The sequence below is a fragment of the Dysidea avara genome, chromosome 14 (genome assembly GCF_963678975.1).
Source record: "Dysidea avara chromosome 14, odDysAvar1.4, whole genome shotgun sequence".
NCBI lineage: Eukaryota > Metazoa > Porifera > Demospongiae > Dictyoceratida > Dysideidae > Dysidea > Dysidea avara.
This window is the reverse complement of record NC_089285.1, coordinates 5568060-5712238: the sequence shown is the minus strand read 5'-3', so window position 1 is coordinate 5712238 and position 144179 is coordinate 5568060. Positions and strand designations below refer to the sequence as shown.

The window sequence follows — 144179 nt, the reverse complement described above, 5'->3', positions numbered from 1 at the left end:
GAGTGTGGCCTTCAAAAGCCTGAGTAAAAAAAGTTGTGAAACCAATAATCAAAAATGATATTACATAATTGCTACCATTTCATGGCCACCACTTTTGATTTCACAATTTCAAAGGCTGCAGCCCTTTTATACAGCTTCGCTATTTTTACTTGGATCTTGTTTTAGCTGAAAACGATGTTACACTACAATAAGACACTCACAAACACAAGCATGAAAATAATTTTCAATAATGTAGGTGTACAACCACAGCCCCTTGTTGGAATGTGTTTGGTTATAAGTAATAGTTAGTGATGTTTTGTTCTATTAGTCATGTGTCTTAAGCAACTGTTTCGTTTCATTGGATTTTAGTGAGAGAAGAAATGATTGACAAGCTTCAACAAGCAAAGGCTAATGGCTCAACTTTAAAACTGTCATACACTACTATTGCGATCACTGGATCAGCTAGATCAGGAAAAACAAGTTTCCTTAACTTGCTTAATAAAAGAAAATTCATATCACATCACCACAGTACTGGGGTGGTAGAATCTGAACATGTTTTGACAGTAAAACAAGCTGGGGTGGTTGAATCAGGCAGCAAATCAAAATGGGTAGAATTAGATCACAAGAATATGCTAGCACAGCTTAACAAACTGTTGTCAAATGTGAGATTAGTAGAGAATACTAAAGAAAGCACAACAATAAGACAAACTGTCTCACTACCCAATCTACAGGATCCATCAGTAAATCCAGATGCCACTACTTCAAAGGTATCCAGTAAAACTATGTCGTTAATCAATTTACAATCACCACCAAGCAGTCTAAATATCAAGAAACAGAATTGTGCAGTAGAAGATAATATTGCATCAGCTGATTATTGGGTACCATCATTAGGTGAAGTGTGGAACATGATCAACCTTTTGGACACAGGCGGACAGCCTGAGTTTGTTAATCTCCTTCCAGCTGTTAGCAGTTCAATATCCCTCACCTTCGTTGTCCTAAACATGGAAGGAGGAATAAAAGCTTTAGATGAGCCAGTATTGGTTGTTCACAGTGAACATGGAAAACAGTCATTTGAGCCTTATCATTTAGGCCTGACCAACCTGGATCTTGTTAAGCTCCTCATGGCATCCTCTAAAAATTCTGGTTTAAGAACTTCACTACCAATCCAACCATCACACAAAGGTGTAGAAAGTGATAACACATATCACTGTTATGTGGGCACTCATGCAGACAAAGTAAAGGCAACAGAGATCCAGGAAATTGAGAGCAAATTAGAGTCTGTTGCACTCGAGCTAAAATGTAGAAAATGTTTATGGGAACAAAATGAAAGTATATTATTTACAGTAGACAACACAACAGCAGGTGGAGATAGTGATGATGGTAGTGACGATTCATGGGATGATTCATGGGATGATTCATGGGATGATTCACGATTAGCAATGGATGACACATTACGCAGATGTATTGAGGATCCTAATGCTAAGGAAGTTCGTAGTCGCATTCAAAAACTTGTAGAGAAAAGGGATGTTTACGATGTACCTATTCCGTGGTTTATATTGTTGCTTGAGATACAGAGACTCTGTACTGAGAGAAAAGTTAGCTTTATATTATACGGTGAAGTATATTATATATGCACACAAGGAAATCTGTGCCGAGACAACAGTGAAGTTCAAAGTGCTTTATTGTTTTTCCACATTATGGGGATTCTATTTTACTATCATGAGGTTCCTGGCATGTGCAAATATGTCATTGTTGACCACCAATGGTTGTTTAATAAACTGACTAGTCTTGTAAAGGTTTCTTTCCCAAGAAGCGGCTTTGATCAAGAGGCTATCAGCCAGCTTAAAAATGAAGGGTTATTTACCAAATCGTTGATTCATCAAATCCAATTAGGAAAAGATGTTGACACAGAATGTTTTATTGCTTTGTTGATTCATTTAAAAATCATTGCTCCAGTTGGCCAAGAGAAATATTTTATGCCATGTGTATTACCAAGATACAGTTTTCAACAATCCGGTCACAACATTCTTGACCAGTATGGCCATCTTCAGTATGAGCAGCTGTGTGTTCAGTTTTCACATTGTCCTCTACCTCAAGGATTCTTTTGTTGCTTGGCTGTACAGGTTTTACAAAACTTACCAAAAAACTGGCAGCTTCCTTTACACTCCACCATGCAGAAACATCATACCTACAACAACCTGATAAGTTTCCACACATCAGACACTGGCCATTCTGTGTCATTTATTGACAGAATCGGATACCTTGAAGTTCAGATAAGGCATGTAAAACAACTCTCTCCTGTTCACTACAAAATTTGGGGAATGCTTGGTGATGCTTTGGAGATAGTATGCAGTTGTCTCCAGTATGATAGTAACTCATTGCAGTTTGGCTTTCTGTGTAGCTGCAGTGATACAAGTGCAAATCATTTAGCAATTTTACCCAAACAACTTGATACTCTTCCACAATGGATACAGTGCTATTACAACAAAATGGAATTGACAGCTTCTCACTTGGTGTGGCTTCAGGTAAGGTTACGTGATTGTGTATGTATGTTATCTTGTAGTCTGTAATTTGCTTATTTTCATTGTATGATTAAATTTCGTATGCAAAATTACCCAATCTTTTACACATTTTATTGCATAAGTAACCAAGAGTTAGTAATAGAGAAGAGTTGTTTAACAAATAGTTCTGCCCCTTTATTATTAATTAACTCTTGGTACAGTATAACCTATATAACTGAGTTAATAGCCAAAGACTCCAAGTATTAACTGTGTGGCTTACTGCCTTTAGCTATTGGCTTTAAACTGACACCTATCAAGCTTTAAAGAATGTGATGTAGGTAAATCATTTTTACCATTATACATACAGATTGAGATACTCTAATAGAGCAGTGACATTAAATAAATTTGTTCAATGTAAACTTTTGCGCAAAACAAAATAAAGCAAATTTTGGTAGCTATTAATTATTGGTAACAAACAATCTCTAAAATGATTTATTTGGTATACTGCAGTTAGCATTGTACAAATAGTCATCTGTATGTATGCAGGTGTTGTTCACTACTTGGTCTGTATAAAAGACCCTGTATATGTGACCGAATTTTGGAAAACCGTCGATATACGCACAATAGTACTTCTGTAATAAAACGCATTTAAAAATTATGAGTAAAAAAATGCAAGCTCCAGAAAAAAATTTACGCAAGTTTTTATTGCCTCACTGGTGGGTGACTTAAGCTTCCAATGAATAAATCCTGGGCATCATCGTGTTCACCTGTTCATAGGGAGTACGAAAATCTTTGTTTCATCTCCATACACGAAAGGATTTCAAAGTTACAGACGTTTGTTTACATTGCGGTGACGAAAGAATTTACTGATGATCGTTTTTCAGTGAATTTGCCTTCCTTCTCAAACACAGAAGCATGCCTGGAGCAAAAACTATACCTCGATGGATGCACAAATTCATGGCAAACACAATGAGCAAAGATTCAATTCTGTATGCCTTTGTATCAGTAAGTTATGATGGTTTATGTAAGCGACTGTAGATTCTTTTCTCGATAGCTTCTGTACATATCAATTTATTTGCTCGTCCGGCTGTCTAGTGCTGTATTTCCAACGCTGCTTAACTCATGAAGCTGAAACTTAGCTACTCCATTCCTCTGTCCGTGTAGAAAACAAAGAACAAATAAAATGCATTTTGAAAATTGTGCAGATATCAACGGTTTTCTAAAATTAGGTCACATATATAGAATCTTAATATACTGTTTATTTTAAAAGTACAGCACTTCATAGTATGTATTCCACATAATAATGGCTTAATTACAGTAGTTCTTAACAGCAACAGCATGAGGATTCTGTAAATAATAACTATATTATAGCAAATTGAAATAAAAGCTCTACTAGTTTTGGGTTTAGGAGCATTTGCTGCCAAGGAATTAATCATTTCCATATGTGTTGTATGGTTAATTCATATGATTTCAATACAGATCAGTGTAATGCCTACATTGTGGCTGACATGAATGTTTAATTAATTATAGTATCAATTCATAATTGCAAGTTCCTTATCTTGTGTTAGTGTCATTTGCATTATTTTAAATTTATTAGCCTCATAGTATACCAAGTTGTTCACCTAAAAGTGTTCACAAGCACAGCAACCAAGGAGGTTAGTTAGTACAATTGTTTATGTACACTGGTAATGCATGGTTTGTTGCTAAATCATAATTTATAATTACCTACCAAAATGTCCACATATAACTACATGGCTTACTGACAATTTTTCCACCATTGTAGTTATGTACCAGACTGAGATGCCTTAAGTCAGAGATACGTGCAGTCACGTACTTTATCATCATACAAAATTTTGAGCATTAAATTTTATCATGAATTTAAGATGAAAGGATAAAGAATTTTTCACACATTGCATGTTTCTTAGGGAGTCATTCCTTGCAGTAGTTCTGTTTAGTAGAGATGAAGAAGGTTTTGGCATGGCCCATGATAAAATATCGCCCAAACACCTACCTCAATTTCCTGATCAAAGTGACATTGCAGTATTGTTAGGTCCTAAAAGATTGACTCAAATGCTTTCGTCAAGAACTTTGAAACCAGCAATAATCACCGAATAAAACAATCCTAAGAAATTTTTAGTGGATATAACAGCCCATTAGGGAACTTGGTAGCCTCCATATACCCTGTAGCCTATAGTTTACGAGTGCTAATAATTGGTACTTGCTAATAATTGGTACCTGCTAATAATTGGTACCTGCCAATAATTGGCGATTTACGCTACTTGTATATATTATATCAACCATGTTAATGTTCAAAATCTTTAAGCCACTAAACACTGCACTTCTACTGTGACTCACTACTACCAATGGAAACCTCTTTAAATTCTGTCTACACCCCTGCCACATAATGTTTCAGCATATGCAAAAGTCATCTTATGACAAGTGATTGTTTTCTTTTGAGTTACTTTTAATAATTATATTATTTGAATTCTATTAACTAAAAGTCTATCATTAACTACTATTTTTGGTTGCATGTAGCCAAAAGAATTCCTTGTAGGGTATATATTTATTTGAGATTGATTTTGTGTTAATTTAGAAATTGAGAAGCCATCAGCATCAACTGTTTCAACTTTTCCAATACTACAACAAGGTATAAGTGTTGTATTTTTCTGCATTTATGTCAATTTTTCAGAGCCAAAGATGGGGGATTTAATAGAGATAGTTGTTCCTAAGATCAAACCAGTTTGGGATGAAGTTGCATATTCATTGGATTTTGATGTTTACTTTGTCGAAGCTACAACAGAAGAGTTCCATGATTTAAAAAAGCGATGCAAGAAAGTTTTCATCAAATGGCTTACCACAAGCCATGGTCCTACTCCTAAAACATGGCAAACACTTTTGTCCAAACTTAGGAGCATTGAAGAACTTGTGGCTGCAGCTGAAAACATTGAAAAACAACTAATGGAGAAATATAACTGACATAATTTTCTTTTTCTTTTGCTTTGCTAAATTATTGCTGATACTGCTAGGACTTAATAATTTGTTGAGTTAACTTTAATTGAGTATGTCCAAATTTTAAAACACCCATAACTTTTTACTAGATAAACATTAGTACATCATATTTGGACACCAAGTGGAGACTATCTTGACTTATAACATACTTGAAGGGTGAGGTCGGGAAACACCCACTGGAGGCATGGTTGATTAAACATCAAATATACATTTTGAGAAAATTTCTGTGCTGACATAAATCTCATAGTGCCATCTTTTCTTACACATATTCCCCTTCATACCACACAACTTTTTACAGAAGTTTTATCCCAGCACTGTAGTGTAAACAGGGACAGAGTTACAGCAAGTTTCTAAGTATAAACAAAGAACTATTATATCGGGTAGAACAGTTCTATATCAGGTAGTTATACATAGAAGTACCAGGTCAATTTGTAGGCTAATAGCCTGCTTTGAGTGATCAATCACTCATTCTGGCCAGTACAACCAAACCAATGGCGGATCCAGGATGGGGCATTTGGGGCAAATGCCCCCCCCCCCCCCCCCCCCCCTCTCACCTTGTGGAGAAGCTAGCCATAGCTACTTCCGAATAAAATACTGAACTTTGTCAGGCCAAGATCAGTTTTGCTATTAAACTTGTGAAAATATGGTAGAATTTCACCTGAAATCAAAGCAAACCAGTCAAACTAGTTGTGAAATAGTTACCCAGCACCTTCGTGCGTACTAAGCGCCTCTAAAAATAATTATCGTGTTGCTGTTGTTTAAGACATTCGAAACCTTTTGAACAGCTTTTAAGAGTTCACAACCATCCGCAAAGGGCAAAATTCAACAGTGAGACACTACAAAGAGGTGATTGTTTGGTGCTTCAAAAATGCAGCAACTAACTTGTGACAAGAGAATCTACTTCCCCAACCACCTACAACTTAGCTTATTTGTGCCCCTCCCCTTGCCAGCTCCTGGATCCGCCCCTGCAAACCTGTATAAGCTAATAGCCTGTACTGTGCTGTGTCACCAGTAAGAATAGAACCACTGGATTTAATATATATACATACTTTTGATGATGATTGCTTAAATTGTGGTCACATTTTTACTACGTTTTGTTCACATAAACGGATGAGTCCTAGGATAAGTACATATACCATAATTGAAAACTTTAACACCATTCGTGCCAGGATTGTAGCCTTGAAAGCTGGAGGACAACTGAATTAGGTAACATTCCTTTTTCAGCCACTTACTATCTCATCTAATTTTGTTTCGTAATTTCTTACCAGCTTGAGCTAACATGCCTCCATGCAAATTGTGTCCCAAGCAATACCTACAACACATTGATGTTGAAGGGTTTTTGATTCCCCAAAGTCAAATGCCACAGAGTACAAGCAATTGAGTACCTATCCATAACAACATATACATTATGTTGACTCTCAGTATTAAACACCTTATTTATGCATAACTTAATTATAAATCCAGAGATGAGCCAAAATCTTAAGAACAAGCCTCAGACCAAATGGTCTATCACATGATAATGTATAACCCTTGACTAATTAAATTTTAGGATGTCACAGGATTATGGCAATACAGTTCAGACCAATAAGTTAACTTATAGCACAGTTGTTATTCTATCACATGATAATGTATAACCCTTGACTAATTAAATTTTAGGATGTCACAGGATTATGGCAATACAGTTCAGACCAATAAGTTAACTTATAGCACAGTTGTTATCAAGAATGTGAATGATGATCCATGGTCATGATTAATACAGAAATACAAACAATATACTATAAATGTGTTCTTGCTACACATAAAATATGCTTTCATGTTACAGCATGTTATATGCAAGTTCAAGTAGTTTTAGTCATACTATTGGAATGTTTAATTAATGGTTCCCATCAAATTTAAAAGATATGAAGTGATATCACCACACCAAATTTGGCACTTTTAAATCAACACAAAGTGAACAATCAAATAACTTCACTGCCCCACTAATATATTACCATTAATTCTAGACACAATACATAATGGTTTCTATATCACCATAGTATATGTACAATAACAAAACTCTTAAAACATACTTTAAAAATGTTTTGTACTAAATGTTAATAGCTCTAGATGTGCCGAAAAGAAATAAGGTACAGTGGATATGCCTTGTCATTTGAGTAGGTGATGTAAATCTTTGATCCACGTGTTTCAACTTTCACAGTATCATAACGAGTTTTCTCTGAGGATATTGATGGTTTGTATGGAGGCATGTGCAGTAATGGATCAGAAGAAGAATAGTAACTGACTCCACTCAAAACCTTACCTTAGCAAGAAACATCTGCTTTGTACTACTGTGGGCCCTGAGATATAATGATGAACGAGATGGATTCCCATAAGCATAACTACAAGAATATTTTGCACTTACAGCAAAATAATGTCCTTGGCCCCACATGCCTTGACGGCTATATCTCATGTCAAAACCTTCTTCAGATTTATATATTTCTTCTGGGGCAGTTGATGACCCATGAAACAATTCCATTTCATTTACTCTCTCTGATCCTTTACGACTCATCTGTTCCTTGAGCTGACAATATTTCTCCCAAAAAAATTCATTTCGAATATGATTAATTGAGACCAACTCCACATAAGGTATTGTTTCCCTCATGCGATTTAAAATTTTAGTCCACTCCAATGATCTTTCACAGACGCATTTTAGCTCAATGGGATCAGTCTGAGGTTCCTATTCTGCTGGCTTGGGGAATGACTGTTGTACAGGAGCACTAGTTGTAGCAGCTAAAACCTGATAAACTGCAGTAAAGGAATCTTGTACACATTCTTTATAGCCTGTCGTCTGATACTTTACTGGACCTTCAGAACTAACTGGACTAGCAGATATTTCTACCCTGTAATCTTCTTGGATCTGTTTGATGTGCTTGTCCATACTTGGAACCACATTTGGCTGAACATCAATGAATTTTGAAGTATTGAGGGAATCGATACATGAGCTCAGCCTTTCTTTTGCTTCTTTACCATCTGAGGGTGAGGCATGAATTAATATCCTTGATGTTTTGCAGTGCTGACTACCAGTTTCAGAATCATTCTTCGTTGATTCTTTCACAGGTACACGTTTTATAGGATTCGTACTGTAAGTATCTTCATTTATCTGCATTATGTTTGCCACGTGTGAGAACTGGAAACTGAAAATCTGACCATTAAAAATCTGACCATTAATTGTTAGGGAATGATGAGTGCCTGTAACATACATTACTTCAATTTTCATTGAGTCACGTTGAGAAAATAGTTCCCATTTTTGCATATCATTTTTGAACATCCACACATGATCATTTGTTACTCGTTTAATAGTTCTAACTTTGTTTGTTCTTGTATTGGTTTGAGTCATTGAACTAAAGTCAATCACGTAATCAAACCTCCCAATTTTCAAATTACACAAAGAACTTGTTAGACTTTTCTGATTTAAGATTTTGTTGTCTTCTGGTTGGTAAAAATAATACTTGCCGTCATCATCTTTCCATAACCACATTGAATTTGCTGGCTCTTTTACATCACCAGATGAAAAATCATGTGATGGCTTTGTGGTGATCCATTGCTGAAATAATCCTGACTTAAATTCCGACTGAAATTTCTCAGCCATGTCAATTGGTAGAACAATCCGTAATTTTTCAATAGAACAAGACTGTATGCAAATGTCATGTATATATGGCATTTAGACAAACCTTAGCCAGAACATCTATGGGAAGACTTTTATCAATTTAACTGATATAAGGCAAAGACACTCTTATTGCATTACAACTCTCTGATATCCTCAAGCTGTCAGTAACAGCAGAAACAATGGCAATCTCTTCACCACTATCCCCATCTACCTAGATGGGTAAAACTGCATGGATAACGTTTTGACCATTATCTTGACCAAAGTTAAAACTGACTGCCTCCCAGCTGGTTGAGTTCCATGACACTTCACATGAAGCTCACACCCAACTACTGCAGTATCACTGACAACATCCTTCAGTTCTTTAGACATGGTGAGATTTTCATCTGTAAAGTTAATGAACACATCACTGTTCTCTAATGCAATACTTCCTTCACAAATCTCTACAGTTAAATCACAACCAGGTACAATACTTCAGGTTGAAATTGTACTGTGAGTGACACTGGTAGATCACTTTGTAATTCTTTACACAACTGAACAAAATCTAGTGATCTCAATGCAGGATGTGAGAGGTTGTCTACAGCAAGTTCTGAACAAGTTATATCACTTTCTATAGATGAAATATACTTCAAGAAATGTGGTTCAGCTTGTTTAATAGCAGCTTCAGTTCCCTTCACTTCAATGCCACCACAAGGACCAGTGATTACTGTGACACTAAGAATTTTATTGCTCTTTGTCAATTCTAGTACTTCATTCCATTGTGATAAAACTTCTTAAATGGAAAATGAGTTCTTCACTTCAAACAACTTTTTCACAATTGTTCGTTTATCTTTTTCAGAACAAATGAAATTCTCAATAGTTTTGGATACCTCTTCTGCATGTGTGCAGTAAGGTGACACAATTATGATGTCACTGTCTTTAGTTTCACAATGAAATATCATATCTTTCTTCACTTTGCTTAAACTACTACTATCTCACATGTGATGGTGTCACCAGACACTAAAGTGTTTAGCTCCACATAAAGCTCTTTGTTTGTAGAGATCTCCTCATTAATAGCTTGCCAGCACCTTTTCCACATCAACAAGTAGTTGTTGTGTACACACTTGTGAGACTTGGTTACAATTGTGCTCAAATAGTTCTTTGTGTGTTTAGAGGATTTTTCAACCTGAGATTTCATACCTTCTAACCTCAATTTGGGAGACGAATGCACAAGGTTTTCAACTTGTATATACAATGTGAGCCTTCATCAAATCTGGTTTACTTAACTGCAGAAATTTCACATCTGGTAGGGTTACTTCAATGTGACTAATTATCTTTAAACTGGATATGTGTTGTTTGAGTGATTGAAAGCAATCCTTAGCATCTTGTTCAGTGAAGGCATGTAGTACAACAGCAATTTGATTGTGTTGTAGTTCAATCCTCACCCTGTATGGTTTACCAATAGTGGGAAGATCAATAGCATCACTGCTTTCTATACAGTCACTCATCATCATGAAGTAAGAACAAATGACTCTTTGGATCTAATTTTTATACAAATGTACATAGATAGCTAATACAAATGGCCAGGCATATGTTTGTATATGTACAGTGGAACCTCAGTTATCAGGACCCCATATATCCAGATTCTCGGTTAATGAACTATGGAGATGACTGCTCCACTAGAGTAGTGACTATTCTATTAGGGTAGCTGACATATTTTTTACCGATGTTCTTTATGCTCTATTTTAAGGTTACGGGACACTGTAAACCCCACATGTGCACTATCAATCATTTTTCATGATTAGGGGTTTGATTTTTCTTAATGCATTGTTATCAAATAGTTACGCATTCTTAACTTCTCATTAATCAACATGAAATTCAAATGTTGTTATGAAAACATGAGTTGTCCTCATGCCAATTAGTGAAAACTATGAACCAAAAATCAGACCAATGAAGAGCCATGAGAACTTACTAACAATTCTAAGATTTTAAGAACATCACTTGTGAGGGACTGACAAGAGGATTTGTGAATAATGCGTATAGTTGCTGAAATATGACTACAATATGGCCTAAAGCAAGACACTGTGGTCGCAAAATTTATTTTTAAATTGATATCACAAGCACTAGAAACATTATTTCTAACAAAAGGCTCCGTCAGGACCTAGACAAGAAGCCAAACTGGTAGTCTGTTTATACAAAATGCTAACAACTAGTTTGACAGTCCTGATTTTTGGTTCAGGAAAATATCGCAATTAGTCAGCAAAACTACGCATGCGCTTACAGGTACGCCAGTTGCTAAGTGTGTTGTTTCTATGTTATCTTGTACTGTTACATGTGTTTTCTTGTACCTTGTACCTGTCCAGTCAGCACGCTATGATTCTCCCAACAATTTAAGCCTGTTACACAGCAAAAATAGTGTTCCAATACTACATACTCTAACCCTGTCTTTATTCAGTATTGGAACAACTATTTTTAAAAACTCCCTATAACGAGACAAAACAAACCTCAAATCTATAAATGACTCTAATGTTATTCACTATTTGGAGCTGTGGTCTATTTTTGTTTGAGCCTAGGTAGAATTTTTGGACTATTAGTTCCAACACCATAACATAGACGGAATAAATACAGTCAGTATTTGTGTATGAATTATGCTGTGTTACCAGCTGATACACAACACAACAACACCAAGCCCGCCTCAATTACATAATAAAATTTTTGTTTGACAGTCGCTCAGTATCCCGTAACCTTAAGGTTATTTATACACAGTTTCAGAGATACAGACTTTTCAAACTTATGGACCATCCCTAGTCCCAAGGGGTTCGGATAACTGAGGTTCCACTGTATACACACACATGAACATGAACATGTATGCAATTATCTACATTATATCAATCTATCAAGATTAACTTTTATAATGTAACTCACAGAAATAACTTCACATGCTTTCTTAAAGTCATCATCATTAGTACTGTACACCTTGATGTAAATCATGACAGTTTTAGTAGGTGTAAACTCTTCACTTCCATGTACTGGAAAATAGTACACAACAACATTTAATTCTTCTTCAAGTGACTTTCGCACAAATTCATCGATTTGTGATAAGAAATTCGGATGGCACTTGCTGCTGACTGCCTTCACCTGAAAGTTCTTTAGCAATTCTTGGTTGATGTGCTTCTTGCCATTAGCAATAGCTTTAGAAGTACCAGTAAACTCAATAGAAACTGGTGAATTCTTTACTGTCAGTGACTTTGAGAGTTTAGACAACACCTCTTTGGCTTGCTCAGTTGGCTTGACAAACATGATGTGCTTTAAATATTCTATTTCTTCTTTGTTTGAACTAAAGCTCAGTACAATGGTCTTAATAGAAAAGTTCTCAACTTTTCTCTGTAGTTTATCAGACACAGCAATAACATCCTCCTCTGAATAACCTTGTATCACAATTTGACTGACTGAAACTAGCAAATTAAGAGAATGCTCTGACTGAAATTCTGCAATACTCTCCTGTAACTTAGAAGAATATCCTCTGAAGGTAACTTCACTTCTTGCTCATGTGGAGGTGACTTTAGTACATCAATTGCATGATCAATTTCCTTCACAGACAAGGAGTGCACCACCAACACATCTATGTTGGCATTTCTGTTACTCAACAAAATAGGGAGCAACCTTTGACCATCATTGTTACATACCACTACAGCTATTTCAACCTTCTTAAAATGATTTATAGCAACTATCACCAGCGATGAGTCCATATTGCAGGGGAACTCCCTGCTCTTGCACAATTCAACTCCATCCATTACATACTCGTATGCGAAATTAATCTTTTCACCCACAAATTTTAAACTATTTGAATCTTCAACAAAACCAACAATGGTAACACCAAATTTAAATTCAATATCCTGCATCAAGTTTGGTACACATGTAACGAGAACAAGCATTTGATACCTGAATGTACAGTAAAATAACCATAGAACTGTGAAAAGTATACTGTACATCTACGCACTATCATACAGCTGTATATTAGGGATCATGAAGGTTGCACTTTCTCACAAAATCTATTGATCAGAAATTAACCTGTATAGAATTTTCTACCGACTGACTGACCAACTATCTGACTAACTGTCTGCTGCCTGATGCTTAGTGTAACTCAATAATGGCTAGCTATGGACCTGATTTTTTCATTGTAACATGTTGTTTTAGGGCCTTTAGGCATACCACAGTACATACAATGCATACATCATGGACTTACCTTTGGGTCCCATTTCTTTTTGCTGATAGCACAAGATGTTGATTTGTGGTAGCTTCCCTTTGCTAAATCATCCGTGACTGGATTGATTGCTGATGTACTTCTTGTACTGTTCTTCACTTGTAACATGTGGAACACTAGGTCTTCACTTTATGCAATTTATAGTTGGGGTGCATGTTTAAATGCAAAAGTAATTCTATGATACGTATGTTCTGCAGCTATTCTTTCTTTTAATGTGGTATGCACAGGTTCACCACTGAATCACCAGTTACAAAAATATAAGTAAACAAGTACAAGAAAATATTAGTGTGTAGTAGGGATCATAGTAGTTTGCACTTTCCAGAAAAAAATTGATGAAAGTCAGTCCAGTCAGTCTAATCTATCTACCTTTCATACCTATATACATAAAGCTGTCTGTCTGTCTGCTTCATGATGCTGCTAACTCGACAACCAAAGCACTTATCAACATGATGAAACTAATTAAGAACTCATCATCTGGCAACATTAAATTTGTGGTTACAAATCACTACATGCTTTCGTTCGCTCTCTACAGAGTGTTGAAGATGTTGGTGTAGAGGAAAACTTAGGTGCATCCCTGTCAAAACCACGAATGAACAGCCAAAGTGTTAGTGCATAGAACTGTTAACCGAAAGGTCCAGTGTTTGATTTCTGCCCATGACAACTTTTTTTTCTTCTCAGTGCCATCTTTTTGTGACACATTTTTCATGTGTCAGCTATTGATGATGTTTACTCAGCAATCTATGCATGTATCGATACAATTCACACGTGAAATGAAATGCTTACCATCTGGCTATGTTGCAAACTTTATTGCTAGCTTCTACATTCATTTCTTCATCCACTACAACATATTGAAGACCATGATGTAGAGAAAACTTCAGCTGCATTCCATGGCTAACCACACGATAAACCGCTCAGCTGGTAATTTACCTGTAGCGGTTAGGGTGAGAATTTGAATCCTGCCAGTGACAAAACTTTGCTTTTTAGTTATATGTGTTGATACTTTAGCAAGTGGCTTGATGTGTTGTATACAAAGTTCCACGTTTTTATAAATTGGCTAGAGTGACTAAAGTCTATTCTCATATGGTGTTTCGAAACTTGTGCTCTCATCATATATTGTGAGGTTTTCATTGAAAGGCCAACCTCACTGAAGGCGCAAACTCACACATGGTCAAACTACACACTAAATTCTTGATTGGTATCACTCCACAAGGATCTATTTCCTTTATTTCAAAGGGTTGGGGTGGGATAGTATCCTGACAGCAAATAGTGGCCTTCTACGCCACCTTTTGCCAGATGATGTTGTACTTGCAGACAGAGGGTTTATCGTTGAGGCAAGTGTAGGTTTGTTATGTGCAGACATTAAGCATCCTCCTTTCACACAAGGAAGCCTCGGCTTAGCAAACTGGAAGTTGATACCTCAAGACAGCTCTCCCAAGTAAGAATACATGTGGAGAATTGTTGGTGCTGTTAGGCAGAAGTACATGATTTTATAGTCTACACTTCCCATTAGTATGATTACATGTCTCAATAAAGTGGTTATAATATGATGTGCTTTATACAACCACTGTGATTCTGTAGTATTACATTTCAATTGTCAAAATAATTGCTGTCAATTGTGACAATAGTTCATAGAAACACTGTAAATGAATATTTTGCAGGTAATAGCACCACAGTCTATCACCTTCATTCTCTTCAACATCTAGTACCTGTACTACTGGTGGGTTGATTTGCTGTATCATCATCATCCAGTGGTAGAAACTTGTTACCTTTACTCTCTTCATCTTGTTCTTCATTGGATTCAACAGCAGGAAGATCAGGTGTTATCTTTCTACTGGTAAACAGCAACTTAGCAGTTTTGGCAGTAGACACATTTTCACAAAGTCTATCACTTGTTTCAATGCATCATTAATGCATTCTGTATTGTAATCCACTCGCTGCTTCAAAGCACCATCTTTCCTCCAAACCACAAAGTCATAAAACTTTGCCTACATAGCTTCATTTGTGGCTGCATTTGAAAATAATATGGTTGTTCTTGTTTAAGCAACTCTTCTTCCCATCAAAACTCCCTGTCTTTGACAGCTTAATCAAAAGACTTATCCCTGTATAAAAATGGGCACTTCACCTCTACAACTCCTTTTCCACAGCATGAAAAGGAAATAATCACATCTGGTGAAGCTCCAATAAAAGGATTCTCACTATAAAAACTAACCCACACTTTTTTTAGCTCAAAAAAATCATGCGTAGCTTGCATGCTATATTTGTACATATGTAATGCATCAGTTTCATGGGTAAGTATATAGTCACAAGCCTTGCTGTAAAACCTTGTAGACTCGGGATAGCAAATGGTCTTTACCAACGACACTAAAGGCTTTGAAAAAATCTGTACTACGTAAATTTGATACTAGCTTGTTGTTCGTACCACAGCCCACATTTAGATTACTCCCTGGTTTTCAGTTCTACCATGTGGACCTGCTCTAGAGTTAGAGATACCATGTCATAAAAGGCATCACATGCCTTTACCAAATCTTGAAATGGTACTTCTTGGTTATCTTTATGGAATAATGATGTAAGTGGTTCAGGAAGCAATCTACTGACATACAATGGCACAAAGTCGAAATCCACTCACCAAGAATAGCAAAAGTGACCTGTGCTTAGCTTTAGAAAGCTTTGAATAATGCCCTTCCAACATTGCTTGTGTAGGCCATTCCATTTCGCTTTCAGCCCATTACACAGCGTTACATATGAAGAATAGTACTAGAAGCACCTCTACAATCATCCAGTCACCACAGAAAATACAGACCATTACCATTTACAAATGGGAAGTCATATATCGCACTACTAGGAATCAACACATTGGGCTGTCAGCAAAAAGAAATGGGACACAAAGGAGGACAAAGTAAAGTCCATGATACGTGCATTTTACGCGGACACATCTCAGGACAAGGCAATGTCAAACAGTGAAAAAATTAGGCTTTTATCCTTAGCCGTTATCAAGTTACACTTGTCTGAAGGAATCGAGCAGGTGGGCAGGCGCAGGCAGTTGGTCATTAGAAAATTTCATTGAATGATTTTTTTTTAAATTGTAGCCACCTATTGGAAGCATTTAGGGTCATGAAGGAACTTTTGGGCTTGGTTATAGATAACCAATAGTGTCATGGCATCAGGATGGTATTGTGACACTTGTTTTTGGCAGACATGGGGCCAAGTTCATTTAAAAGTACTTAAGCAAAGTACAAGTACTTTTGAATTTTCCATGTACAAGTACAAGTACTCCTGCAGCAATAGAGTACTTAAGTAAAGTACAAGTACATGCTGGAAATACTTAAGTAAAGTACAAGTACATGCTGGAAATACTTAAGTAAAGTACAAGTACATTTTGCTGTAGTAAAATATACACTGTATTCAGTATTTTGTAGTATGTAAGTGTGCCTAGGGGGTTGATACTTTCAAGTTTTTGTCAACCATTCTCTCTCTTAAACTCTTAAAATGCACTGACTTGAACAGCAGCATTGTTTTTGCTTGCCAGAATGTTATATATGACATCATTAATTATGGCAACATGATACATAGTAAGGTTGGGGAAGGCAGTAAAAGAATCACAAGAAGTTGTAAACTGCACCTTCATACAATTTTGTTATTCTCATTGTACACCCACTGTGTACAAACTACGTACAATGTTTGCAGTACTTACAAGTACTTAAAAGTACTTTCAGTACTCAAGTACATACAAGTACTTAGTGAAGTACTTGAGTATAAGTACAAGTACATTGGGGAAATTAAGTAAAGTACAAGTGTCAAACCTGTACTTAAGTGTACTTAAGTATAAGGACTCATGTACTTGGCCCCACGTCTGGTAGTTGGGTGATATTTTTGGCCAGAAAACCCAAACCTCCTAATATACAGTACTACCATACTCATTTGTGTACTTAATCATAGTCACATGTGGCCAAACATGAAGTTCTAGCATGAGGCACAACTTTACAAGAGCAGAAACACAAGAAATTTGTCAACAGCACAAGAGTTGCAAAAGTTCAAGTGAAAAGTGGTCAGTAACATAAACAGAGTACGGCAACCACACCCCTTAATGTCACAGAGCACTCCCCTTAATACCATGAGAGATGCTCAAAGTAGATTAAAGTACTGTAATACAGCAATCACCTTAATACAACTGCCATGCGAACGGTCTTCTGTAAGTACGTAGTACCACACAATGGTACAGAAATCAGACTCCATTGTCATGGCAGCTGGAAACATGCCATCTGAAGACATAATATTATTGATGACAATGTTTCTTTATTAGGTTATGTGCCTAACAACAAATGTGCAACTTTCTTTGAAATTTATAATCACATGTACCTAACAGTCAGACTAGATAGTACTGCATCAATGGTCTAGTCAAGATGTTGCACAATATAGCTATCATTAATGGAATTGTTATGTACAATAGCAGCAAACACTTATATTACTCCAGAAGTGACAATTCCTGATAAATATCTTATTCTTGACCTCCAGTACCATCACTTGAGGTCCCATAATATAGTGACTGATCAATTTTTGTAATCCAAATCAATCTTGACCTCTGAATAATCAACTGTTAACTGTGGTATAAAATTAATGTCATCTTCATTGATATGTGTAAGCTTATTCCAATTAGTTGAGGTCAATGATGGGGATGTAAACTCATTTAAAGAACTCAAGATATGTTTACCAAAATCATCAAGGACTTGTTGATCAATGCTGGTCACAATAACAGAGTTCTCACTCCACTCCACATCTCCACCATGTTGTTGTAGTTCAGTTATCTTATCAGCTAGTCTTGCCTGTACATGTGCTGAAGATTGTTGGACATTGATTTGACTACTGGGAAAGCTTTGGTTCTATTAAAACAAACAAACACATTTTATGAGAGATGTAAGGTGTAACCTTCACTGTTATCTCATAGAGAACATATATATGTATAGTAAGTACAATACAGGGTGTACAATAAGGACTTCTTTGCTATTCTACAATCACTATTCTGCAGTCAAGAAACCTGTTCATATCAAGGTTTTCCCCACAGATGATAACCTTTCCCCCAAACAAATGCTTTTCCCCACAGTTGGGTAAAAAGTAGTCCAGCCGCACCAGGAACATGCCCAGAATGTGTTGGTATCATCAACAAAAAAAATTGTAAACAAACATTTAGATAATGAACTACTTCTAAAAACCAAGCACCCAAAATTAAATTAATACACAGCATGCTATTAATTATTGAAAATTTGTTTCTCGCCTTGTTTTGTAACAATAAATGCAGTACATTAATAATTCACAAATCATGTAATCCATCAATTACATTGCTATGCATCACTAAGGAAGAGTAACTCGAGCAAACCACAAATTATGCACAGAAGTATCTTCTTGACTGTTTTGTTTGTCTACCATTTTCATATGCACATTCTCTATACAAAGCCTCATGGCTGCTCTTAATCTTTGCTAGTGTACAAAGGGGATACACGCCATTCCTGGTAACTACAAGGCCTGTTACATTGTTTGTCAGGCAATATGTGCTTGTTAGGCTAGCCCCTACTGAACTGTTTCACCAGGTTCAGTTATCGACTACACCATCGTAAACATGACGAAAGCAGAAAGTTGAACTTTAATATAGTATGTAACAGCCTTTCATTGAATAAAGATTTTTAGTCGCTAAAAGTCTACTTGCTCACGTAGGTTTTGAACAGACATACAGACACACAGTTTTTGACAAACCAATTTCAGGAAACTAGGCATATTCCCACAGCTGGCTGTGGGCATGCACCAGCAATTTTTTGAACGCATACATACCTGTAGCTCCATATTCCTTTCTCAAAGTAGAGTGCTAGCAGTCTACAAATAGTCTACTTTTGTGGCATCTAAATGTACTCCTCTAAACAAAGCACTGATGCGGAAATTAATGCTTCAGTATGGTTTCTTTACATGAAGAAGAAGACAACTATGTAACTGAAGATTAAAGGAAAGGCAAATGGCAGAAGGTAGACACTTGTCAGAACCAGAAAAGGCACATGCCACCAGTGAGTTTGTTATTGTGATGGCTATGCACTACTTAAGCCTTGAGAATGTGGAGGTGAGGAAGGCACGCAGGCAGGCAGGCAGGCAGGCAGGCAGGCAGGCAGGCAGGCAGGCAGGCAGGCAGGCAGGCAGGCAGGCAGGCAGGCAGGCAGGCAGGCAGGCAGGCAGGCAGGCAGGCAGGCAGGCAGGCAGGCAGGCAGGCAGGCAGGCAGGCAGGCAGGCAGGCAGGCAGGCAGGCAGGCAGGCAGGCAGGCAGGCAGGCAGGCAGGCAGGCAGGCAGGCAGGCAGGCAGGCAGGCAGGCAGGCAAAATATAGGGTTTAGCATTAAAAAAAAAAATCAATTTTGATTTAAAGTTCAATATCCGGTTGTCTGTTAGTGTTTTCTTGTTTGAAGTTAGATGGACTGTAAAAGTGATTTTCATGTGATTATTTTTAACCACTGAATATTGGGCAGCACCCATCATTTACTATTAAACAGTACTACCATACTGTTTGATATGAGCTCTCAGACTTTGGCTTAATTTTTTTGATAACTTTGATGATTTTTCCTTCTTTGTGCATTCTGTTTTTATAATGCAAACATGCACTCTGATTGCCTAAACGTTTATCACAAATAAAGGAAATGTATGTAGAAAATCCAATAAACATTCAGAATTCAATTTGACTAATTTTATAGAAGGTAAAACACGTATGGGAATAAGCTAAAAATCAGTTTGCAGATAAAATAACAATGATAGCAGCACCTTTAGGTGGAATAAAGTAATAGAACAAGCACATGTAGTTACACTCTACTATGGGGATGACAGTTAAACAAGTTATATAGAAAAAGGCCTAGTACAAAAAGTAGAGCTTATATAATGAACTTAATGTGTAAAGCAATTAAATGAACAGTCTGACAGAATGTACCCCAATTATACCAGTACAAAACCCTGAAGCCTCATACATGATGTACACAGTGCTTCAATAATTTATTAATGCTTTACAGCACAAGTGCTGAAGGTCTGTAGGACACCTGGTCCTATAGCCTGCTCAAAGACTTTAGCTACAGAAGGTGTGTTTGAAAAGTTGGAGAAAGGAGAAAAAATCCATGACTGGACCTAGATAACACTTGCTATACTCTTGTATTAAAAATTATCATACGTATGTGCACAGTTATGGCTTGATAACAAAGAACTCACTGTGGTGATGATAAAGTGTTGTTTGTTTTCTTGGCTGGAGATGGTGTTTTGATTTTCTGAGTACCAGTATTATCAGTTTGTTTGATCTCCAATCAGTGATTCACCTTTTTGAATGGCACCAATGTTACTGGCTACTTTTGGCCTTGATGTTTTACCATCACCTCAAACAACACACATTTGATAACCGTTAAAGTCACTACCATCAAGTTTCTCCATGACACTCTTTGAAACATCAACAGAATCATAACGCACAACAGCAGAACAAGAGTCACTATTGCCATGGTGATGAATTGATATTGGAGCTGCCAGGCTACCATATGGTTTACGGTACTTCTCCAAGTCCTGAACTGAGGTATCAGGATGAAGGTTGCTTATTTGTAAAGACATACAATTTGGGTCCACATGACCACTGGCAACTGAATCTGGAGTGTTGACTTGATCAAGTGGTGGTGGAAGGTGTTGATCACATGGCAGATCAAACATCATCTTAATGAGAAACCTTGATCACATTATGAAGAGTTGAAGGTTCACTCACAATGACATCACATGGTGGAGCCATGATCACATTTTTATTCTGAGATAGATTTTCATTATATGGTGGAGTTTCAATTACATTTACACCATGTGTAGAAATCTTGATAAAATTTTCTTCACTCTGTGGAAGAGTAGTCACAAACTGATTACCTAGCAGAATGTCAATCACATTTTCATCATGTGGTAAAGTTGCGATCATACTTTGATCATGCAGTGGACCTTTGATCACATAACAGACTCTTGATCACATCTTGATCATGTAATGAAGCCTTGTCAAATTGTGGCTCTTGCAAAACATCTACTTCAATGCTTGGATAAGGCTGCAAACCTCTGAAACCACTCTTTCCATATGAAGATGTTGGCTGTTTGGTAGGAGGCTTGGACTGACGTTTAGGTTTTGACTTTCTTTCTGGTCCTTTGGGAGATTTTGATGTAGCTTTAGTCACCTTTGGACTATCACTGACACTGATGCATAACTTGGAATTTTAGCCTTCACTTTAGCATTAGGTGACTGCACAATTACTACATCAGAATCATCATATCCCCAAATTTCCTTTATATCCTCAGCTGAAGCTGTAGTGTTCCCACTACAAAGTATTGCACAATCAGAGCTTCTCTCAGCCAAAGCTTGAAGCTCTTTCTTACAATTATGCTCAACTCCAAGCCCACCTCTGTGGCACACATGAATCCTTTGACCACAGAACTCACTTTCATCAAGTTGTAAAACTGCATTGAGTACTGCCTGAATACTATAGTAGTTGGCGTAGGCATAGCACACTCCACTCTCTGGATAACTTGCAATTTTAACACGACTGGTCAAGTCACCAAATGGTTTAACTAGTTCAAATATTTCCTTTTCTTCAACATCTATTTTAAGACCAGAAAGCTTAATGGTATATTCTTTATTATATCGACCTTTATGAGAATCAGCAGTCTTGTGATCAGGTTTCTTTTTTTGCTGTGTTTCTAATTGTGTTTTGCTGTGAGAATAAACAGGTTTACCAGTCTTACTGTCACCAACACTACCAGGATAGGGTGGCAGAAAATATGACCCACTAAAACTCTGACTCAACTAACTCACTGAACTATGAGATGATTCACAACTGTCACTAAAATTGTCATCGTCATCATACACAGAAACATCTGTATAAGAAACTGCTTGGCTCTGTGACTTCTTTCAGTCTGCCATTTCTTTCCAAGGCTTCAGTGTAACTGTGAGGTCAAATTCAGGCTATATTTCCCACTGTAGTATTTCATTACTGTGTATGCATTAGAAGGTGTTGATAAAGTAACTTTTGCATAATCTCCCCATTTTTCATACAGGACAACCTCAACATCATCAATTACATGTTTAAATTTTACCATAAATGATACAATGTCAACTGGTGTGATATATTCTGATAAATCATATCCGAAAACACATTACTCCATGACTGGTGAGGTTTGGTAGTCCAGCCTGGCCTAGTTTTAGGCAATGAACTCGGTCTACCTGCAGTATAGCTGTCTGTTGAAGATGTGCTGTTTTCATCCTTAGCAGATAAGTGTTTCTTTTTCTGGCAATAGAGATAAGTGTAAGTGTACACATTTATAATGTATAATCTACAGCTTAAAACAATTTAATTACAATGATCATTTATAAAACTTTTAACAGTATGTAACAGCTGTAAACTATATTATAGGAATAAGGGATCTTTTGATACATATGTGTGAAAAGAATTATCTATATAAGCCTCTGAGCCCCAAAAAAAGGGGGGGAGAAGGGAAAAAAAAGAAATTAAATCAAATTTTGAAGGTTCATATTTCATGATTGCATTAGGTAATCTTGCTCAAATTTGGTATGTGAGGTGCTGAAGGTGCAGGGCACTTGCAGTATAAAGACACTTTTAATTCAAGAAGGGAGCACGGAGCTACATATGTGTGAAAATTGTATTCTGTTTTTTCCTGTAAATATAGTCCCGGTGTGGCATGCCAGCTTTCTTGGCCACACAACACACTACCGTGTGTCTTGATTATAGACACAAGGGATTGTCTGATACGTATGTGGCACTGTGACACTTTAGGGATACAGTACATACAAAGAATGTTATGCTCCATGATACAGTGTAATTAACACTTCCATAACACTTCCATAACAGCAGCTCCTAACTAAAAGTTTGCACAATATACTTGAGCCTCTGACTGTATAGAGTACACAGAGTCATGAACATGTTACCACAACCACTATAGCTAGTTCATTAGTTTGGTTGTGACAGTTTAGTTACAAGCACTGTGAGCCTAATCCAAACACTGTTACAATGAAGTGTGGGTATGGCTACATTATGGTCTGTGGCTTTACTCCATGTGTGCTAATCACCTAAAACCTTATATGGATCACTCAACCTTTTAGTTTTCTGATTCTTCTCCATCATAAGTTGTCTAGTATTATTCTATTAACATCATCAATAACATGGTGGCAAAGAATTTAATCCCATAAAATGAAACAAATACAGTTGTCCTGAACTCATTGGACCCTAGGTGTGTTTGGATAATGGATAAACAAAGCCCATACATTTACATACAGAGCTCAGTTAAAATACTCTAATAAAACATACACTTTAGGAAAATAACTTCACAGTTTGGATAATGGATAATTGATGGCCAGATAACGGAGAGACCACTGTAGAATTCTTACTACCAGAGCTACATTTGGCCTTATGCAATCTAGCCTACAGTCTGCTAACACACTGAATTACATCAAGATGTAACACTAGATTAAATTTTACAACCTCACAGTGAACTATACATGTCAATTAGAGTATCTGGTAAACTGGTATACATTTAATATGATCTGGTAACAAGAGGTCACACAATGATATTATCACACAATTCATACACAATATCCAGTAACAGAGTAATCAATGACTGGAATTTATTACCGCAATCTATTGCTGATTCTCCATGAATGTATGGGAATGAAATACAGCTGTTCAGATAATGGAACAATTGAGGTCTCACTAAATACTTAACTGCTTTCGCTACTACAGTATTTGTATCAAAATGACAAAGAGTGCTATATTAAAGACAGCACATGCCTTAGAGAAGCTATGACAACTAGCTATAGCTCATGACCTAGCACAAAGAGTGCAAACTGTGAAGGATGGTGTGGTAACAGCCTCCACTCTTTACAGACAACAGATGGTAGAGGTTTCCAGACTATCCTTCTGTAAGTACTCACAAATAAAATAATCCAGACATCACACTGCATGTTATGTTTAAACCAGGGGAGGATCCAGACTTATGGAAAGGGGAGGACAAAATGAACTGAGACACTATATGTGACCGGATTTCATATAACAAGGCTTCCACACACACAAAATCAAACTTACGATTTTACCAGAAATGGATTGCTGGTCTAATATACTATCATATTTCACACTGTACTTCCTTCAGCACTGGCAAGTCTGGTTTCTGTAGCAGCTTTCTTCCGACCCTGTCAAAGCCACGGGTGTGAGATTGGCACCATTAAATGGCCATGGCTTTGTGATAATGATGTGTAGTGAGCTGGGACTTCACAGAGAGCTCGCCAATAGTGTTCTCAGTCAATTTGGAGTAATTTGAGGGCCATGGAGGGCCATGGAGAGCCCAAACTTGGCCTCTGGACTCCAATCGTCTTCTTACTCCATTTTATACCCGTATATTAAGACCACCGTCCACCCCCACCCTCCCACCCTTAGTACTACCATCTGTGATATTATTACCCGCTCGAAAAAAGCTGCTCAAAACAGGGCAAATTTTGGATATCAGAAATGTATACACCCACTCAGTGATAGCTAGTGAACAGATGAACAATTGGTGCAAATTTTGTTTGCACAGCTGTAGGCACTGGGAAGTTATTACACAATGAATCCTTAAAATCACCATATCTCCTAACAAAGCTTTGTGCGTCGAAGCCTTGTTTTGTCAAATTCAGTCACATATATGTTGTCTGGTTTGGTAAGGTGAGACCAAAAAAAAGAAAGGGTCACAACCAGCTGACAATAGCTACCCGAGGTACCAACCACACATTTATCACTGATAGAGTACATAAAAATCTCACTACACACTGCTCTAATACTGTGACTGCTCTATTAGAGTATCTCGATCTTGGTATACTAAAAATTTTTGGAGGTTCTCCTACCCTCTTATCCCCCCCACCCCCTCTATCTGCTCCTGGTTTAAACCCATGTGGAAAGGTCAAGATTTCAGCCTATAATTATATGATAATTTTAGGATTAACAATAAATACACAAATAGGCGGATCTGTTAAGGGGACTTAAGTGGTGCAAGAAATTTTAGGAGGGATTTCAGTTAACAATAATACACATAATACATACATACTTGTTACTATTAATCACATAATACAATTTCCTGTATAATGTTGTGATATAATACAGAATTCAGTGTAGACACATCAGTGTTGTCTTTCTATATGGTAACTGATGGCATATCTCTAAGCTGACAAACTTTTAATGATTAAAACTTCCAATCTCCATACCGTAATGTGTCCTGATAATGTGTAACATACAGAATCACTTCTAAATACTAACAAATACTATTACACAGATAGTGTATACACAGTATGCCTGTGTATGTGACACAGTAAAATGAACTGTGTTGGACTGTGTATCCTGCAAACACCAGTCCTGTTTACTGTTTATTTAAACACTTTCATAGTTTATTGCAAAAGATTCTGTTGTTTTACTATCAAACTTTGGGACATAGTGGCTACACATATGGAGACCATGGCTTGTTCAACATGTTTACAAGAAACAAAAGACCTTGTTTGCTCAGCATTGCTATGTATATAGCAATATACATTACACAGATAATCTTCTAAACCTAAACAGCCAAGCTATAAAAAAGAGTATGGCCTCCAAAAGACCAGTTGTGAAATCAAAAGTAGCGGCCAAGCAATGGCTGCGATGATAGGTTAATGGCAAAAATTTAATAATGACAATTCAGATGAATTTGCATTGCCTCCTCCAAGTTTCAATCACTAGGATCCAGCACAAAATTCACCTGAATTGTCATAATTAATATTTTTGTAATTAACCTACCATCACAGCCATTTTTTGGCCACCACTTTTGCTATTCACAACTTTTTCACCTGGCCTTTTTGGAGGCTTCACTTTTTTTACAGCTTGGCTGTTTTGGTTTATTGCAAGCCACAAAATTGGCCTTAAAGTGGCTTTGGTACTTCCTTTTTTTTTTCTTTACAACAGGAATTGTTGAACAAGAGAACCCGTCATAACAATGTGTGCATAGCTTTTTGTCAGATCAAATACTCGTATATTTAGTGTTACTAAATATATTGAATGATTATCACATAAGTTAGGGTTTCCAATGTAAAAATTCGACTTCTTCAAAATAATTTGCTAACTGCTGTTACATGTTGGACTAACTCTCACTTGAATACAGCTGCAGTGGCAATAAATTCCATTGCCTACTTGGGGTAGAAATCGATCGAAATAACTGCAAAACCCGACATTATGAGCTGTAACTCTTAGAGCCTAGATCCTTTATCACAATACTGGAGTTCAACTTTCCTCTGTGAGTAAACCTTCACCTAAAAGCATTGGTAGCCTGATTGGTGAGGTAGGTTTCTTGTCGCTGCATCATTTGAGCTCGATTTTGAGCTCCAAAAATGGGTTTTCGTCTACGAACACCAAACGATTGATAGCCCAAACTTCCTCACACCACAGTAGTAATCATCCATCGACAAAGAAGTCACATACGAAGTATGGTTAAGTTGTGACATCCGAGGTGGCATCTCTAACCATCTCGGTGAGCGTGATATAGGGCAAAATTTGCCGGTAATCACACCTTCACTACATAACTTGTCCACTCAACTGTTTAAAAATAGATATCTCGGTGTAAAACAACTGCATGATCCATAAAGTATAACCAAGAGTTCATAATATATATACTAAGGAGAGTATCCTACTCTCATATACCCCTGTAGAAAGGCATATCGTGAAGTTATGACGTAACACTTCTGAGTTCGCCCGTTTTTCTTTGTATAATTAATGATGTCATTAGTTGAACATGGTATCGATTGAACACGTGCCTACCAACGTCGCTAGCAACCAAAATAACTCCAGCTCTAAGCGTTTCTCACCCAACTACAATCGTTCCTTCATGGGTTAAGACCGCTTCGTAGGTGTTTCTTACTAGGCCATTCGCGAATATGGCTATCCTGAGCGTCGCAAGTGTGAAACGGTGCTAACGATTCTTGCACTTTTACGGCTTTCTGTACGTCACAAACCACAACATCTTGTCGTTATGTCATAACTTCACGATACGCCTTTCTACAGGGGTATATGAGAGTAGGATACTCTCCTTAGTATATATATTATGAACTCTTGGTATAACTAATAGCGAAGTTATCGTCGCTGCAATGCAGCTACAAACGCACTTAGCCTAGTTCAATCAGGCTCATGTGACTAGGCTTGGGTGTGGTCAACAATGATACACTGCCTACAGTTATTTGTTTATTATTACTGGGTAGGCAATATTTGTATTGAGGGATAAAATCACAGTTGTTGTAGCACTGCATAAGACATCAAGTGTTTAGATGGCAGAAATCACGCGAGCTTAATTGTAATTTCCTTAGCGCCATTAAATTTTATTTTACTACTCCTTATGACGATAACCTCACTTCTAGCCGTACTTTAGGGATCATACAGTTGTTTTACGTCAAGATTTCTATTTTTAAGCAGTTGAGTGTGCAAGTTATGTAGTCAAGGTGTGATGTCCGGCTAATTTTGCCCTATATCACGCTCACTCAGATGGTTAGAGACGTCACAACTTAACCATACTTCGTATGTGACTTCTTTGTCGATGGATGATTACTACTGTGGTGTGAGGAAGTTTGAGCTATCAATTGTTTGGTGTCCGTAGATGAAAACCCATTTTTGGAGCCCAAAATCATGCTCAAATGATGCAGTGACAGGAAACCTACCTCACCAATCAGGCTACCAATACTTTTAGGTGAAGGTTTACTCACAGAGGAAGGTTGGACTCCAGTATTGTGATAAAAGATCTAGGTTTCTGAGAGTTACAGCTCGTAATGTCAGATTTTGCAGATATTTCGATCGATTTCTACCTCAAGAAGGCAATGGAATTTATTACCACTGTAGCTGTATTCAAGTGAGAGTTAGTCCAACATGTAACAGCAGTTAGCAAATTATTTTGAAGAAGTCGAATTTTTACATTGGAAACCCTACATAAGTAATAAGGTGACTTGTTACATAAGTGAACTGTAGCTGAACTCTCATTGTTTGTAGTTAGGCATGCGTACATTATGCCGGAATAATTTTTAGAATAATCGGTAGTAAAAAGAATCAGGAATAATTCCAGAATAATAGGGTGGTCTTCCGGAATAATTAATTCGAATTCACACATTTTTCGTGTAGTGTTGCAGAAAAATCCTTAGAGGAACATCCACAATCATTGCTAGCACAAAATCGGGCAAAAAGATCGAGATACTCTAATAGAGCAGTCACTTACCCTAATAGAACAGTCAGACAAGTTTAGTTGTGACTGCTCTATTAGAGTATTTCGATCTTTGGGTATAGTTTTTATGCTTGCAAGTGGTTATAGTTTCAGCTGCAGAAGAATATCCATTTGACCTTTACAATTTTAAGAATTACTCCAGGAATATTTGGGAATAATTTTTGGAATAATAGGTGAATAAAAAAAAGAATTGCCAGAAAGAATAATAGGTAATTAAAAAAGCATAATGTACTCAAGCCTATTTGTAGTTAAACTCTTTACAGGGTGACTTGTTTCTAGCTGAAGGGTGACTTGAAATGTATATAGTTGAACTCTTGTTTCAGCTGATCTCTCGACAAGGTGATTTCTTTCCAGTTGATCTCTCTACAGAGTGACTTGTTTCTAGCTGAGTGACTTGTTTCTAGCTAATCTCTCTATGGGGTGATTTGTTTCCAGCTGATCTCTCTACAAGGCGACTTATTTCTAGCTGATTTCTCCTCAGGGTGACTACTCTATTAGAGTATCTTGATCTCGCACTTGCTACACCTGATTGGATTTCGTGTTATAACTCTGTGGTTTTAAGTCTGATTCTTCTACACCATTGAAGAACCTTTCTAAAATGATTACTCCATCTGTACAGCGATTTCCAAAGCATTATTCCAGGTGGTTTTTCTGGTAGGTGTGGCAAGTAGTCATTTTTTTATTAGCCAATCTTGATTGCATAATTGTTACACACTGTTGGTTTTTTTGTTGTATCTTCCTGGTTTTTAGTTTGATTTCTTCAAACCACAAAAGGTTTGAGGTTCAGTAGTTAACCTATCCACATACCGATGTTTAGATTCTTCCCATACACGTAAGTGGTTTACCCTGTAGGCGTGACAACATATTGGTGTGAATTATCACTAATAACTCCTTGGATATTTATTATTATATCACAATTTCCACAATGGAAGGTATACACAAAAGTAGTGTTGCACCGATATCCAATTTAGCCGATTATTCCGATAACCGATATTAAGCAACAGAATTAGCCGATACCGATAACCGATCCGATATACACTAATAACACTAACACTCATCCTCATCATTATTAAATGGCTCATATTAGTGACATAACCATTGATATACAGCTCATTCTAGACTAAAATGTAAAGTTAGATGTATACCACAAGTAAAAGTTACTTATGGTAAACAGGTTTTAAGTACATTTTACTACTGCTATACAGTTGAGACAAGTGGCTGGCACTACATAGAAACCTAAAAACCTCAGTTTATTGTTGGGCATGGCCTAAACCCTGACAGTTTATTATGGGCATGGCTTGTAGTCACCGCTAAACCATTAACACATAACTTAATTATAACTTATGTCTAGCCTCCCCCACATCATTATACTACACAGCGCAGTGGAGATTAACATCGGCCTTGATTTAATCAAAACCGATTAATCGGCTAGTAGCCAATATCGGCCCGATACCGATTATTGAACCGATTATCGGTGCAACACTACACAAAAGGCAAAGCCTGTACAAGGTGTCAGCCACAAAAAGGAACACTACAACTACAAAATACAACAAACAAATAAGATTAACTTAGTTTACATGTAGCTACAGTGACAATCTGATGATTTCTGTACACTGAAAATTATCAGATCTGATTGGTGATGTGAACATTCAGTCTCCACCATATAGTGACAAATTTAATACACATACACTCTGTGATCATCGGTGTCTATGACTAATGTTTAAAGCACTGTATAGCCTTGATACAATGCAACGGGAACAAGGATTACAATCATGGCTGTTTGTAGCATGTATCAAAAACTTTGACACATTTACTGTACATTTAATTTTTATGAATTAAAATTCACGGAAAATAACATTTCCTTTCAAATAACGCATCATAACTTCCGCATACTTCAGTTTACAGAGATGGGGTTGCATTTATCAGACTCATTGATAAATTGCGCATCGAGTGATATGCAAGATTTTGCATAGTGACCAGTGGAAAAGAAAGGAGAGAGCCTTCCTTGTATGGCAAATTTATGCAACCAGGTACAAAATTGTACTGTGAAAAAACCTTGTTTTCACATGCTTTGTGATGTATCTTTGTAGAATGGCCAGCTAAGCCATTAGTTCAGGTGGATTCTTAATCTGTATGATTCAACTCATCGAATGAAACCAAGTTTAGTGAATTTGGGTAAGGGCAACCTACTGCTGCACTTTTGAGGTTTGCGTACTGAGGTAACAAATTTCTCATATAGAAAATTGTATGGAGCGCATTGTGGTGGAGTCAACTGCTAATAACAGTCACTATGAAAGTGTTGCAACAAATGTTCGGATGCCAGTGTATAGAGCAATTCAAGGGCTTTGTTTTTATGTATGGTTTGTCGGGTAAATTATGGATTCTAGCGGGTGCAATTTTGCCTTATTTGTATATTACACAAATACACGTATTTTCTATTGGGAAAGAAACACTGAATGGCTGTTCAAAAAAAAAAATTTAACTGATCAGTGGGACCAAGCTAAAGCTACAAAAAGGACATGAAGTAGTTTTTTTAATGCAGATTTCATAAGAATTAAGGTTAATATGTAGTGCTTTGTAAAATTTTCCAAATGTTACAATTTCCATTAGCCTTTTTGATATGGTGACAATGGTTTCCCTGATCTAACAGCTTGAAGTGTGTTAAATTGATTTGCAGGGGTGGATCCAAACTTTTAAAAAGGGGGGTTCCACTTTGGAATTGCAACTTCAGAGCTGAAGACCCCCCCCCCAAAAAGGTCATCAACTGCTGACCTTGTTTATAACTAGATACATAGCTTCCTACACTGCTCCTCAAAAGACTGCTCTATTAGAGTATCTCGAATAAGAGAGGCTCTTTCAAAAGGGGGGTTACATGGAACCTTTTAAACCCACCCCCCTGGATCCGCCCCTGATTTGGGTCACCAAACAACTACAATCACAAATGCTACACTAGCTCAGCAACAAACTATCATGTGTTTTGGTTTAGCATCTGAGACAAAATAATCCAACACACAACCTTTCCTATTGTATCCTTAATTCAGACAGTCCATTCCAGAGAGGTTCCCAACATGACAGACTGCATCTTCTTAAAGCTCAGCTTCTTTGGTCTTCCTGACCTCGTTCCTGACATTCTCCCTCTCGATCGAGACACAATTTTAATTCTATAACCACCGTGCCTCATGGGCGTGCGTCTGCTTTATGATCTCGTGATGCAATAATCCACGTGATGTTACAATGTGTTATTCCGGGCGCGATGAAGACAGTTGGACAGTGCGCTGATTTAACAGACGTCGAGAACATGAAATACAGGTATTACAGTGTCACATGTGTACTTTCGAGACAGTGGGAAAGGCGATAGGCCTATGGCAGGAAGTAAGGTAGGGGCGGGCGTTTCCGGACAAAGTTTGTACATGTATTAAAAATTTGTTCAATTCTCCTCGAGAGAAAAACGGATTCTAAAATGCTTAGTGCCGAATTATAGCTAATGAACTAGACTATCGGTGGTATAAATTGTGGATGATAAAGTGTAGGGTGCTAGGAGAAAGAGCAGTTTAAATTTGTAGTTTGAGAAAACGCCAAAAATTTATGGGGCTGGGGTTTCCAGACACCACTTAAAAAAGGCGTACCTGCCATTGTTATGGGAAATGCTGCACTCTATTGAGTGTCATTTTATTTTTATTTATTTTTATTTATTGATTAGCAAACACCCAACAGGGTTTTTACGCTAATGTACAAGGTACGTACACATAAGTGCCTAGTTTAAGGTAGAAGCATACCCTGAAAACACATAAAAATTTTTAGCCTTTCATGTAATTATATTATCAAGTTCTAGGGAAATTACATTACTGAGGTTGGAAAATGGTGGGCGTGGCTCAGTTTTTGCTCTATAGACACAAATATAGCTTGAAAATTGCACCATTATAGCTCTTTTTATGTATCTTACCTTTCATCAAACTGCTTCAGTCTTTTTTGCTGTCTATATTGAAGCAAGCTTAACTAGACTACGCATAAATATTAATAATTTTTGTCTTTGTTTGTGAGCGGTGCATGGACAAACACAGTAACCTCGATCCCACGGTGTTAAACATTGTAAACATTATCGCAATACTTAAATTATGCGCTACATTGCTATTTGTCATGTAAACATTAGTGCTGAAATCTCATTGGTTTGTTATCATTTCCTGTTTACCCAAAATTTCGGGAGACGACGCGATTTATTTTCCCATCACGTGATACTCGCCGATGTGATGATTCGCTCTGTTTTTCGGGCTGTTTGTCGACCGTTCTGAGTAGCAATGGATAGGGGTGAAGTGTCGAACAGTCGCAAAATATACTTTAGCAAAAAATCACAACGTTTTAGAGACTTGGCTCACAGTCGCTGGTCGATGCGCTTGCGCAGCCACGTGGTGAGTGATGTGAGCCCTGAGCATCCAGACACTGAGGGTGAAAATAATACTAATTTGGACGATAATAACCCTAGAACAAGGTTAGAAACACAGAGTGTGGTGATGGAGGATGGAAATGGTGTTAATTTGACCTATAACACTCCTAGAATAAGTTCAGAAACACAGAGGGTAGTGATGGAGGATGGAAATGATGGTAATATCCCTGGGACAAGCTCAGAAACACAGATGGAGGATGGAAATGATGTTAGTTTGACCTGTAACACTACTAGAATAAGTTCAGAAACACAGAGGGTAGTGATGGAGGATGGAAATGATGATGATATCCCTGGAACAAGCCCAGAAACACAAAACATAGTGATGGATGATGGAACAAGTTCAGAAGGACAGATTTTGATGAATGCCTACAACGGTGGAGTGCCACAAAGGAGTGTGAGTGTTACTGAACTATATGACATGACAAGCACTGAAAGTGACAGTACACTGTCAACAAGCGAAACTGACACTGTTGATAGTAGTTCAGAATATTGCCCCACCCCTTTGAAAAAGGCTCGTGCAAGTCCAGTTGAACTTGGTAATAGTGTGTTCTTATGCCAAGCTACACAACTCCAAGAATTTATTGACCAAATAAATGCCACTACAGTGTGTTACACGCCAGAATGTACTGGAAAACTCATCCCTATAAACGTTAAATTTTTAGGACTTGGTGGGTGTGCAATGGTAAAATTTAAATGTAGTGGTTGTGCTGAAAGAATGATTAATTTAACAAGTTCTGTTAATGTTGCATTTTCCAACCGCATGGCTTGCAGTTTGGCTATGCAAGTTGCATTTATAGCCAGTGGCTTGATGCATTCACAATACGATAAGGTTCTGAAGCAAGGCCTGGGCATGTCAGCGGTTAGTACTAAAAGCTTTTATGAAACAATTAAACTTCTACATCCTATTGTGAACACTATGATTAATGAGATGTGTGAAATGGCTAAAGGTGACATGAAATCACTTGATCCATCGGCTGTTGGCAGTTGGCAGCGGGCGATCACTACTTCAGATGGAGCATGGTTGACAAGAGGTAGGTACAGCCAAAACTGTACATTCACAATAAGAAACTATGTCACCAATTCATTGCTTTATTTTGTGCATTTGTGTATGAGAGGAAAAGGTGTGGATCAGGATCAACTGTATCGTGGCACTGCAAAAGGTGCAGAAGGGCATGCAGCTGATATTGCTTTTGGCCATGCTAAAGAAGAAGGTATGATGATAGAAGTGCAGTGGCAAGATGGGGACTCATCTTCTGCAAAAGCCTTTAGGATGCATTATATTGATGCACAAAAATCAAAGGTAATGCTTTGTGGTGGTCACGTTGCACGCTCACACACTAAACATCTTGGAGAAATAGCAAAGCAAAAATCTTTCTCTGAAACAATGCAAGACGTACTTAAAGAAAAATTTTCTGAAGTTACAACAGTAAAATGTCACTGTCCAAAGCGTCACAAGAAGAACTGTGGCTGCCTCTCAAAATCTTTTCTGCGTGGTGCTCGAACCAACTTCTTTTACTGTTTATTGCAAGCAGAAACTGATCCACAATTTTTTGCAGCTCGTATTCTTGCTTTAGGGAAGTATCATGCTCGTGATATTCATATTTGGGAAGGGGGCCATTGTGATTTTCACAGTATGAAGGTTTGCTCCTGTGGTAATTGCGAAGGTGACACAATAGCGTGTGAAGGTGAGGATTACCACTCAAAGAACCCTCTGGCATGTCCATTCCATGCGCTTGCTTATGAGGTTGAATGTTCTAATCGTGCATCACAGGCCCCACAAATTATTCATACCGAATTGGGGCGAGGGCATTCAAATTACCCGGAGGCTAGTCACAATGTTCTCATAAGGTATCGGTCAAAGGACAAATACCTCCACAGTATTCACTACATGCTAAGCACCAACATGGGCTTAATGCAAGCCAACATGACCTGGCTTAACAAGAAATATGGGATGTCTTATCATTGGCTGCTGGAATTGTTTCGCCGATTAAGGTTGCCTTTATTTGATGGAATGGCAGCAGCATTACAGAGAGGGAATGAAGTCCGTGCTAACAATCTTGAAAGAAAAAAAACAGAAGAGGCTAAAGAGAACCGTACTAACTGGAAGAAAGCTCGTGTTCAAGAGCAAGAAGAAAGGAAGCAGTGGATTCGCAGACAGAGGATTCAGCACACATATGGCTCAGATGATGAGGATGACGGTGATGACGATGACTTGAGTGACAACTGTGATGTGGCTAACAATGAACTATGTGCTACCTCTTCAAGAAAGCAGGGGAAGTGTAAGTGTGGATCGGCCACCCACAGAATAACTAGCCATCGTGATTGTCCATTGAATAAGAACCATCAAGTTCGTTTTGAAGATGAGAGTACTGCCTCTGAAACAGAGATAATCTGTACATGTGGGTCAGAAAGAGGAACCCACAACAGGAGCTGTCCACTGAATCCCCGAAACCTCACTAGATTGTAACTCGACTTTACTTTTTACCGAACTGAACCGTGAACTTGACCTTGCTATTTGCTTGAATTGTTTTCCTTTGCAAGGATTACAATCTTTGATCTTTTTATGTATGCTTTTGATTTTATTTCCAATAAGTGGAATGTTTTTAGCTATGTTGACATGTATGCTTTTTGATTTCCTTTCCAAGGAATGTAACCTTTTTTCCTTGTAAACATTTTTGGTTTCTGCTCAAATAAATGTAGTCTTTGTACACTTTTGATGAGACTGATATTACCAGTATACATTCACTTGTAGTGTTTCAGTTGTACATTTATGATATTCATGTACTATTGTGTCAATAATAATGTAATACATACATGGAGTAGTATGCGACAATCCAACATGTGCATGCTGTTTGTGTGTTATCAGTAAGTAGCTCCAGTGCTGGTAATTCCAACTTGATATCCTGGCTTGATCTTATACTTGGGCTATCAGGTTGTTGTCTGCACATGACACAAAATACAGGTAATTGTAGCTAGTATAGATACAGCGGATCCTTACTAATAGCGAGCATTTGGATTAGTGAGGATCCACTGTACAGTGCATTTAGATGTGATTGAATACATGAACATGGTGTTTGTATATATTGTTTTGTGTCTTGGGAAGCACCTTTGTACAGGGTATGCATTTTGGTGCCACCCTGTTTTTTGACAACAGGTTTCTAATATATTTGCGCAGCAAAAACAACCCACTGCAAAGCAGAGCTGCTAAACCAAGCACGAGTTAAAATAACACAATACAACGTTGTCCTCACCTAATACTTCACAAGCACGTTACGTTTGGCCAGCTATCTAATCTGTTCTCACACGCACGAGGTAGATCACGTGATCACGAACATCGCTTGCGGCGCAAACTTAAAATCAGCCTCGGTACCTGTCTAATACTAGCGTTTTAGTTTGCAATGAATTGATAAACAAAATAAGTAAGTAACAGTTTGTTTTTAAAGATATGGATTTCAGGGTACTCTTCTACCTTAAGTTACAATAACATAAGTGCCTATAATTTAGGTTACAATAATGATTAGTACTAAGTTACAATAAGTGCTAAGTTACAATAGGTGCTAGGTTACAACTAGTGCTAAATTACAGTAAGTGGTAAGTTACAATAAGTGCTAGAATTACAATGAGTACTAAATTACAGTGAGTGCTAAGTTACAATAAATACAATAAGTGCTAAGTTACAGTTATAAAGTAGGAGTAGTTGATTGTTTAAATGTTTCAAGATCAATGGTAGATAGATTTGGGATACATAGATCGTTCCAATGGGGAATAGTTCTGGGTAGGAATGAATAGAGATACGTGTTTACTAAAGATTGTATATGATTGAATTTCTGATCATGATGGGCTCTGGTAGCAGTTTGATTTAATGATGGCAGACAGCGATTTGGGACCAATAATAAATGATTAACTATCTTGTACAATAGGATGAGGCGTGCTTGCTTTCTGCGTTCTTGTAAAGATGGCCAATTTAGTTCATTTAACATGTCTGTGATACTGTCACGGTGGTGTCTGTTCCAAGGCTTATTTAAGACGAAACGAGCAGCTCGATGTTGAATCATTTCAAGTTTAGAAATGTCATTTTGGTGGTGTGGGTCCCAGATGGCACAACAATATTCGATAGATGGTGTCATGGCCCAGCAGAGACTCAAAGCATTCTATTTGTCTGGTTACTTTGTTGGTGACAGCGATTTTTAAGGAGCAGAACTGCTACCAGCCTTGCTCGGACCATGCGAGTGTCTTGCAGCGCTTTCGAAGATGCGACATTTGATCTACTGCCTGGAAATCTGTATCAGTCCTTGCCTTAACACTGAAACAGCATAGTTAAGTAGTGTGGCCCCGCGGATCCTTGCTTGGGGCTTCTCCGGGATGCTGGTTGTGTTGATTGCGCGTGCCAGTTAGCACGTCACAGGTAATGGGCTTGGATTCCAGTTGTACTATCTCTAAATCATATATCCGTTCACTGAATAGTGTGACTGATCATTTGTGATGCCTATGATGGCTTAGAATTACAAATGGTGCCCTCAGTCTCCTGTTAACATGCGTAGTGAAAGTTTTTACACAAAAATATTTTACACATGCAAGCAAATTGTGATGTATCTCGGTAATCCTTAATTATATTAATATTATTATTATTATTATATTGTTTAATTAGCAGAGCCCGCCTGGGGCATAAGTGCTAATGTACATTAAATTAAAAGTGATTGTATAATAATTGTTTGAAGCTGTCAATAGTTTGTTGGTTGATGATGTCTTGTGGTAGTCCATTCCATTCTGGTATTGTTCTTGGAAAAAATGAGTACTTATAATTGTCTATTGATGTATGATAGTGTAGGAATTTTTGTTCATGATTAGATCTTGTAATAGTGACAGGTGATAATGTTGGTAAGTAGCTGTTAGGTATTTCAGTTAGGTTGTGGATAATCTTGTATAAAGCTATCGAAACAAAACTTTAGTATTTTATAGTACACAAGTAGGGTACTTAGGTACATAAACCATAGCCTGATCGGTTTCTATTCCATCCTTCAGTAGCGGATTAAAAGTGAAGTGTCCGGAATACCCAGCTGTCCGGAAACCCCCTTACTTACCTTAGTGCTACACGGGTACTTTGTAGTCTCGCGTAGCCAGACCCTATTTCTCCGCACGGCGCTTATCGATTGGAAATTATAAGCGCCTGCTCCGAAAGGGTCTGGGGACTCTACAATAGAGAAAAGTTCTGCAGGCAAACCACCCCTAGGTAGGGGGAGTTTGTAAAAGGCGAAACTAAGGAATAACGGAATAGCGGAATAACTCGAGTCACAACGAATGGGCATTTTATATCAATATGGCTTCTTATGCAATGTTAGGGTGATTGTATTGTTACAGCTGTGAACTCATCCGTCGTAGATATCCTTGCAATGTTAGGGCGATTGCGTGTACTGTTACAGTTGTGAACTACACTGCTTCGTCGCTCATAGCCGTCCTAGCAAAGTGATTACTATACGCTCTTACTACTACTGTATGTAGCTAAGTATCATTGCGCTAGCACAGCTAGAATATACAGTAGTTAGCTATTAGTTTCGTTTTAAGTCTTCATCCTTCCAGTGGAGGGATGAAACGAAACGGCTGTCACACCCCCTTTTGCTCGCGACATTGGTACCATACTTTACATACAGTAGTAGCTAGTAAGAGCTATAATCAAATGTAAATTTGCACTTCGTAAGCGGGTACTGTATGTTAAGTATGGTACCAACGTCATGAGCAAAGGGGGCGTGGCAGTCATTTCGTTTCATCCCTCCACTGGAAGGATGAAGACTCGAAAACGAAACTAATAGCTAACTACTGTATATTCTAGCTTAGCTACATACAGTAGTAGTAAGAGCGTATAGTAATCATTTCGCTAGTACATCTATGAGTGATGAAGCAGTGTAGTTCACAGCTGTAACAGTACACGCAATCACCCTACATTGTAAGGATATCTACGAGGGATGAGTTCACAGCTGTAACAGTACAATCACCCTAACATTGCATAAGCCATATAAATTCCCATTCGTTGTGATGCGAGTTGTTCCGTTATTCCGCTATTCCTTATTCCGTCTTTTACAAACTCCCCTAGGTAGGTGAGCATTGATTGGTCTTAAACCACTTTCAGAAGAAGTGTGGATGACCACAGTTGGCTTCATCCTTAGCTATAGGCAAGGTTTCAGCCTGTTCAAACTCTAAAGCAAGGTAAGAGAGCTATAAAATTTGCTTGTAATGAGCGTAATCATGCCTGAGGTGTGAGCCGATCAGTCTCGCCTCCAGACAGCTCGCAGAGAAAATGGCAGATGTAGCTGGTATATATAAATCAAGGTGAAAGTAGTAGTACTGTATTGACTATGCCACGAGCCCGGCTATCTGGATGCGAGACTCAGTATATTTGCGTGACATATCTCAGACATGATTACGCTCATTTCAAGCAAATTAAGTAACTTTTACCTTAATTGGTTGTAATTAAAGTTTAAACAGGCTGAAGCCGACCTTGCCTATAGCTGAGGATGAAGCCAACTGTGGTCATCCACACCTCTTCTGAAAGTGGTTTAGGACCAATCAACGCTCACCTACCTAGGGGTGGTTTGCCTGCAGAACTTTTCTATTGTAGAGTCCCCAGACCCTTTCGGAGCAGGCGCTTATAATTTCCAATCGATAAGCGCCGTGCGGAGAAATGGGGTCTGGCTACGCGAGACTAGGTACTTTGCAAGTTTAATCCTGTGACCTTGATCCAAGCCTTGATCACACTTACAGGGGTGACTTAGGAGTCCAATAGTCCCAAACAATGGATCAACCCGTAACATAAGTCACAGTTCTCATGTTCTAATTAAGTCACAGCTGGGTTGAGGTTTTCCAGACTTTTGAGATGTACCTACTGTACACTGCAGATGTCAACATTTGCAACAGAGAAAATATCTACTCTAATAAAATATTGAGCTTGTATGTGTGTAAAGAATTAGCAATGTGGCATGTCAGAATTTTGAAAGCTGCTACTTGACTTGTGCTGGTCATGAGGCTGGTTCTGAAGTAGCAGTTCATGCAATGAAGGAATTGTTTGGGGCTGCCACAAGTGAAGCTGCTCTTGTTGATGCTACTAATGCATTTAACTGTGTTAGTCGTCAAGCTGCACTTCACAATATTTCCCAAGATTTGTCCATCATTTTCTACCATCCTGCAGAATACTTATCGTACCTTAGTCCGTCTTTTTGTTGTTGGTGAAGGTGAAATTTCATGTACTGAGGGCACAATGCAAGGTGACCCCCTTGCTATGGGCATGTATGCACTCGCTTTGGTTCCTCTGATTCGTCATTTGAGTACTGAAGTGCCTGATGTATCTCAGGTTTGGTTTGCTGATGATGCCAGTGTAATGATAACAAGTTGATAGCAAGTTGATAGAAGGCTATTCATAGCCTGGGAATACCTAGAACTGTCCACTAGTGTATGGCTGCATAAGGGAATGTGAATACAATTGGCTGTATGAATAGTATTTTATTATAGACTAGTATATTAAAAAAAATAAATAAAATAAAATAAAGTAGGAATCCAAGCAATAAAAAGTAGTGAAACAAGAGAAGAACGATGGTAGCTATTACAGCATAGCTCGGTAGGAAATCCCTTCTTTGGCATGATTTAACCATTATTTTGTGTTCAATGCCAAAGTAGGAATTTCCCATCGAGCTATGCTGTAATAGCTACCATCGTTCTTCTCTTGTTTTACTACTTTTTATCGCTTGGATTCCTAATTTATTTTTAATATACTAGTTTGTTTAGATTTTTTTTTAAGGCATACAGCTAGCTATAAACATGTGACTGTTCTATTAGGGTGACTGCTGTGTTAGAGTATCTTGAGTCAGCTTTCCAAATTGAAGGTGTGTGGTCACTGAAATACAGCTAGTGCAAAAGGGGTGTGTCATCGTGGTTTCAATCAATAGATTGATAATGTGTAGAATGAAGGAGCTATCTAGTACCAGTACCTCCATACAGTACCCTCCGTCATAGATTATATCAGTAAGGAATATAATCTGTTGCTCCGTACTGTAGCGTAGTCTAAGCGCCTTAAATAATCTTGTGGCATCTATTATGCTGCTTAAAGAAAGTGTTGATGTGGAAAATTAACGCCTCGATATGGTTTTGTTGGATGAAGAAGACAAGCAGCCTGATTGAAGATAAAAGAAAAGATAAGGCGCAGAGGGAACGCACTCGTCGGAACCCCAAAAGGCACATCCCACTGGTGAGTATTTAATGCTGTTTTATGTATTATATGGGCTAGTACTATTCCGTAAAGGTGATTTTCATCTCGTAAGATATCTCTAGGATGATTTTTAAGGGTGGAATTTTGGGCGGCGCACAAAAATTTCACCTGGATTCCTACTTAAACAGTACAACCATACCGTTTGATGTACATGCAATATGTAAGCCTGAGGCATTTTTTTTGGGAAGCAATAAAACCCGGAATAACGGAATAAGCGAAAATTACATTCTTAATATTTTACTACTATATATACAGTCTATAGCATTTATACAATACTCACCTCGTAGCAATTCCACAGAGAATCACTAAGGCGATCCTCAGGGCGATCTTTAAATAGAACTAGCACAAAACTAACCACTCTAGAATAATCTAACTAAGCTAAAATACTTTCTAATACACTTTACTACAAAATCGCTACAACACTATAAGTTCTTTCTGCTACAGCTACTTATACCAGCCATCACACACAAGTAACTGCCCGAATTTATTAGTGACAACATTCCATCCTAAGAAGTCTTCTCTGAAATAATCTACTTTGGCTAACCTGTTAGTTAAGGTAAATGCGGGTATTTCCGGACAGCGCACAATTCCGGACACTTCGTGTATAGCACCCAAGAATGAATCAACTAGAACACACTTTTCGATTTTTATAATCCCTATAAGAATAGCTATTCACAGCAGAAATTTCAAGGCAATCTGTTGTTTCGTTCCTTGGCTAGCTTGATAAAGGTTCCAAAGTGTCCGGAATTGTACGCTGTCCGGAAATACCCGCATTTACCTTATCCATCGCCAAACAAGCTTAATGTAAATTCAAAAGGTTAAGTGCTGTATTTAGCTGACATCACTTTGTGCAGCTTGATTCTAATAAATTCGGGCAGTTACTCGTGTGTGATGGCTGGTATAAGTAGCTGTAGTAGAAAGAACTTATAGTGTTGTAGCGATTTTGTAGTAAAGTGTATTAGAAAGTATTTTAGCTTAGTTAGATTATTCTAGAGTGGTTAGTTTTGTGCTAGTTCTATTTGAGGATCGCCTTAGTGATTCTCTGTGGAATTGCTACGAGGTGAGTATTGTATAAATGCTATAGACTGTATATATAGTAGTAAAATAGTAAGAATGTAATTTTCGCTTATTCCGCTGTTCCGTTATTCCGTATTCCGGGTTTTATTGCTTCCCATTTTTTTTGGTGCTTGGAGACCCCCTCAGCCCTAGGCAGGCTGCCTACTCTGCCTAAGGGTAAGGTCGGCTCTGCTAGTTGAAAATTCAAAAAAAAAATGTACTTATTTAATGGGTTAATGTCATACAGAGCATTCTCTCCTACCCTAAGCCATTCTACCATCCAGATTTCTGACTTTGGCCATTACCAAGCTCATGTTTTTCTGTGCATCTGTTTACTTTGATATATTGTCTGGTTATCTCTCAAGGGAACTCGACTGACAGTACGATTGTGAATTTCCCTTCTGATTTGATGCCTGACATCTCTGAATGGAGAGTTGAAAGCCTGCTTATGTTTTGTTGGAAATGCTTAAACCTGCCCCAAAGGCTTGAAATACAACATACTGTATGCAGTGAAGCAATCACCACCTTTGCTTATATAGAAAATCTGATTGCAGTCGATTTTGGAGAACTTGACGAAGCTTACACAGCTGTAGTGGTTAGTACTTCAGTGTGTTAGTAACATGATTGGTCAGATCAAACGTTTCTTCACATTTTCCACTTCCCTAGCTGTCACTCTAATCCCATCAACCATACACTTTTCATGAGATATCACATTTCATGAGGTGTTGCATAAAGACTCAGTCTAGTGGATTGAGTATTCATGTCCAATAGAAAGAGAAAATCTGTAAGTTAAGCTACGTATCTCTGAACACATTTATGATTTTTTTTAGGGGAGAGGGTGAATGAATTTTATTTTCGGACAATGATGGTAGACTGGTAAACTACATGAAAGCTATTATATTTGTTCTAATCTCTTGAAATCAGCAATATAGTAAAATAACATTTTAACTGCTGATCCAAGCTTTCATAACAAATACATGTACATGTAGGGTGATGCCTGTAGGGCTCTGGTGTATCTTTATGTTGTGAAGTTGCTAAATGGGGATTTGATATAGCCTTTAAATCTGAGTACCTGTACAAACATGTGAAGAAATAACCTTTTCATTCATTAACCTTTTGCTTCTACCAAGAGTTTATAATATGTGACTGGGCCTGCAAGTTCTTACTATTCTATCTTACTCAGTGTATTTGCTGGAATGTACTCCTGTTGGACACTCTCTTTTACTACTTTATATTATGAACTCTTGCTTCTACTACTCAGTTTAAATTAGAGGTAGTAAATTGGAATACATGTTGATATTTCATCATCATTTACCTCATGAAGTAAACAATTCTAGTTTACACATGTATACACCATATCCGTGATTATTATAGTGTATGGTAAACATTTTCCAGTAGTGAGCATCTGTGGTTGTCAAAGTGATGACATACATGAATAGAATGTGGTAGTATAAAGCTATGAAGCAATGTAGTATAGATGGATGTTTGCTAGATGTGATGGACATACAAGAAAGTGGTATGTTTTTTTACAGACACGAAGAGGTGTGTCCTTTCAATTAAGGGTAAACAATATGCCTAATGAAAAAAGTAAAAGTGAAGATGAATTGGTTTCAAAAAATGTTGTAATATTACAGAGATATTCTGAAAGGATGTGACAGCCGTACAGTATCAATGACATTTTGACTTTGCAAGCCATCAAATGTAAACTTGAGAAGGTATTAATTTTTTGGTGCTGAATCTCCTTAACTATTGTACAACTGATCTAAACATACTGTAATGGTAATAAAATATTTGTTATTCCTGACTGTAGGAGGCATATGTTCTAAAATTCCAGTAAAGTGTGAGGTCACTAGATGTCATGATGCTTATTAAAGAGTAACCATAATGTTGTTGTCTGTTGACTATATTTGGCTATAAACAGTATAATAGGGAACATCATGTATCTAGCTTCAAAATGGCACAGTAGGATTTACTCCAAATACACTTTTAAATTTTAAGGTCTTGGTTGACATTTTCATGGAATTGCCCATATGCTGTGTGCCTGTATTTGCCAGACTCAGCAAACTTGGTTGCTGTTATTGTAGTTCAGTTTGTTATTTCACAGGATAAGATCTCCTATGAATTTTTTGTTGGTGATCATCGGACTGAAGGAGAGAGACACTGGAATAGTTAGAAGATGTACAAACAGAGGAACTGGTTGAGATACAGTACCAGCCACAGGCCAGGTTTAACGTTCAAGCAGTGACGAGATGTACCCCTAGTATGCCAGGTGTGTCTGTCTGTGTGTATGTAGATGTGTTTTATCATCTGAGTGAAGTGTTTATGCTGGACTGGGATTATCATGTCATGTGTTTAGTTGCAAACATGTCCACATTTTGTGGGGAGTCTCAGAGGTAATGTAAATGTGTCACCACAAGCAATTACAATAGTGATTACTTTAGACCATTAATCTGTCATGTTCAACTGCCCGCTTATGGACTACCCTGGTGGCCATGCCAGCAAATCTAGGACAAATATACTGGTAGAATTAGCTAGACCAATAAATGACCTGAGCATTTATAAAGTACACTAGAATTTCCTTCTGGAATTTACCATTGTTGGAGTACTTGAATTCCAGGTGTGAGACAGTATTCTTATTTCATAAAACTGGCCAGAGAGGGTGGTACTTAAATCCAATTTGCCAAGAACATGAGAGAGAGATCATTAGCATGTGAGGCTGAAAAACTACAATTGTTGACATACTCTAATTATCAACACAGTCTTTGTGATCTCTTAACACTTTGTCTTATCTCCTACAGCAGAGGAGGACGGAAACGATACAAACGCTACGAAAATTAATAAATGTTAATTGAATAGTTTGAATACCAAAATGGCCGAAGCAGAGGGGCTGTGTGGTGAAGACGGTGACCACGACGACTTTGTCGAAATAACGATGCTAAAGAAAGGAGACACCATCCACTACGCTGTTGCAAGCTTCCCAGTCGTTAAAGTCGAGCTGGTGGAGGTTAAACTACAGTGGGAAGAATATTGCAAAGGATTACCCCCTGAAATCCACGTTTTCGATGGGTTTGCTAGGAGCTGTCCGAATATTGATCATCCTTTGCCTGCTATTGCCCATGTGCCATTTAACTACGACTGTGCTTTTATAATTAATGTAAGTTAGTATAATATGCTATTACATAATTATAGTGAATTTTATTTATTATACTGGACAGCCAGTAAACACTGATTTGTCCAGGGGGACCAGCCCCAAGAGGAAGAAAGAATCACATATGGTACAATCACACATCCATTAATTTACTGTATTTAACTTATCTGATAATTAGGTGTGTATTCTCAACTAGCAATTTTTATACTACTGTATCATGTATAAATTCTTATCTACATACAGAGAGAAGAATTTGGTAGATCTGTTGACATTAGTCCCTACATGTTCTTTAAACATGATGATGTGTTTGTATTGTGGCAGTGGACTTGGCTTAACGATACTCCTAGTATGTCCCCATCACCCTCACCAATCCCACACAGCAGCAGCTGTACTCCTTATGTCATTTCTGTATCACAGACCACCTCAGAATCAGAGGATGATGACATACCAGCCATCACTCATACTGTGATTTTTAAATGTATTGGGGCGCACAAAGAAACAGCATACCAGGACCAGTTAAAACTCGCCAAACAGAAACTTCAGGATGGAAATCCTGTTGTAGTTAAGTTGAACCCGGAGCCACAAAATCCTCGTGATTCAAAAGCTATAGCATTTATTTGTAAAATTGATGATGGAGAATGGAAAAGAATTGGATATGTTGTAAAAGAGGCAGTTGATGATGTTCATACAGCACTTAATGAAAAAAAGATTTTGAATGTAGCCTTTGATTGGATAAGGTTCAAACTTTATGAGACCCCTGCCTGGTATGCTGGAATAAAGATAACCAGGAATGGTGAATGGTCACAGCGAGTGCTACTCAGCCGTTCCCCCAGTTGACACACTGAATATGTTTGAAGTATACACTTGTAATGTTGCTGTAAATTCTTTTATTGATTTGTTGTAGAATTGTGAGCATATGAGTGTTCATAAAGGCATGGATTGGTTCCTGGTGGTGGTGGAAGATTAATAGGCACATTATGAAACTTTGTGCGAATTGAAGTATCACCACGCACAGACATAGTGACTCGACTGTCATTGGCTCCTAACAGCTCGTATCTGGGTAATCGCTTCACTTTCTTCTTAGGATTTTGGACACTGAAATCCGGCATTAACCCCTCATAAAATCTGGAGTGTGTAGAGGTGTGGTAAAAAAAGGGCAAGTTTGGGTCAATTCTTTTCTTAAACTCTTCAGTCACTTTTCTCCATCCATAGTAAACCTATATTCCATTGTAAAAAAAAGGAAGTCAAAATTGTACAATTTGTAGAGCTGCAACTGTTATACACAAAGTTACATAATAAACAAATATTATACATACCTCTTTCAGAGTGAAATCCTTTCCTACCGTATCCCGCAAAAGACTAAAAAAAACATTCCACGTCATCGGTGGTGCTTGCTCTTGGGTGCTCAGGGGGTATGCCATTTATGATGTTGAAATTTCTTCTCCATTCCCGAGACTCTATATTAGCTACTAGAGCTATCAAAGTTTCTCTACTAAAACCTCTGATGTTGTTGACTTTCCTGCAAGCATGTTGTATCATATATGCATATTCGTTCATTAGCTTACCGGTTAACTTCCAAAAAACTGAAATCACAGCCATCATTCCTATGCCAAGGCATAAGATCATCCAATATGAAGCTTAGAAGGTTCTTATTGAATGTACTACGTTGATCATTGGTCAGACCCCTTTCATCACATGCACGTCTCCAATTATGAATAACTTGTAGATATGCAACTTCATCACAGTAGCCTTTCCGTTCCATCCAATCAATCAGAGACTGGCCAAATAATCGGTCAACATCTTCCACACTCTGCTTACGGATGCCAGAAAGTGCACAATAAGTAAGTCCAGCAGATGGATCATGCAATGCTTCTGCAAACCTCTCCAACTGTAAGTTACTATTGCCTTGTCGCAAACTGTGACCAATTCTCTAAGAGGTCAAAATATTTTGCACATGTTGTATTCTCATATTGTACCTTGAATATGTGGGCTTCATCTTCACGCTCACAAAATCCTACACCTGTAATAGGGTGCACTTCTGTAACGTAAAGATGACTCTTGAAGGGGGTTCCTTTTGAATCAAATAAATTCACTTGATAGCTATACTCCAGCTGTGCCAAAATCGAACATAACTTTTCAGCTTTGGTCTCATCTTTCCCTTAAAAACCAGGACATGGAATCAAGCATTAACAACAGTAAATTGTTATACCTTCTGTCCAGGTATGAATTTCATAACCAGGCGGGACTGTTTGGAGCCTCAACCATTCAATCACATCATCCAAATTAGCACCTTCAGACTTCCATTTATTTAAATCACCAAGAAGTTCAGGTGAGATAGCATGATTAGGGAGAAGAGCAGTAATAGCTCCATTTTCATCTACGCACAACAAAAGACACATCAAACAGTACTGGTAACTGTCAATATCAGCAAATATCTGTACAATACTTTTATTCACATACGAACCTATGGGTGTGATCATTTCGACCATTCTCTTCACACTCATATGGCTGTACTTTGACCTAGCATCAGCACGAATCTGGAACACAGACAATGGTCTTGAGTTTCCCTTAGTGCGCAACGAATTCCACTCGCCATCAGTCGTAAATCCTATTAAAGGCATGTGTCTGTTAGCTGTTGTACAGAAAATACAGTGCTACCTGCTACATTCATTTTTCTTTTGGCCATTTCACTAATTATGGAATTGGCAAGATCACGCACTTTAGAGTCAGTCAATCCCTGGTAAGGCATGCATTGCACAGGAATAGCATATGGCTTCTTTCTTCTGTCTTCTGTGCTGATCATAAAGACCAATATATGTGAAGCTGCAACACGCTGATGTCGAGTCACACCCTTGATTAAAGTGACTAGCCTTTGCCGTACTGATTGTAACTGGCTTGGAATATTACCTTCTGTTTCTAGGTTATCCCTCTGGATCTTATCTTTCAAAAGTTTTATCTCACTAAACAACTGCCTCCCTGTCTCATTAAGCTCAGTCAGCTCTTTGATTTTCCAGGCTAAAATTACCATTTCCTTCTCGTTCTTCCTTGGAGATACAGTTTTCTCTGAATATACATTATTGGATTTGATCAACTCTGCAAAAGAGGTGATTAAATGGTTAGGTACTATGCATGTTAGAATGCATACCAGATTGAACAAACTCCAGATCTTTACTGAGTGAGCTTAAAGCTGTAGTCAAATCCTGCACTCTGCTTTCTCTCTTAAGCCCCATTGCCTTTGTTACGTCTAAACGTTGTTGGTATGCTTTGTACTGCTTCTGAAGGGCTCCATCAGCTAAATCCACATCTCCGCTCCACTGGAGCTTGGTGGATTCCTTCAGTCCCTTAACAATGTCGCATCCGTCTGCTTTTAACCACCACCATGCCCCCACATTACATTTAGCAGCTTCATCAAGAACTGTTAGCTATTAATCATTATGTCACAGGTCAAGCAGTGCGACAAACCTGTATTCGAGAGTCTACTGTCGTGTCACTCATTGAAAAATCGTACCTCAAGGACCTCTCTGAAACAGCAGGTATATTAACCAAAGCCTACAAAATTGGCATATAAGAATGTATCCCATATGGGCAAGCAGCAATACCTCCATAGTCTTCTGACTCCGAGATGTACTAAAACACATTCCTTCTGAGTCCTGAGCTGATGGTACTGTACACCACATAGGGCCACGATGTAGTCTAACCCATTTCTACCCAAAGTGGCTGTACATCGTCTGTTGCCACAAACGGTAATCTGATGGGCAAGATACGTGGGTTTAATATAAATCTAGCAAAACATCAATCCTGTTATTAGTTTACCTGCTGTAAGTTATCAGCAGCAAAAAACTGTGCGATGTATTCAACTAGCCCCATGGGCATGTGATGGACAGGAAATCGGGAATCACTTTTGTCCAGCCTTAGGGTTCCTATCCCTTTAGCAAGGTTATACAGTACATTTGTTCTTCCAGCATCTGATAGCCGCACCATTGCATTTGCAGCATTGCTCAGAAAGTCAGCAGGAACTGTGAGTGAAAATTGACTCATGTAGGTTGAGAACAGTTCTGATAAAGCTGCTAGCTGACATTCTGTTTGTAGCTGGTTGAATATGTGACACACAAAAGCTAAATCGACAGGAGTTGTCTGTACATCTTCTGATTGTACAGTACGAGCTGGAGATGCTGACACTTGTGCAATAGTAACAGACTCTCCACAGCACCAAGTTTCTGCATCCTTAGGTGTTTTGTACCTTGGATATTATTTTAACATAAACTTAGAATATGGATAAACAGAACTGCAAATACCTCTTAGCCAGCCATCCTGTAACTTTGCTTTGAAGAGCATTAACTGTAACAAAGATGTTTAAGTGAACTTTGGGGATCAGCCAGGTTTGCAACGTACCACTTCTGCGTACACCTGGTATGTTTGCCCTTTGTTTCACGAATTCACTGGCATTGATCCAGAACTCCTGGTGTTTGTTTGCTGGCCACTTTTCACCTGGTGTGCTGTGGAACAGTATGAATTCTGCAAGTGTCTTCAGTTCTTTCTCCGTCCATTTCTCTTTGGAGTCACGGGTGGTGTTAGCAGCACCTTGAACAGAGCCGATCAGCGTTTTTGGCTGCAATATTACTGAATTTGACTGAAGCTGCTGGGATATTTCATCTCGAGGTGATTCCTGAGCGAGTTCCTGAGCGAGTTCCTGAGCTTCTTGCTGGGTCTCATGGTTTGCCAGGTGTCTCAACGGAATTCTTTTCTGTTGCCTGATAGGAGTACAGCCTGTAGGAGAACCTCTAGGTCGTTTACCGACAGACAAACTCTTGTCACAACAGTTTTCGTGATCCTGGACTGGTGTCACAGATCTCGCGCAATTCAATTGCGCCATTTATTCCCACTCACGTGATCCCACAAACCTTTAACGGACAATTTAACCCTTTATATGTTGGGGATGAAAGGGGATAATCGTATGATTGGTTTTGTGATTAATCAGTGTTCCTGTTTATGCTACTTCTATGTAATAAGACAGAGGTTTTAAGTTCACAATGTAAAACATCGAGTCACGTGAGATCGTTTCCGTCCTCCTCTGCTCCTACAGTATGTATGAGCCTTATCCACAATGACATTTTATGACATCATGAGAATAAAAATGGCTGCAATGGCTATACAGGTGCCTATGGAGATAAATTTTTGGTCGTTCATATTTCAGCTAGGTATGGAGATATCGACGACGACAGGTACAAAAGCTGTTGTAAACGTATGCTATTCAGAAAAAATTGAAACATGGCAAAACTCGTTTATCATAATGTCTTGTATAAAACTTAATTGTACCTGTTGTTTAGAGCTTGATATCTTCTTTTCTGGCTGAAATATGAGCAATTAACATTTTTTCTTCATAGATGCTTGTATAACAGTCCCCCAACTATCGCGGTCATTTTTATTCTCGTGATGTCATAAAACGTTATTGTGGATACGGCTAATAGCATGTTTGTGCATCAGTGTGAACTCCCATAATCTTTACCCAGTACCAGGGCTGAATGCCATCTTCTCAGTGGAGTCCTTATGCTTATAAGGAACTGCTGAAATATAAGCACTGTGGTTCACAATTAATTCCTACAGTGGTCACATCAAAGGTATCATTTTAGGTGTTCATATTGTTGTTGAAATGTGCTTGTATAGCTAACACAATTGAGTGGTACCTTATTGTAGTGTACATACTAAAAGGTTGATGTAGTATCTTATCTTTCTCTCTTGCTCTACATACATGTAGCTCACTCCCATTGGATCCTCAGTATTGCCTGGTCACCAGATGGGAAGAAGATTGCATCAGGTTGTAAAGCTGGCAAGGTGAGTCAAATGTATGGAGTTGTCCACATCATTTCCCTCTACCACCCTTAATAATACTCTTACTACTACTACAGTGGAACCTGTGGTCAGAGATATTTGGTCTTTATAGAGAGGTGGCTGCCTAACTCACTATCATATCTCTATAAAGCAGCCATAGGCCACAAACCAAGGTTTGACCTTTATACAAAGGTTCCTGGGATTATAGCTATCCTCACACATGCCTACTCTTCAATCCATTACTTACATAACAGGCATAAACAAAGTAGCTAGCAGAAACCAGAAAGGATGACCAACAAGAGCGAGAAACCATATATGGAGACATTATCACTAGGCTGCCTTGCTACAAAGCCAGTGAAGGAAAGGCTATGGTTTTTATACTGGAAAGACAGTTACCTGGTAACTACACAACTGTAAATTCCAAAATAAATTCAAAAAATTAGCATATTGTGGGGTGAGCTTTAATTGGAATCATGTGAAGAGACAAAGCCATGGAGTGGCTATAAGCTTATCTATACAGAACACAACTGTGAGTATAAAATGTTATAGAAGTATAAAGTAGTGTAACTGGTTTACTCACTGTTATGATTTGCTGTGGCTGCTTTGTGAGAGGCTTTTTTGTATAACGAAGTGCTTCCAAAAGCTGACTGTTATATGTGTTATAGAGGTGACCGCTTAATGCAAACTATTTCTGTACAAACTGTTTAGGAATCAGTCGGGACCAGTCGCATGGCCATTTTGCTGAGGTGACCACCCAACTCAAGTGACCATTAAGAGAGGTACACATTTATACACAGTATGTTAATACCCTACTACACAGTGTGAGACATATCCAATACTTGTGAAAATTTCTCTTCTACACACCATGATACAATTGTTATCAGTTTATCATACAATCTACACGTGTGTATATGGGACTCAGTAACTGGTAAACAATTGGGGAAATTCCTAACTGGCCACAGACAGTGGATAACATGGTTGTCATGGAGACCAATGCATCAGTAAGTATGCTCATATACAGACCATATATAGACGTTCTGCATATAGTTGTGAGACTGAATTGTATGGGACTTGTAAATGTGAAGTCAAACTATTGGAAATGATCAGTGTGGACTTAGCTTTTACCTCCATTAGCTTTTATTGTGATGCCAATGGAAAGTATAGTCAATTAGCTACATGTAGGTCTACATGTAACAACCACTGTAACATTTTTTTCTAGAAGCTGTACAAGCTTTATACTTGCTTTCAACTTTTGGCCCTTGTGTACATTTATCATTAATTGTGTTGGTAGTTATAACACTTTGTGTACAGCAATCATAACCACCTGTGCTTATATGCACTATATTTTGCATTGATAATTACATAATATTTTATGGTACATAATTCCTGTTAGGGATCTTGTATATGTACTCCACACTATAGGATGGTAGTGTATGTACTCCACACTATAGGATAGTAGTGTATGTACTCCACACTATAGGATAGTAGTGTATGAACTCCACACTATAGGATAGTAGTGTTTGTACTCCACACTATAGGATAGTAGTGTATGTACTCCACACTATAGGATGGTAGTGTATGTACTCCACACTATAGGATAGTAGTGTATGTACTCCACACTATAGGATAGTAGTGTTTGTACTCCACACTATAGGATAGTAGTGTATGTACTCCACACTATAGGATAGTAGTGTATGTACTCCACACTATAGGATAGTAGTGTATGTACTCCACACTATAGGATAGTAGTGTAAGTACTCCACACATGTACTCCACACTATAGGATAGTAAAGTTCACATATGGGATTCAAGGCTGGCTCATTCAGTGATGATATTAACTGGTCACAGTCAGTCAGTGACTTGTGTACGATGGGGTGGAGAGGGACTGATATATACCTCATCACAAGATAGGACTGTGAAGTGTGGAGAGACCGTGATGTGTGCGTGCGTGTGTGTGTGAGTGAGTGTGTATGTATGTTTGTGCATGTGTGTGTACATGTATTATCCGTACCCACAAAGTAGGGATGCCACGACATAGAAATTTTTATGTCACATGTCATAGAAGTTTATGTCACGGCATAAGCAATTCTTAAAGTTTCACAACTGAAGCTGTTACTTATGAAACTGTATAGCTATTTTGATTCAAATATGCAAAAATATCAGCTTAAACATCAGCTATATTAACTATTACATCAACAAACAACCAGCATTGCTTGTACTTACTTGTCAATTTTCTCATATTTATTGCATCAAATTTGATCAATATGAATGGAAAAGTGTGCATTATTTGGAGATATTTATGTCACGACAAAGAAGCCTATGTCATATCACTTTATGTCACGACATGTCATATGTCACGACTATCGTGACATCCCTACCACAAAGCAGAATTCCATCATCTTCCATAGGAATATTATGTTATGTAGGACACTATCAGGACGTGGTCACTGGGTTAGTGGTGTACATGTAGTAGTAACTGGATCATGTGAGCTCCTGTCAGGTGAACACACTGTGTCTTAACACTGACTATGTGTTAAGGACTGGACCATATGAATCAGCTAATGACAAACCAGAAGGTATTGTGTAGTAGTTCTCTGGCTAGTAATGTTGTATGCCCTACCGTATAACAACAAATATTGGCAAAACTGATATTTGGCGATTTGCTATAAAATTGCAGTTGGCAAAAATGTAATTTGGCGAAATGCTGTCACTGAAAAATTGGTGGTGCACACGAGTGGTGTAAGGTGCGTGTTGTAGCGTACAATCCTTTTTGTGCTGAAATATTATGGATTCAGTCACTGCATGCATGAGTCTGGCAGAGTCGTTTTCATGGGACAGGTCTGGGTCTGATCTACTTTAAAGAAAATCCAGGTCCTTCTGCAGTCATGGGTCACGCCCATTTATCAGGATCATTTGCTGTCTGTAGGCATACGTAGTGCTTCACCCATTTATCAATGGCTGCACACAAATTCATGTCTTGCTACCTGCAAGCTTACGTGGAGCCATGCCCACTATTCAAGTATGAGTTTTTTAGTATCTATTATCTAGTCTAGTCTGTAATCCACACCCATTTGTATGTGATAATTTTAAGGTGTATTTAAGTAGTATCCACGAAGTCACACTTGGGATGTCGAAACCTACTTCTGGGGAGCAACTGGTATCAAAAGCTTGGACCCAAGGTATCAAAATAATATTGAAGAAAATTTAATTTGGCGGTTTAGTGACAAATCACCAAGTCACCAAATTTAGTTCACCACCAAATTTAATTGATATACAGTATCAGAGACCTCATACATATCTGTATAAAGGGAAATTTTTGAAAGGTTAAATATTCAAAAAATTCGAAACGACAATGCCTTTTCAATAACATATTTATGTAATTTGCTTACCAGAAATAGCACCTATCAAACTATAAACAAGGGTAAGTGCTGCATGTTTTCTACTTTATCAGTTAGCTAACTATAGGTACTAGGCCACTGGCAAACACGATGCAAGCTATACCATGAGTGTCACCATGAGTCTTGAAGTCTAAGAGCTCGAGAAAATTATTATTCCAGCCTGAGTGAAATGATAGTGAATATCTGGAAGTGATGAAAAGCGCTAACTGGTGATGGCTCAATCTGCAGGCCACTCAGTGGATTAAAGCCATGTATAGTCTACCAAACAATATGGTTCAAGCCACAAAGGAGGAATAAGTAGCTAGACACGATTCTACCACGGCCTTTGTCTATACTGAACAATCAAAGCAGCAAATTCTACTGTAGCTACATACACGTGATCAATACAACAATTGTTAGCTTCCTCCAGTTAGGTTCATAAATCTGTCTTATCTACAGTGCGACGTGGTAATGGTAGAGAGAAACTGTATCAGATATATTTTTTCGAACTTACCATCAAGCACTTGTTTTTGAAAATTTGACCTTTCGAAAATTTCCCACTATACGGTATCTGTGAAGATTCTAGAAGCCATTTTGGTATTGTATAGTATATGGAGAAGGCTCTTGATTTTCTAGCCCCTCACGTAATGACATTATTTAATGCGTTGCTAATTTGAATCTCTACTCTACACAGGTGACCTCCACCAGTGAAGGTGAGTACCAGTAATAGGTACTGATAGTACATTAGTTATTACCGTATTAGGAAGTGATCAGTGAAGAACTGCTTGTGTCTGGATCTAATGACTTCACACTGTTCCTATGGCAACCATCCACTGGCCAGAAATCATTGAATGATGGGTAGGTACAATACAGTACATATCTTATAGTAAATATGTACTATGGTTTTATAGTGTCCTTATTATATACCACTTTAGTGTGAGCGTTCAAAGGCACTGCTTACAGTTTAACTTGCATATTGTCATGCAAGATATTACCTGGGAATGTAGTTTACTCATGGCTTTGATACCCAACCAGTTCAAAGATATGACTTTCATTATATTGGGCAACATTGAGTGTTTAGGTATGGGTTTGGGTTTACTTGGCTCAGTGTAGTTGCTAAGTTTCGACTAGTTGACAGTTACTAAATGAGACGAATGATCAATAACATAATCATTTGGGCAGTGTGCGGATGCGTATTTCTGCCCATCCGTGTCAGCCATAGTGTATTTTATTTATTTATTTTATTAGACTTCACAACACAAGTGCTGAAGGTCTGTAGGACTCCTGGTCCTGCAGCCTGTTTAAAGTTGTAGGACCAGGAGTCCTACAGACCTTCAGCACTTGTGCTGTGTGTGTACGTAATTTAACCTTGTATACACTAGTGAAAATTTCCTATTTCCTTGTACCATATAGTAAAAAACTTTGGCAGTAAAAAAGTGTGACAAAACCCCTCTGTTGAAAAAACTGGCGGAAAAAACTTTGGCGATTGAAGTAATATTTGCCAAAGTTTTTACTATACGGTACGTAAGGATAAAATGACAAGGTTTCAACTCATCAGTTAAGTAGTGTAGTAGGTGTATAGCTAGGTAGCTAGCGTTGTTGTTGTAGCAGTACGTTTGTAGCTACTGATCTAACGATGTGCTAGCAAAGGTATGCTTCTCTATCTCCTGCGATGCCGAGAGCAACCGCATTTGCTTTTTCAGTGAACTCCAGTAGCAGAGGTTATCACATATATCAAAGTTGTAACAAAACTAGTTCTAGCACAAACTCCACGACGATTAGCACAACTAATTTCACCCCCTTTGGCGATGCGAAGGGATTCCGTTAGCACCCCATGTCGACGGCCATTACGGTTTTGTTCACGTGAGCGAATAATTATTTTTAAAACAATTACAACACATTATGCTTCTGTTCTGTTACACTCCCCGTGATTGATTTGCGGGTGAAAATCAAGCATACATAGTGACCTAACCTATTACAAGATGAAAAGCAAATGAAAACCATATCTAGTACAACTAAAGGAAAGAAAATGAAATTATAGCCTAACATAACAATTGAAATGGGTTCAGTTTCAGCTCACTTCTGACCTCTACGCAACTTCTCCCCAGCTATTGCTGCCTGACGACGAGGACGCTGACTGAGTGTTCCATCATTCCCTTGGGTAGACTGATGTTCTTCAGACAATTCAGCAGCCGGAACAGTTGGAGGATTCAAAGCGACTTGTCTTGCTCTCTCCGACAGGGGAGACTGAGCTTTCACTTCAAGGGGGTATAGGTGCTTTATGGAACGTCTCAATAAAACTGCTCTTTTTTCACCAGACTTGTCAGCGACTTTGACTACAGCTGCTTGGACATTGTCATCTCTTCCTGGTAATAACTCCTCTACCACTCCCAGTCGCCAAAATGCTCGGTTGGATAGATCACCTTTAACTAGGACTTCATCTCCCAATTTAATTGATAAACTTCCTTTACTACTGGTTCCCTGACGATGGTGTTCTCTCAGACTCAACAAATAATCCTTTCTCCACTTCATAGTAAATTGAGACAATAAATGCTTGTGGTGTTTAGCTCTTCTTGTGAGAGATTGATGCGTACTGATAACTTCAAAGGTTTCAGAATTCGGCATTGTTGTGATCTTTCTACCATAAACTAGGTGAGAGGGAGACAGTGCTGTGCTAATTCCCTCCTGGTCATCATAAAGGTATGTGATGGGTCTTGCATTCAAAATTGATTCTATTTCCACGATAACTGTGTGGAGCTCATCAAAAGACAAGTTGGCTCGACCAATAGATTTTTTAAGGCAGCGTTTCACTGAGCGGATCAGTCGCTCCCAAAATCCACCCCACCAGGGAGCCCGCTCAGTTATAAAGGTCCAGGTGATCCGATGATTACTTAGAAACTGTACTACTTCTGATGCTCGAGAAATCCGTGCTATGATCTGAGATGAAGCCTTGAAGGTTTTAGCATTATCAGTTATGAGTGTTGACGGAAGCCCTCTACGGCTGGCAAAACGTCTAAACAATCGAAGGAAAGTATTAACAGACAGATCTTGTGCCAGTTCCAAATGCACAGCCCTTGTAGAAGCGCAGGTGAACAGACACACATAAGCCTTGTTGGAGTCGCCACCAGTTGAGGTTTCAAAGGTGTAGAGAGGCCCCGCAAAATCTATTCCAGTATTTGTGAATGGAGCATCTTCTGATACTCTAAGACTTGGCAGGTCTGGAGACTTGACTGACGCATATGGAATTCCCTCGAATCTGCTACAAACAACACATGAGTTTAACACTCGTTTCACAGCTTGCCTTCCTTTCAAGATCCAGTAACTTTCTCGCAGGGTGGACAGTGTGTCAGCGATTCCACTGTGCTTTACTTGCACGTGGACATGGAGTATCAGTAAGTCAACAAAAGGATGCCGCGTTGACAACAACACTGGAGTCTTAGAACTCTCTGGAACATTTGCATTCCCAATTCGCCCTTTACACTTAAGCACAGATTCTTCACTTAAAAACAAATTGAACTGATCGGCTCTGATGGGTTTGGGAGGTGACGGGTGTTTCAAGTGACTGATTTCCGAGGCAAACATTTTTCCTTGAATTGACTGGATCCAATTCAATTCACTAGCTGTTGGGACACAGTTCGATGTTTTAGGAGGACATAAAATCTTCGCAAATCTCAATACGTATGCTGTGACTCTAAGAAGCTTGACAAAGGATCCAAATCTGCGGCAATCAAATATATCTTCCAGGTTTTTTGAAGGGCGGCTCAGATTAGCAACCAGGGAGTGAGTGTTTAAAGAAGGACTCTTGATTAATTCTGACTCGACAGTGCAACTGGTGGGGGGAACAGTTGACTCTGGCCACCTTTCCTCTGGCAACTGCAAAAACTGAGGTCCACACCACCACAATTCACTGGACAATAGGCTCTCTCCATTAACACCCCTCGACGGAAGATCAGCAGGATTACATGCACCAGGACAATGCCTCCAGCTCCCCGCAGTGGAGCGGGTTCTAATCTCATTAACACGATTGCTTACATACTGTTTCCATTGTCTGTGGTTACAGATCCAGTGCAACACGGTAGTCGAATTAGTCCAGTAGAATGGTTTGGGGTTAGTCGGCAGAGAACTAACAACTGTGGCAGAAAGCCTCGAGAGTATTAGAGCTCCAAGCAACTCAAGTCGAGGAATGGTTTGTGGCTTAGATGGTGCAACACGGCTTTTGGATGCAACCATCCTAACTTGCATATGGCCACTCCCATAAGTTGAACGAAGATAAACCACTGCTGCATATGCATGACTAGAGGCATCACAGAATCCATGAAGCTGGATTGTGTCCACATCATCGTAACTTACTTCAAAATAGTACCTTGGCACTTTGACCCTTGACAGAAAGTGCAATTCAGAAACTATGCTCTTGTATTTCTCTAGCAGTTCACCATGAAGGGGATCATCCCAACATTTGTGGTCATCACACAGCTTCTGAAACAGTATCTTCAACTGTATAATATACGGACTCAGGAACCCTAAAAGGTCAAACAACTTTGCTGTGAATTTCAAAAGAGAACGTTTAGTAAATGTAAGTGATTCAGCATACCTTATCAGCTCAGTGAAGTTAAAGGTCAAATCATCAGTACCAGCATTCCAGGCTACGCCAAGGAGTTTAACAAGGTCATCATTTGCCTCTGCTATGTAACCAGTAGTGGCCTTAGCAAATGATTCATCTTCTTCAGACACAGTTCCTGAACTTATCTGGAGACGTTCACTCACTTCAGATCCCTTAACATGATGAAGTAACTCTTGTGAGTTTGATTTCCACTTACGCAGGTTCATTCCTGCTTCTGACATAACCTTCCTGGCATCACGATAAAATTCGATTGCTTTAGTGACTGTGTTTGTACCTGACACCAAATCATCTACATACAACGAATCCTGTAATTTACTCACTAACTCTGGAACACTGTCTTTGTATTTCTGCAAATGATGACAGATGACGGCTCTCAAAATTGCGGGTAATGGTCGAAGGCCAAATACTAGTCTTGCAAAACGGAGATGAACTATCTCGGACTGAGGGTTAGTTGGGTTCTTTAACCAAAGGAAACGGAGAAGGTCGTGATCTGGCTCTCTTATGCCTACCATGAGGAAAGCCTTCTCAATATCAGCAGCAACAGCCACACGATGAAATCGAAAACGGATGAGCACTTCAAACAATTTGGGTATGTAGTTTGGGCCTTTCTGCAAACAGTCGTTTAATGAACAGTCATCACCTGCAGCTCGAGCTGAGCCATCATAAACGATACGGAGCTTTGTAGTTTGGCTGCTCGTACGTACCACTCCATGATGAGGAAGATAATGAATGGTTGAACTAGACTTATCAGTCGAAGTCAATGGTTCCTTGACGGTTTCAACAATACCGAGATTGATCTGCTCTTCAATTATTCTACTGTACTCTTGCACTAATTCGGGCTGAGAGCAAAGTCGCCTCTGCAGCAACTTTAATCGTGTTTGACACATGGTCAAGTGGTTGGGTACGTCTGGATGACCATCCCTCCATGGCAGCCCCACCTCATAACGAGTGCCATCAAAACTTATTGAGGAAAGAAACAACTCTTCATTCTCAGGTACAGTAGAATTCTCAGTGACGCCGATAGACTCAGTGTCCCAAAATTTCTTCACTGCTAATAGCAGTTCAGAATCTCTGTCCTTGAACACAGAATTGTCAAGGCCTGCAGCTATACTAACATGTGTATGCGACAAGGGACTTGAGCCAAGAGGGGGAACCGGTCCGGAAAGAAGCCACCCAAATTTGCTGCTGACAGCCACAGGCCCTCTTTCACCCCTTCGCAAGTCACCGGTAACAATGGTCCAATAGTAATTGGAACCCACCAGTACGTCAATAGTACCATGGTCATCTGTACCACTGTCAGCCAAAACCAAATCTTTAAGATGTGCGTAACTCACAGGATTAACAACAGAAGGTAAGGGAGAGCATATGACTGGGGAACTTAGAGCAGAGATGGTGACAACATCCTCAAGGCCTGGCTTCCTTAAAGACAACTTCACTACACCACATGATTGAGACTTGTACCCAGAACTACCAAATGTGTTGAGATGTAATTTTTCAATCCTTATGGGCTTTAGCTTCAGTTGACGTTGAAGTTTCTCAGAAACGTAGGACAGTTGACTGCCACTATCAAAAAGTACACGGACCAGAGCTTGAGGCTGCTCACTCTCCCCAGATGCCACCACTCTAGCAGTTTGTAAAAGGACAGTTTGAGGATTCTTCATACCAACATTGGCGGTGCTGGAAGAGGTCTCCACTGATTGTACTGCTTGGTTACCTGGCTCCTTTGGTGAGGGATTGAGTCGGTCACAGATAGATTGGTGATGTTTCCTGTGACAGTGCCTACAACTCTTGGTAGAAGTGCAATCTCGCGCCTTGTGATCTGGCCTCAGACAATTAAAACATTGGTTGGCACTCAGTAACAGTTTCTTGCGGTCTTGAATGTTCTGAACCTTGTCACATGAAGCCGAAAAATGATTCCCATTACAGTATGCACACTTGACCTTCATTTGGCTGGCAGAGAGTGCATTGGCAGTGGGATTGTGGTTTCCTGATGAAGATCTATTGGAAGGTGGCATGGGTGGTTTAACTGCATTCATTCTCACTCCCTCGCTAGCTTCTCTTGCCTCGACCTCAGCTTGAATGACTTGCATTAGATCATCTAAACTCCACACATCATCCTTGGTCTCTCTCGCCACTCTCAATCGTATTTCTCCAGGTAACTTGGACATTATTATTGGTATAAGCAAACTGCCGTACTGGGTGGAGCCAATCCCCAAAGTAGCCAACCCTCTTATGTGTACTGTTATCTGGTCATAGATATACCTCAGAGCCTGGGGACGATCATTAGCACTGCAGGGTATCTTCACAAGCTCTTCCATGTGTGCACAGATAATATGTTGAGGACGTCCAAAACGCTGTTTCAGTAATTCAACTGCTGCATCATAGTTGCCATCAGAAAGTGTTAAGCCCTTGATGGCACGGGCAGCTGCACCATCTAGCAAGCTAACCAGATAATTAAACTTGTCAATTTTTGTTAACTGATTGTTATCGTGAATTGCAGACTTGAATGAGTCCCAGAATGATGTCCATTTTGTGACATCCCCTTTGAACGTGGGAAGGACCAACTTTGGAAGGCGGGCCTGGGCGCCCACAACAGAAGGAGCTCCGGATACGGTAGAAGTTACAACGGGTGAGCGACGAAGCTTCATTGATTCTATCTTTCCCTTGCACTCCATAATTCGGGCGACGACCGACTCAGATTCTTCCACTTCCACTGATATGTCCTTTATATCACATAACAATAAGGCTTCTTTGTCCAATTCAGCTAACGACAACGACTTGGCTTCCAACTGGCGATAGATCACGTCTAGTCTAGTGTACTGATCATTAGAAACAGTAGCGGTGGATGAGATAGTGTTTGTCTCCTCTAGTAACTTAATCACGAAGCTCCTATTAGCTGCCCGGATCGCTTTGCATCGTTCATATTTGACTTGTTTTTCTTCGTCTCCCATTCGGCCGCCGATCCACTATAAAACAAAAAAAAAACGCGAGAGAAAACACAGCGAAATGATAAGGCAATCACCTGTTGGGGTGCCTGTTCTAACCCGGCACCAAGGAATTCAAAGTTTACAGGTGACTTTGTGCCCCACGTTGGGTGCCAGATGTAACAAAACTAGTTCTAGCACAAACTCCACGACGATTAGCACAACTAATTTCACCCCCTTTGGCGATGCGAAGGGATTCCATTAGCACCCCATGTCGACGGCCATTACGGTTTTGTTCACGTGAGCGAATAATTATTTTTAAAACAATTACAACACATTATGCTTCTGTTCTGTTACACAAAGTATTTGGCCAAATCCATCACGAGACGATGAACTAACTGACGTGTGAACGGGAAGCTGGTTGGAAATGCTATCCCAATGCAACTGTGGGACACATTCCTAGGAAGATCAGTATCTCCAAAGTCAGCTTGTTCTTTATTGTGTGGTGGTACGAGCTGACCTTCATCTTAAGTAGCACTCTGAAGAGCACACCCTCAAGTTAGGGCTTAACACAATGTATGTATTTAACTTGTGCTCTTTCGCACCTGTACAGGATGTATATAAATGGGAAGGAAGGAATTAGATTTCGGAATGAAAATTGAAGCAGCCATATCAAAGAAAGAAGTTTATCAAAATCTGTGCCGGTGATGAGGTACGTGATTATGAGCGTAATATTGGTAGTCTTGTATATACCCAAACGGCTTTGTGTGTGGGAGAGGAAAAAGCAAGGGGGTGTCACTCAGGGTCTTGCTGTAGGTCGATCTGTGACTACGGTCAAACTCTAAGTCAATGGTCAAGGCCACAAAATAGCTCTTACAGTGGGTCAAGACGATACGGAAGGTTCGAAACCCACAATCGAAAACTATACGTAGCATTATCAAGTTTACGGAATTATACGTAATTCACAAGAAGTAAGGATCTCCATGAAGATGTTTTAAAGCTCCAACAGGAATTTCGCCGTAATTATAACGATTTTTTCTCCTGATTGCTGGTAGTACGCACTAAAAATATTATACTAGGTTACAAGCGCAGGTGTGTATAGGAAAATAGAGAAATAAGTGGAGGTCAAACGTTTGACAAGAAATGCTCAAGTCATAGGTCAAAGACAATAAATGCTGCAAGTCAAGGGTCAAGGTGAAATTTTCCCTGGTCAAGACTTTTACCATAGTCGCAGATCTACCTACAGCATGAGCCGACATGACACCCCCTTGAAAAAGGTCTGGTGGATCTCCAGGCTCCCAAAATCCGGGAATAAAGGCCAGCTCCAGGAGTGTTAAATTAGTATTGACAAACCAACTAATGAAGCTAAGTTTTATTTACTCAAGCAACTTTGCGCCTCTTGTCATGTACACAGATCACATCTCACTTAGGCTCTCACAAGCATCACAGAAGCATCAGAGAATGACACTTGCAAGGGGGTGATACTCCATATACCCTGTACTCCGATCTTCGTCCTGGGTCAAATTAAAAAAAAAAAAGAAAGGAGCCTTGACCCTTTGCTAAAATCCATGCTTGACTCTTGACCAAATTCTTGCATATTTTCATAAAAATACAGTTATGTTGTAACTGTAAAAGTACCAATTGTGGTATACCTTTTACAATCGAAGCCTGTCTTTTGACCTACTGCAAATTTCTTGCTTGACTTTTGTTTTGACCGAGGACGAAGATCAGAGTACACAATATATAGTGCCTCCCCCTTGATTTGTGAGTGCAGTAAACTATCCATAATGGCCATTGTTGGGAATCAATGCCGTCCTCCTGCTGCTGCTGCTGCTGCTGCTGTTGTACCCTGATCGAGCATATTGCCTCGCCAGTGGCTGTTAATTACTCCACTTATAACTCAGTCTTCTGGAGAAATAGAATTACAACCAGAATCAATAAAGATACAATTATATTGTTTGTCAACTGATATACTACCATATAGCTGGTTATTTTTGAACCAGACATTTTCGTAGGAACAGTAAAATCTGAATTTCATAGATTTTAATTTCGAAGTACAGGTGGATTTCAAGCAAATAGAGATTCATGTCACAAATTACAAAAATACATAGAGTCTACATGTGTTCGCCTTATCGATGGTATCAAGGATGGAATAACCTCCACTTTCATATCAATTCTGTGATTACATTGTGTGTCTGCATGGAGTTGATACACTATACATTGTATACGTATTTGACAACTTCTTGTTCGCAACTCAAACAGGCGGTTAAAGGAAGGAAGTGAGGTCATTCTATTTATAGTTTTTGCTTAAAAGGCTTCTATAGCAACAAAATCTTGAGGGCAATACCATTAGTTAGTGTTGTGCCTTGTACCTGGAACCTCCAAAGTACAATCATGGTGGAATTGCTGGTATGGAGGTCTGTGATAGTAGGATGGAAGTCGGATGGTATTGCATTCCACCAGTGAGAAGCAGTAAACCTTAAAAACAATTACTATCATTTTCAGCTAATTTTTTCTTCTTAGGGAAGGTAGTAAAATGTATAGCTTTAAGACTCTTTTTATAATCCTTGTAGTGACAGAAATGGCTAGCCTACCGTTGTTGTGATTTTGTGTGCTTCAATGACTGCCCGCCTGCATCAAAATGAGGAAGTGGCTGATGAGAAACTAGCAATCTACTTTGCCTGGCCTTATTATAATAATAATAATTGTATGTAATATATTATAGGGGATAATTACTATGGTACAGCATGTACCTATTGAGCTGGATCCTCAAAAACATTTAATAACTCATGGATGATGCAATTACAGATGATCTTGAAATTTGGCTCATTTGTAGTACTGCTTGATCCGCTAAAACTATTTTTAAATCTTTTCGTTCAAAAGTCTAACATAATATTTACAGCCAGTCAAAATCTTCACTTTACATTTGCTATGGGAAGCCATAAAATGTTATGTCCATTACAGCCCTTTCTCGAACTTGTAATGGAACCAAACCGCACATGTCTGTTGTTGACACCTTTGCTGTCGCCGTTAATCATCTGATTGGCTGAAATGTTTACTCTCATGTGAAAAAATCCACTTTTAATTTTTAGCTGTTTTTCAGGATCCAGCTCAACTTATACATATTTGAATGATTGTTAGATACTATACTTACAAATAGTTGGGGTTCTAAGCGTTTTAAATAGACCGTTTTTGTGTACTTTTGGATAAAAGCAGGAAACTTGGCAAAGTTTGCATATGACAAACCACCTCAGATTTGACCTTTGGTGTTGTTTACAGACAATGTAATGTTTAAAAACTGTCAGTTTTTCTCTATTGCATGTTTGTTTGAATCCAAAATCCACAAACGTGGTGACGCTCTTGCCCTATAGGCAAGATACTATGCTAAACAACCATCATTTTCAGTACGCTGGCTTGGCACACTGAAATCACAAAATCATTCATTTGGGCTTCAACAATATAGTAACTCATAATCTACTAGTTTATTTAGATGAACAGACTTACATGTATGTAATGCACAGTGCTTATTTTTCATCATAGAAGATTCGCTGCAATACCTGTAGGCATAGGTGGTGGGGGCTGAAGCTGTCCCTCGGTCTGCTGAGGGGGGTCTATATACATAGCCACCCTTAGAATATCTTGCCGAAATTGGAGTGGGGCTAAAAAAGATTGATATATTCTAATAGAATACTAAAATACCCTAATAGAGTAGTCAAAGTGCTTCATAAAAATATGATCCTAAAAAGTACTTGCCTACAGCGGGAATTAAACCACTGACCTTTCACTTTAAGAGTGGATGTGTTACACCTGTACCAAGTATTTCCAACTGCCTAAAGGTTGTTTTGTACTGTAGTCAACAGCTAAAAACTTTGTCACAAAAGGTTTTTATTGACTTCAAATACACTGTAGCGTATTTAGAGTTAAAAAGTTGGTGTTTTAGTTGAAAATGCTTCAAATTGTATGTATAGAATTAATTCTGATGAACTTTGAGACATCGTGAAAATAGGTACAGCTTCTGGGGCCCCTAATCTATACATTCTGGTCACACACCCCTATCACATCCCACCCCCACATCCTCCGCCACTGCCTGCTAGTGTTTGCAACAGTAACACTGTGGTGCCATAGTGGATATTGGTCACTAATCCATTTTACATCTTGTCAAATAACAAACATCAATTTTGTTGCAATAAGCAGGTGGAGCATGACAATAGCGCAGATTAGTTTTACCCCACCCTTAATAGATTTGGTTTTGTGAAAGTTTTTTTGGTCGTAGAAAGGGCTTAGCATACTGAGAATTTGAGCTTGTTGGCAAACAAAACTACCATCATGATTGATGGAGACCTTGCTGAATGTTTTGATGCAGAGAGGTACATTGCATACTTCAGTTAACCAGATATCGAGATTTAATCGAAAATCGAAATTATTTTTAAAATGGTAATCTAGATTATCAGAAAGGGAATATCGCCCAACACTAATCACAACACTGTGAGGAAGAATTGGCTTTTCTTATATTTAAAACTATTAAATAAGTTTCAAATATGCATATCTGACATGCATATAGATTTTTATATTGCTGTTTGTTGTTGTTGATTATAGCCACGTACTATCAAAATGGAATGGAGTCATGTTCAAAGTCTTGCAGGTATTTTTGATGGTCTCTTGAAAAAGATAAATGAGCGGAGCCAAGTGTCAAGAGAGAAGTGCCGTCACCAAAAACAACTAGAGACTCGTGTTCTTTGGAGTGACACAGAAACACAATGCCGTGTTGATTTGAGAGAGAACAAACGTGGAATATTTGTGAAGGTGCATTAATGTACAAATTATTTGTCTACTGTATAATTGCTTACTAGTATCATATACAAGCACAAATTAATATTGTGTATTATACACTTTTTATACTTGTGAAATCACCTAGCTGTATGTACTGTTTTGTTACATAGATACGGGTGATTCAGTGTTCAGATCGCTCAGTTTGTTTATATATCGAGTGGAGATTTAGAAGAGTTCAAAGATGCACTGTCTGCTCTCTTGGAGAAGCGAGAAACTAGTTCACACAATTTGTATTCTAAAAGACCAGCACCTCCAGGTAATTAATAAGAGATTATTATTAATAAGTAAGGACGTCCATAACCAGATAGCATCTTAACTGTACAAATACTTTATATGTATGTAAACAGGGCTGCCGACAGGAAGGGGTGGGGGAACTGGACCACACTTTGTAATGGGACCCAAGGGGGCCTCATACAGTAGTACCTGCCTAATAGCTACATTATCCAACAATAACATAATGGCTATTCATCTGATTCCAGACACCTACTTGTTCAGGCTATTCATCTGGCACTCACCCAAGGACACTAGTTGTATAAAGGTTGATGAGTCCAAGGGGAGCTAGAGTTGGAGCAAGTGCCAACCATAGTATGTCTCAAACTCACCAAAATTTACCTTCATAGCATATACCAAGAGTATATAATAGAAACCAAGAGTGTCGAACAGTGTATTAGCCCATGATTAATGATTGCGTAAAGTAACAGGGATATTTCAGTAATTGTTTGTTTACACAAAATGGTAATTTGAAATGCGTAAGTGGCAACAGGTCTTTGTTTGCCAGTTTTCCATGTTATTCAACCAAGTATTGAACAGTTATTGTACAAGGAAAGTGTAGTAAGGACCCAAGATACTCCAGCTCACTAAAACAATGGTTGCACAAATGAGCATGTTGCCATGCCTTCAGGGATCCTCTTGACAGTGCCAGAACTTTACCAATTCCCTTTTACTCCTATCATGTTTTCGCTTGGTTTAGTGGCCGAATTGGGCTAAATACAGCAAACCTTAATGGTAATGAAAACGAACAATTAGTGATATATCCATGTTACTTTATGCAATCATTAATCATGGCGTAATACACCCGTTCGATACTCTTGGTTTCTATTATATACTCTTGGTAATAGCGTTAGGGTCAGGTTCAGCTTTGGTTTCTTCTTCACTCACGTGTAGTCGTAGCAAACTATTTTTAGATAGGAGGACTCTGTTTATGCAATTGTCAAGCACAGTCAACATGCAAAGCATTATCCCTCTAGGGATCTAGGAACATGCCCCCCATAGGAAAATTTTGAGGGTTTAACCTTCTGAAATTAACGTACACAATGACTGCTCTATTAGATCAACTGACTGTTCTATTAGAGTATTTCGATCTTTTTGCAAACTAACAGCAGAAAATTATTAGAGAGGCTCCAGCCCTCTTTCTCCCCCACTCTGGCTTGCTACGCCTACGCCCAGGTATATAGGTTGTACAGGTTACTTCTTGAATCACATTTACAAGATAGAAAAGTAGAGGAGGTGGGTAGCTAGCAGTGGAAGCACAGTTGGTACTACACTGATCTCACACATCAGTGGTCCATGGTTCTAACCCTGAAAGTGTTGCAGGTTATTATATTTCATTTTAGCAACCTTTTTGTCTACTCATGTGGAACCAGACAAATAGCCTCATACATGAAATGTGCCCTAAGGCTGATAATTGTTGTGTAGTTATTTACCTATTGTATGCTTATTGTCTATTGCTACAGCTTAATTGCTATTAAACTATCAGTCAGTATACCCATGTCTCAATCCAGTGTTATCCACACCATTTTCTTGTTTAAACACCAGTATCATGTGAGAAGGATCACATGACACTCATGTGAGAAGGATCTCACATGACACAAACTGTGTGTGTAAATGTCCAGAACTTTAGAAAGTTTATTTAGTGTTTATTGGAAGTTTAAGTTTCGTTGCTTAGGTGTGAGATTGAATACCTTGGGTGAGATTGCACTTTAGAGAGAATCACATCAGAGGTATGATAGTTGAATCAATAGCAAGAGAACAGTCATTCTTATCAAACAGTACGATAGTACTGTTTAAGTAGGGATCGGGGTGGATTTGGCGTGCGCCTCAAATTTCGATCCCTCAAAAATCATCCTAGAAATATCTCACACAGCAAATAAACCTTTTACTAAAGAGTCTTCAAGTTTCTAACTTTATTTCTAGCGTTATATATCAGGAAACGACTAGAAAAGTGCTGGAATTTTATTTCTAAAAAATCGCTAAAACAGAAATTTTCGTCTGCCTGCCAGCCTGCTTGCCTGCCTGCCTGACCACATTCGCAAGGCTACAGGCCAAACAAAGCAGCGAAGGATCACCATTCTTTGCCACAATATTTAACTCGCTGCTGGGATGTGCCTTTTCGGGTTCCGACGAGTGTCTGCCTTCTGCGCTTTGCCTTTCCTTTTATCTTCAATTACGGATCGTCTTCTTCTTTTCCAGTCACGGAGGCGTTAATAATTCGTATCAACACTTTCCTTAGAGCAGCCGTATTCGGACGCCACAAAACTAATAACGGATTCCGTACTGTAAGGGCAAGTAGATGCCTGTACAGCAACACTTGCAAAGTGATCAAACAGCCTAGTGAAGGAAGAACACACTGCCACGCCCTTATCAATCAGAGCGCGCACTCGTACTTAACGATCAGTGGACCACGCCCATTATTAATGGTCCAGCTGTAACTAATTGTAGAAAACAGGAGATAGAAACCCTGCATGCCTTTCAATTTAGTAATTGAGCAGCTTGCATAAAGCAAGCAGCAAGATTGAGATACTCTAATAGAGCAGTCAGTGCCAAAGATCAATACTAGCTATATACCTATACCAAAAAAAGTTAACAAACCAGTGAATTTAAAAATTGTTAATTTAGAAATGGAAGTAGGGATCAAGCGATAAAAACTACTGAAACAAGTGATTTGAATGATGGCAACTATTACAACATAGCTTTGTGGGGAAATCCCTACTTTGGCATTGAACATATATGGTGACGTGGTGAGATGCCAATGTAAGGATTTCCCCACAAAGCTATGTTGTAATAGTTGCCATCATTCAAATCACTTGTTTCAGTAGTTTTTATCACTTGATCCCTACTTCCATTTCTAAATTAACAATTTTTAAATTCACTAGTACAGTATATAGTCCCTCAGATTTAATTGCGTACTAACGTATCACTCGTGTTTATATGCCAATACCCCTAGAATAGTATTACTGTACATGTTTATCTTTCGTCACACACACACTGTGTTCAGGGACCCACGGAGTGTGCTTTTAAATCTTCCTATTGTTCTTTCTAGTATTTTTTCTTCACCTATTATTCCAGAAATTATTCCCTACACTTTCTAGGAGTAATTCCTGAAATACAGCTAAACATAGATGTTTTTTGACTGAACACGCCCAAGATATTAATTACTGACTCGAAAGTGAAGTGGCCATTATGCTTTGCTTTCAACTATGTTTCACAGCATTACAAACAAAGAATAGTGGGAGAAGCATCTCTGCAATCAATCCAGTCACTATGAGAAATACAGACGATTCCTCAGTATTCACAAATGTAAGAAAGTCATCGCGCTACCACAAATTTACACCTTGCATGGGCTGTCAGCAAAAAGAAATGGGACACAAAGGAGGACAAAGGTAAGTCCATGATGCATTCATTGTACATAATGCCAAAAGGCATGTCTTGGGATGAAGCAACATTGAACAGTGAAAAATTCAAGCCTGTAGCCTTAGCTGTTATTGAGTTACGCTTGTTAGTCAGTCAGTAGAAAATTCCATTGAATAATTTTTTTTTTAATTTTGTATATAGCACTCTACTGGAAGCATTAAATATATTTTGGGTCATACTGAAGGCACTTTTGGGCTTGATTATACCTAACCAATACTGCCAAGACACCAGGATGGTGCTGGATTTTGGGTGATATTTTTGGCCAGACAAAACCAAAACCTCCATGATCCTTAGTATACAGTACTATTGTACTGTATGATTATTTCCTATTAATTTATTCTGGAATTATTCTGATTCTATTTACCACCAAATTTTTCTGGCATATTCTGCAGTTCCCTACAATGCACAGTACACACATGCCCTATTGGTAGGTTGTCCATTTGGTGATTGTACTTAGTTGTATGTGCCCCAGGCCTAGTAATTACAACAACTAAATCGTCACATTTATATGATGAATTTAAAGCCAATAATTATACCAATCATTTAGATTCCTATGGAGAGTATAATACTAAAGCAATGATGCCACATGGAGAGAAAAATGTTACAATACAGTGTGATCATTGTGGAAGGCTTAACAATGGGGATGATCAGTCTTGTGCCCACTGTGAAAACCCTAAGACTGCACGGTGGATGAAGATCAAGAAAAGGAATGTAACTCAAAGTACCTCAAGTGTTGATACAGCAACCGCTAGTGGACAGAGCATCACCACAGAGTCCTTAGATGGGTCATTTTTTAATGCAGAAATTTAATATGCTTTGGAACTGCTGCAGCCACGCAAGAACACTGTTGTTATTGTAAGAACAGAAGCAGTTTATTGAAACTGTTTGATGTTGGTGTACTGTTGTAGTATTGACTGATGGATTATAATAGCATGCACTACATAGAGTGATAGACATGATGTCAATATTTAGTATTTGTATTAGGGCTGAAACAAATAGTAATACTTACGGGTACTCATTAAGGATTTTCGTACTCGGATAGTAAAATTGGTACTCTAGCACTCATTAAGATCATGTGACCCAGCTCACATGATGAATTGTCATCAGGGAGTGACACAATGAAGGCTGTAGAGTTTGATTGGCATAATTTCTGGTCACATCAGTACTTTAATACAGTGTGTGTATCATTGTTGTTACTTGAAAAAAGCTGTAAACTGTTAAAGGTTGGTACAAAACATGTCAAATGGGTATGACTACTTGCAACTAGTAATTGTGAGTACACGATCATTAACTCTAGAGAGTACTTGACTACTAAAAAACGATGATTGTGTCAGCCCTAATTTGTATCGTACAGTACGGTACTACTGTATAGGGATCGATCATGAAGAACTGGGCTTTTGAAGCCAAAAATATCACCCTAAAACCATTCCGTCCATGACAGTTTGGCAGCATTGGTTAGGCACAGCTAAACTCAAAAATGTCTTCAGGCCATCTGAAAAGTTTCTATGAAATTTAAAACAAAATTCTATGTAACAGGTTTTTATACTGACTGACTCATTATTAACTAACTGATGCCTCCAGCCAAGTACAACTCGACAATGGATGAGGCTACAGGCATGATTTCTTCTCTGTTTGACTTTGCTTCATCCTGAGATGTGCCTTTTCGCCAACCACAGTACATACAATACACACATCATGGACTTGCCTTCATATCCTCCTTTGTGTCCTAGTTCTTTCGCTGACAACAGAAGGTGTCAGTTCACAATAGTGCAATGGAGCTTCCTTGTGGCTGTGTTGTATAGCTTATCGCCCGTATTTTCCATAATGACTGGATTGCAGACACGGTTCTCGTACTGTTCTTCATTTGTAATGCTGTGTAACAAGGAGGAGCATACTGAAGATTTTCTGTCCATTCAAACATTGTGTATTGCGTACTGCATTATTATCCATGGAGCACGCAGTACGCAATGTTCAAATGAACAGAAAATCCTCAGTAGCTGAAAACAAAGCGTAATAGCCATCTCCTTTCTGTTATGTAATTGATCGTTGGGCTCACATTCTGATGCAAAATTACTTTTATAGCATTCCTGGTGCTATTCTTTTTTATGTGGTTTATTTGTCAAAAATATGTTATTAATAAAGTAAACAAACTAGTAGAAATTAAACTTATGAATTTTAAATTGAATTAGGGATCAAAGAATTAAAAAGTAGTGAAACAAGGGAATATAGCTAAAAAGTGTTGAAACAAGAAAGGTTACCTATACTAATATAGTTGACATGTGTTCATAATTCAGTCATGATTAACTGAAATGAACTTTAGTGTTGATATTAACTAGTATATATTCTGCAGGTGTAGACAACCTTCCTTGTTTTAGCTACCTCAGTTGTTTTACTACTTTTTATTTCTTTGATCCTTATTGTTTTCTTCTCAGCACCTAGGTCAGTATGCATATAGCTATATGTGTTTAACATTGTTATGAAATTATTTTGATTATAACTGGGCTAGGAAATGATGCACCATATGCACAGATCACAACAATAGTGGAATTTATAATTCTATAGTGTAGCTATTAGTTAATACACCACCTAAAATAATATTTTATGATCAAATACTGAATGATACTAGATTATATGTACTACACAAATCTAATTGCCAGGAGCAGACTGTGCAGTATGCAGTGCTAGGTAGAGGTGTACCGATTATTGGATCGCCAAAAGGGTCTACCGTTTTATATAAGTCCTCAAGTTCTGGATATATCTAGCATTGAGTCAGTACAGAGACGTGCTACAAGGTTTGTGGTTAATGATTATTCCTACCAGTCAAAAGCTAAACTAGCCAACCATACTACATTGTTGAGACCAACTAAAAGTTATTATGTTTACACAATCTTATTAATTGACATACCTGACACTCAGTTACATCTACTTCCAGAAGAAACCATCTTGCAAGAGCAAAAATGCAAGATCTTGCAATAAAAAAGGACCTTTCCTGCAAGAATACTGCAGGACCTTTCTCCTACAAGATTTTTTCTTGCAATATAAAAGGACTTTTTCTGGCATAATCTTGCAGGATGGTTCTATATTAATGAATAAAAAAAATTAAAAGGGGAATAAGCCATGAAACAGGGATCGCTGAAAAAAAGCCACTAAACAAGGAAGGATTTCTGGGGTAGTAATGTAAACCACACATCCCTCCAACTCACTGATCCCCAATTAACGCAATTCAAGAAGAGGATACTTTACCCAATTACAAACTAGAATAGAATCATATAAATTTTCTTTTTTTCCCCTCCACTGTTAAGTTATGGAACTCCCTCCTTCTCCCCCCCACTGTAATTAACTCCCCTACACTTAATCAGTTTTGTAATATGATTAATACCTGTGCGTTTTGATTTCTGATATAATATATAGGGGTAGAAATTTTCAGAGGGGGTTTCAGGTTCCCTAGCTGGCAGGGCCGCCCAGAGAAATTAAGGGGCCCAGGGCAAAGAGTTAAAGTGGGGCTCTTGACCCAAGTTGTAAGGTGAAGACCAAAAAAAAAAAAAAAAAAAAGGTCACAACCTGCTGGCAATGACAATAACTACCCATCACCAACCATATTTCCTTATCTATAAGCTTGCTACACTGCTCCTCTGAAGAATACTGTGACTGCTCTATTAGAGTATTTAGATCTGACTGCTCTATTAGAGTATATCGATCTTTTAAACAGGTATTCAGGGGGCCCTTCATGGGGCCTCCTGGGGCCCCTTTCAGACTGGGGCCCGGGGCAAAATGCCCCAGTTGCCCCCCCCTGTGGGCGACCCTGCTAGCTGGAATTGCAACTTCAGCCTAGCTGCAAGTTGAAGACCAAAAAAAAGAAAGAAGGTCACTATGTGGTTTTGAACGCTTTTTAAATGAAGTTTTGCCATAATATTATAATACAGTATGTATAACTCTTACCATATCCCTTATACTCTATGCTCTTACCCAGACGAATCGTAGGGGCGCGCGCTATTTCAGAGGGATTTCTGTGCCTCATGGGCGTGCGTCTGCTTTGTGATCACGTGATGTAAAGAATCCACGTGATACTGCAATGTGCGATTTCGGGCGCGATGAAGACAGTTCAGTGGACAGTGCGCTGATTTAGCAGACGTCGAGAACATGAAATACAGGTATTATAATGTCACGTGTGTACTTTCGAGACAGCAGGCAACGCGGGAAGGGCGCTAGGCCTATGACAGGAAATACTGCTACACGGGTACTTTGCAAGTTCAATCCTGTGACCTTGATCACACTTAGAAGTCCAATAACGGAAAATCGAAACCCATAATATAACACCATTTTCACATGGACACCCAAAAGTGGGGCCGGGTTGAATAACCCACTCCACGAGAAGCTACCCGTAGCGGGGAAAGGTATATAAATGCGCACGAGTTAGCTGTTTTAAATACTGAAACTTACCCTTGAACTTACCAGAGGTCCTTGGTAGAAAACAACTACACCATATCAAATAGACTAAACAATTACAATCTCTGCTACGACAGCTTAAAAGTCTTGGTAGGAGCATGCATTAAAATATTTGTGGGTGCTGTCACTGCTTTTATTCTGGGTGGGTGTAATTGAGGCTACACCATCATTGGTATTGACTCCAGTAACAATGCTGTGATCATTCAGCTAACAATTGACGAATTAGCTTAGTCTGAAATTATAAAATGCTATAAGAACTACCTGTACAAGATCAGTCATATTAGATAACTGATATCAGATCAGTACAATATCGATAGATCGGTAATAAATTTCCTAGATCAGATTGGTATTGGTAAAGCTCAGAAAAGTTGAATCGGTACATCTCTAATGAATGTGTCTACATTTATGGGTTCCCACACTGTCATCATATTTAATTCAATCTTGCATAGCTACAAGTACACAAAAAAAAAGGAATTTTCAACTACCAGGTGCCATGCAGCTAGCTAACTCATTTGAAATTAACCAAATATGTATTACTATTTTATTATGTTGTGCAACAACACATAATTAATTCTAAAGGTAAATAACTCACAGTGATAAACAAACATAACAACACACATAAGAGAATGTATATACTATTAAATATTAATTCTCGGATTTCATAATTCATGAAATTTTTGTAATTCTTCAATTGCATTGCTATGCACTGCTAAGGAAGCGCTTGTTAAACAAACCACTTTTTAACAACATATGCACAGACGTATCTTCTAAACTGTTTTATAGTTTGACTATAGTGTTTTCCCCACAAATTCTTTCGACAAAACCTCAAAGCTGCTCTTCATTTTTGTTCACGTGCGTTGGGGATAAGCCCCCTTTCCAACTCGAAGGGATAGGCTATTCCTGGTAGTCTATGAGGCCTGCACTGTTGTTTCTCAATTGTTAAATGCCTGTAAAACCCGTGATTCACAAAGTCTGAGGAGAGTCACCACACCTGTATTTCAGACTGCTGAAAAGAAACCACTTCAGAGCAAAGTTTACCTGTGTGTAAGTTAATGCAGACTTCATTTCACTTTACTTCCTGCTTTTACTATTTAACGATTTTGCTCACGTGGGTGCATGCGGACAAACATAGATAGGTAGATATATAGGTACACACACACCCACACACACGCACCACACACACACACACACACACACACACACACACACACACACACACACACACACACACACACACACACTTTTACAAATACAATTTCAGTAAACCAGTCACGCGCTCACAGATGGCCGGCCTGTGGGTGTGCACCTGGTTAAAAGTACTGAAACAAGCTGGAGTAGTGCACAATATTAAATCACAGTAAAAATATAAGAAGTCCCTACTGTGCCCAAGATAACATAATGGAAATGCACAGTAGGGATATAACACTTCTTATTGTTTTACTGTGATTTAATATTGTGCACTACTCCAGCTTGTTTCAGTACTTTTTATCAAAGTGCTTTATTCCCTACTCTAGTTGAAAGCTCCAAATTTTTATGTACTTGTTTAATGGGTTATTGTCGTGCAGAGCATTCTCTCCTCCTCTAAGCCATTCTACCATCCAGATTTCTGGCTTTAGCCATTACCAAGCTCAATTTTTTCCTGTGCATCTGTTTACTTTAATATTATTGTCTGGTTATCTCTCAAGGGAACTCAACTGACAGTACGATTGTGAATTTCCCTTCTGACTTGATGCCTGACATCTTCGAATGGAATACTAGCAAAGTTGAAAGCCTGTTTCTATTTTGTTGGAAATACTTAAGCCTGCCCCAAAGGCTTGAAATACAACAAACTCTATGTACTGTATACAGTGAAGCCATCACCACCTTTGTCTATATAGAAAATCTGGTTGCAGTCGATTTCGGAGAACTTGACGAAGTTTATACAGTCCTAGTGGCTAGTACGTCACTGTTAGTAACGTGATTGGTCAGATCAAACATTTCTTCACATTGTCTTCTTCCCTGTCACTCTAATCCCATCAACCATACACCTTTCATGAGGTGTCACAAAAAGACTCAGTCTAGTGGATTGCCAGTAAAGTGTGATGTCATTGCTTATTAAAGAAGGAACCATATGTTGTTGTCTGTTGACCATATTTGGCTATAAACAGTATAATAGGGAACATCATGTATCTACAGTGGAACCTCTATTTAACGGACACTTTGGGACCAACCAATTTTGGTGAAATTTTACTGTTATAAGGAGGTTGTCCTCTTTCAGAGGTAAAATTGTATTGGTAAAGGTCTATAGGGACTTCAGTAACTGTCCTTTATAAGGAGGTTAAATGTACAGTGTCCTTTACAGGGTGGGTCCATTAAAAGAGGTTCCACTGTAGCTTTAAAATGGCACAGTAGGATTTATTCCAAATGCACTTTTAAATTTTAAGGTCTTGATTGACATTTTCATGGAATTGCCCATGTGCTGTGTGTCTGTATTTGCCAGGCTCAGCAAACTTGGTTGCTGTTATTGTAGTTCAATTTGTTATTTCACAGGATAAGATCTCCTATAAATTTTTTGTTGGTGATCATCGAATAGACAAGAGCCTGAAGGAGACACTGGAACAGTTAAAAGATGAGAAATACAGTACCAGCCACAGGCCAGGTTTAAGGTTCAAACACAGTGACGAGATGTACCACTAGTATACCAGGTATGTCTGTCTGTGTGTATGTAGATGTACAGGTTACTTATTATAATCAGTGAAGTGTGTTTATGCTGGACTGGGATTATCATGTCATGTGTTTAGTTGTAAACATGTCCACATTTTGTGGGGAGTCTCAGAGGTGTTCCTGTTAGACCATTACTACAGCTAAAAGTTCATACTATGAACTTGTATGATAAAGAGCACTTCATATTGATAGTGATTACTATGTTCCTGTTGTTACACACAGGTCACAGTGAGGCTGTCATAGCAGTATCATTTAGTCCTGATGGAAGGTGAGTGTGTGTATAAGGACCTTATGAAATGTCGGAAGTTTGTGTAGATGTGTGTATTGATTGTAATTACAGTCCAGCTCCATCCTCAGTATTACAATTGGGTTCTTTTGAACCAATTGCTGCAAAGTACAAGTGTGCTTGTTTGTGTGTGTGTGTGTGTGTGTTCGTTCATATATCTTATCATTATGTTGTACAGGGGTCTAGCTAGTGGATCAGGTGACTGTACTGTTAGATTATGGGATAGCAGTACCGAGACTCCTCATCATGTTTGTAAAGGTGTGTATAGTATAGTGTGTACTGTGTACATGTGTTGAAGATACAGATCACATGGTAGACACTGTGTATAACAAGGATACAATCATATAATAGTCTCCATAGCTGTATAATACAAATCATTAATGTGCAATAGTATATACAAACAGTTCAGTTATCACATGTCTCTTACGAGTCCTCAGTGTCCTGCCAAGTCTATGAACTGTCTTGGCAACTTGTCCAGTAGTCACAGGATGTGGTCTAGTTGTGGAGGAGATGATGTCTAATGTAGAATGAGTTGACTGTGTCTGAGCTCACTCATAAGTAAACAGGAGAGTTCTACAGTCTTGTTCCATTGTGGTATTCTGTGTATCAAGGGGTGCATTCTTTTGATGTGGACTGAGTATTTGGCAGTGTCTAATACTGTCTATACTCAGTAGTGCAGTTGATAGTCATTTCTATAACCATCCAAGGTCCTGTCTATTGTGCATCTAGCTTCTTCATTGCTAGAAGGACTTGTTGTCCAGGGGCTAGCTGAGTATACTCTTTCTCTTTTATAATTATGAGTGTTCCTGCTGATCTGACACGTGGCATGTACTATCTCATTTTACTAGAAGGAGTTTCTCCTCAGCTCCTCATTGTAGTCAGACTGATAGATCAGTACTGGTTAGGTAGCCGCTGACAGTTAAACAGGATCTCATAAGGAAGACAGTTCAGTAGTGACATGTTTGGTATGTAGTTACGTGAGCAGTAGGAGCTGTGAGTGTTCTTCCTGTTCCACAATCAACAACTGACTATTGTTGAGTAGTGGAAAACTTGACTTTGTGACCACAAAAGATGGACTAGTATAGTCAGCTACAATCGTCATTGTTTGTATTGACTTAACCACTCTGTGCAACAAGGGGGAATTAGTAAAACGCAGAATATGGAATTGCGGAATAACGAAATAAGCGAAATTAATCTTTTGCAGATTGTAGAAATATTATATGCTCTATAGTAATTATGCTTTATTTACCTTGTAACAGCTCTGCATGGCGCACCACGGCGATGGATAGAACAGCAGCCGGCGAGCATTAAATGGGACGAACACACAACCAATCACCCTAGCACAATCTACCTTCGCTAACTTTACTTAGCTACACTCTTGATTCAAACTTGAAGAGTTTTGAAATCCATTTAAAGACACACAACCACTGGACTTCCCTACTGAACTCTAGTGTGACTCTAATAAATTCTGTCGTATGCGCATGAAGGGCAGCTAGTTTAACCTAAGAATAGAACTAGGTCTTGGCGCTTTGTAGCTATATCAACTAAGGAGTATAGATAAGTAAGTTTAGCGAAGGTAGATCGTTCTACGGTGATTGGTTGTGTGCTCGCTTGTCCCATTTAATGCTCGCCTAGCTGCTGTTTAGCTATCCATCGCCGTGGCGTGCCATGCAGAGCTGTTGCAAGGTGTAAATAAAGTACGATTGCTATAGAGCATGTAACTATTTGTACAATTTGCAAATGGTAAGTTTTGCTTATTTCGTTATTCCGCAATTCCGTTATTCCGTATTCCGCGTTTTACTAACTCCCGAAACAAGGTGGGGAAGGTTGTATTCACTACCAAAAGCATGTTATACCTCTAATACGTCGATAAAGCATTAGGCCATTTGGACAGGGAATCGGTTTATTGGTTTGGTCTACCAGTAAGATGAACAATATTTGGAAGTTATACACATGAAGTTCTAAGGGCAGACATTGTGATCAAGCCCTGCTAGACTTTGATGACCCAAGTATTTGTAATGTACAAATAGTCAGGTAATACCTAATCTTCATGGTGGCCCATATCATTGCCAGACACTGTTTTGTAGCTTTGTGCATACTCAACAACATCACTATAGGTTGTTGACAGGACAGCCCCAAGTCCCACATCTGAGACATCTGTAGGTAATGTAAATGTGTCACCACAAGCAATTACAATAGTGATTACTTTAGACCATTAATCTGTCATGTTCAACTGCCCACTTATGGACTACCTAGTGGCTGGGTAGTGTCTAATCACTGGACTGGACTACTGGACTGACATATTTTAAAGTTTTACACACTTTTAAGGGTGGGATTACTGTGCATTTGGGTGACTGGTGACAACATTTCATCCTTGAGTGGTGAATATGATACTAAAAAGTACAGTGTAGCTGTGATAAGTCAAATGGATTCAATTAAATCGATTCTAATCACTGCTTGACAGTATCTACTGGTATAGATAGTTGTATCACAATGATCTCGTGTGTCTAACAGTGAAAGAAACATTTTTGGGCATACACACATGTCAGTATATCTGCTATACAGTAACATAATGGTGTGTGTGAACACACAAACTAGATCCCATCACATAACTGGTTATGTACCACTCTGCGTGGGCAGTTCAAAGGCACCGCCAGTGCCATAATTTGTATATTGCACTGCTGCAGACTGCAGCGAGTGCATTATAACTTATAACGCACTGGTTGCAGTTTTGTAGACCACAACGAGTGCATTATAAGTTATAATGCACCGACCGTAGTGCAATATACAGATATTGCACTGGCTGCGGTTTTGTGCAGCATAGCACAAGTGCCGGTGGCGAAGACCACTACGACACCTCACCTAATAGGTGGAAGGACACTTCACAGATCACTCGAATTCTTTTATAGCCTGACATGTAAAGGTCGATTGTGGGCCATAACGTCACCAATACGTATAATGTTTACAAGAAGCCAATGGCGATCGAAGAAGCCAACACGGGTGGCCACAACTCTAGTCTACATATATATAAACGTACTTATACACCTTACTAGTCTGGTGCCATCTTAGCCCATATTAAACTGTAGTCCACTTCGAGAATGACTCAATAAAACAAATATATTCTAAGTAATACTAACCTTTACATTCGATTGTGGTAACCAGTTTTGTCATGCCACCAGATTCGAGTTTAGCCAGTGTGAATAGTAAGAATTAGACTAGTATCATTTAGTAGTTGGGTTTTGTTTACTTAAAACATCTATTTAGCTACTTTTTTTCGCTCGAGGGAATCACTATGGCGATTAGTCTGGCGCTTAGTCTATATGGCGATTGAGTGATCACGCTGGCATGCTGAGCACTACATAATGAGAGTCGAACAGCGAATGCAGGTTAGTGATATAACCCATAGCGTACTAGCTTTCAATATCTCAGGTGGCTGCAGTACTGCAGGGGGAACGTCATCGCAACGTCCGGCTTGGTTACCCACAATCGATGTTAGAAACCTGGCCTTTATAAGCGTTACAGCTGTCTTGTGAGACTCTCCCCACCTATTAGGTGAGTGGTACATAACAGTTATACAACGTGCACTCGTGCTCTGCCTGTATAAACGCACTTGCCTTCGGGCCTAATGGCCCTCAGGCTCATGCGTTTATATCAGGCAGAGCACTCGTGGCCGTTGTATAACTATATAATATTTCATTACTGGAATGAAATGTCTGTATTCTGTAAATGGGGCACGCTACTAATTCCTATGGCTTCACATGCAAAATCTTGGTTTTCATTGATCTATGCTTGCTTTCCACTCCCTTTTGTATCAGATGTGTTTATGGTAATTAAAAATCACCATCTCCAGTTAGAAGTACTGACTGTAAGACTCAGTTTAGTATTTTAGACCTAAAGAATGGGAATTCTACAAATTATGAATCTAGTCTCACAGTTTTAGTAATCTTCTCTTTTGAAGCCATAGTAGTCATTCCTAAAAATCTATTTCCATACTTTTAAAGATAATGCTATTACAAGCCACAGCAAGAATTTTTGGGGACTTTCACAATTAGCTGTAGGAGGAGAATCAATTTTAGTGTTAAAATTACAGTGTTTTGTAACCATGCGATAATTTGTACATACTTCAGAGGATTTCAGTCAGATTTGCACTAAACATAAGTTCAATGTCTCAACTACAACATGTGTTACTCATCAGGTGGAGAACAGTATCTGTGTTGCTTTTACAGCTTCACATAAAACACATAATTTTATTGATGTAAGCCATAGGACATAGTTGCTTGCCCCCTTAATTGTATTACAATGTCATTTAGCTGTTAATAGGAGTAGAAAATTGCATTGTCATAGCACAATGGCATACAGTACGGCACACAGTACATACAAGTTATAAAAGTACGTAGGTTAATTTAATGTGTCCCTATTGCACAATTACATATCATGGACTCCAGTGACTAGTCACCAATTCGCAATATGCATATGTTATAGAAAGTTGTATCACAATAATCACGTGTGCCTCTATGAGCGAGAGAAACATTTCTGGGTATACCTATATGTCAGTATCTGCTATACAGTAGAGCGGATACTGTCAAGCAGTGGATAGAATACATTTAATTGAACCCATTTGACTTATCAGAGCTACTTTTTAGTATCATATTCACCACTCAGTGTTGAAATGTTGTTACAAGCCACCCAAATGTACAGTAACCCCACCTTAAAAATGTGTAAAACCAAAAAAAATGTCAGTCCAGTAGTCCATTCCAGTATTCCAGTCCAGTAGTCCAGTATAAATGATCGTGGCAAAACATGGTTGCATTGACCACATCTTCTGACCCCATTGCACCACGAGAGCCAATAGTGCAGATGTTCTGATTTCAAATTAATCTGCATCGTAAAGTTATTTTTAGTTGTACTGCTCTTACTTAGCTGAATGTCTGACCACAAAAAATGTGGACCACTATAATGGGGCAAAGATTCAATGTTTTCAGCAAAGTACAGTACGTTTCCAGCAGTGTTTTCATCATGCCATCCTGGATATTGGTACTTTTTCTTGGTTTGCAAAGGCACCCAATTTTCACTGGAACATGGTAGGGGCTTGAGAATTGGAAGAATATGCTTTCCTTTTCCTGTTCTTGTGCTCTGCTGTCTTAGATACAGATGTCTGCAATTTTTCATTAGGCACGTTCAACTGTGGAAGCAATACTGCTTCTTGACTGGTCAATGCATTTCTTCCTTTAGATGTTGGTTCTAATTTTGCGTATACTCCTTGAATGGTTGTAGCTGCAGATCCAAAAATAGCTAATTTAATTGCACATAGAATATATCCTGCTGCAGCACACTGATGAATAAAGTACCTCCACCATTCCTTAGATAGTCCATGAGGACTCTTCCCATATGCTGAAGGATTTGCCTTGACAATATTTTGCATCCAAGCAACATTTCCACCCCTCAGCCATGCAGTAATTTTCACCTCACCTAAACTTTTCAATTCATCAATAGCTTGTATAAGTAAGGCTAATTCTGGTTTTCTGTCTGTGAGCAAACCTATGGTTTGATCACAGATATCACAACATTACTTGGGGTAAGTAATGTCAGACAGTTCTTCTCCAAATAACTGAAGAAGCAATTTTCTTATTGTGCAGCATCATCAATGTCACTAGGACGATGCTGCCTTGCCATGTCTCTAGCCCAGTACCCAACATGCCGTATGTCATTATCATTATAGAAAATGTACGCATAAGACTGTTTACCATCCCTTCCTGCTCTCCCAAACTCCTGTGCCCATGCATGGAGGCAAACCATTCCATGTGACAAACCTTACATTACTCTTATTTATACCAAGCCCAAATGCATGTGTGGCAACAATCACCTGGATATCTCCACCTTTCCATTTGATGTAGGCTTCTCTCTTCTCTGATTCTTTCATTTTGCCATAATATCCAATAGCCAGCACATCCCTCTCCCTCAAAGCTAAAACAATAGGTCCTACGTGACAGGCAAATAATGTTACATTGCCCCTTAATCAAATCTGTTACGAGATCTGCAAAATTGTTGAAATCTCTGGAGTCTAATGAAACGGATTGTTTTGAGCCATCTGACCTTGTAGAATTTCACACTTTAGCAGCCAAATAAATGTTCGCACGATTTACTGAGCTTCTCTCAATTAAGGGATCGTGCATAAAAGACCTCAATTTTGCCTCTACTTGAGGAACAACAGTAGCAGAGAGAGCCACCAGAGGAACATTGGGAAAAAATGCATGCAAGTCTTCAATTTTCTGTATGTTTGTCTGAAGTCTTGTCAGTCATAGATGAGATGCACTTCGTGTATGGCTACTGGACCCAATTGATTGTTTGCATTTAGTGCCTGAACTTTTACATGGTTGTCTTTGTCACTAAGCAACCATTCTGGGCTCACAAAAACCACTGCTGCACTCAAATCAGCACTGAATACCTTCTTTTCAGCATTGGGATCTACTTGAGCTGATCCCAAGTAAACAACCCAAGTTTTCCAACTCGTGTGTCTGTTCTTGCATCAGACTAATGGTTGGCGTAATTAAAAGTGTCGATTGCTTTGTATAAACAGCTGGAAATCGGTAACACAGGCTTTTACCACTGCCAGTGGGTTGAATAACCAACTAGTCTGTTTTTTCTAAGACAGCATCAATTATGCGACTTTGAAACTCTTTGAAATGAGTTAAATGAAAATATTCAACAAGTACACACCTTTTGGCAGCTCCATCTAGATCATAAGATGAGAGCAATACATTAAACTCATCCATATCACTGCAACTGTTGTTGAATGACCTTTCCTATATCACAAAAAAACGTGGGTAATTGCTGAATTCATATTGAAGTCCATGACATTCAAACGTAAACAACATAAATGAGCTCATTATTTTATTTTAAACACATGACTATAAAGCAGTTTGTGGCATTGTAATCATATAGAACTGGGATTTTCTTTCCAGCCAAAAATACCACCCTAAAACCAGCCTCAATTTCCTGTCATGACAGCTTGGCAGCATTGGTTAGTCATAGCTAAGCCCAAAAATGTAATCAGACTAGCCCCAAACCCTTTTCTATGGAATTTTAATAAAGCTTCTATTCAACATAATTTTATGCCAACTGACTAACTAACTAACTAACTGATGCCTCTAGCCAAGCATAACTTGACAATGGATAAGACTATGGGCTTGATTTCTTCACTGTTCAGCATTGCTTCATCCCAAGATGTGTCTTTTTGCCATGTCAACCGCAGTACATACAATACATGCATCATGGACTTGCCTTTGTCCTCCTTTGTGTCCTAGTTCTTTTCGCTGACAATGCAGGTATTGATTTATGATAGTGTGATGTGGCTGTGTTGGCTATTATACTTATTGCCCATATTTTCCATGGTAACTGGATTGATTGCAGAGACGCTTCTCATACTGTTCTTTGTTTGTAGTGCTGTGTAATGGGTGTAGCATAGCTGAAAACAGAGCGTGATGGTCACCTCTCTTTCCGTTACATAATTGTTTGTTGGGGTACCCGTTCTGATGTAAAATTACTTTATTATGGTGTGCCTGGTGCCATTCTTTCTTTTAATGTGGTATGCGTGGGCTCATTATGATATGAAAAAGTAAACAAACAAACAAGTAGAGGAATTTTATAGGGATCAAACTCATCAAAGCAAAAAAGTAGTGAAACAAAGGAATAGCTAAAAGTGGTGAAGGTTGCCTATACCTACAGTGGACATTTAATCCCTAATTAAGTCATGGGTATAGACTGAAGTTTAGGGCTTTAATGTCCACTAGTATATCAGCAGGTATAGACAACCTTCCTTGTTTCAGCACTTTGACTTGTTTCACTACGTTTTTTCATCTATAGTCCAACTTGAAAATTCTTAACTTTTCCTTATATTTGTTAAGATTAATATGCAGTTTGACAATTCAATTACCAGTGGTCACCTGTATTCTATTCGTCTATTAAGCCCACACATGTACGTGTTGTTCAGCTAGTTACCCAGCATTACAGATGACTACGAGAAACATCTCTTCAATCACTACAGAAAATGTTGATGATTTTTGTTACAAATGTGATAGTCAACAGAGAGGAAGCCATATGTGCTACCAACAATCGACACCTTGTACACTCGGTGAAAAGAAATGGGACACAAAGGAGGACAAAGGTAGGTCCATGATTCATGCATTATATGTACTGTGGTAACCCTAAAGGCACCAGTAGGGCTGAAGTGACATCTAACAGCAAAGAAATCAAGCCTGTAGCATTAAAGGTTGTCAGGTTGTCAAGTTACGCTTGTCTAAATGCATCAGGCAGTTATTCAGTCTATAATAAATTCTGCTAATAGCAACTGATCTAAAACATTTTTGGCCATTCTGAAGACACTTTTGGGCTTATTTATACTTCACCAATACTGCCAAGACATCATGAAGGTATTGTGAGGCTGGTTTGCCAGAAATCTGAACCTCCATGATCAGTGGCGGATCTAGAAAGGTTTCAGTAGTTTCAACAGAAACCCCCTTTCAGAATTTCACGTATAAAAGTGATGCTGGCTGAGTATATAAGCCATTCTTCCATTGTAATTAGCTCTTTATCATAACAGTAACATTTATAATAAATATAACTTACAAAATGTCTTCATTTTCATATCTGAGGCCAACTAGATCAAATGCACAACAGCTCATCTGCTCACTCGATAATTATTTTTTCAGGAGCTTGTTTCTGCATGAGTTAAAAATTAGAAAACGAAAGAGAAGAGACCCTGATGAGAACTTAAAGCAAAGAAAAACCATTATCTTTCTTTGATTAAAGAGCAAATAAGGATGTCTAAGTGGTAGACTAGCACAATAGTCACATAGCTATATTAATGTTATATTAATGCAATGGCTTTATGGAGGAAATATATAGCTACACCTCCCAGAAAGCCCCTTTCAAAAATCCTAGATCCACCAATGATGATCCCTAATAGACAGTTACTCTCCGTACTGTATGATAAACAACTATGTGTATTGATGTATTATTCAATACCACATCAAAGGATCGAGTGGCACCATAAAACTTTCATGAAACCAATATGTACACCCTGACAATACATGGCCACAAACTATGTTGTATATTAATTCAACTCCACAATAACACACTCTGTATCTGTAACATGACAAAAAGTATTGTATGTATGAAGGAGCTAAATCAAAGAAAAATTTATTTCTATGGCCTGCTATGCTGCTGCAAGTTCATTAAAAATCATGCAATCGCCATACAAATTCACTAGTCACAATTCAGAAATAACTGGGAAATTTATCTATAACAGTTGCAAAAATACTATTAGCTAAATGCTATCCAGTGACATGTTGTAGTGTTAGGCATGAATACATGATATGGTTATTGCATTGTAATGAATTCATGTACAGTGTTGGCTTTGTGGTTATGCCACAAAACATAAACAATTTAGCTAAGTACATGCCAGAGCCTTTGACACCATCCCTCTAGTGGTACTGCACCTTCTGAAGCTGAATAGGCTAATAATCTGTTGGCCACAGTCCACTACTGATTATGGTAAAAGAGTTAATTATTGGCTTATCAGTACAACTCTTATTAGACTAGTTGTTACAACTGTGTATAGCACATTAAAAAAAAATCAAGCCCATAGCTTCAGCCGTTATCGAGTTACGCTTGCCTGAAGGTATCAGGTACAGTGTAGGCAGGTAGTTAATCAGTAGAAAATTCCATTGAATAAATTTTTTTTATAAATTTTGTAACAATTTATTGGAAGCCATTAGGATCTTACTGAAGGCACTTTTGGGCTTGGTTGTACCTTACCAATATTGCCAAAGTGCCAGGATGGTACATGTATTGTGAAGCTGGTTTTTTGGGTGATATTTTTTGGCCAGAAAAGCCCAAATTTTCATGATCCCTGATATACAGTACTACCGTACCAAGAACATGAGAGAGATCATTGGTATGTGAGACCAAAAAACTACAATTGTTGACGTACTCTAATTATCAACACAGTCCTTGTGATCTCTTAACACTTTGTCTCATCTCCTATGGCATGTTTGTGCATCAGTGTGAACTCCCATACTCTTTACCCAGTGCCAGGGCTGAATGCCATCTTCTCAGTGGAGTCCTTGTGCTTATAAGTAACTGCTGAAATATAAGCACTATGGTTCACAATTAATTCCTACAATGGTCACATCAAAGGTATCATTATTAGGTGTTCATATTGTTGTTGAAATGTGCTTGTATAGCTAACACAATTGAGTGGTACCTTATTGTAGTGTACATACTAAAAGGTTGATGTAGTGTCTTATCTTTCTCTCTTGCTCTACATACATGTAGCTCACTGCCATTGGATCCTCAGTATTGCCTGGTCACCAGATGGGAAGAAGATTGCATCAGGATGTAAAGCTGGCAAGGTGAGTGAAATGTGTGAAGTTGTCCACCTCATTTCCCTCTACCACCCTTAATAATACTCTTACTACTCCAGTAGAATCTGTCTAAAGCGGTCACCTTCAGGCCAGAGATATTTGGCCTTTATAGAGAGGTGGCTGCCTAACTCAATATCATGTCTCTATAAAGCAGCCATAGGCCACAAACCAAGGTTTGACCTTTATACAAAGGTTCCTGGGATTATAGTTATCCTCACACATGCCTACTCTTCAATCCATTACTTACATAACAGACATAAACAAAGTAGCAGAAGGATGACCAACAAGAGCGAGAAGCCACTGTATGGAGAAGCCACTGTATGGAGACATTATCACTAGGCTGTTTCGCTACAACACCAGTTAAGGAAAGGGTGTGGTTTAACCTTTATTTTAGACTGAAAAGACATTTACCTGGAAACTACATAATTGTAAATTCCGAGGTAATTAACATATTGTGAGGTGAGCTTTGATTAGAATCACGGAAGAGACAAAGCCATGGAGTGGCTATAAGCTTATATATACAGAACACAATTGTGAGTATAAATGTTATAGTAGTGTAACTAGTTTACTCACCATTATGGCTGTTGCTGTATGGCCACATTGTGAGAGGCTTTTTGTATAACGAAGTGTTGTTATACGTGTCATATGGGTGACCGCTTAATGCAAACTATTTCTGTACAAACTGTTTAGGAATCAGTTGGGACCATAGAGTCACGTGGTCATTTTGCTGAGGTGACCACCCAACTCAGGTGACCATTAAGAGAGGTTCCACTTTACTACACAGTTATACACAGTATGTTAATACCCTACTACACAGTGTGAGACATATCCAATTTTTATGGGAAAATTTCTCTTCTAGACACCATGTTATCAGTTTATCATACTATCTACAGGTGTGTATATGGGAATCAGTAACTGGTAAACAATTGGGAAATTCCCTAACTGGCCACAGACAGTGGATAACATGGTTGTCATGGAGACCAATGCATCAGTAAGCTCATATGCAGACCATGTGTAGATGTTCTGCATATAGTTGTGAGACTGAATTGTAAATGTGAAGTCAAACTGTTGGAAATGATTGGTGTGGACTTAGCTTTTACCTCCATTAGCTTTTATTGTGATGCCAACGGAAGGTATAGTCAATTAGCTACTTTTGGAAGCTGCGTAGGCCTAACCACCACTGTAACATTTATTTGCAGTAGCTGTACAAGCTTTATGCTTGCTTTCAACTTTTGGTCCTTGCGTACATTTATCATTAATTTTGTTGGTAGTTATAACACTTTGTGTACTGCGATCATAACAGCCTGTGTATTGTATACACTATTTTGCATTGATAAGTACATAATATTTTATGGTACATAATTCCTGTTAACTGTTGTCTGTTGGCCAGCTCATCTAAGGTCAATGTCAGAACACAATAACTCAAGATTGTATAGTACACAATGAATAGTATACTGTATGTATTATTAATAGTGTATGTACTCCACACTATAGGATAGTAGTGTATGTACTCCACACTATAGGATAGTAGTGTATGTACTCCACACTATAGGATAGTAGTGTATGTACTCCACACTATAGGATGGTAGTGTATGTACTCCACACTATAGGATGGTAGTGTATGTACTCCACACTATAGGATAGTAGTGTATGTACTCCACACTATAGGGTAGTAGTGTATGTACTCCACACTATAGGATAGTAGTGTATGTACTCCACACTATAGGATGGTAGTGTATGTACTCCACACTATAGGATGGTAGTGTATGTACTCCACACTATAGGATAGTAGTGTATGTACTCCACACTATAGGGTAGTAGTGTATGTACTCCACACTATAGGATAGTAGTGTATGTACTCCACACTATAGGATGGTAGTGTATGTACTCCACACTATAGGGTAGTAGTGTATGTACTCCACACTATAGGATAGTAGTGTATGTACTCCACACTATAGGATGGTAGTGTATGTACTCCACACTATAGGATAGTAGTGTATGTACTCCACACTATAGGATAGTAGTGTATGTACTCCACACTATAGGATAGTAGTGTATGTACTCCACACTATAGGATAGTACAGTTTACATATGGGATACAAGGCTGGCTCATTCAGTGATGATATTAACTGGTCACAGTCAGTCAGTGACTTGTGTACGATGGGGAGGAGAGGGACTGATATATACCTCATCACAAGATAGGACTGTGAAAGTGTGGAGAGACCGTGATGTGAGTGTGCGTGTACATGTGGTGTGTGCGTGTGTAGTGTAGTGTGTGCGTGCGTGTGTTTATGTATGTATGTCTGTGCGTGTGCGTGTGTGTTTTGTGTGTGTGTGTTGTACTAGTGCATGCATGTGGAGTGAGTGTGTGTGGATTGCGTGTGTGCGTGCATGTATTAATTATCCATACCCACATTACAGAGTTGACATATTTCCCCTTCCATAGGGAATATTATGTAGGACACTATCAGGACATGGTCACTGGGTTAGTGGTGTACATGTAGTAGTAACTGGATCATGTGAGCTCCTGTCAGGTTAACACACTATGTCTCAACACTGACTATGTGTTAAGGACTGGGCCATATGAACCAGCTAATGACAGACTGTCTAAACCTGAAGGTATCAAACTGTACAATAGTACCGTTTAAGTAGGGATCGTGGTGAAAATTTTGCGTGCTGCCCAAAATTCTGCCTTTAAAAATCATCCTAGAGACATTTCATGCGACGAAAATCACCTTTACAGAATAATACTATTCCATTTAATAAACAATACAGCATTAAACATAACAAAACACTCACAGGTGGCCGGATACAGAATTTTTAAAAATTGCTAAAACTTTTAGACTCACTGACCACAGTTGCAAAGCTAGAGGCCAAATGAAGCAGCACACAGCTACTATTTTACGCCACAATAACAAACTCACCAGTGGGATGTACCTTTTTGGGGTTCCGACGAGTGTAGGCCCTCTGCACCTTGTCTTTTCTTTTATCTTTAATCAAGCTGCTTGTCTTCTTCATCCAATGTAAGCATATCGAGGTGTTAATTTTCCGTATCAACACTTTCTAACATATATAGACACCACAGAATTATGTCCGAGATAATTTCAGAGCTGGACTTCAGAAGCGCTTCAGTTCTGGCGCTACTATAAGACTAGATGCACTGTATGTGCAAGTCTGCGATTAGGATCCTGTTCACGATAGGTTTATGACCCGCCCATCAATTAAAGATCTATGTGGACTACTAGTGATAGAGTACGGAGACCACACCTCTTAACAATCTAGCTGTTTACTTAACAGTAAACAAAATGACCTCACCCCTTATTGGTTTAGCTAGCTGCACACCTCTTGGCTGACTCAATATACTCTAATACAACAGTCATGTATGATATTCTAATAGAACAGTAGTTATATTGTAGCTAGTTGTGCTACAACAAAAACTAAACAAACTAGTTTTTTTTTTAATTGTAATTGAAAATGAAGTAGGGATCTATGCTACAAAAAGTAGTGAAACAAGAGATGAATGATGGTGTTACAGCATAGCTCAGTGGGAAAGTCCCTACTTTGGCACATTGGCTATATTTTACTCAATGCCAAAGTAGGGACTTTCCCCACTGAGCTACAGTATGCTGTAATACCATCATTCATCTCTTGTTTTACTACTTTTTGTTGCATAGATCCCTACTTCATTTTTAAATTTACAATTTTTTAAAATACTATTGTGTAGTAGTTCTCTGGCTAGAAATGTTGTATGATCTCTCATGCATATCTGTGTTTATTGGTGAAATGTCTTCAAGTACTGATGGTACATTGGTTATTACCATATTAGGAAGTGATCAGTGAAGAACTACTTGTGTCGGGATGTGATGACTTTACACTGCTCCTATGGCAATCATCCACCGGCAAGAAACCATTGGCTAGAATGACAGGTAGGTACAGTGAAATACAATATTGTTTAAACAGCACTTACTGGAGAACATGTAGTTGACCTAACCTAAAATTTCCCATTTGGAGGGTCACAGTTGGCCATAACAGTATGTGTGGTCACATGTCAGTGCATCTAGTAAGAAAGTGACCTTAATGATGTCAAGTGTTTTAACGTGTGCATTGTAGTTCCATGTTGTATCACAAACCTTCTCCCAACACAAAGTGTGCCTTCCAGCTAAGATACACTAGGTGTCATGTTTGGTTGTACAGTCATGCATGGCAATAATATTATATCACAAATAACAGTATATCATCACTTTGAAAATTTTAACATAATATTTCCTTTGATGTCTGAGGTTACTAAATCCAACAGAAACCTATGATGGGATTACTAAATAGTTAGTAACCTGTGGTCACGCCGGTGATTGTTTACTACTGTACATTCATCAAACAAAAATCGGCAAAGATTAATGGAAGCACCCATGACTTGGTCACCTTTCATGTATCCTCGTTAATAGTGATGTCTGGTTGGGATTTTCCGAATAATGTGACACCATCATGTGGTAGTGTATCGGTTACCAAAAACTATACAAATCTTTCGTTAAAGTTACGGTATAGTCACGGGCAATCATTCAAATAGTAACATAAGTAAACCTTACATTGCTCAGCTCCAGCTGTCACTACCATGTTTTTCCGCTGACAAATACAGCAAAAGCTGTAGGCTCTATTGGCATTTCTGAGGCATAGTGATACTGTATATTAAATTTTTTAGGTCCTGTGGATTTTGTCATGTTTCTTCCCAGTGACTCAGATACAAGCCTTCAAAGGGCTTGTTTCATTCGAAAAAACTACTAAAAGTTCGATAAAACGTCTATACTACCAGTAACTTTAAAAAATCGCTTCCACAGGACCTAGATATTTTAGTTGTTTAGCCACTTGTGTTGAAATTATAAGGATTCAGTAATCTGTTAGTCTGGTGTTTGGCGGTCGTTTTTATAAAACATGCTCTATTGTAGACCACACACCCAAGGACAGTCGTTGTTCTGTAGTAAAAACAAACAAGTACAATTAGTTGTATTGAAATTATTTATCCCTACTTGGTTTAAAGCAGGTTTTGTAATTTGTTCCGCCCACGCATTTAAAACTATTCCGTAACCCTAAGGGGGATATTTGGAATCTAGATTAAAGTTTTCATTTGGAGTTTCTTGTCATCTGATTCACTAGTGAAATCATCAAATATTTTCTTCTTGTCTGTATAGGCCACAGGCCACTACCTCATTACTCTCTATTGATGTGTGATAATATCGATTAATTGATTATATCATGTATATCATGATTGTGATTAACAAAAAGCTTATGTCATGATATGATAGCACATGTGCATGTGTTATAACCTCGTTTTGTAAAATGGCTTCCAACTTAGTACTGCTCCCGGGTAGTGCTAAAAGCCGGAATGGAATGGAACGGAACGGGGCGCGCGCCAAGTTAATAAATGGTTTTTTTATGATTGTACACCGTTTTTTACCATTACGTAGTGACTAGAATTGTGCTGAAGTTAGTTTTCTTCTACTTGTAGGCACGCTAGAAATCGCTCGCTCGAAGTTTCTATTTAATGCCCACTGCACGAAAGCGTTTTACAATTACCTACGCTGAAAAACTATCATTTAACCTGCTAAACTATTATTCTGTAAGCACTATAAGCATATGATTCACAGCCACTAACATGCACTGTGGTTAACTCTCGTAAATTATTGCCCATGCTGGCAGACTTCAGAAAACCATCCTCGCTGTTACTAAAGAGTTGGACACGACTATAACATGAAAATACTACAGTAGTTTACCTTTTACAATGATAAGGAAGCAATTCTACATCAGGATTAAACAGAATTTGATGGATTGGCAAGAGCACAACATGCCACGTGGCGAGCATTAAATAGAAACTTTGAGAGCGTGATTTCTAGCTTGCATATAAGTAGAAGGAAATGAATTCTAGAACAATTCTAGTCACTGTGTGGCAGTAGGAAACGATGCAAAATCCGTTTTAAACGTTTTTCTACTTGGCACACGCCCTAATTGGTTCCGTTCCATTCCGTTCCGGCTTTTGCTCCCTACTGGAATTAGCAAAATTTGGCATTATTTTGGTTTCAGAAGTGATGAAAATGGGAAAATAGTGAACAGGTGGGAATTGATGTACTAGGTTTGCTCACAGACTTTACCTTACTTAGGAAATACAACGAATCTAACCTACATCTTAAGAACAGTTACGATGAAGAGTACATGCTTATTAGTAAGTCAGCTCTGTCTCCGTCAACATCCAAGTCTAAGAAAAAGGAACACTGTATTTCACAAAAAGTCTCTACGCTTGTGGTAGCCAGCGTTTTAAGCATTGTGAGGAGTCAATGATGGAATATGAGTGCAAAAACATGGAACCATTGGCTACAGTTGACAGTTTTCCGTTTCTTCAGCTGCTGCAGACACTGGTTCCAAGGTACAACAAGGCTTCTTTTCATGCCCACTTTACTCAAGTATTGTTACCTGCCAAGTACAAAACTGTTAAGGTGTCCGTTGCAGGTTTGTTGAGTAATGCTAGCTGCTGTTCATTGACCACGGATATATGGACTGGGTGCCATTGCCGTTCCTATATGGCTGTGACTGCTCACATAGTGATGAATGGAAGATGAAGAGTTTTTGTCTTGCAAATTGTGAGATTACTGATTCCCACACTGCTGATAACATAGCTACTAAAAACTATCAGCTGTTATGTATGGCACTGGAAACCTTAGATATAGTAGTTAGAAACCTTACCAAAGATTTACTTAACTAATTACTTTATCTCATTATTGGTCATGTCATATGGGGCTGGTTTCATCATAACTGCATGACACAATCTCTGAGGATTTTTCTTCACCATTTCTGTATTACAAGTCACAACATTGTTCATATATTCATAAATAATTGATGTGATATATACAAAATGAAACAAGAATTTTGATGTTACACTGCTGAGAGATGAGCAATACTACCCACCTAAGCATCTTGGGACAAGTGTACACATGAGGAGTTAGTAGTAGTTTGCCTGTGTAGCCAGGCATCATCACCCAAGTTGAATGCAGTGAACACCTGTAAAGAAAGCAGATAAATGTTGTGGAGACTGCCAACGAACACACCGTAACTACTGACCAAGCTGAGAAGAATGAGTTGTCCTACTTCAAGTACATAAGGTTACATCCAACTCTAGTTTGTTTATGAAGAGGCTAAGTTCCTATGCATTACTGATGAATGCTCCCATAACTTTGTATATCCGACATATGATACAGTACTAGTGCCAAGCATCTGCCATAAAGTACAGCCATGATCAACCCATTGTATGGAAAGTGTACACTGCTTTGAGTGAGGTGGAATTATGGTTACCATTACAGATGACTGTATATCTAAATTATTATACATAGTTTATAAACACTTCCAAAATTGTGTGAATATTAATTTGGACCACAAAGTTAGTGAAGCCAGTATAAGATGGTCTTAGGCTGAGTGTTGTATAACAACCATTATAGTTAAAGCACCTTTACAGGTTACTAACAATCTGTTGACCTTTACAGAAATAACTGGCAAAGAACATCACCAGATTGGCTGGTAATAAACCCATCCAGCCCCACAATCAAGTTTCTGGTTCTTGAATTTTAGTTCAGCACATAGTAGCAGGACAGTCAAGTTGATTAATACTCAATGATGTACTTTATATACACACACTACTGACAAGCTCTACCTCTTTTAGAGCACATGGAGGTTGTATTCCAGCTGAACTGAAGACCATTAATAGAAGCTTACGTTGTGTTGTAATTCTGCCATGTACATTGTCACGGATGTGAGAACAACTACAGCTTTAGTGTCTACACTGCCTCCTCAGCACTTGCCATCCTTTAGTTATTGCCTGAGTTGAGAAAGAAGCTAGGAAAGAAGAGCGTATTATTTGAGAATTTACTGAACAACATTGAGTACTGTCGAGAAATAAGTCTCACACGTCTTCACGCTGCAGCTTCATGTATCACATTACACACCTTTCTCACAATAGTATCATGTAGAATGAAATGTAGTGCTTACTGTAGTCTGCCATATAATGCTGATTCATTTGCGCACAAGTTGCTCCACGTGTTTTCGTGGTTTTGATAAACAAGTAATTCTTCAAATTGATGTTTCTATCGACCTGTTGGATGAAATACAGCGAAATTCCATAGCAATACAGATAAATACTAACATTACAAATCTATGGATTCACCATTTTGTTATCTTTATCGTGGTGGGTGATGGCGGCTTTTCCTTCCTGATGAAGAGGGGTTCAGCTGTATCTGTCAGGCCTGTAGGGAAAAGAATCCATAGAATTGTTACTACGCTTTTACTAACCTGGTGTGTGAAGTCTTGTTGGTGTGGGATGCGTAGCACATTGTAATCATCAATTAGAAGTAAGCGGCGATGGCGTATCACTGCCCTGCCATCGCGTACATAGCGGCTTGAAAATCACTGTGATGACTGTAGTCAAGATTAGTACTAAGCATAACTCTTAGGAAAGTTGTAATGTTTCACACAGCTATGTAATGAGTGCCTACAAATTTTCATTATATGCGTGGGTTAGTGCTATACCGCCACCTTATAACTGAATGGAAACTGGACACCAAAGTTATTGAAATCACCACTGATATGTTACAAGTGCTGTGGATAGCTTGGAGTTTACTCACTTCGGATGTATTGGCCATACCCTTCAGCTGAACATTACTAGGGGATTACAGCTTGGATTTTGTTTCCCATGTACTGGGGTGTGTTCGTAAACTTGTGGAACATTTTCACAAGTCAACTGAAGCCATGTACGTACACTGCATTCTTCATGGACTTACCAGTGTCCTCCTTTGTGTCCCATTCATCTTACAGCGAAAAGTGTTGATTTGGCAATAGCACGTGATGGCTTCCCTTCATAATAGAAACCATCCGTATTTTTCGTAGTGGCTATTTTGATTGCAGAGGTGCTTTTCGAACAGTTCTTGATTTGTACTGCTGTGTACATAGCTGACAATGAAGCGTAATGGATACTTCACTTTTCAGACAATAATTGATATAACTGGGGCACGCAGCACCATTTATTTCGGTCAGTATGTATGGATTACAGAGGTGCTTTTAATACTCACAACACCAGGCGATGTGGAGTGCCATAAAATTCAAACCCACACGTGATCACAATTCAAAACCCACAATTGAAAATATTATAAATTCTTTAGACCCGAATAGCTTATGACAAAATCCAAGTAGCTAGTGTTTTGATGAATGTCCACACACTTCCTTGTTGTAATGGGAAGTTGCTTTCTTGGCTAACTTAATGGGAAAGTACTTTCTTGGCTAAATTGAGTAATTGTGGTGAAGGATTAAACTAATAGTATGGCTTTTCCTTTGATTTATTTTCACGTACACCAATGATGAAAGAGTTCTTTGTAGTTGTAGCTTTCCTCTGTCATCACGCTTGATTTTATGTATAACAGAAAAGACACGTTCTTCTCTAGCATTTGAATGTGGAACAGTTAAAACAACTTTAGCAACTTTTCCAAGTTTGTGGAATCTCAAAATATCCATTCCTGGAATTTTCATCTCACATAAGGAACTCCATATTGTATCCATTCTATAGTATGTTTTCTTTTTGTTGCCCTCACCTACCTCGTAACATATTGCACTATCCCGAACAGGCTGTGGTATTGCATCTCTGGGCAAAGCTTGATAGTCAAGATATTCTTTATTTAAATCATCCAATTCAGTATTTGTAAACTTTAAAATTTTAGGGTACCCTTTTATGAAAGTACAAACCATTACAAGGTCACTTTGTTCCTTGACCTCAAAATCAACAAACTGACAAGATTTTCGTTCAAAGGAAACCACTTTATAATATACAAAACAGCTGATGTGTAAAACTGTCGTACAGATAAATAAAACTTCCTCACATTTTGATCTGTAATGTCTTCACTTTTCAATATTTTGTTAATCTCTGATGATGTTACAATACCAATAAATAGGTTGGAGTCCTCAACTTGTTGATTCCTATCACTGCAGGGAATTTCATGCTGTTTTGTTAGCAAGATCGCCTTTTTCATTTGTGCGTAGGTGGAAAAGCTGCACATAAGAAAAAGGCAGTCTGAGACTACGTTTTGAGTGTAACAATAAATTGTTTTTGTGTGGGTGATCATTTATTTTATGCGTGTGAGCAGGTGAATGACTCTAAATGTTGGTGTCACCCGTGGAATGTGGGTGTCACCCGTGGAATGTGGGTGTCACCCGCGGAATGCGGGTGAGTTGGAAGGTCTGTATAGTGTAATATTTTGTGGACCAGAAAGTTAAAGTATAGAGAGCGGTATAAGATTTTTATCTTAAGTGGTACTGACATCATGGTTGTTGTTCTGCAAATAAAGTATATGCAATCCGTGGTGCACATAATCAACAAGTTTTGCTTCTGTCACAGAGGAAACCTGTTCAGAATCTTTAGCAACAATCGGTATCACAATATACTATTATTTATATCAGTGCATCTCTATTTTCAGGAATCTTTATATAATAATTTCTGCCCGTCTTTTAATTTTGTGTTTTTATTTATAATTTACTGTATATTGTATATTTTATAACTAACTCCGATGCTCAAAACATGCTGGTCTTGCAACAACAAATGCCATACTAATACTCACTCAGCCCAACATGTCATGCTCCTTTTGAGATATGCCATTGTCGCCAGCAAAAGTACTCCACAAATATTTGTCTTATAGAGTCACTTCACATTTTCATCTAAGCCAGGCTGCTGTACACTATCATTCTGTATTAACTACTGGCTCAATAATGACCATTACCATCCTAAAACTCATGAGTAATAGCCAAAATGTTGGATCACATGAAGGAAGGTTTACTTGTTATGATATTTCTTCATGGTAAAGCCAAGTAGTAAAAGCACTCAGAGTGTCTTTTGTGGCTTTACCCATATTATATAAAATAGTTTCAATATCTCAACTTTAATGTACAGGATTTTTTATCCCACACACAAGTAATTTTAGTAACAATGTTTTGCTTACATGGGTACTAATATTAAACAAAGCCACACATGAGATACAGTTTTTTTTTAGAAAATGAACTTGTCAGTAAACCGGGAGCACGTCCACTGGTTTTAAAACATGCTTATCTGTGTACTTAACTCCCATGGTCTTCAGATTTTATAATACGATGGTTAACATTTCATGTAGTTTGGATGGTGAAGATCGTAACATTTTTTCCTATCTGATCCTACCAATGAGGTTGTCACTTGACAATTTAATGTAAAAAGTGACTCCAAGTTTCTTAATGTGGCAATTAACCTCTGCATCATTGGACCATAACAGCATCTCTACATCTGTCACTTACTTTGCTCCACTAATCATATTCTCTATAACCCTGTCAGTAACAGATGTAACTCATCATTGCATGGTATGACATACCTTCTAGAGTGAAACTATGATATGCTAGCCAGCTTGGCAATTGTCCTAGAAATCAGTAGTACATTACTGATCCTGTAGACTCTGTACATGTGTAAACTGACATACAAATCCAGGTTATTGAAAGGTCACACAGTCATATGGCCTTTGTGGTGCTTTGTTACTCAGAGAAACATGGCCATAATACCCAAATATTTTCAGGTGCGGAGTTTTCACTCTTTCTTACAAGAGGTCATTCTATACCAAATCTTGACCCTCTTGGATTTTCGTATAGATATGGACTCTACTAAACTTTATCACACCAAAATTTAGCCCATTCTAATGATCTCCCTTTAAGATATGACCACTTAAAATTTTATTTTAAAGTATCGTTTAAATTCTTTACAGTCTCACTTTCCTTTGTTGGTGGTTGAGATGTGGTTCCAGTGAGTCATCAACAAACCCATTTGACAGTAAAGCTATGGCTGTTAAATGTTGGATCGATGAAGACTGGCTGAATAGGATATGTAGTTCATGAAGTACTGGACTCATTTCATGATGCTGTGAATACACGTCTGATCACCAATGTGAATTTTGCTTGGGCTAAATATTTGGTGTCGTCAAAATCAGGACCTGGATACTTAACATTACAAAGCGTGAAGAGTGGCCAGCTGAGGTACATGCCACGTTAAATTTTTGATGTGATTTTATATCTAGTGATTTTTATAATGCTATAATTATACACTATTCAATTCAATCATTTCTCTGTGCATCAGAATGTTAGAATAAAAATTAGTGTTGCCAACCAGTATGGAAAAACCGGTTATTAACTGTTATTGTCTAGGTCAAGCCAATTATTGGCTAAAGATCCTTTAAACTAGTTTTTCCCATCCACTTGGTAAACCATAAATTACCCCTGTTAACATCATAACATAACCTCAAAGTATGTGTAAATATGCAATTGTAATAACTGTTATTGTAAGGCAGGGATGTTGATGGTCACTTAACATGGCTTGTTGAGTACCATTATGTCAATAACCAATACCCAATTATTCACCTTCCAAAAACCGGTTTTAGTAAACTCTGCAGGTTCACAGCACTAATAAAAATACAGGTCACTAGGTGGAGGAGGTAATTCCAAAGGCACATTATAAAATTTGGACCTAACTGATAGGCTGCTAACTGGCATAGTAACATGCCATGGAGTGAATGCAGCAGGTTGTTCTCTTCTAGGAACACGTATGTCCTTTGCCTTCTTGGGTGGTTTGTCAAATTCAGGGTGAGGGCCCTCATTATACCAGGTATGTGAAGGTGTGGTAATAAAATGGTAGTGCAGGATCAATTCGCTTTGAAAATTCACAAACAATTTTCCCCATTCCGAATTTTACTTCCTTGACAGAAAATTTTTGCCAATGCTATCACGTGTCATGCTGAAGAAGCATCCATCATCGTCTGTACTGCTTTCCATTGAGTGTTCCAATGGTTTCCTACTGATAGTACACTCCCATCTTTGCCATTCTCAGCCTAACAAGTGCTATCAGGGTCTCCTTCGAAAAGCCTACTGAAATTTACCACAAATAAAACAGAGAGTATAGGTCTAAACTGACCAATAAAAGTATTTGATGCCTGTTCACCACTAGTAGACTAAAATCATATCTTTTATTATACCATCAGATCTGTCAGGAGAAATTGGTATTTATACTTGCAAGATGGACAATCCTCTTTCATTGCTGGCGAAGTCCACATAATCATTATATACCTTTCAAAATCATATCCTTTGTTTTTCATGAATGTTGCAAACTTAGGACTGAACAAATGTTCAGCATTTACCACCGACTGTTTCTGTGAGCCTATTATGGTTGGATGTGTTGGACCAGAACTGGGATCACTGAGTGCCTCTGGTTATTGCTCTAGTTTCAGCTTTGCTGGTCCACCACTTCTAGCATGACTTACAATACACTACAATTTAAATATACCATATTGTCATGAGCACACATATTTCTAAGTTTCGTTGATTAAGTGTGCCTCATCTTCTCTTTCAAAAAATACATCATTTGTCAATGGAATTCCAGGACATACATATACACGTTAAATAATATCCTTTACCTTCAAATTTTCTGACTTCATGTGCATAATGAAACTGCCAAAACTGATCGTAACTTGTCTCCAATGCTCCTCTTTACCTAAATTTGTTATATCCAATAATAACCCATGAGTATCAGACATACATCATTTACATGTTTTAGCAGGTACGGTAATTATTCACGCATCAGAGTATCGGGATGTATCATTGCATATCGCACCTTCAATACATGTATGATATTCATAACCTGATGGCACGGCCCTGGCCACAAGCATTCCGCAATATCTTTCATGTCGATGTCCTGTCCCATCCATCTGTTAGTATCATGAAGAACGTGCTGTGGAACAATCTGACATTATCTTCTGTTGATATCATATCATTTGGTAGTTGTTCTATTGAAGCTACAATGTTAGATGCAATTTGCCATGAGCAGTACGTAAAACTCATGTTTGGGTGTGATTTTTGCCAACATTCTGCATACGGACATTTGCTATACTTATTACGAACCATACACCTGATCTGCAACACAGACAGCGGATGAGCCAAAGTTATACACACAAACATACACACACATAGTGAGTACACTGCAAGTAAATGATACGGTATTCATACCAACTTTGGTGTTTGTCATATGCCTGTTTACCCATGTATGTTGCAAGAGATACCTACAAGTGGACAAAATAGCAAGTGAAGTGTGTTGTTAGTTTCTCACTCACGTGCTCACTCTTACTGTGCATGTCTGCTTTTACAGAAACATATGCCATATCAGTTTCAGGTGCTGCATATCCTGATGAATGAGAAACCAAAGCAACAGTGATCACAGATCGTCCATCTGTTATTTGTGGTATTTCTTGAGAGAAACCAAATTAGGTTGAAGATTTTTGATGTTGCGTCTGACAGGACAAGCTTAAAGTTTCATTAACATAATTATTTCATCTCACATTTTCACATCACCATGCATAATGGGAGGTTCGGCTGCATGAAGCATCTTTTACGTATTCTACTTCCTTCCTTCCCGCCATGTTAGTGAAGGTATCCGAAATGCTGTGTAACGAGTTGAACATAGCTGACAATGAAGTGCAATGGATACGTCACTTTTCAGATGATAATCGGTGTGCGCAGTGCCATTTTAAATGCAGTGTGCGTGGGTTCACCAGTCATAATAATTGTTTACAAAAAAAGATAACAAACAAGTACACAGAAAAATTTGGAACTTTCAACTAGAGTAGGGACCATAGCACATCGATAAAAAGTACTGAAACAAGCTGGAGTAGTCCATGATATTAAATCACGGTAAAACAATAAGAAGTGTTATATCCCTACTGTGCATTTCCATTCTGGTATCTTGAGCACAGTAGGGATATAACACTTCTTATTGTTTTACTGTGATTTAATATTGTGCACTACTACAACTTGTTTCAGCACTTTTTATTGATGTGCTATGGTCCCTACTCTGGTTGAAAATTCCAAATTTTTCTGTGTACTTGTAAATAATCAACATTCTTCAGTGGCTACATTTTGACAAGTCAGAGGATTAGCAGGTAGATGTATCCATAAAAATATAATAGCTATCACATCAACATTTGTATAGTACGCTTTTTGGTAGGAGGGACGGGGTAAGTAAAAAGAGTACTCTCTGTATGCTTGTGAAAATGCTGATAATTATGGATGACCCCTTAACTACATGTATTGTACAACTGATCTAAACATACTGTAATGGTAATAAAAAAATTTTTATTCCTGACTGTAGGAGGCATATGTTCTAAAATAGCACAAAGTGCCAGTAAAGTGTGATGTCATAAAAAATGTCATAACACTTATTAAAGAAGGAACCGTATGTTGTTGTCTGTTGACCATATTTGGCTATAAACAATATAATAGGGAACATCATGTATCTAGCTTCAAAATTACATTGTTGCAACTTGTTCACGACGAGGTATCGTTAAAGAGCACGAATACGCTACTTCTATCTCGTTTCTGGGTGACTGATTTTAATGAATATTGAGCATGAATTTATACAACAACATTATAATTAGTACACACCAATTACATCATAATATAATAGCTCATATTAATGACACTCCAGCCACAAAAATATAAATAATTAAATATAACTAAACAACACAGTCACAGCATTATTCTTCATGAGATCATTGATTTCCTTTCTAGCGACAATTGCTGCCTTTCTAACAGGATTAGTTTTAATAAAGTTGTCCCCTCTATGTCCAGCATCTTGAGGTCTTGTGTTTTCCTTACTTGATTTCTCAATTTGACCATTATAAAATTCCATTGGTTATAGCACGCTGCACATGTCTGTTCCCAGGTAAATATATCTCAGCTGTATGTATCTTACCATCATTACTAACAATTAATTTTTCGATTCTTCCTAGCTTCCACATTCGTCTTGGCATCTTATCATCTTTGATAATGACCACTTGTCCTATTTGAGGCAAAGAATTGGTCTGATTTTTCACAATGCGATGATACAGTGAAGATCGCTCCCTTAAACTCAGTCTTCCAAATGTCCCAAAAGTGATTTGATTGTCGTTGACCTTTCTTCCAACTTTCTAGTAAATTCGTCACAGAATCCTTGACAGGATAATAATCACTATCACTTTCATGTGCATTTGTCATTAACAATGGTAAAAAGTATGAAGAAAGAAAATGAGCTGGGGTTAAAGTGAACCCTGAATCAAATTCATCATAAACATACGTCAATGGACGCGTGTTAATAATCACTTCTACTTCAGTCAAAGTTGCTCCAATGTAAAATGTTTCTGACCAATACTCTTTCTCAGTGATCGCCTCACCAGTCCTACTAATCTCTCATAATACCTGCCTTTCCATGGAGCCAAGGCTGTAGTGAATTGCCATCTGACTCCGCCCTCCGAGATGTAATGTCTCACTTCCTCATCCAACATCACCTGATGCCACTGTCTATCTATTGCAGTCTTGACTACCTTGAACTGTGGCGCATTATCACAAATAATTAACTGCGGTTTTCCCCTTCTCGCCACAAACCGTCTCAGACATGAAAGAAATTTGTCAGGAGTCAAATTCATTACCCACTCGAGATGGATAGCACGTATGGTCAAGCATGTAAAAAGACAGACCCAAACTTTAACTACTTCACTACCTTCCTTCACAAGTAGAGGACCCAGATAATCAAGGCCAATATATTGGAAAGGTTTTGATTGAGCTACTCTTTCTTTAGGCCATGGTGGCATTCTAGGAAGGCAGAATGATGGCCCTTCTTGTCGTCGACACACCAAACGACGAGAAAGAACTGTCTTAACCTCCATCCTTCCTTTCAAAATCCAATATTCATGTCGTAAAGATGCTAGTGTATGAGACACACCACAATGAATCAATCGTTCATGCACATATTGAATCAACAACTGTGTGAAATGTTCACGTCTTGGTAAGAGTTTAGGGTACTTTGCCTGTTCAGATAAGTTAGCATTTTGTAAACGTCCACAGCACCTCAAAATACCCAAATCGTCTAATTCCAAGCGAAGTTGCTTCTGTAAACAATTCACTTCTCCCTTTCGAATGGCAACAAATACATCAGAAAATTTCCTACGTTGTACTGTATAGGCCCACAATAGCAAAACAGCTTGAATTTCGGTATAAAATACTGATTGGTCCTTCATATCTTTAAAGATTTTCTTCAAAATTGCACATTTCTGTAATCCCTTCTCCTGAGAGCACTTATTCAACACACGTTTCTTAATAAATTTCAAACAGATGACAGTGATACGGAGTAACCTCCACAATGAGGAATACTTTGTCTCATCAATCCCCAATGGAGATAGAGTTGAATCCTTTTGTCCTTCGGATACTAGATTGGCAGTTTCATATAACACTTGAGATCCAACATTCTGGGGCTCAGCAAGAAATTCCTTTAACTTATCTGGTGAAAGGTCTGGTATGCTCCATACAGGCCACTTAGTCTCATCATATTGCAGCCAATGTGGCCCATACCACCAACGACTACAATTGGTGATCTCGGAAACACTTAGTCCCCTAGTAGCATAATCAGTGGGATTCTGATCAGATGGGATGTAACTAAATGTAAGATCTTCTCTTCGAATCTCATTCAATCTATTTTGGACAAATACAGGCAGTTGTTTAGTTGACTGTATCCAGTGTAACACACATTCAGAATCAGTAAAAAACCCTTCTGTTACAAATTGGCAACTTCAACCCGTTCATAACAAAATTCAGCGCTCGCACTCCTATCAAAACTGCTAGAAGTTCTAGTCTAGGTATAGTAACCTGTCTACGAGCATTTCTGTAATGATTTGCATCCAATGGAGCAAGTCTAAGCTTGGAAAAAATTAAATTCACCTTTATGGGTTCATCACTAACAATTCTCAAATACACAGCTGCTGCATATGCTTTAACCGAAGCATCGCAAAATACCACTAACTGATAACTAGCATCATTCTTAGGCCATCCAACATATCTCGGTATCTGTAAACTAGACAAATTCTGCCACTTACTAGTTAATTCTTCCCACTCTTGTGAAAGTGACAGTGGTAAGTCTTCATCCCAATTAAACTTGTTTGGAGACCACTGCTTCTGCAAAAACATTTTCCCAAGCAAAACAACAGGACTGACTAGACCCAAAGGGTCATATAATCTAGAAACATCACTCAGCACTTGTTGCTTACAAACACTTACTTTAACTTCTTTGACACTGCTCATTGTAAAGCTAGGAATTTGTAAATCATCATCTTCCCTGTTCCAAATTAATCCAAATACTTTTAAGATGTTTCCCTTTGTCCTTTCTCTTTCTGGCAAACAACTCAGAAATGTTTCACTATTTGAGGTCCACTCACGCAAGTTCATAGAGGCCCTTTCAAATATATTCTTAGCTTCTTCATAAATACTCAAAGCTTCCTCAATTGAATTAGTTCCTACACAGACATTATCAACATAAATGTTATCAGCTATAATCTTAGCAGTATGTGAACCCTCCTTCTTAAGGTGAAACTTCAATGTCCCCTCTAAAAGAAAAGGACTACATATCATGCCAAAGGGTACACGGCAACACTTGTACACAGACAAATTCCCTTCAACTTTGTTTAGTGTAGTGGGATCCGTAAACCATAAAAATCTAGTAACATCTATTTCATGTTCCTGAACTCCAATCTGTAAAAAGGCCTTCTTTATATCTGCAAGAATAGCAATAAATAACTACGAAATCTTAACAAAATACCACACATGTTAGGCAGAGTAATTGGTCCTCGATGTAAACATTCATTAAGACCCTTCACACCCTTTTTCCCTTTAACAGATGCGTCATATACAATCCTGACCTTTGTTGTTGTTTTTAGCAGAGTTACAACAGGATGATGGGACAAGTAGTGTTTCCTGTTATTAACAGTGGTTTTCTGTTCCTCAATCAACTCAATAACACCTGCCTCACATTGACCTTTAATTATGTCACAATATTGTTGTAACAGTGAGTTGTCACCTTGTAACCTACGTGACAAAGATTTCATTCTATTATATGCAACATCAAAATTCTCCTTCAAATTAACATCATCAGACTTCCATGGCCAAGTTATAAAATATCGGCCATCATGATAAGAAACAGTGCTGTTAAAATTCTCTAAAGCCCTATCATCATCCTTAACATACACTGAATCACGGATTCCAATAGTATCTAAATTCCAAACGTCACTTATACATGGGCTGTCATTATAGGACATAACCAAACAAGAGGTAACATCAAGGTCTTTGGTTTCTTCATCAGTAGTATCTGGGTATTTACCAGTAAGTATATATCCTAATATAGATGATACCAACAACAATCCTGAAGGTAGGACAATTCTCTCACGATCCATAATATTCCAAAAATAATCTGATCCCAATAAAATGTCTACATTTGCTAAGCTCAACTGGGAGGGAATGCTGTCGCCAGCTGTTCTGGAACTATAGCCTGGAGAAACTTAATATCAGCTTGTAACAAAGGTCCATGCTGAATAGGACTCGTAATCTGTTTAAGTACATTAGCATGTAATAATATCGATGATCCCTGTTTGGTCATAAGGTTGAAATCAACAACATAAGTTTCTAAACTTTGGGCTCTCTTAGTTCCAAAAGTTGATACCGATAACAGTTCTGTTCTTATTGGTTGTAAGTTTAGTCGTTGTGCCATTTGCTCAGTCATAAATGTACAGTTACTGGCACTATCCATTAAAACTCATGCTTGTAGCCATAATCCATCTTTTCCACACACAGTAACCTGAGCTGTTTCTAACAATACCCTTTCTCCTCCTGCTAATAAGGTATTACTTACAACCGCTGCGGCATCAGGTGTCTTTTCAACTACTGGCACAGGTAATACATTCTCAACAGACTTAAGCACCTCTCCAGATTCTGGCACCAGGTTAGGCGCCATTAGACTGGGGGACACTACACTAGAGGAAGCCAAACTACTTTCAGCCAAACTTAGATTGACAAATGTCTTATCATCATCAATACCAGTACTCTTAACTGACTGATAAGCTTTGAATGCTTCTATGATGATGTCCGACCCTTTTACAATAATAACATGACTTTATAAAGAAGCATTTGTACATTCCTTAAAGGTATGACCAATTTTAAGACAAACAAAACACCTTCCTTGTCTTTGCAGTTGTTTCTTTCTGTCATAAACATCAATATATTGGGTACAACAGTCATTGAAATGATCACTTTTGCAAAATACACATGGGCGTGACATCAGAGACTTTATTTCTTTGCTGTAAAATACTTGTGTTTGTAACTAATGTATCAGTAGCAGTACTATTCCCCATAACATTTCTCTCTTGTCTAGAAACATTATGGTTATAAAATCTTTTGCTACTAGTAATAAAATTACTTGACCTTGCATTAAACTCATAACGATGTGCATTAGTAAAGATGGTAACATACCTTTGAAGAGATCTTCTGAATGATGGAACAGTCCATAAATCTTCCAGTTTCTTTGATTCCTCAAGCTTAATAACGACTTGCATTGGAAACTTAGACAATATTTGCTGTACAAGAATTCTCTGATTATTAATATCCAGTCTCTAACTGCCTTAGAATCTTTTCAACATTTTCATATGTAGACTTGATATCACCGGTTCTGTTCATGGCCATTGGGAGATGTTGTAACTGTGAATATAGAGTCTCAACTATCGCTTCCTTCTTGCCAAACTTATCTTTAAGTAATTGGATTGTAGTATCATAATTATCCCCTGTTATAGAAATACCGTCAATCGCAGTAGCAGCTTCCCCACATAAGGAACTCTTCAGATAGCTGAACTTAGTGACCTTTAGCACTTCTTGTGTATGAACTGCAACATTGTAAACATCCCAAAACTCTTGCCAGTGAAGGATATTACCATCAAAAGTGGGTAGATCTAATTTTGGTAGCTTAATCTGTGAAGTGACCTCATCCCTTTGTTTCAAATGTTGGTCAGCTGAGGTTGAAGGTAATGGCCACCCACTTCCTTCTTGTCTTCGTAAAACTTGTTCTAAATGTCCTTCTAGGTGAGCCTTTGTCTCATGAGAGTCCAGTAGTAACCCTATCAGTCCATCATCACCATCGGTTGCCCATACATACTCCTTTTCTTCTGCCGTCTTCTCCTCTCCCTTTGGTAATTCGTTCAATAGCGTCGTCCATTCCTTGTTGCATCTTTCGAGAAGAGCGATATTGGTTGAAAATCATTGTATGAAGTCCTCTAATTCGGTTTCAGCCTGTTCTAAGTCAGACACATTAGTTGGTGTCATAAATATAGTTCTTGCCTGTTTTATGTAGCTTTGTAGACGAGCTTTTGTGGGTCCAAGTAGGCGTCGTATCGGTCCAGACATCTTTTCCTTTGCAGTCAGCGTGAGTCACCCATGTCCTTAGTTCGCTCTCCTTTACTTTCACCTCGTCACGTTAATATCGTTGTCGTCTTCATCCGTATGACCTTTTGCTTCAGGTCAAACAGGAGGTCCATGAAGTCTTCAGAGTCCCAGTCCCAGGTTTCGGCACCACTATGTTGCAACTTGTTCACGACGAGGTATCGTTAAAGAGCACGAATACGCTACTTCTATCTCGTTTCTGGGTGACTGATTTTAATGAATATTGAGCATGAATTTATACAACAACATTATAATTAGTACACCAATTACATCATAATATAATAGCTCATATTAATGACAGACATAGTAGGATTTACTCCAAATGCACTTTTAAATTTTAAGGTCTTGGTTGACATTTTCATGGAATTGCCCATATGCTGTGTGTCTGTATTTGCCAGACTCAGCAAACTTGGTTGCTGTTATTGGAGTTCAATTTGTTATTTCACAGGATAAGATCTACAAATTTTTTTCGTTGGTGATCATCAGTAGACAAGAGCCTGAAGGAGAGAGACACTGGAACAGTTAGAAGACATCCAAACAGAGAAGCTGGTTGAGATACAATACCAACCACAGGCCAGGTTTAAGGTTCAAGCAGTGTCGAGGTGTACCAGTAGTATGCCAGGTATGTCTGTCTGTGTATATGTCCATTTGTAGTGTGTGCAATAGTATATGCTTGTTCATTCCATAGAATGTGTAGCTCACTTTATGTACTGGTGTATTTCAAGAAACAGCTAAGGCCACTCCAAATATATTTGCATGCAGGTAAGGAGTCTATTTCATTATGAGATTAGCAGCTTTTAAGCCATTATTTGCCTGGCATCACCATAGTAATCTGCATGATAGCATACTTTAGCTTGTACCTTGATCATACAAGTTGCAGGAATGGCACAAAATGTGAATTTGTGTTGACTTGATAGCACACTGTCATGTGAGCAGACACCCATATAAGATGGTTTTTACTGAGTCTGTACAGCATACAAGAATAACCAGAAAATAATAGAAGAATACAGAATAATGAAACATGTTAGTGGTGGCAGTAAATAGTGTTCCACCGATAATCGGATTGGTATCGTATCAGAGCCGATATTGAGCTTTTGATATCGATCAGTATTGGTTATTTAGGTACTCCGATACCGATCAATGGCCACTCGTGCCAATCATCATCATCATAACTATCATCATAAATGCTATGCTAGCAAAACGTGAAGTACAACAAACTGGAAATAGTGTTGAGCATTATTCTAGCATAAAAGGTGCAGGAATTGCTTTGTTAAACATTGAGAAACTGCTACTTACAATGTTTGCATGAAAAAGATCGAAATACTCTAATAGAACAGTCACTGCACAATAAAATATTCTAATAGAGCAGTCACATATAGCTAACTTGAGAAGTGTGTAAAGTGTATGGCAATTATTGGTATCTGTATCGGATCGGTAGGTATTTTCTGTATTGGTGGAACCCTAGCAGTAAAGAGATGTAGACGGTGGAAGGGAAACAGAGAATTTATTTGGAGTGGCCTACACAGTATACCAGGTCACTGTTAAAAGTTATCTTGATAACAGAATTACATACATATCATACAGTACGATAGTACTGTATAGTAGGGACCACAAAGGAGTAGGCGTGGCCCACAAAATATCATTATCCAAAAAACCAGCCTCAATTTTCCTGCCAATGATGAGGCAGTATTGGTTAGGTAAAACTAAGCCCAAACAGGCTTTCAGATCGACCCTAAACACTTTCAACAAGTTACTATGGAATTTAAAATAATGTTTATTTAACCAATTTTTTACTGACTGAGTAACTGACTGACTGATGCCTTTAGACAAGTGTAACTTGACAACGGCTAAGGTTACTGGCTTGATTTTTTCACTGTTCGACGTTGTTTTGGCCCAACAGGTGCCTTTTGGCATACCGCAGTACATACAATGCATTCTTCATAGATTTACCAGTGTCCTTTGTGTCCCATTCATCTTTGCTGACAGCAAAAAATGTCGATTTGGCGATAGCACATGATGGCGTCCCTTTGTAACTGCAATAGTCCGTATTTGTCATAGTGGCTATTTTGAAAGCAGAGGTGCTTTTCGAACAGTTCTGGATTTGTACTGCTGTGTAATCGGTTGAACATAGCTGACAACGAAGCGTAATGGATACTTCACTTTTCAGATGATAATTGATATAACAGGGTGCGCGGCACCATTTCTTTCTTTCGGTATGCATAGATTGTAGAGGTGCTTTTCGAACAATTCTTTATTCAAAATGCTGTGTAACAGGTTGAACATAGCTGACAACGAAGTGTAATGGATACTTCATTTTTCAGATGATAACTGATATATAAATAGCTACAGTGCACTGTGCCATTTAAGATGCGATATGTGTGGGTTTACCAGTCATAATAAAATTATTACAAAAAATGTTAACAAACAAGTACACAAATAAAATTCGGAATTTTCAACTAGAGTAGGGACCATAGCATATCGATAAAAAGTACTGAAACAAGTTGGAGTAGTGCATGATATTAAATCACAGTAAAACAATAAGAAGTGTTATATCCCTACTGTGCTCAAGATACCATAATGGAAATGCATAGTAAGGATATTACATTTCTTATTGTTTTACTGTGATTTAATATCGTGCACTAACTGTGGATTGTTTCAGTACTTTTTATTGATGTGCTATTCTCTCTACTCTAGTTGAAAATTCCAAAAAAAGTTTGTGTACTACATTATCTGATTATTACACCATTACACTGACTACTACAGGAGTTAAAGCTACCAAGTTGTTTATATCAAAGTATTGTGTAGTAGTTACCTGTTCCATGGTTATGTATGGTTTTCAGTTAGTGATTGTAATTACAGTCCAGCTCCATCCTCAGTATTACAGTTGAGTTCTTTTAAAACCAATTGCTGTAAAGGACGTACAAGTGTATCTATGTGTGTACTGTAAGTATAGTGTGTGTGTGTGTGTTGTGTGTGTGTTGTGTGTGTGTGTGTGTGTGTGTGTATTCATATAACTTATCATATATTGTACAGGGGTCTAGCTAGTGGATCAGGTGACTGTACTATTAGATTAAGGGGTAGCAATACTGAGGCTCCTCATCATGTTTTTAAAGGTGTGTATAGTATAGTGTGTACTGTGTACATGTGTTGAAGATACATATCACATGGTAGACACTGTGTATAACAAGGATACAATCATATAATAGTCTCCATAGCTGTATAATACAAATCATTAATCAAACGGTACAGTTGTGCCGTTTAAGTAGGAATCCAGGTGAAATTTTTGTGTGCCGCCCAAATTCCGCCTTTAAAAAATCATCCTAGAGTTATCTTACGAGACGAAAATCACCTTTACGGAATAGTACAAGTCTATATAATACATAAAACAGCATTAAATACAACAAAACGCTTAAAGGTGGCCGGATACAGAATTTCAAAAATCGCCAAAACTTGGAATTTTAGACTGACTGACTGACCGACCACAGTTGCAAGCTTAGAGGCCAAACAAAGCAGTGCACGGCCACCATTTTACGCCCCAATAACAAACTCACCAGTGGGATGTGCCTTTTGGGGTTCCGACGAGTATGTTCCCTCTGCACCTTGTCTTTCCTTTTATCTTCAATCAGGCTGCTTGTTTTCTTCATCCAATGAAACCATATCGAGCCATTAATTTTCCGTATCAATACTTTCTTTATGCAGCATAATAGACGTCACGAGATTATTTAATGCGCTTAGACTACGCTACTGCACGGAGGAATAGATTATATATTCCTTACTTATAGCTATAATCTATATGAGACGGAGGCTACTGTACGGAGGTACCAGTGCTAGATAGCTTTCACGATAGGTCACAAGATCACGCCCATTCTTCATTCTACGCATTATCGATCTATCAATTGAAACCACGATGACACACCCCTTTTGCACAAGCTGTATTTCAGTGACCACACACCTTCAATTTGGAAGGCTGACTTGAGATACTCTATAATTGACAGAAACCATGCCCCTCTTTGGGCAAGTGCACATCTTTGCAGGCTGACTTGAGATACTCTAACACAGCAGTCACCCTAATAGAACAGTCACATGTTTATAGCTAGCTGTATGCCTTTAAAAAAAAACTAAACAAACTAATAAATTTAAAAATAAAGTAGGAATCCAAACGATAAAAAGTAGTGAAACAAGAGATGAACGATGGTAGCTATTACAGCATAGCTTGATGGGAATTTCTACTTTGGCATTGAACACAAAATGTGACCGGATTTGACCAAACCAGGTTTCCACACACATCCAATTCTTCGACTTTAATTGCTAGTAACTTGACAACGCAGTATGCTATTGCCCTACAATTTTCACACAATGCTTTCATTGCTTTATGTAATAACAAGTCCAAATTTGAAACTGATAGCTCACTTTCATACTGAATTATGGTCCTTCAAAGTTGTAAATTTGGATGTGTGTGGAAGCCTGGTTTTGTCTAATCCGGTCACAAATAATGGCTATATCATGCCAAAGTAGGATTTCCCACTAAGCTATGCTGTAATAGCTACCATTGTTCATCTCTTGTTTCACTACTTTTTATTGCTTGGATTGCTACTTTATTTATAATTATTATGTACAATAGTATATACTAAAAAACTAGTGTTGGGTAGTATGGCATTTTTGATCACAGTATTCAGCATTGAGAAAATACCCTGGTATCCGGTATTTCACAGTATCCGGTATTTCACGGTATCCGGTATTTCACGGTATCCGGTATTTCACGGTATCCGGTATTTCACGGTATCCTGGCAGTCAACTAATAACACACTTTTAATCAACCTAGAATTGCTTTATTTGTAATAACAACAGTTAAGTGTTAATCTGTAGTTACTATCCAAAGTTGGGCAAGTAAAAGATACTCATGGCTAACAGGTTATAAATGCATTTTACTAACATCTATACAGTTGATACCAGGGGTGGAGGAGACACCTTTAGTTAAGGGGAGCTAGGGTCTAGCTTGGTGATGTCATGGCCTAGCTGAAAGTCAAAGACCAAAAGAAAAAAGGTAACTACCTGCTGACAATAGTTTCCCTCCATCAACTACATCTCTTTATTTATAACTACATACATAGCTTGCTACACTGCTCTTCTGAAGAATACTGTGACTGCTCTATTAGAGTATCTCGAATTATTGATGCTATTGAGCTAGGCTCTCAATGACAGCTATAGATAATTTTAGGATGGCTAATCCTCTCCATAATCTTTTTCACAGGGGCTACAACCCCTCTCCCCTCTTCTCCGCCACCCCTGGTTGATACAAGTAGGCTGGCACTAGGTTGTAACCTGAAACCTTACAGTTTACTGTTAGGCTGGTCTCGTGGTCACATCCAAACCATTAACACATTACTTAATTAAATGCCAACATCTGATGTCTGGCTTTCCTCATAGCACATTACACTCATTCCAATATTTCCGAAAGTCAATACCTTTCAGACTGTTTGATGAAAATACCACGACATATGGTATTTTTGGTATACTGCCCAACACTAATGCAAACAGTTCAGTTATCACGTGTCTCTTACGAGTCCTCAGTGTCCTGCTAAGTCTCTGAACTGTCTTGACAACTTGTCCAGTAGTCACATGATGTGGTCTAGTTGTGGAGGAGATGATGTCTAATGTAGAATGAGTTGACTGTGTCTGAGTTAAACAGGAGAGTTCTACAGTCTTGTTCCACCATGGTATTCTGTGTAGGCACTGCCGAATGCTAAGTCCACATCAAATGAATGCACCCGCCAATATTCTAGTTGGCAATCCTTTCATTGCTATAACAATCCAAGCTTTGTTGCCAGAAGGACTTGTTGTCCAGGGGCTAACTGGTTATACTCTTTTATGAGTGTTGCTGTTATCTCATTGTACTGAAAGAGGTTTCTCCTCAGCTCCTCACTGTAGTCAGACTGATAGATCAGTAATGGTTAGGTAGCCACTGACGGTTAAACAGGATCTCATAAGGAGGACAGTTCAGTAGTGACATGTTTGGTATGTAGTTTGTACATGAGCAGTAGGAGCTGTGAGTGTTCCTCCTGTTCCACAATCAATAACTGACTATTGTTGAGTAGTGGAAGACTTGACTTTGTGACAAAAGATGGACCAGTATAGTCAGCTACGATCATCATTGTCTGTATTGGTTGAAAGGACTTGAACACTCTTTGCGACAAACTGGGGAACTTTGGAGGTTCTAAAAGTATATTTACTACCCAAAACACAGGAGATGTGCTCTTTGAGCTTGTACTGTTTGTGATACTTCTACCATGTGTGTACAAATTTTTGAGGAACGTAATTTTTGTGATTTCGCAGTTGCTTGGCTTTCTGTGAAATTTTCATCCTCGAAAATTAAGGGTCATTCATGATTAGCTTTGTGCTTTCTAGAGGTAACTTCAGTAAAAAACGAGTGATTCTCAAAAATAAACCGTGAAAATCTGAAATTAGTTGATCCGCGAAAATTACGTCCCTCGAAAAATTGTTAAAATGCTGCTAAAGCATTAGGTAGTTTGGACAGAGAATTGGCAGGTATTTTAATGGTACACAAAAGAGCTATTGTGACAATTGTAAATATTTCTCCCACAAGATACCCTTTTGATAATGCTTTTTCAGTGAAAAAGCCAACCACATTTAACACGTTTGCTCATGTTTGAGTACCCTTCTTTTCAAATGAATATGCAACTTTGCTTGAGATTTTAAAAATCGCTGATTAAGAGATGTGGCAATTGTTTCACTCACAATCTCATGAACGAAATAGCTACCATGTTGTCTTGCGAGCGAAACAGTTACCACACCCCTTAATTAGCAATTTAAAAAATCTCAAGCAAGGTTGTGTGTGTGACATTGCACTTGGGTGGTACCGTATATTGTATGTGTATCAGTGATACATGTAAGAATTGTACTGGTCGGATTTAAGAAGGTACTGGTTGGTTTTTAGAGGTACTTAAGGGTGCTAGCGGGTTTTTGAAGCCATTCAAGGGACAACCCACATAACCACATGCGGCTGTTACATCATAATTGGCATACTCAAAGTATCCGTGTTAGGCGACTGTGTTTTGCGCCAAAGGAATTGGCCAAGAAACAGCCTGTTTCGTTTGAAAACCATCACGAAAATGATCGTCTGGGTGTCCAAGAGTGAAAATAGAGTGAATTAGCCTGAAAGTTACTGCTAGTTTTGAATATATGTGCGAACACAAGCCGAGACACAAGCTGATTTGTAGCCAACACACGTTCTTCCTGCGTTTTCTCGAGTGATAGTGTACGCTGGTAAGTTATATTTGTATTGTACACCTGTTCTTAGGTAGTGACGATGTTCCAGCTGGATTTATCACACATAACAAGACACTGACGGTGCGTTACGAGGCGTTACCTATCGAAGAGCAGGCTTGGCGACTCCACAAGCAACAGGAAGGTGTCCCAGTGTGTAAAGAAAAGGAACAAGAGCTTTTATTTTGTTTAGAACTTCATTTATAACTGGTTATTTGATAAAATTGGCATTTGTGGTTTATTGGAATTTGTAGTAATAACTGGTCGGCGTGCGCATGTTCTACACTGCATTGTAAAAGGCGATATTCTGGAATACACGATAGTCGGATCTTTACCAAACTTTTGGTGGACCATCAGTGATAAATTTGTAAACTTTTAGCGCATGGAATTATAATTGTTGTGATCCAGCACGGAGTTACAAGGCCCGGAAGTCGAAGTTCGCTCGCGGGCACTCACTCTTTGTTTTATAACTCAAGAAAGAAGAAGTGCAAAGACAAATCCCTGCGCTAAGTTTCCACAAGTTTGTTGAAGAACCTTCACAGCGAATTTGATGCCTGTGCAAGCAGCCAGTATCTCGGAATAAGAAAAATGTATGGGTTGACTTTGAGGGACTATAGCGCGTGAATGAAACAAGGTACAATCTTATACTTTGGTCTCTGTATAGTAGAAAGTTAGGTCAATCTTCGAAGCAGTAGTTTAGATTTCTGTAGCTTCCTTTTTGCCTGTATCAAAAGTAAAAACAACAGCATTTGTGTGGCTTCAAAAAGGCGCTAGCACCCTTAACCACTGCCGACCAGTGTGGGGTGAATCCTGTACTCTCTATATGAAACTTCTGCTGCTAAAAGTCTATCCACTCTTGGCACTGTATACAGTCCTTCTTATTGTGGTCTTGTTCAGCTGATGAAATCAGCATAATGCATACTTCACCATTTGCCTTTGGCACATAGATACCAGGAGTACACCGAGTGCTATTACTAGGTACAGCTACTATTACCTGTAGTTGGATATATACACACATTTGATGAAATAAAATGAGTTTGACATGCACTTTAACCGGGAGGGGCATCCACTGTGTTAATCACATGTTCAGTCACACTGGTGTGTCTGTTTCTGAAGATGGTGCTGTGTTCCAGTAGGACAAAGTCAATTAAAAGATGGATAGTCAATGAGTATATCAAGGTCTGTATCTGACATTGGAAGGTATTGCCTGTTGGAGGTCACTATCAATTGCAAACATGCAGTGGCATTGAGTATATTTCCACAGATCCTAAGATTTGTGTTTATCATGTAGCTTTTAGATGCAACGTTCTATCTTGTCAATACTCTCTCTGTCCTTGTCAAATTTTCTGTGGTTCACAATTATTCCGTAATGCTCAGAATAGTCACTGCACAGCTAGCATAATTTGGCGCTACCTTTGTTGTTATTTATACATATAATGTACATACTAAAGAGTTGATCATCTCCCTCTTTCATCCTACACACACAGCTCACTCCCACTGGATCCTCAGTGTTGCCTGGTCAACAGATGGGAAGAAGATTGCATCAGGATGTAAAGCTGGCAAGGTGAGTGAAATGTGTGAAGTTGTCCACCTCATTTCCCTCTACCACCCTTAATAATACTCTTACTACTACACAGTTATGCACAGTATTACATACTCTACTACATACACAGTGTGTGAAAAATTTGACCTTCTACATGCCATGATACAATTGTTATCAGTTTATATCTACAGGTGTGTATATGGGACCCAGTAACTGGCAAGCAATTAGGGAAATCCCCAAGTGGCCACAGGCAGTGGATAACATGGTTGTCATGGAGACCAATGCATCAGTAAGTAAGTAAGCTCATATGCATACCTTGTGTCTGCAATGGATCTGTCGATGCTCTGTTCTGTTCTACCGTTCTGTTGATGCCAACGGAAAGTATAGTGAATTAGTTACTTGTGAAAGCTACTGTATGTAGGTATAACGATCACTGTAACATTTGTACTTTGTGTACAGCAAACATAACAACCTGTTTATTGTGTATACACTATATTGTGCATTGATAATTATATAATATTTTATGGTACATAATTCCTGGTAGGGATCCTGACTGTCGTCTGTTGGCCAGCTCATCTAAGGTCAGTGTCAGGACACAATAACTCAAGATTGTATAGTACACAATGAATAGTATACTGTATGTATTATTAGTAGTGTATGTACTCCACACTATAGGATGGTAGTGTATGTACTCCACACTATAGGATGGTAGTGTATGTACTCCACACTATAGGATGGTAGTGTATGTACTCCACACTATAGGATGGTAGTGTATGTACTCCACACTATAGGATGGTAGTGTATGTACTCCACACTATAGGATAGTAGTGTATGTACTCCACACTATAGGATAGTAGTGTATGTACTCCACACTATAGGATAGTAGTGTATGTACTCCACACTATAGGATAGTAGTGTATGTACTCCACACTATAGGATAGTAGTGTATGTACTCCACACTATAGGATAGTAGTGTATGTACTCCACACTATAGGATAGTAGTGTATGTACTCCACACTATAGGATAGTACAGTTCACATATGGGATACAAGGCTGGCTCATTCAGTGATGATATTAACTGGTCACAGTCAGTCAGTGACTTTTGTACGATGGGGAGGAGAGGGACTGATATATACCTCATCACAAGATAGGACTGTGAAAGTGTGGAGAGACCGTGATGTGAGTGTGTGTTTGTGTGTGTGTTTTTGCCGTATGTGCGTGCGTGTGTGTGTATGTACATGTATTATCCATACCCACATTACAGAGTTGACATATTTCCCCTTCCATAGGGAATATTATGTAGGACACTATCAGGACATGGTCACTGGGTTAGTGGTGTACATGTAGTAGTAACTGGATCATGTGAGCTCCTGTCAGGTGAACGCACTATGTCTCAACACTGACTATGTGTTAAAGACTGGACCATATGAACCAGCTAATGACAGACTGTCTAAACCAGAAGGTATTGTGTAGTAGTGCTCTGGCTAGAAATGTTGTATGCCTGCCCTCTCATGCACATCTGTGTTTATTGGTGAAATGTCTACTCTTGAAGCCATTTTGGCATGTCATGATGTTAACAGTACTAACATTTACTGTATTTGTCAATGAATACAGAAGACTCCCTTGATTGATATGTAATGATGTTATTTAACATTACATAATGTGTTGTTAATTTGGATCTCTACACAGGTGACCTCCACCAGTTGTCATTAACAAGGTATAACAAGTTGAAGGTGAGCACCAGTAATAGGTACTGATGGTACATTGGTTATTACCATATTAGGAAGTGATCAGTGAAGAACTACTTGTGTTGGGATCTGATTACTTTACACTGTTTCTATGGCAACCATCCACTGGCAAGAAACCATTGGCTAGAATGACAGGTAGGTACAGTACAGTGAAATACAATATTATTTAAACAACACTTACTGGAGAACATGTAGTTGACCTTATTATATACACTAACCTAAAATTTCCCATTTGGAGGGTCACAGTTGGCCATAAAAGTATGTGTGGTCACATGACAGTGCATCTAGTAAGAAAATAGTCCATTTTCACACAAGGGCTAAGGAATGTGGTGGTTAATAATTGCGATTGTGCAACATCCAGTCCTTTAAAATGTATTGAAGCCTATGGGAGTGAGGTAAGAAATCTTCGCGGGAGCCTAAACTGTACCGTTTATTCTTATTATGAGAACAAAATTGTAATCTTCAGGTTGTTAGCATCACGATGGTATATAGTTTGTGAAGATTCGCTGTGTTGTAAAGCGGAAAGAAGCAACTTTAGCACGGCAGAAGACTCTAGTGACTTTGTTTTCAGCATCTAGAAAGTCTACTTAGTGAGATAAACTTTGTTACTACGTTTCTACAAGGCTGGGAACGGCGCTATGCAAATTTTATTGCTGAAATAGGCGATCTTTCATCGCTGTGATTCTATCAATGCTAGGCGATTATTTCGCCCGTTACAGTAGGTTTAGTGGCCATGTTTTGTTGCCTAACAATCCTCTATACTTATAAGAGTAAAACTACCTCACTTTAGGAAAGATGCAGCCTTTAAAACTTAATATATCACTACCATTTGACACAAGATCGCTGATTTCTCGATCACAACACAGCATATCTTTCCAATTTTCACGTCATCGTTGTAGTATAGTGGCTGCTATAAAAGTACGTTCTTATAATAAGAATAAACGGTATTGTTTGGGCTCCCGTGAAGTGTAAAGACCTTAGTCCCATAGGTTTCAATACATTTTAAGGCCTCCCAAAGGACATCGCATGTTGCGCAATGTGTAATAAATTAGTATTCATTACCATACTGTGGATACTTTAGCTTATGTAGAAATGGACTATTCATCACACATGATCTTAGTAATGATGTCAAGTGTTCTTATGTGTGCATTGTAGTTGATGATCTTATGAGGGCCCGAGAGGCCTGAAGTTAAATTATAAACAAATGTAACACTGGTATTTCTCTCTTACTACACAATAGTACAGCAATTAGTAGCTCTAAGATGAAAAATACAACAAATAAAATGAAAAATAGTCACATTTCCGGTTGTGCATGTGCTCTAACACCCACTTGTGATTTTGCTGCTAGAGTAGTGAGTCATACAGAGTAAATAACACGGGAGGGAAAAAGAGACATAATGGGTGGGTAGGGTTACATTTGCTCATCTCACTCATATAATTATGATAGGGTTGAGACAAATAGTTTGAAGCTTCGTTTGTTTTCATAACATTCGGATGCTGCTTTACTCCACCAAAATGCATTACCATGGATACTAACAAGTTAAACTGGTTGTACAAGTGTTGTCACTCCTTGTGGTAGCTGCCATTAACATTTTTTGGTTAGTTATAGTTTAAACAATGGTTGTGCTGGAGCTGTAAGTGTAGGAGTTTGTACTACAGTGTACACCCTAATAACCATCATTTGTGTTAATTAATTGTTGACATGACATTTGTAAAAAAGCTTTGAAACTTTAGAAATATTTTCACTAGAAGCTTCAGAGGATGTATTTGTACATTCGTTCCAACCCTAAATTATGATTTAACTTCAGGCCCCTGGGCTCTCGTACAATACTCATCTTCCAAACACTCTCATAAGCTTTGTTTGTTCCATTGCTCCAACCTACTGCCAATAGTCTGGAAGTTTCTCCAGAAATTCTGCTCTCTGTGCCGGATAACTTCCAGGCGGCTAGGCACAGCCGTCCTGTTTCTACTAAAGGGTGTAGGTTGTTGGAAGGGTCCATCAACAGCTCTGGGTCGTCTGGAAGGATCTGGAAGGTAGTCTATCAGAAGCTCCATGCCATGGTTGAGACCTCCATCTGGAGCTACCAGTACCAGTGAAGCCTTCTCCTCTGTGACTTTCCTGAGGCAACTGCCTATTAGGCAGAATTGTGGAAAAGCATATTCTGTCCACTTGGTCTGTGGTACGTATTTGCAGGGCATCTGTAGCTATTGCATTGGGGTCGAGTCTCCAACTCACGTACTACTTCTGCTGGGTGTTGAACTGTGAGGTAAACAGGTCCATGGAGCATTCCACTGCCATTATCTGCTGAAACACTTCCTGCTTCAGGTGCCACTCTGCTGATAACTGGACTGACCTGGACTCCTGGTCTGCTATGAAGTTGTCCACTCTGAGTAGATAATCTGCTGACAGGAACAGGTTCCTTTCTAGACACTACTGCCATAGCTGGAGCTGGATTGTCAGTCTGCTCGTAGCCAGGGATCATGTTCCTCCCATGCAGTTCACTTAAAATACGGTTGTCTGATTGTCCATACACAGATGAATGTGTAATCAGGAAACCAAGGTGTTGTCTGTGACATAGTCAGCTGTGACTTCTCTTGGTTCACTACAAAAACCCAAAGTCTCTAGCAGCGATGTTATCTGTTGTAATTGCCCCTCCAGCTCTTCTCTCCTCTGGGCCATCACTAGCATATTGTCCAGGTACATAACTAATCTAACTCCTTGGTGGCGTAGACATGCTAGTACAGGCTTCAGCAGCTTGGTGAAAACTCTTGGAGCACTGCATAATCCAAAGGGGAAACATTGGAACTCATAAAGTTTACTGCTTCATGCAAACTGCAGATATTCCCAATGCCCCTCCCAGATTGCCACCAACAGGTAAGCATCTTTCAAAGCCATTCAATCTCCTGGTCTCAGAAGATTCCTCAGCATGGCCAGACTCTCCATCTTGGAAGTGTGAGGTTGCCATGAATTGATTTAATGGTTTGAGATTGATTACTGGCTCCTTCTGGGGAACCAGGAAAATCCTGCTGACAAACTGATCAGGGCATGGGTTGACAACCTTTATTGCTTCTTTGTCCAGCAGTTTCAGCACTTCCTCTGCCACCAGTGTTTGGTCGTCCTTGTCAAAGGCTGAGATTGTTGAAGTGGGGTAGACATTAACTCAAGTTTGTAACCCTTTGTAGTACCCATTGGTCGGTTGTTATGGTTTGCCATGTCTTAACACAATATGGGAGCCACCCCGCAGCCGGAAAGTGGCTAAGTGAAATAGGGGTAATAATATTTTTCAAAAAGCATTGGTCTTGCATACATACAGTATGTGTTGTACTAATTGTTTCATTTCTTTCCCTTCCATTTGGAGAACTTGAGGTTGGGATGCTGCCTGGAGTATGGCTGGTGGCGCTGGTGTTTCCTGCCGCCGTACTTTGCAGGGATACCCTTCTCCAAAAAATGCCTCAAATCATTGGGGTCTTGTTGTCGTTTCTGTCCTGGCCTGGCTCCTGTCACCTTTGCTAGAGTTTTCTCGTGCTCCAGCCTCTTGGTTGCTCACTCTGAGAAGCCCCTCATATTTTCTTTCTGTCAGACCTTTCCCGGTTAAAATTCTTCTCCAGGTAGTTGTTAATGATGTCTCCCACCTCCCATGCGGCTGTCATCAGTTACTGTTGGATTGAAGGTAGCGAATTCCATCACTTCTTTAGCATCTAGTAAACTCACAATGTCCTTCCTCGCTCTGGTGTAGTAAACCAGGGAGGGACTAACCCACACCTGTGGACATGATAGCTGCTGGTTCCCAAAATAGTGTGGCGATGGAAACATCAACCAGGGGCTGCTGCTCATTTGAGAAAACATGTTACTTGTTGAAGGGAACATGAACGCTTCAGCCCCACTACTCGGTGGATACCTTGCCACGTGGCCACCTTTTCTAAGCTTCTGGATCAACGAATCCCTAGCTTCTCTATCATCCAGGATTTCTGAGATACGTTTCTTGTGCTCTGACTGGTCATTCTCAACTAGGTTAGTCACGGTCTCGGAGTTTTCTTCAGACGCCATGACACGATCTATCGTGTGCACCAAAAGAAAGAAAAGTGGGTGTTGGAACACATGCGTAACTAGAAATGTGACTATTTTTACTTTTTATTCGTTGTATTTTTTTTATCTTAGAGCTACTAACTGCTGTTGTACTGTATAGTAAGAGAGAAATACCAGTGTTACATGCAGCAAAACTCACGAAATATAATTCCATGCTGTATCCATCACAAACCTTCTCCAACACTACAGTGTGCCTTCCAGCTAAGGTACACTAGGTGTCATGTTTGGTATATCACATGTAGCAGTATATCATCACATGATGGCCTCTGAGTGGTCACTAACATCAGATACTGTTGTGATATTGTTTAGGTCATCAACAACTTATTAATCAAGTCAGTTTCTCTCCTGATGCTCGTCTCATTGCTAGTACTTCATTTGACAAGTCAGTGAAGTTATGGGATGGCAGGACGGGCAAGTCAGTGAGGAGATAGTTACACTAGTAATGTCACTAGTATACACACCATACAGGTACATCACCAGTTTGAGGGGTCATGTCAGTGCTGTATATCAGGTGAGCTGGACTAGTATTGTGTTTGTGAAGATGTTAACTTACAAGGTTTACTAGGGTCATACAGGCAGACACCATTTCCACTCAAACAACAGCTGCAAAGCCTATCATAATATTGTACTAGTTGTTTATACTATTTCAAGTTCTGTACTAAACATCTGTATACACGTAATCTCCTCCCATACAGATCTCCTGGTCAGCAGACAGCAGGTTATTGTGTAGTGGTAGTTCAGATAGTACACTAAAGGTGACCTGCACCATCAGCCCCACCCACTCATTACCCACCCTTCCCTACAGGTGTGGGATATTAAGAACAGGAAGTTACTGATGGATCTACCAGGTCATGTTGATGAAGTGTTTAGTGTTGACTGGAGTACTAATGGGGAACAAGTGGCTAGTGGTGGACGAGATAGACACATTAAAATGTGAGCAATTATCATGTGTGGATATTGTGTGACCATGTTGTCTCCTTGTGTAGATGGAGAAGATGATAATGAATATTTTATATATTTATTGAGTACAAAGTACAGTGAAACCTCATTATAAATACTTTTGATGACATATATTATAAAATCTTGATGTATTTACAACATTTCTTTTTCACTAAATTTTGGTTCATTCAGTAGTAGTCCCTCACTTCTCACACCACTGATGAATGACACTACCTAGTGAGATAGAACACAACTGATGATTTACTATCATATTAGATACTTCCACCGTATGTACTATCTTAGCAACCATGGATACTGGTATCTAATCAGTCAAAAAGTCATGGGCCTGTAAGCACTATCATTGACATATTTTGGTATGTTTGCAATCTACTAGATCCTGTACTACAGCTGCAACAAAGAGTGAGGGTGTACACCAATTATGATCATAAGTTACTAACATGACATAATCAACAAAGCTTTGGTAGTTTTCTAGAAATTAAGAAGTTTGGGAGGTTAAATTTTGACCTTTATTCCAGCCCTAGTATGTACACCAACACACACACATGTACCTTAGGGTTATTCTTGATGGTCCAGTCTTCTTCCCACAACACTCGATACAATCCAGTCTCAAAACATCAATGAGCTAGTACCCTACCAATATTGTGACTGGCTGACACATCAGTTGTCTTGTACAAGTGTATTGCTATACAGAACTCTCTGGTTGATGTCTCCACCACTGTAGTACCATTATTATGAGTGACTGACCCTGTGATGTGATAGTTGGTGATCTCCAGCTGTAGTCTGTAAGGGATGTGTGGATAATTTGAAATAAATGAACACGTATTTGCAGCAGACAACAGTGAACATTTGAAGGAATTATGTCACATACAGGTGGTCTTGAATTGTACAGATATGTAGCTAAAATATGAACTACCACAACCTTCACTGGAACTCTACAATGAATTGCACTAATGTCATGTCGAATGTTCTTTTATGTTTATTGGCATCACTTCATGGACTGTGCTTTGTCAGTTTTGATCACATGTTGTCAATTTAATATGTGACCCACTGAGCAAAAATCTGACTTGCTTGCATTATTCTGTGCCATTGAAATACATTGGGTAAAAGATGCGTGCTACATAAATAATTTTACGCATGTTTTAATCACTTATGTAAACAGTGAAGGAAGACTCAAAATATACCAATGGATTTGCTTCTTCATGGCGAGTAGGAATATCTTTGTTTAGTTTTACCATGAGGCAAACGTGATTATGTGTATTTAGTAAAGCATTACTTTATCATCACCATTTCTAAACTTCAATAGCCTTCTTGCTCAATAGTATGGGTGTATTTAGGCTAAAACTATACCTTGATGAATGCCCCAGTTCATGGTGAATAGAATGACACAAGTCCCAACTCTGTAGCCTGTTACACTTGAGGCTTACAATCAATTAAATGAATGCCTGTAATATTTTTCTTCTGTATAAATCAATTGTTTTGTTCTGGTTGTCTATCGCTATAACTCTGAAAGCACTAACCAGATAGGGCTGAAACTTTTAACAGCCTATTGGTTTAGCCCTCTCACAAAATGTGACCGAATTTTAGAAAACCATCGATATACACACAACAGTACTTTTGTAATAAAATGCATTTTAAAACTATGGGTAAAAAATGCAAGCTCCAGAAAAAAAATTACACAATTTTTTTTATTGCCTCACTGGTGGGCGAATTAAGCCGCCAATGGACAGATCCTGGGCATCATCTTGTTTGCCTGTCCATAGGGAGTACAAAAATCTTTGTTTCATCTCCATACACGAAAAAATTCAAAAGTTACAGATGTTTGTTTACATTGCGGTGACGAGAGAATTTACCGAAGATCGTTTTTCAGTGAATTTGCCTTCCTTCTCCAACAAAGAAACATGGCTGGGGAAAAAACTATACCTTGGTAGATGCACAAATTCATGGTGAACACAATGAGCCAAGATTCAATTCCGTACAACGTTGTATCAGTAAGTTATGATGGTTTATGTAAGCGCCTGTAGATTCTTTTCTAGATAGCTTCTGTACATATTAAATTATTTGCTTGTCCGGCTGTCTAGTGCTATATTTCCAGCGCTGCTTAACTTAGGAAGCGGAAACTTGGCTAGTCCATTCCTCTCTCCCTGTAGAAAACAAAAAACCAATAAAAAGCACTTTGAAAATTGTGCGGACATCGACGGTTTTAGGTCACAAATAGAGTTTGAGGAAAATGCAAACAAGTTGGGTTGTCGCCCAGCAGGTTACATATGTAATCCAACAACTGAACGTGTTACTGTATAATACTCTTAATGGCAGCTTGACGTATTATTTTGAAATACGTCAAGTGATTAGCTAATAGATTTAGTATTACACTTGTTTGTCAAGGTCCCTTAACAAAAACCTAATTTGATTGGCTAAAATAGTGTGGTGTGTTTCTATTAGAAGTAGATGTCCGACTTGACAACTAGTGTTACTATAGTGATAGATGCCCCATGGCATAGCAACGATATGGTTACTTAGCAATGAGACCATAGCAGTGGTTGCTAAGTGTGCCTGGTCTTTTGCAGTAGTTATTTTTAGAATTTCTGTTGCCTAGTAACAGTTGCTATGGTTGTCGGATTAATTTTCAATAGGACGGATGGCTGTGGTATTCGGGATTAATAGTTCTCGCATTGTAAACAGGAAGGAAATAGTGCTCGGCTTCGCCTCGCACTATTTTACTCCTTCCTGTTTACAATGCTCGCACTATTAATCCTGAATACCATAGCCATCCATCCTATTACATATGATACCAAAGACCTTGCCTACGTACCAGATAATGTGTGATCACTGTTGTGTGCTGAGTCATGACTGACCTTGAACTCTATAATGAACAAACATTAATTTTACAGTCCAGTCCTGATTAAAAAAAGTAGACTACGGCTCTCAACTGAATGCAGGGATTAATAAAACAATAAGACTACTAGCTGACTATATAGTAAGGAAAAAAGCATTTTAAAACTCTAATACAAAAGTATTCTACCCATTGCACCAGCTTTTTGCAGATCCGGTCACAAATGATTTTGAATGAAACCTATGAAATTTTTAAGCAGTACCAAATTCCAAAATTTTGTGTTATGTTACTAAATGTTTTTGTGGAATCAGCTCAACACATGAGCATGTGAAGAAAGAGCCTAACAGTAAAAGTTTTGATATCTTATTCGCCTACTCACACTTTGTTTTGTTGCAGCACAACATGAGTTATGGGCATTGTTTGTGTCATGTTGAAGTGATTGTACATGATCAATCTTTCTTCGTGGATTTCATAGGATTCCCCTATTTGTGGTGAACATGATGGTTCAAGTAGCAACTCCGTATATCATTGTGTTTGTAAGTTACAACTGCTTTTGTAAGCACCTGTAATCATATCAGTAGGGACCACAAAGTTGTAGGCATGGCCCATGAAAAACATCACCCAAAAACGAGCCTCACTTTTCCCTGATGATGATGAAGTAGTATTGGCTAGGTAAAACCAAGCCATCAGATCGACCCGAAACACTTTAAACAAGTTGCTACGGAATTTAAAAAGAAAATTATTAAACGGAATTTTCTAGTGACTGACTGACTGACTGATGCCTTCGGACAAGCATAACTCGATAACGGCTAAGGCTACGGGCTTGATTTTTTCACTGTTCAACATTGCTATGGCCCGAGAAGTGCTTTTTAGCCTACCGCAGTACGTACAATGCATTCTTCAAGGATTTACCAGTGTCCTCCTTTGTCTCCCATTCATCTTTGTTGACAACAAAAAGTGTTGATTTGGCAGTAACACATGATGGCTTTGGAAATTGTCCATATCTTTCATAGTAGCTATTTTGATTGCAGAGATACTTTTCAAACAGTTCTTGATTCGTAATGCTGTGTAACATAGCTGACAATGAAGCGTAATGGATATACTTCGCTTTTCAGATGATAATTGATAGCTGGAGTACTGTGCCATTTCTTTCTTTTGATGCGTATGGGTTCACCAGTCATAATAATTTTATTTTACAAAAAAAATTAACAAACAAGTACACAATTTTTTTTTGGAATTTTCAACTAGAGTAGGGACCATAACACATCGGAGTAGTGCATGATATTAAATCACAGTAAAACAATAAGAAGTGTTATATCCCTACTGTGCTCAAGATACCACAACGGAAATACACAGTAGGGATACAACACTTCTTATTGTTTTACTGTGATTAAAATGATTTTTAAAATGACAAACAATACTTTAGCCAACCAGACAGTTAGTGATGCATCATATGAGGTAACTTTAGCAGCGTTTTTTTGTGAATGAATGAATCTTTAGTTTTACAAGAGAGCATTTCTATTGTTTTATAGACTGCCTTCATTGTAAGCCAATACTGTTAAGGAGAAACATTTCAGCTTCACCACTGAGATTTAACTCTCTTTATGTGGATAACTTTCATGCTAATGGTCATTCACCCACTCACCTACACGAAATGTGAAAATCACCTGCATAAAATGTTCATAGAGCTGATTCATGCACTACTCCAGCTTGTTTCAGTACTTTTTATCGATGTGTTATGGTCCCTACTCTAGTTGAAAATTCCAATTTTTTTAGAGTACTTGTCTATATATACTTAAATCAATCTTTTCGTTGTTGCTACTTTGTAGGGCTGTTAACGAAGCTGTTGGCATATGAGACTGAAACTTTACCAGAGCACACATTTGGCTACATAGATTGTAAATATTCAGTATTATTAACAAATTCAAAAATCCACCATTATACTGGGTTTTCACAAATCTGGTCACATTTTGTTAATGACCTACCACTAAGTAAGCCATACAAATGCAAGCTATTTTTATAGCCTACTTATCATCAGGATGGAAATTGAATATTAAATATGTGCCAATATTGGTGGTAAAGCAGTTGATGAGAAGGTCATCACAGAAGTAATGGTATGGTTACTAAAGGATATTATTGGATTAACTAATGACTCCGAGGCCTTGAAGGAGTTCACACAGCCAATGTTAGTGATTATCGTAGTTAACACTACAGATACTGTAAGTTGTGCAGTAGCAAACAAAGCTGCAGTAATTTACAAGCTGGGTAAGGTATTTTCCAGGCACATTTTAAAAGCATTAAAACAAACTACCACTCATCTGTTGGTGTATTTAGGGTTACCAGTGTAAAAAAAAAGACATTTTCAAAATAAGTCACTAACTACTGTTACATGTTGGACTAACTCTTACTTGAATACAGCTAGGGCTAAGGTAATTATGCTCATGATTCTTTGCATTATTCTATTCAGAATTTCCTGGAAAAAGCTTGCATTATGCTCCAAAATTTATGCATTATTCTCAAAATTATTCCAATAAATTGAAATAGGAATGCAGAATTGACTGTGTATTTAAAATTCTGTGGTAAATTATTGCACATAATCAAAATATTTCATTGTTCAAATAGAGTAACATGCAAAAAATAGGATTGATTGATTTATCAGAATATATATAAGTAAATGTTCTATTACAGTATACATCTCGATCTGGTGAGTGTTGTATTAGAGTATATCGATCATTCATTCATGAAATCTTTAATAATTTTTTCAAAATGCTAGCATAATGATTCTGGCATTATGCTAAAAATTATTTTGGCATAATTACTGCACCCCTAAATACAGCTGCAGTGGCAGTTGCCTTCTTGGCGAGGAAATTGATTGAAATATCTGCAAATCACAAGATTATGAGCTCTAACTCCCGGAAATGACAATCTTTTATCACGATACTGCATTTCAGCCTTCAACCGTGAGCAAACCTTTACCAAAACTTATTGGTGGTTTGATTGTAGGACCAGGTGTCCTACAGATCTTCGCACTTGTGCTGCACAACCTTAATAATAAAAAAGATTGCTGCATCATTTAGACAGGATTTTGGGGTCCAAAACGGGTTTTTGTCCGTGAAGACCAAAGCCAAAACTTCCTCACCTCACAGTAGTCACCCATCAGCAAAGAAGTCACGTACCAAGTATGACTAATTTCTGAGGTTGTTAACTATCTGGGTGAGCCTGTTATTGGGCTAAAATCACCCAAAATGGAATCTTTTTCTCATCACTTGCTCTCTCAACAACTTAAACCATAATTCTTGACATAAAACACTTTAAGATCCATAACTAGCACTGTTGTTAGAAATTGCAAAAATAAACTGAGAGAGAGAGAGTTATTAAGAGAGCAAGTGATGAAAACAAGATGCTATTTCAATGATTTTTGCCCAATGCCGGGCTCACCCAGATAGTTAACCTCAGAAATTAGTCAAACTTGGTACGTGACTTCTTTCTTGACGGGTGACTACTGTGAGGTGAGGAAGTTTTGGTTATCATTCGTTTGGCCTTCATGTATGAAAATCTGTTTTTGGATCCCACAATCCTGTCTAAATGATGCAATGGCGGAAATCATGCTTCACCAATCAAACTACCAATACTTTTGGGTGAAGGTTTGCTCACAGAGGTTGAAGTGCAGTATTGTGTCATCATTTCCGGGAGTTAGAGATTGTCATCTTGTGATCAGAAGATAATTATTTTGATTGATTTCCATCCCAAGAAGGCAACAGAGTTTACTGTCACTGTTCAAGTGGGAGTTAGTCCAGTAGTTAGCAAATTATTTTGAAGATGTCAATTTTTATGTTAATAATCACATAGTGATTTAATTTGCCATACATTAGTCTCAATAGTAGGAGTGCAATTAATCCCAAATCACAAGGCCTTGTTTCTGTAATTGCACTGTAAAGTAGCCAATAAAATGGCAAAATCACAGAAGCCTTTTACATGCAACAAGAAAGTGATATAATGAATAGCCAATCAAAGAAGCTGACAATAGAAGCCTTTTAAATGCAACAAATGTAGACATTTTGATTAGCCAATCAGAATTGCTGACACGGGAAGCCTTTTAAGTGCAACAACAAATGATGTAATACAAAGAAGGATGATGCAATCACCAGGTAGAAGTTAATGGCCACATAGAACTGGATAGATGTGTACTACAAACCACGAAGAGTGGTCACTATGTGATTAATAGGCAATCACACACATTTTCATGCAATTATGGAATAATTGTACTCGTAACAGCCAACATTGCACTCAAATGTGTGTGATTACCTATACAAATCTGCAAGAGATAGGTTTTGTTCCATTCAAACAAATCTTCTTTAATTTTGTATTGATCATAGAAGACTTGATAATTACTCACTTGTGGTAGTAATCTCATAGGAATATATAATCTATGGTAATCTATTCTTCCAACTCGTTTTCGCTGTCGGTGAAATCCCTTAGGCTTTTCAACTGCTCCAAGTAGCTCCAAACTACGCGGGTTCCTGTTATAGTACCACTCGGAGCATCCCTCCTGTAGTGGCGCCTTACCCCATTGTGATAGTGGAGTAATTTTAGCTAGTTCTTCTCTGTATGGTTTATCTGCAGGTTTTCTCGTCCTCAGGAATGGTCTACATGAGTGTAGCAGTCTTATAAACTGTACACGTGAAGTCATCTTTATTTTAATTATTTCGTCCACTGAACTCGTAGTCTCGTGCCCAGACCCCACCCCTAGCCCCACCCACTGTTTATCACAAGCGGCTCGACTGTGCGTCAACAAGACGTCACGTGCGCTAATATAATTTGAACTTCAAATGTGAATTGATTTGATTGGACGAAATCTCATGCACGTGATTTTGCTTGTTTGTTGACCTTTTCTCTTAGAACCGCTGTACGATAACACGGGGTCTGGACACGAATGTAAACCTCCATCAGCCCTACCTTGAGCCCTACCCAGTTACTAAGTGGAAAAGTAAACAGTTTATTAGTGTCACTTGAAAGAATGTTATCGATTTTATTTTAGAAGTTACTTCGCTTACTACTACTAGCTGAGACTGTGATCGAGTATCAGCCGGGCCTCGGTGTCGGTTTGCCGAAGATGTACAAGGAGACACAAGAGCAATCTGAAGAAGACGAGGATGATAGGTCCTCGGATTCATCAGGTGAATTGAGGTTCAAGTGTACGTACGCTATATTAATGAAAGAATTAGCCGGTATTGAGGATAGCAAAAGCGGTCAATGCCTAGAGGGATTTAGTGTTACCATAGATAATGTATGCGTTCCTAATGGATTGGAAACGTCCGTTAAATTATTTTCCTATCCTAGTTAATACGGTGCGCCAATACATTGACTGTTTTGCTTTCTCTCGCTTGTTTGAAGGCCAGTTTGAAGGCATGGACATTCCTTTTACATTGTCTATTGTGTTGCATTGTGTACTGAACAAGAACACAGCGTGTCTGTGGGCACTGGGAGAAATATTGTTTGCAACAGGTGACAATGGCAGGTACGCACCAGCTAATAATTCAGCAGCAGTGCTATTAGCCAACTTCTCGTCACCGCATTTATGCAATCAAAGAAATGTGTGATACATTGAAATAAATTTTATGCTACAGTACTGCTCAGCTTGAGCTAAACAATAGCACAAAGTAGTGCCTGTTTTCTGACGTTTTATCGAAGCAGTGGAAATTTACAGCAAAGCAGTGAACATCTAACTAGCCTACTACACTCTACCTGCTACAAGTGGTGTAAACAGCAGCAAAAACAACGTTACACTTTCTGTTTCTTCAGGAAATTTGCACAACCGTTTTGAAACACCATATTTCACCTTTGAACCTGAATTTTCTTATGCTGTTGTTTACTACCTACCCAGTCCAGCCTCCAATCAGTGTGGGTGGCAACTAACCCAGCTGTAAACAACAAACACTAATTTGCTGGTTACAAGAACAGTGATAGCCCACGACGTCACTATGTAAATAATACAGGCATTTCCAATCCATGGGACATACATTATCTGTGGTGTTACAGGTGTACTATCAAGTTCTTATCCCCTATTATGAGATCCCAGTTGTCGCTCCTTTATGCCTGTCAACGCACTAACAGTCCGGGTATATAAGGACCTTCAAGGGGGAGACACACAGGCACTCACTGTAGGTAGATCTGCAACCGTGGTCCAAGTCAAAGGTCAAGGCCACCAAAATCGTGCCAATTCAACGGTCAAGGGTAAAAGCTTCCAACCCACAATCGAAAAGTGCTGAAATAGCATCGCTAAGTCACCGGTCAAAGGTCGAAAAAGGCTCTTAGTCACAGGTCAAAGTGAAATTTCGGCTGGTCAAGACTTTGACCGCGGTTGCAGATCTACCTACAGTGCATACCTACGTGACACCCCCTTGACCTTATATGTTAGCAATTGGTTTGGCCAGACCACTTGTGCTTGCATAACTGGTCCAAGGGGACAACTTGTGCTAAAGAAAAAATGGTCTGGGCTGAACAAAAAAAGATCTGCCTTTGCTACACAGTTATATTTATAATCATGGTACATAACAGAACCTTCACTTAATAACAGTTAATAGCTACAGCTACATAGTAGCTGTGACTTGTCGGTTTCAATTTTTTGTTGTGCTTACACTTGTAGCCAGGGGCAGCGGAGAAGGAGGGCTGCATCCCCTATCAAAAAGTTTAGCCCCTCAAAAATATTTGTGGCATTAGCAATAATTGTGCTGGTTGTATATATTACACCAAATATAGCTACCTGCAATTCCACTAGATTCTACTATAAAAACATTGAGATCAGTATACCCTAGTAGAGTGAGTAGTCACCCTAACACAACAGTCAAATAAATAATATTAATGGTAAGTACTAGAATCACTCTCAGGTTCAATTTCAATTTTCAAAATTTTCTGGTGGGATGAGAGGCATGCTTCCTACCCCCCCCCCCCCCCCCCCCCAGGTTTGCATGTTTTGCATGCTAGTGTGCTTATACACCATCATCCCTGGAAAAGCCTACCTACCTCCAGTCCACCCTAAATAAAATTGCATCCTCCAGAATTGTCAAGTATTGCATGTAACAGCTTCTGCCCACTTTATAAAATAGTTCATGATTGTTAGGATGTAGCGATTTCCTGCTAAGCAATTGGCCCAATGAAATCTACTCCCATGTGGTACCAGGGAGACTTCACTGGGACTGGGTGCAATGTTGGAGCTATGTTTTTAGATTTTTGTTTACATGTTGACAAATATCACATCACTGAACTATTTTTTTTGTATCTCTAACCACACCTTTCCATAAAAATCTTTCTGTGATCTGTGCTAAGGTCTTCCTGTAGCCAACATGTCCTGATAGTTCTTCTATGTGGCATGCTTGAACAATTCTAAGTTGCTATTTTCGATCTCAAACTTCCCGCACCTTATTATCATCTCACCATTAGAAATGTAAATTTCTTATAACACACTTTTGATTGATAGTAATGCCATCCCTGTACTAGTTATTGGTAACATATTGATACACGTCCTCTAGTAGTGAATTGTCATTATCACTATTCAACTCTCTGTTCAACGGTTGGTCCAATGAATCTCTGTCAGTGTGGTCCGAGGCATGGTCCATAATCCACTATCTTGCACTCTCTTGCTACAGCTAATTACACTGGTCACCATAACTAGTTTAGTTAACATCATGCATGAAGTGGAAGAGGAGCCAGTACAACTACTAGCTAAACTTCTGGAGAATAGCTGATTTTCCTGTGGAGAAACAGCAGACTGTGTAAGATATATAATTACGTGAATATCATGTTTTAAACTTGAAAGGTTATACGTGGATACACTTAGTGACCATACTTAGCAATACCTCATGAAATTTTAACCTGGACCATTTAATGGTAGGATCATTTTTATTGTCGCAATTGGTCCAGCTGGACTGTTCATGCACCCAGACACCACCGCCTACATCCTCTCTACATATGTGGCTCAATATGACACCCTCCCCTGGTCCTCTTTGCACAGAGTGAGGATCTAAACACTCTAGCATTCGAATACCTTGTCATAATGGGATTCTGCTGTTTGCTTGGACTGAAGTTTAGATTTTACCTTTAAATAATACACTGATGTAAACTGAGATAAGGGTGTAACTAATTGCTGGACTGGACTACCGGACTGACCTATTTTTATTGTTTTGACACATGCTAAGGTTGGATTTATTGAGTGTTGCTAGCTAAGGGCCTTCAGGGGACCTTCCTTCAGCCTGATGTGGAATAAGCGAAACTTTCTTCTAAGGATCTCACTACTTATTATGATCTATAGCACTTATACACTCCTTACTATTGTGCTGCACAGAATATGATCGCAATGGTTATCCAAAACTCAACTTACCAATGATATTCGTGAATAAAATAAAGTGATGCAGACCATCTGAGACACAGTCCTAGGACAATCTGTCTTACCCAATTACTACACAACTCTGCCATCATGGTAGTTCTTACATGTGCAAGCTGGCCTATGCACAGTAAAAACAGGTGTGTTAAAATAGCACATTTAGGTGTGCTAAAGTAATGTCTCCAGTTTTAGCACAGTGCACATGTGCTGTTTTGATAAGTGTGCTGTTTTAGCACGCGTGCTGTTTGGCCAAGTGTGCTGTTTTAGCACATGTGTTATTTACGCTAGTGTGCTATTATAGCAAATTTAGTGTTACACAAAAGTAAGATAAAAACCACACACATCATAAACAGAGTTTTGTAAGTAACCAAGTTCCATCTTTCTCCTACTGTAGCTATGTTAGTATTGTTGCAGGTATGTTGATCACCTCAAAACTACAAAAAGATAGTGGTACAGAGTGTAGCTACTACATACAATTAAGTTTTGACTCCTCACCTGTTAAAAGTTCAGTGATAGACACAACACTTCATTATAGCTGCCCAAAAATGATTTGCGCAAGGCTCCAAGTGTAGAAGAATTGATACAGGATATGATGCCAAACCTAACGAAGAATAATGAGAACAGTTGTCACAGCTCAAATCCTGAGAAAAATATTGAAATATAAACACAGATCTTATAGTATGAATTTGATCACACCTGGCATCTTTGTTAACGACAAGTTTTGCGACATTGTCTTGAGAGGTAGTCTGGCTTGCTTACAAACACCGTACACCGGGTACAGCATATACATAGTGACATTTAATTGCAGTTGTAATGAGCACTCACTTGATGCTAGAGCACTAGTTGAGCCTGCCTGAGTGTGCATTTTGATAGAGTGGTACATTCATACAGTATGATATATGAGGAAATCGTCACTGCTTAATATCTGAAAAACAATATTGTAAAGATAGGTTACAATTTGAATATTCATCACACCTGTTAATGGCAATGCCGTGTGATGCTGCCTTAGCCATAAGTAATGATCTGGCTGTTTAGGTCCCTACAAACACAGAGTGGTTAAAGTATTGCTGCATTTACAGTGTACTCACTTGATTTTTGCACTGTCTGAGTGTGGCACAAACTGTTTAACTGTTGACAGAAAAACATGTAGACCATATAAACATTGCGAGTCACTTTGATATATTTTGAAGAGCATCAACTGTCAACAATCTCATCCACTAAATTCACGACAAAAATTGGGTAATTGCATTAAACTACAATCATTTGTATACAACGTTGCATATATTATGGCATCAGAACTGCATTCACAAACAGCCATAACAACATGTTATTATTTATAACCCTATAGATAAGGATAGCCTGGTGGCAGACACCGAACTAAAGTGCACTGCAATTATACCTGTGAAACATACGGTGTACATACGTATGCATACATACATTCACCCATATCAAGACACACGGTAGTGTGTCGTGCGGCCCAAGAAGCCGGCGTGCCACCCGTGAGTATATTAACAGGAAGAAAGAAAACGCAATTTTCACACCTATGTAGCTCTGTGATCCCTTATCCGATTGGAACCAAATTTGCTAGAGAGGTGCCGGCCAGTAAGGGGAGTCTACACACCAAATTGAAGACAATCGCTCCAGCCATTTCCGAGATACGAGCGAACAAACTTTCGTTTTAATTTCTTCGTTTTTTTCTTCTACTTCATTTCGCACACTTCGCAAAATCCGCCATAAAACACGAATGCGTGCTGGGATCGGGCTGAAATTTGGCACACTTAAAGGGCTCATTAAGGTGGATCTGTGTACCAACTTTGGTAGGAATCCAATGAACATTCACGGAGTTATGACCGATTATTTGCGTAAAATAAGGTCGAAGGTCTGTCATGCCTACAGGGTAAACTCCTTTGAGGAATCAGTTGAAAATTGCTATGTAGATGGAGCAACCATCGTAGGAGTGACTTTTTGTGGTTTGAAAGGAATCGGGATAAAGACCACGGAGATATGACACAAAACCCGACCTGTGTCAAAATTACTCGATCGATTTTTATGAATAAAAAACTATAAGTTTTTGTGTCTATCAGGCAAACCGCTTAGAGCAATGAGCTGAAAATCAGTATGTAGCTGGAATAATCATCATAGAAAGTCCTTGCAGTAGTACAGAAGAATCGGATTACAAACCACTGAGTTGTGATTCGAAAGGCAACTACGTGTAGCGAATGCGAGATTGAGATACTCTAATAGAACAGTCACCCTAATAAAGCATTCAGCTGCATTTATAATTTACTCAATTATATTACATTGCAAATTATTCTGTAGGGAATTCAGTTACAAACAAGTCACCCTGTAGTCAGATCAGCCAGAAGAAGGTACCTAATAGAGAGTTCAGCTACAAAGAAACCATCATGTAGAGAGTTCAGCTGCAAACAAATCGCCCTGTAGAGAATTCAGCTACAAACAAATAACCCTGTAGAAAGATCATCTAGAAGAAGTTACCTTGTAGAGAGTTCAGATACAAAGAAATCACCCTGCAGATAGTTCAGCTACATTTCCAGTCACCCAGTAGAGAGATCAGCTACTAACAAGTTATCTATAGGACATGTAATAAATGTGTGTATAATGTGTAAAATAAATGTGTGTAAAATATTGAAATATAAACACAGATCTTATAGTATGAATTTGATCACACATGGCATCTTTGTTAACGACAAGTTTTGCGACATTGTCTTGAGTGGTAGTCTGGCTTGTTTATTCCTTACAAACACCGTACACCGGGTACAGCATATACATAGTGACATTTAATTGTAGTTGTAATGAGCACTCACTTGATGCTAGAGCACTAGTTGAGCCTGCCTGAGTGTGCATTTTGATAGAGTGGTACATTCATACAGTATGATATACAGTATGAGGAAATCGTCACTGCTCAATATCTGAAAAACAATATTGTAAAGATAGGTTACAGTTTGAATATTCATCACACCTGGTGTCTATGTTAATGGCAATGCCATGTGATGCTGCCTTAGCCATAAGTAATGATCTGACTGTTTAGGTCCCTACAAAGCAGAGTGGTTAAAGTATTGCTGCATTTACAGTGTACTCACTTGATTTTGCACTGTCTGAGTGTGGCACAAACTGTTTAAATTCACGACAAAAATTGGATAATTGCATTAAACTACAATCATTTGTATACAACGTTGCATATATTATGGCATCAGAACTACATTCACAAACAGCCATAACAACATGTTATTATTTATAACCCTATAGATAAGGATAGCCTGGTGGCAGATGCCAGACTAAAATGCACTGCAATTATACCTGTGAAAATACGGTGTACATACGTATGCATACATACATTTGCCCATATAATATATACTGTATATAATATGATGGCAGAGCATTTTGCAGAATATATTATTATTTAAACAGTTACATGATCAAATGCTATATATTATACTGATAATGTCTTGCTAAATGTTCCAATTTGGTAAGCTGTATATTATCATTCAACAATTGAGTTAATTAATGAAGCATACGTTGAGGTTTTCCTAGACCTCTCAGGTGATTCCAATATAATCTCCTGTAAAAATAGGGGAAAACCAGCAGCAGGAGTGGATTTGGGATATTTTACATAAAATATATAATACGCTGCTAGCAGGGCGATTAACCCATCCACAACTGAGAAGCCATTGACGTCTACTTCAAACAGCAGTTCCTTCTCTGCAATTATCAACCCTTGGCTGTTAACTTTATCATCGTTGTTTCTAAGCTTGAACAACCTTCTTATCTGAAAGTATGGATGGATAGAGGCTGAAAACCACACCTTAATGAATACCCCAGTTCATGACGAACACAATAGCACAAGTCCCATCTCCGTAGCTTGTTGCACTGGTAACTTATCAAAGATTAAACGAGTGCCTGCATTTTATTTTCCGTATAGCCACTGTACAAATACATTCTTCTCACTGTCTACCGTTATAATAATATAATTCCAAAAGCATTCACCTGATAAGGTTGAAACTTTAACAGCCCATTGGTTTTTCCCTCTCAACAACAAAGGAATCATAAAATGAAGTGTGAGAAAAATGCAAACTAGCCGGGTTTTCGTTCCCAATTGAACATACAGGTATAGACAGGCCACACACAACACAACGCACGCACACACACACACACACACACACACACACACACACACACACACACACACACACACACACACACACACACACACACACACACACACACACACACACACAACCTTATTGCTGGTTTGTACTGTACAGCAATATAGAGTCTCCAATCTTGTGATGTCATTTAGGATAAGGCACTGTACTGCAACAGTATTACTTCACATTACATACATTGCTCTGTAGGGTCAACCATGTGAAAATTTATGGAATTAAATATGCAAATGGAGACGTAATTAGAGCCAAAGGCACCATACGAATTGGTGAACTAGACCCATTTTTCTATTGTTGTATTAGAGATATATATGTATATGGAGATGAGAAGATTTTTAATGTAGAGGCACTAAATATTCTATAGTACAATGAACACATCAAAGCTATTGAACTTGAGCTGACGGGTCAGACACTGTGGCATGTCTTTGCTGACTTCTTTTGCCATGGAATGTTACATTTAAAGAAGAAGGATGGAAGTGTATACATTATTGACCAACGCTTTTGGATGCATAATGAATAGTATTTTAATATTGAAGTTTTATAACATAGACTATAACTAATAATCATTTCAAGTATCTGTAATCATTATAGTGCATACGCATATTTATGCACATATGTCATTATATATTAAACTGGACAAACTACTTTTAAGCTGGTGTGTGCGTAGCTCATGTTGAGGATTGCAAGTGTATGGATACACATATGTAGTGATGGCAGTACTTACCAAAATGCTTTAGTCTTTATAGTTGTGAGTGTATTCTGATACTTCCTGTGGTAATAAAAATTGCAGTACTTACTAGAGTAGTAATTCTTGCTAGCATATTAAGAGCATACAGTATTTAAGGTGGCGATAAGGCAATAACGTGCATAGAGAAGTCATAGTAAATACATATTATGTACACATACATTACGCACACTCTGTATTAGCAAGACTTCACTTCATAAGTTGTGACTTGTGTCCACTTCTCTCTGGACTAAGATCAGAATCTGAATCACATCGAAGTCCTTTGTCTTGTGGTCCAGTCTGTTGATCTACGTTTTGTTTGCTACCAACACAAAACATGTAACATTGTAATCATACATATCCATACATTATATTTACGTATGTAAATCACTCTAATAGTACATACAACTAATTTTAACATCACACTCACACACACACACACACACAATGACCCCAACTCTGATCATGATATAGCTTTTGTTACGATATGATTATCACGAGATGATATATCACGATATACAATATATTGTACCATCACTAGTGTACTCTGACATTGTAACAGCATACAGTAAACTAGTTCATTATGAATGTAAATCAGTGCAAGGACCACCAGAGGGTTGTTTTGAGTTGGAGGATGCTTTCCAAGGTGGTTTTTAGGTACTGTAGGCGTTCCATTAGGATTTTTGCAAACAAGTTGATGTTGTACTACTAAAAAGCCAGGCGCCACTGCAGCTATACCTGGATTCAATCACCAATGCATAAATACATTTATCATAGATAATATACTATGGAGTTATGAATATTAATTACTGTATTTTGTAATTCATGAATTACTTGTAATTCCCGAAACACGTTGCTATGCACTGCTAAGGATGCATATTTTTAACAAACCTCTTTAAATAACATTACCCACAGAAGTATCTTTTCAACTGTTTTATAGTGTGTCTACAGTATTATTATCCACTAATTCTGCAAAGCCTTGGGGATGCTCTTTATTTTCGTTCGTGCAAGTATGGTCACGTCCATGTTCAAGACGGTCGACGAGGTACACATTTCTTGGGAGCCTACAAGGCGTACTACAGTACAGTTGTCAAATGCCTGATAAGTCCTCTGGGAAGGCCACCACCAAAGTCTGTAAAAAGTCGCTACACTCAGTTTTTAAACTCAGAAAAGAAACCACCTTCAAGCCAAAGCTTACCTATGCGGAAGTTTAATACAGGCTTTGTTTAGCCTTTATTTCTTGTGTACAGACTGATTTTACCATTTACTGGTTTGCTCACTTGGGTGTGTACAGACTAAAGATAGGTACACGCACACACACACACACACACACACACACACACACACACACACACACACACACACACACACACACACACACACACACACACACACACACACACACACTTTTCCAAAAACAATTTCAGTAAACCAGGTGCGTGCCCCCAGCTGGCCTTCGGCCGGCTGTGGGTGCACATCTGGTTAACAACATACGCAATCCTTATTATGGTTCATGATATAATAAAAAGTAAATAACAAGTGCATTGTGCATAGGGTACCACTAGAAAAACAACAAATTAATGCACAAGACTACAAGGCCTTGGGTTTCACATTAACTGGGATGTTGAAAAGAAGACACAGACATATGCTGGTAAGTCCACACATGTTACCCTATATAATGCCCATCACAAAGCATTGGTGATCAGGGTAAACAATCAATTGTTGGCCTTGCAGTATGCCAACCTACGGGGATTTCATTTGGAGCAAGATATACACGAACTTTTATACCCAACAATAAACAATTTAAAATAACCATAGTAGTATAACGTACCATCTTCCAATGCAGTGGCACTCCTCAGCAGCATCCGGTTAAAGGCAGTGGCGTAAGGCATCAGTCATATATTGTCAGTCGACTTCGTTTTAACACTGTCCACTTGATAACTTTGGTACATCAATTATTGAGTTATTTTGCTTGGCATTCCCGCACAATTCAAAATTAAATCTTGTCAATAGTACAAAACAGTCTACCACTACTAATTGTAATTCCACCAAAATTTCAAGAAAGTATGTGTGATATTCAAAATACACTCGAATCAATTTCTAATAAAGCAAACACTTGATATTTTAACCTTTAAAATAAATTAAACAGGACCCATTAGAGATACTACAAAAGGTCAGCACAGTAATCCTGGTGCTACTGAGAAGAGCTGTAGCTACTTTGTTTCCTGCCGAACCAATGATGTATGCTCTTTATCCACAAATAACAACCAACATCTATCCACCGTGAATGGATCCACTATGCTATGGCTTGCTCCTGAGCAGTGTAACACATCTTCAACCCTTGACAACATGTCACAAACCTTCAAACTACTAAAATCCAAGTGTACG

The 144179-nt window shown here is 38.5% G+C and overlaps 9 protein-coding genes, 3 long non-coding RNA genes and 1 pseudogene across 30 annotated transcripts in view; 7 read left to right on the top strand and 6 right to left on the bottom strand.

The window, feature by feature from the left end:
• Nucleotides 1–348: 348 nt before the first annotated feature.
• Nucleotides 349–5598, top strand: LOC136244362 (uncharacterized; the record flags this gene model as incomplete). The annotated part of the gene is given in 4 exon segments (XM_066035933.1): nt 349–2504; nt 4078–4135; nt 5074–5127; nt 5170–5598. Coding segments are annotated over 4 exon segments (2555 nt in total), but the record flags the coding sequence as incomplete, so codon positions are not given.
• Nucleotides 5599–31865: 26267 nt separating this feature from the next.
• On the top strand, nt 31866–46504 carry LOC136244451 (uncharacterized). Of its 6 annotated transcripts, none has more exons than XM_066036041.1 (5): nt 31866–31974; nt 44521–44685; nt 45218–45570; nt 45620–45691; nt 45808–46504. In XM_066036041.1, exons 3-5 carry the CDS (start codon nt 45286–45288, stop codon nt 46399–46401), a joined length of 951 nt encoding a protein of 316 aa, XP_065892113.1. In that variant the 5' UTR covers nt 31866–31974; nt 44521–44685; nt 45218–45285; the 3' UTR covers nt 46402–46504. The 6 variants fall into 6 exon arrangements, with proteins under 6 accessions (XP_065892113.1, XP_065892112.1, XP_065892118.1 ...); XM_066036040.1 differs by having other exon boundaries at nt 45215–45570; XM_066036043.1 differs by having other exon boundaries at nt 31884–31974; nt 44506–44685; nt 45215–45570.
• LOC136244439 (uncharacterized) lies at nt 32562–35908 on the top strand. Its single transcript, XM_066036020.1, has 2 exons — nt 32562–33151; nt 33218–35908. The coding sequence occupies exons 1-2, from the start codon at nt 32961–32963 to the stop codon at nt 35571–35573; spliced, it is 2547 nt and encodes an 848-aa protein (XP_065892092.1). The 5' UTR covers nt 32562–32960; the 3' UTR covers nt 35574–35908.
• LOC136244471 (uncharacterized) lies at nt 35804–36571 on the bottom strand. Its single transcript, XR_010695274.1, has 2 exons — nt 36358–36571; nt 35804–36046 (listed from the first exon to the last, which is right to left on the bottom strand). It is a non-coding gene; the product is annotated as an uncharacterized lncRNA (long non-coding RNA).
• On the bottom strand, nt 45546–49264 carry LOC136244440 (uncharacterized). Of its 3 annotated transcripts, XM_066036022.1 has the most exons (11): nt 49164–49264; nt 49027–49113; nt 48710–48986; nt 48472–48657; nt 48223–48387; nt 48029–48172; nt 47774–47941; nt 47541–47722; nt 47130–47494; nt 46881–47083; nt 45546–46781 (listed from the first exon to the last, which is right to left on the bottom strand). In XM_066036022.1, the coding sequence occupies exons 1-10, from the start codon at nt 49239–49241 to the stop codon at nt 46924–46926; spliced, it is 1812 nt and encodes a 603-aa protein (XP_065892094.1). In that variant the 5' UTR covers nt 49242–49264; the 3' UTR covers nt 45546–46781; nt 46881–46923. The 3 variants fall into 3 exon arrangements, with proteins under 3 accessions (XP_065892094.1, XP_065892093.1, XP_065892095.1); XM_066036021.1 differs by having other exon boundaries at nt 48223–48657; XM_066036023.1 differs by having other exon boundaries at nt 47774–47854; nt 48223–48657.
• Nucleotides 49265–52181: 2917 nt separating this feature from the next.
• Nucleotides 52182–71867, top strand: LOC136244463 (notchless protein homolog 1-like). The gene is made up of 9 exons (XM_066036077.1): nt 52182–52394; nt 53177–53349; nt 53820–53844; nt 53894–53969; nt 55465–55483; nt 55534–55628; nt 66912–67118; nt 67256–67401; nt 71383–71867. Exons 1-5 carry the CDS (start codon nt 52368–52370, stop codon nt 55479–55481), a joined length of 318 nt encoding a protein of 105 aa, XP_065892149.1. The 5' UTR covers nt 52182–52367; the 3' UTR covers nt 55482–55483; nt 55534–55628; nt 66912–67118; nt 67256–67401; nt 71383–71867.
• Nucleotides 56847–62342, bottom strand: LOC136243987 (uncharacterized). Its single transcript, XM_066035519.1, has one exon. The coding sequence runs from the start codon at nt 62340–62342 to the stop codon at nt 56847–56849; it is 5496 nt and encodes a 1831-aa protein (XP_065891591.1).
• Nucleotides 71412–91179, top strand: LOC136243986 (notchless protein homolog 1-like; annotated as a pseudogene).
• A 13738-nt stretch (nt 91180–104917) lies between these two features.
• Nucleotides 104918–108022, bottom strand: LOC136243985 (uncharacterized). Its single transcript, XM_066035518.1, has 3 exons — nt 107392–108022; nt 106518–107347; nt 104918–106306 (listed from the first exon to the last, which is right to left on the bottom strand). The coding sequence occupies exons 1-3, from the start codon at nt 108020–108022 to the stop codon at nt 104918–104920; spliced, it is 2850 nt and encodes a 949-aa protein (XP_065891590.1).
• A 1198-nt stretch (nt 108023–109220) lies between these two features.
• On the bottom strand, nt 109221–110018 carry LOC136243984 (uncharacterized). The gene is made up of 2 exons (XM_066035517.1): nt 109921–110018; nt 109221–109842 (listed from the first exon to the last, which is right to left on the bottom strand). The coding sequence occupies exons 1-2, from the start codon at nt 110016–110018 to the stop codon at nt 109221–109223; spliced, it is 720 nt and encodes a 239-aa protein (XP_065891589.1).
• A 486-nt stretch (nt 110019–110504) lies between these two features.
• On the top strand, nt 110505–125832 carry LOC136244449 (notchless protein homolog 1-like). Of its 8 annotated transcripts, XM_066036039.1 has the most exons (15): nt 110505–110676; nt 113088–113167; nt 118826–118902; nt 119073–119170; nt 119426–119462; nt 119905–120060; nt 120171–120209; nt 120259–120343; nt 120571–120614; nt 120665–120764; nt 125026–125131; nt 125185–125227; nt 125412–125471; nt 125522–125649; nt 125703–125832. In XM_066036039.1, exons 4-15 carry the CDS (start codon nt 119163–119165, stop codon nt 125713–125715), a joined length of 819 nt encoding a protein of 272 aa, XP_065892111.1. In that variant the 5' UTR covers nt 110505–110676; nt 113088–113167; nt 118826–118902; nt 119073–119162; the 3' UTR covers nt 125716–125832. The 8 variants fall into 8 exon arrangements, 5 of the variants coding, with proteins under 5 accessions (XP_065892111.1, XP_065892107.1, XP_065892110.1 ...); XM_066036035.1 differs by lacking the exon at nt 113088–113167; XR_010695250.1 differs by lacking the exons at nt 113088–113167; nt 125522–125649; nt 125703–125832 and adding an exon at nt 124789–124922 and having other exon boundaries at nt 125412–125475.
• A 7538-nt stretch (nt 125833–133370) lies between these two features.
• Nucleotides 133371–144179, top strand: part of LOC136244482 (uncharacterized) — an 11297-nt gene continuing 488 nt past the window's right edge. The window contains exons 1-3 of one of the 4 annotated variants that reach the window (XR_010695336.1): nt 133371–133493; nt 133545–133683; nt 142470–144179. The exon at nt 142470–144179 is cut by the window's right edge and continues 488 nt beyond it. This is a non-coding gene — a long non-coding RNA (uncharacterized lncRNA). The other 3 variants (XR_010695337.1, XR_010695335.1, XR_010695338.1) reach the window with 3 other exon arrangements.
• Nucleotides 137197–139757, bottom strand: LOC136244480 (uncharacterized). 2 transcript variants are annotated; one of them, XR_010695333.1, is made up of 3 exons: nt 139576–139757; nt 137382–137527; nt 137197–137320 (listed from the first exon to the last, which is right to left on the bottom strand). It is a non-coding gene; the product is annotated as an uncharacterized lncRNA (long non-coding RNA). The 2 variants fall into 2 exon arrangements; XR_010695332.1 differs by lacking the exon at nt 139576–139757 and adding an exon at nt 137583–137644.

Bases quoted from the DNA above. Each gene is read 5' to 3' on its own strand.
- LOC136243984 (XM_066035517.1), bottom strand. From the start codon at position 110,018: ATGTCTGGACCGATACGACGCCTACTTGGACCCACAAAAGCTCGTCTA. The intron at 109,843-109,920 runs GTCTGACTTAGA...TCTTCTCGAAAG, and splicing joins TTTATGACACCAACTAATGT to ATGCAACAAGGAATGGACGA.
- LOC136243985 (XM_066035518.1), bottom strand. From the start codon at position 108,022: ATGGATCGTGAGAGAATTGTCCTACCTTCAGGATTGTTGTTGGTATCA. The intron at 107,348-107,391 runs GTATTTTGTTAA...CTATTCTTGCAG, and splicing joins TACTCTGCCTAACATGTGTG to ATATAAAGAAGGCCTTTTTA. The intron at 106,307-106,517 runs GTGAATTTAATT...CACTGGATACAG, and splicing joins TTAGTGATGAACCCATAAAG to TCAACTAAACAACTGCCTGT.
- LOC136243987 (XM_066035519.1), bottom strand. From the start codon at position 62,342: ATGGGAGACGAAGAAAAACAAGTCAAATATGAACGATGCAAAGCGATC.
- LOC136244463 (XM_066036077.1), top strand. From the start codon at position 52,368: ATGGTTGTCATGGAGACCAATGCATCA. The intron at 52,395-53,176 runs GTAAGTATGCTC...TCCACACTATAG, and splicing joins TCATGGAGACCAATGCATCA to GATAGTAAAGTTCACATATG. The intron at 53,350-53,819 runs GTGAGTGAGTGT...TATGTTATGTAG, and splicing joins ATGTGTGCGTGCGTGTGTGT to GACACTATCAGGACGTGGTC.
- LOC136244440 (XM_066036021.1), bottom strand. From the start codon at position 49,241: ATGTGGTGTACAGTACCATCAGCTCAGGACTCAGAAGGAATGTGTTTT. The intron at 49,114-49,163 runs GTATTGCTGCTT...CCAATTTTGTAG, and splicing joins GGAGTCAGAAGACTATGGAG to GCTTTGGTTAATATACCTGC. The intron at 48,987-49,026 runs GTTTGTCGCACT...AATGATTAATAG, and splicing joins CAGTAGACTCTCGAATACAG to CTAACAGTTCTTGATGAAGC.
- LOC136244449 (XM_066036035.1), top strand. The intron at 125,132-125,184 runs GTCAGTGAGGAG...CACACCATACAG, and splicing joins TGGGATGGCAGGACGGGCAA to GTACATCACCAGTTTGAGGG. The intron at 125,472-125,521 runs GTGACCTGCACC...CCTTCCCTACAG, and splicing joins GTTCAGATAGTACACTAAAG to GTGTGGGATATTAAGAACAG.
- LOC136244451 (XM_066036041.1), top strand. From the start codon at position 45,286: ATGGCCGAAGCAGAGGGGCTGTGTGGTGAAGACGGTGACCACGACGAC. The intron at 45,571-45,619 runs GTAAGTTAGTAT...AATTTTATTTAT, and splicing joins ACTGTGCTTTTATAATTAAT to TATACTGGACAGCCAGTAAA. The intron at 45,692-45,807 runs GTACAATCACAC...ATCTACATACAG, and splicing joins GGAAGAAAGAATCACATATG to AGAGAAGAATTTGGTAGATC.
- LOC136244439 (XM_066036020.1), top strand. From the start codon at position 32,961: ATGGATAGGGGTGAAGTGTCGAACAGTCGCAAAATATACTTTAGCAAA. The intron at 33,152-33,217 runs GTTAGAAACACA...TAACACTCCTAG, and splicing joins GATAATAACCCTAGAACAAG to AATAAGTTCAGAAACACAGA.